The 124,300-nt window shown below is 40.5% G+C and overlaps 2 protein-coding genes across 10 annotated transcripts; one reads left to right on the forward strand and one right to left on the reverse strand.

Moving 5' to 3' along the window:
• The first annotated feature begins 29,589 nt into the window (after positions 1-29,589).
• On the forward strand, positions 29,590-46,586 carry WDR41 (WD repeat domain 41). 2 transcript variants are annotated; one of them, XR_014939352.1, is made up of 13 exons: positions 29,590-29,662; positions 32,089-32,204; positions 35,789-35,837; positions 36,720-36,851; positions 37,182-37,244; positions 37,648-37,759; positions 39,174-39,236; positions 40,409-40,506; positions 41,367-41,551; positions 42,933-43,054; positions 43,898-43,986; positions 45,364-45,494; positions 45,817-46,586. XR_014939352.1 is itself a non-coding variant. In XM_015848645.2 (13 exons), exons 1-13 carry the CDS (start codon positions 29,612-29,614, stop codon positions 45,967-45,969), a joined length of 1,377 nt encoding a protein of 458 aa, XP_015704131.2. In that variant the 5' UTR covers positions 29,590-29,611; the 3' UTR covers positions 45,970-46,586. The 2 variants fall into 2 exon arrangements, 1 of the variants encoding a protein (XP_015704131.2); XM_015848645.2 differs by having other exon boundaries at positions 40,409-40,519.
• Positions 46,587-47,930: 1,344 nt separating this feature from the next.
• Positions 47,931-118,146, reverse strand: PDE8B (phosphodiesterase 8B). 8 transcript variants are annotated; one of them, XM_085528755.1, is made up of 22 exons: positions 117,772-117,835; positions 85,335-85,394; positions 79,242-79,432; positions 77,974-78,033; positions 76,879-76,936; positions 73,456-73,544; positions 69,414-69,492; positions 68,768-68,908; positions 68,294-68,382; positions 67,571-67,631; positions 61,145-61,196; positions 59,865-59,942; positions 58,962-59,038; positions 58,495-58,659; positions 57,650-57,695; positions 57,078-57,213; positions 55,823-56,021; positions 55,025-55,242; positions 54,466-54,601; positions 52,171-52,338; positions 50,280-50,409; positions 47,931-49,941 (listed from the first exon to the last, which is right to left on the reverse strand). In XM_085528755.1, the coding sequence occupies exons 1-22, from the start codon at positions 117,808-117,810 to the stop codon at positions 49,826-49,828; spliced, it is 2,388 nt and encodes a 795-aa protein (XP_085384881.1). In that variant the 5' UTR covers positions 117,811-117,835; the 3' UTR covers positions 47,931-49,825. The 8 variants fall into 8 exon arrangements, with proteins under 8 accessions (XP_085384881.1, XP_085384882.1, XP_015704124.1 ...); XM_085528756.1 differs by having other exon boundaries at positions 85,335-85,391; positions 117,772-117,796; XM_015848638.3 differs by lacking the exon at positions 117,772-117,835 and adding an exon at positions 112,739-113,182 and having other exon boundaries at positions 85,335-85,391.
• Between the last annotated feature and the right edge of the window lie 6,154 nt (positions 118,147-124,300).

Here is a 124,300-nt window from a genome sequence, read left to right on the forward strand (position 1 = left end):
ATGATTCACTGGCCTGGAGTTGTATTTGGTGAGAAGTAAATACCAGTTCCAGAACCTTACTATGGTTTATTTACTGGTCATATTAGCATGGAAGCTGACTCACATTGCTACAGAAAACCTTTGCTTGAGTATGAATATTATTATGCTACCAACTGTTTCTGATACTTCATAGGTTTTTTTTTTTCCTTTCTGTTTTCTCCCTCCTAATCTATTTTTTAGGCCAACAACCCTGCTTCAGTGCCAGCATCTGCCTTTCTAATAATGTAACTATTTACTGCATCATTGTGCTCTACTCTCATTTCATGTTGTCACACTTTTCACGACATTATTTGAAAATTGTCAAAACCTTCAGCAAGAATTTTCTACCAGCGGGGAAACGAGAAATGCAAGCAATGCGGAGTGGTTACCATGAAAAGGCAAAAAGGCTGGGGAATGGGGGGAATGGCAGTGTCTCCTTGGCGTGATCTCCTTCTGGACTTGAGCTGCATGTGATGGAGAAGCTTGTGATTGTGTTTTTGTCTTACCATAGGCACTCTCCATATAGATGCATAGAAGTTTTCTTGCAGTCCTTCTGAACAGCTTTGTACTATGTTTTCATCATCTTTAGTTTCTTTTGGTTTGAGGATTTTACTGCTTTCTTCACACAGTGATCAGCGAATTATTACAAACGGGAGCCATTAGTTATATCTCCAGAAATGAGTCAGCCTTACTTAACTACCATGGATTTAACTGCATTGATGCACTGGATTGTAGAGACTTAGAACGTCTCATGATGGAAGGGACCCACAGGGATGACTGAGTCCAACCCCTGGCTCCACACTTGACCACCCAAACCTCACATCATATTTATGAGATATGATTATAAAGAAATAGGATAAAGGAAAACAAAACAAAACAAACAAAGAAAACCCCCCAACAAGTGAATGACCAATGCAGTGCTTGTTACCAGCACTGCCCAAATATAACTCTGAGCTTAGTCACAAACAACTCCACCTATAGCTGCTCAGAGCTGCTTTGGCCTTGTTGTCTGGTCCTTAGAGATAAAGAAACATGTAGGGTCTGTACTGCCTTGCCAGAGTCCTCTTCTGCAGCATGCACTGCATGAGGACACCACACCATCAGGGAAGATAAGGTGGTTGAGGAAGAATGTTATGTTTTGGCAGTCAGGTCTTCAGCGTATCTTAGCTGCATGAGAGATGATCTCTAGAATGTTGCTGAATATTTTCACCCTCTTTTTCAGCTTCTGTCACAGGTTCCCCAGAACACTGCCAAAATCACCTCAAATCAAATTAAGTGGTTCAGCCATGCTGTCAGATAGATGGGAAGCCACACAAATTTGGAGACTCCTTACCATATTCCCCAGTAGCAGCATGCTTCAGTTTCCATGAGCAGATTGCAGCTGGCAGACATGCTGGTGTCTGCCCACAGTTCTTTCTACCTGGAGGTCAGAAGAATTTCTCTAGGTGCTGCACCAGGGCTGTTTGCTGCGTGCTTGCTATCCTATACTTCTTCACAGGCTGGTACATGGAGAAGCTCTTCTGCCACCAGGGAAACAGCAGAACTCCAAAGCAGGAGTCACAGAGGTCTGCTCTGTAATAGAACAAAACAGACCCAGACAATGTGTCTGTTAGCTGTTCTACAAAATTCCAAAGAAAACGAGGTCATTTATTTCCAGTATCAGTGCTGAAGGACATGGGGGTTACCTGCAGGTTACAAGGGTACTGGTTGTGGTTGGTATATTTTGAGAGTCTCCGTTCTCCACAAGGAAGCAAAATATGAAGCGTGGAACATGAGGAACATGACTGACAGATGTCTGCACACCTTTCAACACACAGTGAATTTCAAACTGTGTTATACTTTATTACCCTATGAAGTTATGTGTTGTGCTGTCTCTGGTAATGCTGGTAAGAAAGGCATGTACCAATGAAAAACAGAGATAAAAAACTAAAACCAGACCCAAAAGGAATCATACACTTAGCAACATACAATTTTTTTTTTCATTTAAACCACTCATAATAAACCACTCAGAATAAAGTTGTGCCATTTGCTAATTCGTGGGGTCTACTATATACTACCAGGCATTACACATGCAAAGTTAAAAAGGTTTTTTTCAACTCAGCTGCGCTGAATGGCAATTACATATTCTGAACAATCATACAACTTCTTTAATCAAACGAGGTAATATGAAATTGGCTAGATTTTCCTCAATACTTTCAACTTCAGTGAAAAATACGATAATTAAACTCTCGGTACAATGACTTTCAAACCTCTGCTCACTCTCAGCCCCCTGCACCCCCCCACCCTTTCTTTGCTTTCTGGATAATAAATCCTTATGAAAGCTGCCAACACAACTGAGACAGATTGTGAAATTGTTTAATAATGTTGATTCAAGTGGTGACATCATTTGGAGACTTTGGCTTTTTTTTTGCAACATCTTTTTGAAGACAACTGCAAGCCACCGGATGTGACAGAGCAGATACAGCCCATGGCAGCAGGGAGGAAGGTGTGTGCTGCAGGAGGAGCACGTCCCCAGTGAGCAGGTTGGAGTGGGGATCATTGGCTGTGCTGCCAGCTGTGGGGTGAACATGAGGTAGCATCTGGGGAGGAAACCAGAGCACTGCTGCCTTTCTCCTTTCCTGGTGGACCACCTTAGAAACCCTTCTGCAAAGTGCTTCTTTCAGGAGGATTGAAAGAGATGAGGTGATGCCTTGTACTGTGGAAAACAAGGAGGATGCCCAAGTAAAGCTGTTTAACATGTCTGGGGAATGGGAACACCAAGTGGAAAGTTAGCCCCACAGAGTATTCTGTACTCTCAAAGCAGCCATCATGTCAGGACCCAGTCACTTTGTGGTCCTGTGCAGAGGCAACTGACGGGGTGTGGGAACCCACATTTGACAAAACTGGTGTTTTATCTTAGAATCATAGAATAGTTTAAGCGAGAAGGGAAGGGTCATCTAGTCCATCTCCCCTGCAATGAGTAGGCAAACCTACAGCTAGATCAGGTTGCTCAGAGCCCCATCCAGCCTGATCTTGAGTGTCTCCAGGAACAGGGCACTTATCTGAGCAACCTGCTCCAGTGCTTCACCACCCTCACTGTAAAAAAGTTATTCCTTTTATCCAATCCAATTCCCTCCTCCTTTAGTTAGAAACAATTTCCCTATCCCAACAGACTCTGCTAAAGTCAGTGTCCTTCCTTCTCATAGTCCTCCTCTAGGTACCAAAAGAATCTTTCACCCAGAGGGTGTAAATCTGCTTTAAGATGATGATAAAGAGTGAACCTGTGAGGTTTCTTCCCACTGTCATGCATTTTTGAGCGCAAATAACATTAATGTAAGTCTGACAAATATTGTCAGGGTTTATCTCAGCTAACTGTATGCTGGGAGAAACCCACTCCTGCAGCTCCTGCTGTGGAGATATGATGAGCCTGAATGCCTGCCTGGGTGTCAGGACCCCCCACGGTCCAACAGGCAGCACTGCACTGTGAGACAGCAACCTCTCCCCAAGCACTGCGCCTCTTTGGAGGTGGGTGTCTGATAAATCTTAACATCACCTATTTAAGTGAATGCAAAATGTCTGTCTTCCAGAAGATGGGCTGCATTCTGAGGATGCCACGGAAAGAAGAAGAAAAAAAATTACTATCACTAGTAACAGATGTGAAATTACATTAGATAAATATAATCATTAGTTTCAGTCTCACCCTGGTTAATTTGTTTGTGGAAATGTGCAACCCATTATTCATTAGGTAATTTTTCACACATTGATTAGAAAGCCATGTCGAATTGTGACCCAGCACATTGGGGTTTGCCTATCTCACAGTGAACTATATTGCTTACAATAGTGGAAATGGGGGACAAAATGTTTATCTCAAGCTGATTTTGTGCCAATAAATAAAGTAAATCAATAGCCAGTGAAGTGTGAACGACATTTCTCTGCTGTATAATATGGTTTTGGGGGCAATTTGACATGCTACAAGGGGAAACAAGGGTCTTGAACAGAAAGGTAATAAAAGCAAATCATGCTGGTAACTGTTACTGAAGTCCTGTATTTTTCTCTACATGGGCAGTTTTAAGATGAGAAAAATAAGGCCTAAAACACTGAGGAACTCCCCACCTCTGTAGCACAGGGATGATACCTGTGTCGGTGGGCTGGTCCCTTCAGGGCAGTGTCCTGGGGCTGGCACTGGGGCAGTGGGGTCTGCAGAGTGAGGCAGCAGAGAGGTGGTAAACAGTCCTACACTGAACTGCAGAGACAGAACTCCCACATTTCCAGGAGACAACCACAACAGCGTGGATGCAGCTTTTGTTCAATGAAATGTGCAAACAGGAGGAACCTCATCAGCTTGGTGCATTACTCCAGCTTGCACCAGCAAAGAACTCAACCCTTCATCATTTGCTGCTGCTCATTTTCCTTTGTGAATCGAAGGTAAGATAAAGAGGAAAGGAGAAAGAAATGCGTGCTTGCAGCTGGTGCTTCTGCACCTGGAGTTTTCAACCCTGCCCAAAGTATTCTTTCCAGAATGCCATGTGTGCAATGCATGCACACCATCAGTGAGTTTTCCTAAGCATCAGTTGTGGGGTGCCTGTTGAACCCACACAGCTTCACCAGTCAACCAAAGGCAAATAAGAATAAACCAAATTCTTTTTTTTTTTTTTTTTTTTTTAATTCTACTGTTGTTCTTGTTGGCATTGCTCTAAGAGAGGATGGAAGTGAGTGTACAGCTCAGTTCAAGCCATCTGTCAGAGAAATCTCAGATCAGGCTCCTACAAGCTCACGAATGGAGCAGATTCAGCAATCAACACTTTTAGATTTTTGGGGCTGTTTTCTCCATCTGAACGCACCAATTTGGTCTGGCCCAAGCCAGAAGAAATCCTGGCAGCAAGAAATGTCTGCCCAGTTCTTTGCACTGGAGAGAAGGTGAGGCATCCAGGATCAGACTGCAGGAGGGATGCTCCAAGGCATGCCATGCTGGGACCTGGGCCATGCCCTTCCCTTGCAAGTGCAGGCAGTGACACCAAGAATGGCTTTGCCTATGGGGATGGACACAACAGTATCTGAAGACAGCACTGCTGAGGTTTGGAATGACTCAACTTGTGATCTACCTTCACACCTAAGTAAATATCCATATGTATGGGAAAAAAAACATCAGTGCACCTTAATATCACTTAAAATTAGTTATTAATACTACATTTGTAGTTTTCACAGAAATCAAAGTAAATTGCCTGGAACAGTTGATATCTAAACATTTGCAGAAATGGACCAACACATTCATTGAACTGATAGGAGTCTCTCAAAACTAAGGGGCAAGAGCACTGTCTACCTGAAAGTTTATAATCTGCTTCTGCCTGGCATTTTAAGCCTCAGATGTTTCCTCTGAAATACAGATTAAAATAGCTTGCACTTTTCCACATAATGCAGACTGCATTAAGGTAATTAACATTTAATTAACAGCAGGTTTTCCTCGGCAGGTCAGATTGTGAAGGGCTCAGTGTTGTTGCCATAGAAAGTGGAAGGTTGGGTTGTTTGGTTTCCAGAACAGGAACAGCTGCCTCTGAGCCCTGGCAGCCTGCTACCACACTGGGTAGTCTATAATTCTCCAAAGGACAAGGAGACGGGGAGGCTGTCAGTGTCACAGAGACCACCTCAGGCTGCTGGAGAATGTCATCTGCTTTAGAAACCAGTGTGCTGTTGTTAGGATATTTTTCTAATTGAGCTGACAGTAGAGCTTTAAAACTCCTGTAAGCACTCAGTCAGCTAATTTAACTGTTTTCCTCTGATATGCTCCTTAATTGCATGAACAGAGCGGTGCAATTATTTCTCACAGTTTTGCTTTTCATCTTTTATTCTTGCTGCTTCTCTTCTCCTCAGATTCTTCACTCTTTCTCTTGGTAGCCATTTGGGGCTCGTTATGAATATTATCCAAGAATAGATGGATGCACAGATTTCATTAAAAAGTCACATTGTTGCTCTGAATTGAAAACTGCTGTCAAGAAGTTACAAATGATATTTGTAAAGGGATCTTTTAAAAGGACAGAAATACTGAAATGAAGATAACAAGATAGATGCAGTGAATCTGTAATAACACAGACTAATACCTCATGGGGATAAAAAGAAAGCAATCTCAGAGAGAACTTGGAAGAGTGCGGGGGCTCCCCAAAGGCTGGTGGAGTTTGCCCTTTCTCTCCAGTAGGCATGTGACAAGGCTCTGAGTGGTAATATCAGAAATATGCAACAGTCACCGTGTTTATCAGTAGGTAGATGATTCAAGGCTTCATGATGTGAGAGGAGGTGGTCCCAGTCCACTCGTGGACTTTGGTAAATTGTAAGCAGAGGGGGTCCAGGAGTCCACTACAGTTGGAGGTGGAAATTCAGACAAAAGAACCACCAGCAGTTTGGGCTGTGGTTTCATTCCCGCTTCTGTTTCAGAGAAGAGTGATGGAGCAGCTTTCCCTCTGCTGGTAGCAGCCCTTAATCACAAAAAGCAGTCATTCATCTGCCCCTGAGGGTTTGCTAATCCCCATAATTATGTATGGCTGCATGAGAATCTCAGGGAGATGTGACCCCAGGAATGTATGCTGTGTAACGTGTTGTAAATATATAGCATATATATGTATGGTGATATGTGAATCCAGATGACCATTTAAAAAGGGGTTTGATAAAAACTGAGTAGATGCTGCTCCTCAGGTTGTGGAGGAGACAGAAAGGAACATAAAGTAAATAAGGAAACTGTGCTGAGGTCACCAGCAGGACCAACAGCTCCTGCCCCTACTTTACCTTCTGTGGTGTTGGACAATGCAATGGGTTGCACTGGCCCAACAGGCTGAATGCATGTGGCTCAGATGTACTCAGATGAGAAACCCAGAGGTGGAAGGGCACTTTGCCTTCACACACCAGTGACAGAAGCCACAGGAAGCAACTTAACCCAGTGTACTCGGACCCCTCAAAGCTGCTGCATCCTGGGAGCCGGGTAGGCTGTGGACATCCCCCTCCGCAGCCCTGGAGCTGGTGCCAAGCACCAGGATTTGGGCATTGCTGCATGCCCTGTGTCTCCTCTCACTCCAGCTGTGGACCCTGCTTCACCTGGAGAGCAGCCTAGTGCTTTATTCACAAAACAAAGGCAAATGTTTCTGAAGCAAAAAACTGCCCCAGTGCAAAACTGCTGAGTATTGAAGCAAGGGAGCTTCTACACCAAATCCATGCTCTGCTGAGAGCTCCGCACATGGAGAAGAACTATCGAGGTTTGCTGATATACCAGTGGTCCTGTGCCTGGTCTCCTCCTGCAGTCAGAGCAGCACTGCATCCAGAGCACATCAAAAGCTGTATGTACATTGGGGTGAAACATCAAGTGAGAGCAAACGGCTCCTGGACAGGTTGAGCTGCGCCTAAGCTGACCGTGCAGTACCCAGATGCTGTAAACTGGTTGCTATGCCTTGTCTCCCACCTTCCCATTTTTCTTTTGTTTCACCATTATTATAAAAAATTGGTGGATTGCTAATATTACAAGTCCAGGGCAAAACTACTCATACGTTCAGTGTAAGGACATTTAAATATTTAAAGCAGATGGTTCCCAATGACCTTACATGTCTCCTTTATAAATGTATGTACTGTCTTATAGAACCATCTGCATCCCAATATGCAGCTCATATGTTTCCAAGTGTTTCCTCGTTAACTGGCAGAAAACTTCATCTTCCACCTGACACGAGGTACAGGTTCCAGCCCAGCACAGTGGTGCAGATCTGCACTGCCTCTGGAGCAGCATTTACCCCCACCAGCAAGGTGTGGTGCCTCACTTTCTGCTGTCCAGGTAGACTTGGAATCTTCCTCCTGTAAGCAGAGCCTGGAAAATTTAGCTGAAGAATGGGTGATGCCTTAGCAAGGCTGTGTGAAATGCAAAACATGTCCTTTTGGTCTGGTCTTGCTCTTTACTCTGTAGAGGAGAGCTGAGACAGAACACCACAAGTAGTTTCCCATTCCCAGAGGGACCTGGGAAGGTGGGCCTTGCTCTCATGCTCTTGGCTGGTTCTTGGCTGGCATGGAGCTGTGTGCCCATCTGAGTACTCTGGATGTCTGGCTTCTTCCAGAGGAAAATACTTTAATTTTTTAGGATTTCCACTTTTTTTTTTTTTTTCTCTTTCTTTTTTTTTGTTAGGAAATCAGCTTAAAGGATTGTCCATAAAGCATACGTAAGTGGCAGGTAGATGGGAAGTGGCATGCCTCTAATTTAAATTTCAATTAGAAAAAAATACAGAAATGTATTACATGAGGAACTGCTAAGAGTTGTATAGAATATTGTGTTTTAAGACCTACTGTAGATCTATGTCTGCGCCTGTGAAAGAGAGGATAATTAGTGCCCGTACTCTCAGTCATATCAGACTAAAGGTAATGGGGTGTAAGAAATGGTTCATTAGGCTCTCTCAAGTACTTTTACTGTGTCCATACTATTTATACCAGCAGAAAAAATTCAACGTCTTTAAAATCAAGTCAAAGCATTCGCTTTAGATTCTTCAGTTTAAGAAATAACATTGAGTGATGATCTATTAAAGTCAAATGGAAAAAAAAAAAAAAGCACATTAACAAAAAAACAAAAAACCCTTAAGCTGCTTTTATTTGCATTCTGTGTCACTCCAACACAGCCTCTGTGACTATGGAAATCCTGCTCCTCCATTGTGCCTCCAGCTATATGTTTAGCTTGCACAGGGGAAAATTTGTGGACACAGGAAGGCAAGCAGGTGAATGCATAGCATTTATTTTCAGAAGAAATTTGCTTGTGGAATATAATTTGCTTTCGTGCCTGAACAAAAGAGCAAACTGTGTGGAGAACAGCAACAAATGTGAGCAAGGGAAAGGGAAGAATGGTGACAAAAAGGGGTTAAAAAAACAAAATATGTGTAGCTTGACTAAGTGGGGAGGACAAGATGGCATGCTACAAATGTTTGAAGGGTACAGCTATCAAATGAGGGTGGGAAAGTTATTTAGGCTGACAAAGGAGATATAAGTAGGAGTAATAGGATGAAGTTAACAAAGGAAAAATTTAGGTTAAGAATCAGGAAAAGCTTCCTGACAGCAAAATATATAATAGAGCTCTGGAGCAATTTCTCTTGGGAGGCAGAGAAGCCCCATCACATGAAGCGCTATGCATTTAAAACTAAATTGAAAAAGTGTTAGAAAATATAAAGATAAAAAAATATAAGGCACATTTCTGTACAAATGGAATGGGGCTGGGGCTGCCCCTCATGCCCTCTGCTTCCAGGTTTTTCTGCTCCTTGGCTAGCAGTGTGCCATTTGCACCTTCTAGAGAAGCACCTAGCACAGCAAGGGTAAATTTGGGAGTCAGTCTATTAGCATAAATTACACTATATATCTACAAGATAATAAGGGCATAGCAAAGACACATTGTACTAATACTGCATTCAATTCCGAGTGAGCTTTTGGACATACTTCATTTTTCTATTTGCTGTCCTGGTCATCTCCATTTTGAAAGTTTGGCCCTAGACAACATCTTACTATGGTGCCTGTAGAGTCCCTGTACAGCCATGTTTGGCGCTGTGCAATCCATACGCAGCTTAAGAACCAGCAGGCGCTATGAGAAATAGCTGTGGAACACTCTCTGCCTCTGAGCACCTCTGGGTGTTGGGTTCTGTTTGTTTTTGGGACACCAAGAAAGGGTTGCAGAAATCATTCAGATTCCTCTGGGGTAACATGCTTTGCAATTGACCTCTCTAGGGCACAGATTGGCCCAGTGGCTGTATTGTATAAGGACGGGTGAGACGCTCAGCTCTTTAACATACAGACAATGAATGCCTGCACCCAGAGAGAATACAAAATTAAGGCATTCTGATTAACCTGGTATCACTGAGCAGAGATACAGGGGGAACAGACACATCCTGAAAGAGGTAAAGACCAATTACATACCTATGCAAAATCTATGCCATGTGCATTTAAGTGCCAATTTAAACTTGGGCTATTGCCACCTATTCTAAAACTGCCCCATGAAAGGAGATGCTTCTAACAGCAAGATATTATTGGAAGGTTTAGTTATGCTACCATTATAAATTGCCTTTGCATACATTGTAGAAGATGTGGTGTCTTGGTTTCAGAAGGCTGAGGCTTTCCTTGTGCAAAAGAACAGCTATTCCTTGGCTAGGAATCGTTTGATGTAAATATGGAGCTATCTTGGAGATGGTTGCCTTAATACATACATGAGCAAATAAACAGTATTCCATGACCTCTGCACAGGAAGTTCTTATGCATAGCTTTAGGCTAAATGTCATCCAGGGATGGCAGAGAGCAGCTCACATGTAGTCACACAGAATCACAGAATCACAGAATTACCCGGGTTGGAAGGGACCTCAAGGAAGACATCCAGAAGCCAATGGATGCAAACACAAACTGAGCCCTCATGTTGCCATGCACAAAGGCAAATCAGTATGAACACATGTAGGCTTTCACATTGCCTTTGACATTTTTCTGTATGCAAATATTGCTTCCTTGTCTTCCACAGAAGTAGTTTTTTTTTGCTTACCGTAAGAATTTAAGCTTGTAAACACAGCTCCCACAGTCCTTAGAGAGACAGAAAAAAAAGCGTCAGTATTTCTGTTGGCTTCAGTGTTCATTGGATTTCTTTTTCTTCTCCTGAACAAGGACTGTAGGACTCCTCTGTAAGTACTTCACAAACCAAGAACTGAGCTCTCAGATTTCCATGCATTTGATGTTTGCTCCATGTTTGATGCTTGATCCTGGAAGAGACTGAAATGTTTTGTATGTTTTATACTTCTGTAGAAAGGAGCCAGTTGCCCTCTATCTAGAATTCAGAATGAGAGCTGGTCCACATGTCAACATTTAGCACATCCGGTGAAATTTTTCTCTGTGTCTGCTTCTTACTTCAGAACTGTTCTGTAAATAAGGTTTTATCACAATCCCGTACACTCTGAAAATGCTTAGGGGGATCAGCAACAAGTCACCATCCTGCAGTGTCTCATGCATGGAGCTGAAAGTTGATGTCTGTGTCAAGGAGGTGACACTGGTGACATTGCATTTGCTGCATGGGCTGGAAACTCCAGGCTGAACTGTACCAATGCAGACCTGGAATCTGACCTGCCTTCCACAGAGTGACTGCCATCTTATGCAGTGGCACCAATGGGAGCTGTGCCACAGATCAGGTCAGGTCCCACAGCTCTGAGCATGGTCCATCTCCCCTCTCTATACCTAAGGTGTTTCTGCACAGAGGTGTTCTTTGTTGCAAACCTTTAAATGGCACTTTTGGCAATTTCACACAGTAGACCTTTGAAAAGAAACTGCTTTTCAGACACTACTTTGTGGCTTTCTCTAGTTACACGTTTTTTCCCCCAAAATTCAGGGGAATTCCATAACGTTTTACAATTAGCTAAGGATTATATTTCCTTATTTTTATTAATTTTATGTAAAGTGGGATTTATCAGTGGAGCATTCATTGACACTGACTTCAATTTATTCTGATGAAACTGACTGACATCTGTGTGTGCTGTTCATCAGTCATAATTTAAACCATTCTTAATTGCATTAAATGTAAATTAAGACATTCAATTTCAGCCATTATTTTTCATAAAACATTGTGAACTGAATTTTAGTGGGTCATGAGATCTTACACTCAAAATAAATAGGGTAAATTCAAAACTTACCATTGATGTTCATATTTCACCCTTTGTCGACTGTATTTCTTTTGTAGCTTGCTAGATTGGAACAATTAATTTCCTCTCTGAAGGGAACATGAATGGCTAAAGATGATGTAGTTGAATTTTTTAACAAATGGCTTTATCATTTCTAGAGCTCGCTTGTTACCACAACGTATTAAATATATTAAGAGGAAACTAAATTAACCTTTCATCTAAACCAAATGACAAATTAAAACAGAAAGTGCAAACAATGCCAGAATCACTTCTCTGATTTTGAATTCACAAGGGTACACTGCTGGAGTTATTTGCTGAGCTTCCTTGATGAGGTTTTCAAACCGAAACCCATAAGGTAATGAAGGCTTGGAGGAGGCAATGCTCAAAATAGTGTGAGGCTGAGAAAACCTTCCTACCTCTAAAGGATAGTGGTGTTCAGTGGGCAGGCATGGGGCCCCAGGGAGCCCAGGATGGATTGCAAAACTTAAATGTTTTTGCAGAATGGGACTGCTGAGGAGTGGCTGCAGGGCTTTCTTCTGATTGCAGTGGGTTTTGATGGGTGGTCACCAACCTCTTGTCTGCTGCTTCTGCGCTGGTTGGTGTGCCTGCACAAGCCAAGCTTTACATCAAAAGTAACACCCATCTGCCAGAGTTTCTGTCTCAATCTCATCCCTGCCTGGGCCGCATACTCAGAGGGTGCTGGTGTGGGATGGGGTCAGTGCCTGCAGCCCCATGGTGTTTCCAGCCAGCTTCTCCCACTGCCGTCCCTCACAAAGGTTCTGCTAATGATGAGAGCCATGATGTGCCCCAGTTGGGCACTCAGTGGGGGCTGTGTTCCCACGACCCATCCCCTTGATCCACTGAGCAAAGCTGACCTGTGTGTCCATGGCTCTCTGGGATGGGGTGCAAAAGTTGGCCAGCAAAGGGGAACCACAGCACCTCCTTGCTTTTCTTACACATGTTGTAGAAATTTATATAGCTATTACATACAGCATTTACATTCCCATGTCAGTTCAACTGATGGAGAATGAACTGTTGCAGTAAGTCTGGAGACGGGTCGTGATGCAATCATTCTACCAGTTTCTTGCTATTAATATATGTCTCTTACTCATTTTTAAAGATAGCATAAATGAGAGTACTGAATATAAATGGCTTTTCTAAGTCATTGAGGTCGGTGAAGCATGTCATTGTTTGCAACTTGAATTCTGTGAAAGCTCTGGCTGCCTGAGAGGCACACTATGTATTTTTCTCCTAAATAAAAAACACAAACAGTATTCAGTATGTGTAACAGTAATTATAAAATAATACTGTGTACCATGAGTTTCCTAAGCCAGAACTAGTTGGTAGTGCTTAATAATGTGACCTTACGGTGTCATCACTAGTGTACGTGATGCCTATGTGCCAGCAATGTATAAATTATTTCTCTGGCTGTACGTTAGCAAACATTTGATTATGATTTATTTTGGGGTTCTCTGAAAGATGAAGTAAGTTCTTTAATATTAGCATTACTAATGATTTTAATGAGGCATTAAAATGTTGCAGTATTGTAGGAACATTTTTCTTTTTTAATATTATTTCATTAATAGTTTACATGAATGTTAATGTTAAATTGATTATGGAACCTGAAAGAGTAATCCACAAAATGTCAAAGTGCCATTAGCACAGTGAAAGAGCCCTCCAAAGGCAGGGATCTTCTAAGAGCTAATGAGATATCTCTGTACTGCATAACACTGAAGCAGCTTTTTCTAAAATTAAAACCGAAAATTAGCTTTTAATATTCTTCACTTTGGGACTCTCTGGCCATTTCAGAGACTGAGTGCTCAGCCTCACGTGCACACAACGCCTGCTCTGACCCCAGGACCAGAGATTCCCTCAGAATGTGAGTCTTAGGCACATGAGCCTGAATTAAACACTTTAAAAAACCACATACAAGAAGATAAGGAGAAGGTCTTTCACAGGATACAAGGACTGCATTATCTATCTATTGATGCCTCTGCAGAGTGGATCAGCTGCAGGGATTTATGGTTCACAGGCAGTAAGTTCTGTACATATTGCTCTTCAGTCAAACAAGAGAGAGTGCAATGAACACCTACAGCAAATTTTGCTAAAGTGGTTTTGAAATAACACTGCTAAAATGAACTATTTTAGCTCACATTTTTTTCCACCCTGGGAGGCAGGCATGTTTAGAACAGCATGGGAACATGCACAGTATGAGGAAACAAACCTAAATGGCAGGAAAGGACGAGGAGGGGTGGAAGAGCATTTTGAGTGAACACGAGGGGTTCTACAACAATCCGCTGATTTGGGAGGCAGGAGTGTTCTGAGAGACTCATCCTTCAGCAGCTCTGACTTCAGCAGCAGGCACTTACGCAGCAGATGACCCAAGGTTTTACTGACTTTGACAGCTTCACAGAGAGAAGTTGATGTAAAGATGAAATGTTCTTGAGCAATGTCATCTGTGTGCTAGGTAAATTCATGCTTTCATGTCTGGTCTATACATGCCTTGATTTTCCAACAAGATGTTTATTATGATTGTGGCAAATAAAATTTACTCTGTATTTGCTTTATTCTTGTATTACAAGAACACACCAAGAGACGAACTAGGTCCTTCTCTTGTTCCCTGTTAATGGAGCCCTGTGATATGGAATATATGAGACTATTTGGGGATGCTTATTCATGTCTGAGCATCACAGTCACACCAAAGCAGAAAGTATTTTGTCTTCTAGGTATTAATAATTGTGCCTACCTGTGGTGTCTCAACACGCCACTGCTATGAAGATTTATATAGCCTTGGTTACTGATGCCCAAGCATTTCTCACACTGGTAGTTTCCTGGACCAGGTGTCCCAGTATCTTCTACCACCTGGGCCAGATTCTTGTCAGCACCTTTCCAACAGGCATGGGCAAATGCTCAAGTGTCTGTGGATCCTGAGTGCTGGGAGTGGGCACAGCCCCAGATGTCAGGGCAGGGAAGGTGGCTCTTGTACCATCAGCCTGAAAAACACTAAAAGGGATCATGGCTTTGGCCCAGTGTGGTGTCCTTTATCCATAAGTCTCTTGTTGCTCCCCAAAAATGGTAATTAGTTAGCCCAGCACTACCTATAAGTAAAGCATTTCTGTGTTGCAGATTAAGCTGAAACTTCACAGCCAGTGGACAGTTTCTGCTTTTTTTCTGTCTGTCATAAACAGTGAAAATAATTTTGGGTAAAAAATGAGAAGACCATAATCCTTGCCCAAAGCAGGAAATCATTCCTAAAGACTGAACTCACAAAGTTTTCTGCTGGGATAAAGTAGTTCTTGGGAAAATCATTATGAAACCCCTTTATTAGAAATTTTCAAGGTGGGTGTTGTGCTTCTGCCTTTGCCATAAAACTCCTTGGTTGTTTTCTTAATACACATACTCAGATTGTCTTAAGTCTATTACATTTTTGGTCTGTTTCTTTGTTTTTCTGTAAGTAAGAAAATGTTGTTGGAAAAGGTGTTGGAAGGCCTTATTCCATCATTGCTTTCTTTATATCATAGAATCATCGAATCACCAAGGCTAGAAAAGACCCACAAGATCACCCAGTCCAGCCATCCACCCATCACCAATAGTTGTCACTAAACCATGTCCCTCAACACAACATCCAAACGTTCCTTGAACACCTCCAGGGTTGGTGACTCCACCACCTCGCTGGGCAGCCCATTCCAGTGCCTAATATCCTTTTGGCTTAATACAGCTTCACCCTACATCTGGGGTGAATCCAAGGGAGTTGTTCCTGGGCATGACTCCATGATCAGAAGGCTGCAGGATTCAATCTCCCCTTGTTTCTCCTTGCGGCAATGGACAGCAAGGTGTGTTTTTCGGTATCCTTGAGACTTCACTTTGCTGTCATGAGGCAGAATAAGGAGGCTGCGTTTGCTTCCCTTCCCTCTCTTGCCAGATAAATTAGTGATGGCAACTTTAATCATTAAGCCAACAACTTTCAAAAGCAGCTCAGTAGTTAACAAACAGATCACTTTCCAAAAATCAGGAGAGACCAGAACAGCTGAGAGAGGAACAGTTCTGGCCTTTAATTTGAGTTCCTCATTCCACAGTTCAATGCAAAGCTATTCTTTATTATGATTTCACCCAGGAATCACGTGCAGAAGCTGAGCACATGATTTGCTTCATTGTACTTAAGAGGGCATGCCTTACCACTTTTTTGGGGGTGTGTAATCGAATATTCCAGCTTGTACTTATTATATGAAAACTGTGTATCACTTCAGTGTGATATTCTGAGCTCAGGTCTTTGTAGACCTGTTTTGTGGAAAATGTCAGGGTTATGGTATTGTAATGGCAGTAAGGTGTGTTGTGTTATTCACTCTACAGCTGACAAACTGAATGGCCTCTCCCTGCACTTGACCATAGAAGAACCCTCCACCAAATACTTACTTACTCGAGATCTTTCCTGGGTAAGCACTGCAGGGCTGGCTCTGCTCTTAATATTGGTGAATAAGCAAAGAGTTAACCTGAAAGCCTTTGCCACTTGCAATCCGCTGTGCTGGTTTCCTTCAAGGCAGAGCTAGGGGTTAATTCATTTCCAGCTGAATATGTTATTAAGGAACAGGATTTATTAATGACTTATTAATGCAGACGAGTCAAACCAAGCTGTGGTACAAATCCTCTAGGATTTGAAGGAAATACACTGATGGTTATGGAGCACGTGGTCTGTGTAGGGCTAGGTCCAGCCATCGGACGTGGATATATAGACAATATTACATATTCTGTTTAACGCTGTATACTTACATTAATTACCACTCAGAATAATAAAAACTTTCCATTTTACAGTGACATTTATTTACTGCCAGGCATCAGCTCAGGCGGAAGAACTCCCACTTCTCTACTGTATATAATCTCAGGGTCTGTCATTCACATGTAGAAAACTCAGCTCTCTATTTAGCACAGTGTTGGTGAAAGATAGACATTTACAGGGCCCCTCTGCCCTTGAGCTGTTCCATTAGTGCATGGAAAGCACCTTGCAGCCTGTGACAAGCGCAGCAGATCGGCACTAAATCAAAAATCAGTGCCAGCCAGGGATCTAAGCCACCATGAAGGTCACAGCCATCAGCTGCATGCCATCTCAATCCAAACAAAACACGCTGGATACAGGGGGATTTTCACTGCTCACAACAGGAGACAAACACTTCATGTTAAAGTAATCCCCTGATAGCAGCAAAATGGGTAACTGACCTTTTAAAATACTTCTGAGTATTTAATAAAAGTTTGAAGGCAGAAGAAAGGAGATGTTGGTAATTTTTGGGTGCTTTTTGTATTGTAACTGAAACGTTGGCTCTGTGCCACAGCAAATCAGAGTGGTAACAAAGAATTTATCTCTCAGTGCTGGGAGAGCCAGTATGTTCTAAAAAGCTCGTGAGTTACTTCTCCATATCCTTTCCGCCCCCACCCCTCTAAATACACGATCTGCTTTCAGAATAATTTTCTGTTGAATGCTCTGAAGATTACTCAGGTGTCTTCAAATGGTTGGGTAACAGGAAAGAGATTTAAATGAGGATACAGCACAGCTTTTTTGTGAGCAACATCTTCCCTAAAAAAAGAGTGTAAACAAAAGCAGTGTCCAGAATTGCATATTATAACAGCAGCACAGACCTAAATGAAAGGAAAATATTGGAGGGACAAGGAGATTAAGAGGCTTAAGTGAGTTAGTGAAGGTCTACAGCCTAAGATGAAATGAGATGAAGAGATATGGGGAGGATCTGAGCTTCCAAAGCCACATGCCTTCTCTCATTTGAAATGCAGGAGAGGAAGCAGTGCTGGAGATGAGCCCCTACAGTGATGCAGATGTGTGCTGGGTGGCCTCTGCCTGGGTCTGTGCAGAATGTGCCTTTGCTGTATGTGGCTCAATCCCTTCTCTGCACAAAAATGGCATTTAAAACATCTCCCCTATGGAGGACTCCATCAGTCCTGGATGACAGAGAGGGAAGATGGGTAGAAAAATAAATATCCATCTCCCTGAACAGCCCCTGTGAGTATCAACACTAGGGTGGCTGACCGGCTGCAGTGACTGGAGCCCAGAGGTTTCTGTCCTTCTGCAAGTTCCCCTTGGTCCACATAGAGCTTGTGGAAATTTTCAGATTTGAGAGCTAAACTTCAGCAGGATTCCACTGATTTTACTCCTTCTGTTTGGAGAAAAAATGGAGCAAACTCCTTCCCAAGTGACCTCTGGAGCATGATGCCTTCACTTAGGCTTTGCTGAAGGAGAATCCTTCCCCATTCCTCAGCATGGTCTGTGCTCTGACAGATACAGTCTGCATTTCCCAGTATCTGCAACAATTTATGTTTGGTAATAAGGAAGAAACACAAATATGCTGCCTGCATGTCTGAGTATGGCATGCAAGATGTATGGAAGGGCAGGATGGTTTCCTTCCTACACTGTCCAAAACTGCCAGCTCCTGTGTGGGAGGAGAATGGAGCCCCCTGGAAGCAAAAGCCAAAGCAGAAAGGCAGAACTGCTCCACCTCCTGCTTTATGAATTTCTGTTAAAAGTGTAAAATGCATAAAACAAAAGGAATGAGTATTATATAAACAACATTTATGTAACCTACAAGAACAGATCTATTAAGTGTCAAAGCTTATTTTAACTGTGGCACTTCAGCTTTTGACAGACTAATTGGCTGCATTGTTAATTATACAGAAAGCTAATTTAAATAAGATATAAACCAAGGCATTGAGTCAGGCTACACGTCTGCTGGTGCACAGCAGCAAACATATTTCTTAGCAGTGTAGGAAGTGGGGCACACATGTAAGCAACCCCTTCCTCACTGCTCCTCTCTGGCTATGGGAGTCAGCCTCACCTGTATGTTGGACTGTTATGTTTAAGAACACCCACAGACCTGCCTTCCACAGGCTTATCTACTCCTTTCCTGGAACTATTGCAGTGTCCTTTATCTAAAGAAACAGGAAAAACAGAACAAAACAAAAAACAAAACCCAAACCAAATAATTAAAAAAAAAAAAAAAAAAAACAAAAAAAAACCTGCTGATGTGTTTTTTTGGAAGGATGCTTTCTCTGAGAGAAGAGTATTTGTGAACGTGAGTAATAGTGCTGCCCTTCATGCTCGTTCTGCAATTGAAAAAGCATGCGCATTTACATAACTGATTACTGCAGGTTATTTAAACCTTATTTTTGCCTCAGAATATTGCATACAGTCTATATGCTTGCAAGTGCAAAGAGTTTCACAGCCTACAACAGAGGCGGGGTGCTCCTCCCGTTATCTAAAGGCTGCTTATGCGAAAAGCAGATACTTTGAGACCATTTCGAGCATCGGGAAAACAAACGGAGTTTTCCCCCAGCCCGAGAAGTTCCTTGGGATCGAGGGAAAAAGGAACGTGATAGAGAAGAGTGCCTGGGGGGCGGCTGCCACCTGGCGGCATGCCGGGCAGGGTCCAAGGCTGGGGCAGCTCCGTCCGTTCCGCGAGACCCGCGGGCACCGCTTCGCCCACGGTAAATAGCATTTGTTTTAAATTATCTTTAAGGGAAATTATTTTACACTCTCAAGTGAGGAAGGCTTTTGAGAAGCAGGCAGCACGAGAAGCGTCCTTTCCTCTTTCCTTTCTCTTTTTCTTGTTAGTTAATAAAGTTTCTGCGTTCATCACTCATCAGGAGTCAGCCTGTGAGTGCACTGTGTTTAAACGCTCTGGCTTTTCACTTAATGCATCCCATCTGTTTCCGAAATAAATTGCAATAATCCGTGTTTAATGTTAATCAATGTATTACTAAATATGCAAATTATATTAAAAGACGTGGTTTGAAAAAGCTTTCATTTGTAAATATGGTAGCTTAAAAGAGGAAGCATATCTAAAAGCCATTTAGATACAGTAGCCTAACTCTAACAGTGTGGCTGATTTATAAAGCGGTTTGCAAGTTGATCTTTCTCCCACAAGGGGATATGTAAAACTGTTGCATATCAGATTTTGTTAACATCTGATGGGTTACTGCTAACAGTGTAAAAGCCTAATATTCACAACCATGTCTCTTATTTAAATTAAAGCAATCTTATTCCAGCTTCCTAATCTTTGTGCTCATCCCAACATACGAATTTGCATGAAGAGTTTATGAATCACAGTGAAAGCAATTTGAACAAGCTTTTTAATCAGTGCTACACCTTACTACCTGATTCAGGTAATTCACAGTCTGAGGGGCTCCTCTGGCCTCTCCTCCCTGTGCTGGTGGGCTGAGTTCATTGGGCTGCCTGTCCCCACGGGCACAGAGTCCCTCTGCTTCAGCACTCTACTCTGCAGAGATGTTTGCCACTGGGTTGCTGTGCTCATCACCATGGTGGCCCCAGCCCCAAGCTCAGGCAGGCCACACCACAGTGCTTCTGTTTCTGTGTCAGGCATGTAGCAGAAAGTTCTGTGCCTTCATTGACTTCCCATAGAGCAGTGGTAGTGCTCATTGTAGAAGGGCACTAACAAGGATAGCCATTGACTCTCTTGTCTCTTCTTTAGTCTTGTTTTCTTCTTGTTGCCTTCACCGGTCAGTCTGCTTAATGAAACCATCTCTCCACACTAAGGCAGCCCCTACGTGGGGAGTCCCAGGTGCTGCCAGTGGGACAGAAGGTGAGAGGTAGTTTTTAGCTTGTTTTCTATTTATCTTTTTTTTTTTTTTTTTTTTTTTTTCTCCCTTCATTTTTCCCTTTGATATTTTCTAGGGTAAAATGACCCAGAGGTCATTTACCTTACAGTCACCTGTGCTCTATGGGCATCTCTTGGGTCCTTGAAGATCTGTCCTCATACCTGCACCTTTTTGGATGTGTGAGTACCATTTTGAACTTTCAGACTAAGAAGGAGCAAAACTGGAAAAGATTTACTACCCCTCTCTCAAATACCACTTTTATGACATATTACCGAGTGTTTGACAGATTTCCCACAGCTTCCATGAGAAACTGAGCACAGGTGACCTCACCTCAGTTTTCTTCAGAAAAATGCCCTGAAACTCAGCTCTGGTCATATCCATATATGTGAGCAAACTTCCCAGGAGCTGAAAGTGGGAACAAGGTTAGCTCAAACTCTGTGAACCAAAACCACTGAATTCCACCTGTCCCTGTTTATGACACCGGTGCTGCAAGCTCAATATCCTTGTAATACCACACATCATGCAGAAGGAGAGATACTGATCGATTACCATGCATTGTTTTATGTTTGACCATATGGAAACATTCCCCTTTTTGCCCTGTAAGCTTAATAAAAGTATTTTTGGAAATGAAAAGCTGAGAAGTAAATAAAATCTCCTGCTTTATCCTGGAGAAGCAAGAGGAGGGAGAGGCACACTAATTGGATACCATGAAATGAACTACATGTGGGGCTTGAAAACAGAAAAAAGGGGACAGAAGAGAGTATTTACTTCTGTCACTGCAGCTGCTCCAGCCAGAGCCAGCCTGTCAGGGAGGTGATATACATTGCTTTTCCTTTAGTTTTATTCTCACTGCCACATAAGCTGAGTGCCCACTTCTGGGTCTGAAGTAGCGGCTTAGTTTGACCTCTCCTTTGCAAAGCAACACTCTTCCCTAACATCACAAAGCCTGAGGTTTGCCCTCGGCTCTCTGGGGATTTTGGTGATGGCACTGTGCTTGGTAAATGAGATTGCCCTCAAGGAATTTTTTTTTTCTCATTTAATCAAATCAAAAAAGTTAAAGTAACTACTAGGTTTGGAATGAAGATCCCTATTCATAGAGGATTTATTGACAGTACCTTTGAAAGTCCTGTTTAATATGCAAGGTAAACAAATTAAAATCCCAGCTTGCGGTCCAAGGGCATTCACAAATTAGAAATGACCCCCTGCCTGCCCTTAGAGTGCTAATGATGTAAAAGCTGAGAGGAGCTGAAGCCTCTGGAGAAAAAAGAGTGGGTCAGAGGGGATTTTGTTGAATGTACCAATCTGTTTGGCTTTGACAGGCTCTTTGTCTAACTTGGGAGATGACAACAGGAGCTGAGCTGTCTGGCAAAGGTGGGGATGTCTGCCTACAGGGAGCTGCGAGCCTTGGATTTGTAATGTTGTACTCGTTTAGCCGTTAGTACCTCTTGGCTGCCTGAGACCAGGGAAAACAATTCCCATTGCCTGCAGCCAAGAGGAGAAAGTAGCCAAGGGGAATAAATAAGTATCTAAAACCATGGCACAAGAAGTGTCTTCTATCACAGATCCAGTTAATCAGTTTTGCTTCAGAACTGTTGTTACCAGAATGTTTGACTCTAATCCAACCTAAGAAAAGAAAGAGGTCATCCAATGCGCTGTGCATCCAAGTTTCATCCAAAGGCTGTCATGGGAAACAGAGAGTTCCTCTGTAGTAGTGTTGGTATCAACTACAGCACAACAGTATAGCCCTTTCGAGGTTGACCTGGGTGTTCCAGTGTTGCCAGCGATCACATATGGAAGACAGTCTTCATCACACACTGGCCCATGCCCTTCAAACCATTTTTTGCCACTGTGGTCATGAAGAGGACACTACTTCAAGGGGGAATTTGTATGAAGAGGGTGCAAGGTATATGGCTTAGTACTGCTGTCTTTGGTGGCATCTCAGTGGTTTCATGCAGGGAAAGGAGTCAGAGTGAGAAAGCCATTTCCTTTAATGACATAGTATGAATTAATATAGTAATATTTTTTAACCACGTTATGTGTAGAAAAGAACTGTTCCCTAGCCAATCTTCTAAATCATTATGGCTCATCAATTATAATTTTTCTGAACTTATTATGTAAAATTGAATGTCATTTTATCTTGAAGTGTGTAGACTGAAATGTGAAAGAAAAAAATATCAGTATATAGCACACATGTAACATACACTTCAACATACTTCTTAATTGGAATTCTGGAACTAAGTTTGGATTTGGCAATCACTTTCTATGATGGAGCCTTTATACTTCCAGGTATAGTTACTTGCTATCTTGTAGCTTCATTCGAATGAGTGGATGAAATATCAAAATGTTTTCGAGAATTTGTCTTTAATCTCCTGTTCTAAGTGGGAAGATTCCTCTTGAATAGGACAAATTATGTGCCACCTGAAAACTAGTATCAGCGTGTGACCCACATAGAACTCAGGCAATGTACTTAAAACACACTTACCTTCTACTGTTTTGGTAGGACAATTCAGATATGCACATTGGAAACGTGATGAAAACACTTTGCTAGATTGGACTTGGCAAACGACTGGTGAAATGTCCACATAATTCCCTCTCTCATTTAGAGACTGGAGCAAGGTATATATCTTTTATTTCCACCTGTTTATAAGGCTATACTAGAAGTATCCTGCCATGGAAGTTGTATATATTATTTGCAGTCTTGCTTAACATTGCCACTGTATGCATATGCTCAGGAACTTCTTCTGAGGCCCCAAGACCAACAGGAAGCAATCGGATTTTGGTTTGCTTACTGTAAATACTGAAGACTTTTGCTGTTGCCAGTTTAGGGTTCACAGATTTTCCACTTTGGACCTCTTTGGTACACACAAAAAATTTTACTATGATCAGCTCTCAGGCTATACCTTTCCTCTGATGAGTTATTTATTTATTTAGTTAGATATTCATTCTTTTTTAAGGGTAAAGAGTCTTCCCAACCACTTCTGAACTAGAGAAGAAAGAACAACTCATGGTCCTTTTTGCACTTATTGTGAAGGTTATTAGATATTAAATTATGAATCCGTGCTTAATACTTAAGTATACATGTACCTAAATACCACTAGACAGAGCATGAAAACCTGTTACTGGCAAGAAGTAAGATAACTAAACAGAAATGCCATATACACAGAGCAAAGCAGTCTAAAAAGGGTAATCTGTAAATCTTGTTTACAAGTACACAAGGCTTTGTTTCAAAATCAAAGGAATTCTTTGTCTGGTTTGTCTAGTCCAAAGCTCAATAATAAAATCACCTGCAACTGACTAAAACAGAATAAAGCTTACTTAGCTTCTTAACTGATAGTGAAATGACTTTTTAGGTGAACTGCTGGGGTTTTTAAGGTTGAAATATGAAAGAGTAGGTGCAAATTTGAACTTTAAACTTCTCTTCTGCATCTCATGGCTACCAATAGCCTTATGTTGCTGCAGCAATTTTGCTTTAGGAAGTGTGGTTGATGATACTCTGACTTACTGTCTCCTCCAGCAGTGCGCTCTGAAAGATTTCCAGGGCACAGTATAGGCTTATTTTTATTTATGACCCATGCACAAATGTATTTTAAGCAGTAATTTAGATTAGCTCTGTTTGCTTTATTAAATATGATTGCTCTGTGTTTGTGCTGCTGCATCCCACTGGCATCCTAAGCAGGTTCTAGAGCTCCTTTTGTCCAAGTGCTGCACAAAAACAAATTTAAACAGCCTACTTTTCAAAAAGGTTATAAAACAAATACAAGCAAGGAGACCACAGAGAGGCACAGAAAGTGCAGCACATGAGGTGTATGACTAGGTGATTCTGTTGTACTATGCTGTAAGGAAAACATGCAGCACACTGGCACAGCTGTTTCTGGGGAAGCTATGGGTGAGAACTGGAAGAAAGGATAATAGGGGAGCAGTGTGCTTTCTTCACAGGCATTTCTCCCATAGGTTCAATTAAGTGTGGGGAAAGCATACAAGTGAATGTTTGCCAGCAAAATAATGACAGTGCACAAAATGACTGAAAGAGGAAAATCATATGAAAGGCATGTTCACTGCTCAGCATCAAGTTCCAGCCCTTGAATCCTAAAGCTAACAGGGAGATGAAAACTTCAGGAGGGATCAACATGCACAAGGATCTGCCTGGAATGGAGTCAGTACCCGTGGTACGTTTTTTTCCTCTAATGGCAGAGAGAGCTGAAAATGTACCAAGTGCGGCACCTATGTTAGATGCCTAAGTTAGGAAGTGCAAGTCTTGCCCTTTGCAAAAACTTCTTGTTTATGCTTCAGGACTGGAACGTAAATCATACCACAGAATCCCTTTGGTTTCTTGTAGCCATAGCATCAAATTCCGTCTGAATTTCACCATGACCTGGCATAAGTTAATGCCCATGTGTTGTAATGTATTAGTCATAATTGGATTTACACTTTTCTCGTAAAGTTGTTGAAATGTAACTAATTTTAATGTAATAGTAATCTCTAAAATTTGAATGGTATCTTTTATTGAATAGCTGTTGCAGGACATAGTTAGCTTATGGACTTTAATATCTAGAACATGGTAAAATTTACATGATTCCATAAAATGTCTATCAGATGTCAAGCTGGGTTTAAGGCCACTGCACTTGAATTACTAAAACATATACAAACTGGAAACTTAAAAAAAAAAAGAAAAGAAAAGAAAAAAAAGAAGCAGAGTACAGTGTTAATTTCTTTGTTCAAATCTACTGTGAGGGTGAGGAAAATTTCTTTTTAAACAAAAGAATCAGATCTATTCCTTGTGAAAACAAATGATTTAGAAAAACAAGGTTAGAATGCCACCTGGGGGCTTCCATTGCCATCACACCCCACTTAAGATCAGAGCTGCCTATGATTTATATTGTTAGATTAAAAAAATATATTCTCCCCATTTTCTTCATGACTTATGGCAAGACTTTCAGGAAGGCATTATTCCATTTTATGGCATATTCTTCCTTAGTCCTTCAACAAACATACAAAAGGATAAATGAGCATTGAAGAAGTAAAAGCAATATGTATTGCAAAGGGAAACACAGCAATATGACTGTATGTAGCACAATCCATTGCCTTTTAAAAAAAATAAATTTAAGACAAACACAATACACAAACACACACACAAAAGCAGTTTTTTTCATAATATACATTAGAAAACACTAGATGATATCAGTGACACAACAAAGAAGGCCACAGAATTCCTGCAAACAGATATGGGATCATTCAAGTATAAGTAAGATCTGTAATGTGACAAATCAAAGCATTAAAAATGGAAATAACACAAACCACATTTCCAATCCAGTGATGAGTATCCAAGTCTTCCCTTGACTTTAATTTAGGGCATTCTGAGTTTAGAGTGACAAAAAAAACCCACAGAGAATTGACCTTAATCTTTGCCAAAAAGTACAACAACATGCAAAAACTCTTGTAGTTGTAAAAATGCAGGTAATCTCTTCCCATCATTAGCATTAACCTGCAATTTTGTGAACCTTTATACCCCCTCATTATGCAGTAGAACTGCAGTGTCCAACCCAAGCAAAGTCTATAGCATGAGCTGCAACACAGCTGTAAAAGCCAAAAGCCCTCATGTACTTACTGCTGGATCCTTGTATCACATGAGCTGCTCTGATGCCGAAGATCTGGGAACTTGGCTATCCTACTGCAGGTGGACATTGTGGTAAGGTGAAGCATGAAGTAAGTCTGAGTCTAGTGATGGTGGGTGGTATTATTGTGTACTCATGGATTCATCACCTGAACAACAGAGGAAGAAGACTGTGTGCAAAGGGGATCCCATACAGATGGGCAAAACTTGAGTTTCTAATGTCCCTTCAAGGCTAGTTGGAGTATTTGAAAAGTAAGAGTGTCAAAACCCTTGCTTGCAGTCTCCTCATATCTGGTAAAAGGAAGTATTATTTGTTTGCATTTCTGGATCTGAATCCGCTCACTTCTTTGTCCCATGGCAAACTCCTGATGTAAGCCAGTGATCCCTTCTTTAGAGAAGAGATATTTCCTTCCTTCCAGAGACAACAACAACACAGACTGGAACTGCAGAAACACTCCCAAGTTACATAGAATCAAGCTAATTATCACCCCTGGTTGGACTTTCATTATCTACCAAGTTCCTAGAAGCATTCCGCTCCAGCCTCACAGAAGGGAAACATCTCTGCAGCAAAAGCAGGTGTCTGAGAATTTTTGTTGCTTACTTGATCTTGGAAACATGACAAAATGACCTCTTAGTTGTTTCCTAAGTGAATGAATTTAATAGGAATTGGGTATAAAGAAGAGTAGAATGGATTTTTAAGGCATGTGTGCTGGTCACAGAGGAGTGTAACCTACAGCGCTTGTTAAAATATCATATGTTGGTTGGAATACTCTAATTCTGTTTCTTTAATATGTGAAAGACTATATTTGATTCTGGCAGAGTGCGAAATCCTTGAAGGCACTTCTCAACTGACATATTTATTAGGTATAGGGGAAAACACTGTCTAGATTAGGTATGGAATTTGAGACTGAAGCACAGATGACTATATCTCAAAGGTATACAGTTTGATTTAGAGAACTCATCTTTAAAAAAGAAAACAAACAAGTGTTTTCTGCTATCTTCTTTGTAGAAGTCTTTCCAATTGCATCTTAATAAGATATTTGAAACTCTTTATTGCACCTTGCTATTCAATTCAGTAAGTATAGTTTATTGAAAAGAATTAAATTAAATTTGTAACTTGAGGAAACTGTGATATGCTTCAGCAATACACTAACAGAAAAGCAACATTAGTGCATTAATAATCTTTTCCTTCTAGTATATAAAATTAAATTCTGATGTATGCATGTTAGGCACAGTTACACAGATCTATATCTGTATTTTTTGTATGTAGGTGTATATACATGGAGATCTACTCATATCTGCATGTTCATGCTGCAAAAAGATTGGTTCATTTGTTTAAATGTCTTGATGTCTATAGTGAACTATAGGCCATTATGCAGTTTGTTAACAGGACTGCAGATGACTGTGTGTAAAGCTTCTTATTATTGATGGCCATTTGAGAGATAAAATGATGGGAAATAGAAGTGCCATATGTGTCTGAGACACAAATCTGAGAGTATTTGGAGCAGAGTAACAAACACCAACCACCCAGACCCAGTGGTACTGCTGTACAATATCCTTACTATGAAAAGCTCACAGGAATACTAATGTTGGCAGTCTAGAGTAACAAAAAAAATTGCTGTTTCTGAAGAATTAAAGATATGAGGCCTGCTCTGAAAGTAATATTTCCTACTTTCTGATGTTGGCCTGTGACGTCTGAGGCAGATGGCTGTATAGCAGTAGAGGATAAACTTCCTCATCAAGACTCATTCTGATATATATTTTGTTGCCATGTCACAGATGGCAGCAGAGGGACACTGACAAAATGGCATCCAACATGAAAGTGTTCACAGAATCACAGAATGACCTGGGTTGGAAGGGACCTCAAGGATCATGTAGTTCCAACCCCATGTTCATGAAGAGAAGAGGTGTCATTGAGCTCTTCCATGCAGAAAAGGAACTAAGGTCCTTGTGTAAACTGGAATACTCATATCAAATTTCCTCAAGTGACAGATGCCTTCAAGCATTATTCTGATATTCTTTAAGAGCCTTAGCACAACTCTTTGCCAAAAGACATGGTTGACAACAATAAACCATTACATTTAAAAAGAAACTTCATCTTAGCCTGGCAACTGGAATGCAGTGGTGTATCACACTCATTACCTAACATCTCTACAAACATAGTAACTGTACAAGGTGCTCTAGGGAACAGACAATTATTTATTCATTTTGATTACTTACTTATTTTAGTATTGAAAGATGCATTTAAAGAAGAGGTATATTGACTATGCTGACTATGGTCTTAGTTTAAGGAAGGATTCTGAAGATGTTTGGAAGCAGAGCTATGAAGTCAAATTTAATTAAAAAGACAGAAGGAGTGCCTCTGAATTCTTTCAAAGCCACACAACACTCTTGAATTTCATGTAGACCATGCTGAAACACGATATGCTTCCATCTCATATGTTTTGAAGAATATATCCCAGCAATGATGGTATGACATCGATAGTCTTGCAGGCTGACTGCCACGAACATCAAAACTATTTCTCCACACAATTCTGCACAGTGCAGCTCTGTGTTTTTTGTTTGTTTATTTTTTGTTTTTCCTATCCTGTCCCTTTCAGTGTGTGAATGCCAGCAGAAAAACATAGGTTAAAGTAGGGAGGTATGGCAGGAAAGGAGAAGTGAAGTCGAGGAGTGTATTTTCCTCACTGCATTAAAGAAGCAAGAAGATCCATGTTTGTGCTTCTAATCTGAGTAAACCTCTGTTGTACCAAGTGCTCTCTCCTTTTTTGGGTGGCAGGATGTGAATATCAGTATAGATACCATATATACAGATCATGGCTCATACAACTGTAAGAAATGTTATGTTGTACAGTGCTTCCTTCCAATAAATCATCTGTAATTAAATGCCCACTGGAGAAGATAACAAGTGCCCACATGGAGAAAGATAACAAATTATTTAGCGAGACTGCTAAAAAGCAGATTGGTGAGGATAAAATATTACCATGGAAACCCCGGCAGGTGTAGCTGCAAGCACACAGTCATCCCTGTGACTGCAGAACACTGCTGAGCTGACAATCCAGCTCCAGTGAACTTTGCAGTGACTAAGTAGAAAATCAGATGTATGCTATTACAGGAGTAAACTTCTCTTTAAAACACTTCATGGTGGTCACCAACTTTAGTCTTCTGAGAAGCAAAATTTGCAACTTGTAACAAATTCAGATTGCATGCCAGCTTGTGCTTGAAGAACATGCCAAAATAAGCACTTCATCCCAGATGCTTTCCACACAGGTCAGTCATTGCTAGTTCAGCTCACTATTCTCTCCTGCTGTAGGTATTTTGGTGATCTCAAATACATCTTAGGATGATGGGGTGCTGATTATCTGCAACAAAATGGGTGAGCAGTCAGCAGGACGGCTAACAAAATAAGTGGCTCAGTGGCAGTGAGTAGTGCCCATCAGATGGGTTTTTACTTCCTGTGTCTGCCCAAAAATGGGCTTTGCAAAGTCTTTTGGGTGTGTTTGGGTTTATGACCTTTGCCTTTTTGAGTCTTTGGAACTCAGGCTTTGAATCTTTGCAGGCTTCCAAGACATCTGTAAAGGAAGTGAATGTCAGGACTGAGGGGAGGGAGGATTAACCTGATGGAATAGCTCCATTTTGGAGGCCGGGCAGAATGTTTCATCATTGAGCAATCAACCTACTCTGCTCTCGATTGCTCATCCCTCACAGGGACCGCCCCGTGTTGCAGCGAGGTGGCGGCAGCGGGATGCTGCGCTGGCTGATCGGGGGCGGCCGGGAGCCGCAGGGCCTGGTGGAGGTACGGCGGGGCCGAGGAAGGCCGTCGTTGTGGGGGGCTGTTTCCTATCAGCCCCCCGGGTAGGAGGTGGTGGGGTGAGGTGGGGAATGCTGTGATACGCGGGGTGTTTGTGAGGCGCGGTGTCGGTGCTGACATGGCCGACGTGCGGGCTGGCTGTGAGGGAGGCAGCGCTGTCACTGCTCCGTCCTGAGCGCTGAACTGAGCCTGCTCTTAAGAGTTAGCAAAGCTTTCGCTTGGATTCACACTCCCCGTGCTTTCGTAATCCAGGCAGGCATGAGGAAGTCCTTCAGCTGCTGTGCATAAACAAGCCGTGACGACGTCTCGTTTTGATTCTGTCAGTGCTCACCACAGCAGCAGAGCACTGTGTCATCAGTCCAACCCTCAGCTATGCTGTGGTTGTGTCCAGCAGGTTGATGTGCAGGGCAGGAATTAGTAACAGCAGTGCTGAAATGGGCTGCAAATCACAGGGATTATCAGGAAGTTGTGAAGCTGTGTTGAGTGTTATTATCACAGTGATGGTTGCAGGTCCTACCTGTAAGATGGGAATGGGTTCCATTAGGATCAGCATCTAATCTTCTCTTCTAAAAACTTGGTGTTGCTACAAGAAAGTTAGGATCAGCATCTAATCCTCTAAGAACTTGGCATTGCTGCTGCAAGAGAGTTTAGATTACATCAAGCAGACTTCTTTAGAGTAAGAATACACATATAGTCTAACCCTTGAGAAGGTACTGATGAAGATATGAAGCAAGAGTAGCTTGTAGTGTGACACAACTGGAGGATAAACTGTTGGGTGGTTGTTATTCTGTATATCACATTGCAGCACTGTGCCTTTCAGTATTCATGAGCATCCTTATGTGAAATTGAAGTAAGAAAAAATAGACAGGTTCTAAAGAAGTATCACTGTCTTACACTGAAGAAGCAAAGACAGAATATAGAGTTATTATGTTAATGTCACAACTGGCTTTTTCTAAGCAGTGGTGCAGTTGTTTAGTGAGTATATGTTCCTGTTATTAAATAAAATAACTAAACTCTTCTGACTGCAGTTCTGCTTATGTCATCAGCTCAGTGATACTCAGATATTGTAGGATTTTTAGAATGCTATTTTTTTAAAAAAAGGAATATTTTGATTTGCTTTTTGTGGCCAAACTGTTAATTTTCATATTTCTCTGACTTTTCTTGATAACTCTGAGGACTATACTTCCATTACTTTAAATGGGAGCTGCCATTCTCACATAATTGCGTAAAATGAGGAACAGTTGCTTTATGAAATGCATCAGATACCACAAAACCAAGATAAAACTGCAAGAACTAGCATTCTGACAACCTCTTCATTTTAAATATAACACAGATTTCCTTCCCTTTTTATTAATTTTGTTTTCCTTAACTTGCGAAGTACAGTATCACAGTACCAATTCAGAAATAATGGAAAATAATTGATTGCAAGAAAATATTGATGTTTCTGAGGATGTTTGTCTTGTGTAGGTTTATCTCTCATTTATGCTATAGTCTTCAGTAATTACAGTTTTACAGTGTAGTTTCCATGATCTCTTTAAGGAACAGGCAGTCCTAGAGGTAATAAAGTTAGGAAGTGGGAGAGTTTTGTCACCGAGTTACTGCTGAGCTATTTGTATATGCTTGGCATTTAAAAAAATTATGTCTAATAGCAAATTGTTCCATAATGCTGAAGACTGTGAGCACAAAGAGGTTGTCTTCTATTGAGCAATCTGATGATTGACATTAGCGGGACTATCCTATTTTGAACCTAAACAGTGCTTTTACAATGTTTTGTTGGCCCTGCCAGGTGATCAGCTTGCTCTGAGTGATTTATGGTGCTTTTAATTAATAGCCGACGTAACTGTAGATGTTCTATGAAGTGATTAATTGTCCTCTATGGTTGTTTTTTTGTTTTTTTTTTTAGGCTGTTGGCTTTGGTATTTTGTGACTGCAGTTGCAGTGGATGATATATATATATGTATAATTAAGGGCATTGTCTTTATGTGGATTTTTTGAAATTGAATGGTAGATAAAATATATGAGAGATGCAGAAACCTCTCAGGAGGGTATGTAATATAATGAAAAACTAAATATGTTCTGTTTGAAGCTGGCTCCATGTGGTAGCTGGTGGCTGAACTGGCTTTTTGTCTTGATATATCAGTGAATAAAGCAGTACAAAATGTTTTTCAAACAGAAAATGCTCTATTTTGATTTAAAATACATGCTCTAGAAGGATATTATTTACATGAAGTGATAAGAAACGAGCCTTTCTGATGATCTTAAGTAAAATTATTTCAGAAAATTAACTTCAAATGTAACTGTACATTTGCACATGAGCCTATAAATAGATTGTTAAATGTTACAGAAACCTGATGAAAGCAATTATGTCCGCACAAAATAAATCTGATTTTTTCTTTTTTAATGAATTTTAGAAGTCATCTGTACAGACCATTGGTGAAGAACAAGTACAGAATCCTTACACGGAGCTCCTTGTGTTGAAAGGTCATCAAGATATAGTACGTTTTCTTGTACAAATAGATGATTACAGGTATGAAATTGTGCTTTAAGTTGTTCCATAATGTTCTTGGTAATGCCTCAGATAATATTTTTGCAAACAGAACTGGAGTCATTTCTACATTCTTGCTAGGGAAGGGTGGGGATTTAAGCCTGGATTTAAAACGTCAAGGAGTGAACACTCTTCTTTTATGATGTTTTTCCATTGTTTTTCTTCTTTTCTAAGCCATTCTTTCATGAAAATAAGAATGGTGAAGTAGTCATTTTCATTTCTTGACACAAGTTCATTTATTTGAAGATAGTACCTTTAGCTAATTGAGCCCATAGCTTTCTGGCCTGAACCTTCCCTTTCGTATATGCATACACATATTTTCTCCCAAGGCACTACAGAGCAGTGCTTCCTTTTTTTTCTTCCTGAGTGGTCTGATGTGTTCTGTGTTCTTGGTTTGAGTACACCTGTTATATTTCACCTTTTGTTTCTACAAAAGAATGTAAATCTCCTACAGATTCCTTCAATATAGTAATTGAACATTGCATTCTCAGTGATAACTGAATGTTGCTATTCCTTTCTTAACAATCTTTTTCTTCAAGTCTCTCATGTCTCTGCTTTTTCACTGGGGTCAAAAGCAATGTATTTGTTGTACTTTGTTCTGCATCTCCATTGCTTAATTCATTTGACATGCAATTGATGCAACCTTTTTTTTCTGAAATTCTCAAATCTTGAAGAGTTCAGTAGTTTAATTCTATACGTAATAGTTACTAAAATTCTAAAAGGGGCTAATCACATAAATAATTATGTATTTACTCCAGTTTCCTTTTTAAAGTTTGCTGTACTTATTTGAAACCTTACAGTTATATTATCTCTCATCCAATTTTAACTTTGTGCATTTTTCTTATGTGTTCCCTGATATCTTTGTTCTGTTCTTACTTATTTATTTATTTGTGACTACTTAAATTCCTTGGCAGGAGTCATCTAAAAAACCCTGATTATGAAGCAGAGATGAAGTCACTAGCTTTACCTTTGCCTCTTTGGAAGAGTGACTGGGAAAATGAATTAGAGTCCTTTTATTTTAGTGTAATATTAACCTTGCATGCTTTCTCATTTAACCTAATCATTAAAGGGAGGAATTAATTAACTGCCTTAAAATAAAGTTGTGAAGCTTTTAGTTAATATTAACCAGAGTGACTCTTAGCTGTATTGAAGAATTAAATAGAAAACCCTGAGAACTAGTTACATTACTTAATAGTTAGGAGACTCTTTGCTGAGGAGTAATTTGTTGTCTTTTATGGATGATGTGTGGAAGAGTATTTCTAGCATACTGTTCAATACACTTCACAAACATAAGCCAAGCTCTTAACTATGCTTTATCTTCACAGTGTTCAGCAGGCATTTTGTAGTGGATTATTATAATTAATAATATGTTATTAATATGTATTTGCAAGGTATGTCATTTTTCCACTTAGTTCATTTTTTCCCCCAGTTAGTTCATTTTAGGTGCAGTGGGGAAGTATTGGTGATAGGTGCATAACTGGTTGGACTGGATGATCATGGAGGTCTGTTCCAACCTTGGTGATTTTGTGACTCTTAAGATGTAGAATGTATATATATTTCACTCTGGAAAAATTTCAGCCTGTCAGTTTTCACTCTTAATGTTGCAGCTGTGTAGCAGAGAAATTTCATGCATTTCCATGGCGGTTTTTCATTACGGTAAATGACCAGAAGTAAAATTCATTTAAAACTAGAATATGATTTGTCTTTCCTCAGTCCTTTCCTTTTCTTTTCAGAGAAGAAGAAAATTTATTTTTATAACAAGTTACACTTCTCCTAAAACATACATTGAATAAATACCAGAGTGTTCTTAGATTTCAGGCATTTTTCTGAGGTAAAGAAATCTTTTACCATTTTGGTATCATTTTATGGTAGCAGGTAAATTATTGGAGTTAAGCTAATGATTATCAGCATAAAGCTAGAGCCTGTGTGGCTATATGGAAGATAGATTGTGAAATAGCATCTGGAAGAGGAGTACGTTACATAGGTGGTTAATATTCTGAGAGTTTGAGGAGTTTGATAGTTGCCTCACTGAACAGTAATTCAGGGGTTTTATTTAAGAAGAATATTGTAGTTTCTGGGCTGTTAAACAGCTGATAATATTTTTCACTTGATTCTTTTCAGTAAAATTAGTATTGTTACTCAGCTTCTGAAATGTTTTTATTTAGTTTCTGCTGCTATTCCATTGTGTGTTTTTTTTTTTGTCAACTGCTGTAAGCCAAGTTTCACGCTTCAGATCTTTAGATAATATCATCATATTGAGAATTTTGCAGAAGGATTTTCTTGTTTTCTCAGTGGCTCAGCTAAAACCAGTGAGTGGAAAATTTTCTCAGATTGGTTTTTGAAGATACTAAATAAATCCTGTATAAATGTAACAGAAAGCTGGTTTTTTTGTGTTTTTGTGTTTTTTTGTTTGTTTTTTTTTGTGTGTGTGTGTGTGTGGTTTTTTTTTTCCTTTTATCTTGTATTTTTTTGATCATGAAGTGAGGGTCGTATTGATTGGGATACTGCTAAAAAAGGCTAAGCCTCAGCAAGAGTCTTCCAAAAAATGACTGAGATAAGATTGCATGTAATACTCTAGCAGTTGACACATTAAACTAAACAGAGTTCATAACACGTTTTAAGAACAGCTTTCTTTGTTGCTCGTTTGACCATCCCTTACTCCTTCAGGAAGCAGACAAGGTTACAGAGGAATGGTGATCATGACTGGAAAAGAAGCAGGTGACCCATGAAACTCCACCTTGGTGAACAGGATGTACCTGTAGGATAGCTGACTCTACAGTGTACCTCTTTGCTTAAATAGAAACACTGGTTAGATGTCGAAGAGGAAGTAGTACAAAACAGCACTGTGTTAAGCTTCTGTGCTGATAACTCATACTCAAAAATTCCTTCAAACACGAGTTTCTTTCCCAGAATTCTGTAAGGTGGCACACAGTTCCAATGCTAGTTGAAAAGCAACTGGAATTTAAAGGGGTTGTGCTCTTCAGTCATTTTCATGGCCCTCCTCTGGAACTGCTCCAGCAGCTCCGCATCCCTCCTCTGCTGGGGTTTCCAGGCTTGTGCATGGTACTGCAGATAGGGCCTCACAAGGACAGAGTGGAAGGGGACAGATGCTTCTCTCTCCTTTCTGGTACCTTAAATACAGACCTTCTGGGAGGTTTTTTACGCTACTTGTAAGTATCAGTAAATACTGGGCTTCTCTGCTCCTGTGCTGAACTCAGATAGTGGTTTCTAATTTGTTTGATGGTGTGCAGTCAGTTGTCTCTGACTGATAATATTTGGTTTTAGGGTATGAGGTTATTCAGTATATATTTCATTAAAGTTTTAAACAACAAGAGAATTGGTTCTGCAATGTGGGCTTCTGTTTATAATAGTATTTATTGGAATTCTCTAACATTTAAATGTACTCACTTCAGGACTTCAATTTGAAAACTAATTGAGATTTATGGATATTTATTTATTCGTCACATCAAAATCAAGAGTCTGACATTTCAAATATTTTTTATATATGTTTTTCTATTCCAGTATATTATGCTACATTCAAGATTTCACTTTGTGTTTCTTATCAGGTTTGCATCTGCAGGAGATGATGGAATCATTTTTCTGTGGAATGCTCAGGTTTGCTCTTTTTTAGTGTGTGTGTGTGGGGGTAGCTGGTTTGTTTCAGAGGGTGTAAGCGTTAAGGAGAGCTGTTAGAAATGTCTACTAGCATAAAAATATACTGCATCGGTTTGTATCAGAAATACTGTTTGAAAAATGTAGATGTTGAGTTCGTCAAATCTCAGTTTTAAAAGAAGAACTAGGAAAATAAAAGTTGTGAACATTAGAGAAAAGTAATTTTTAGAAGTTGAAATGTTTTTTGGTTGCATAATGATTTTACAAATACTGGGGAATTATATGTTGATGTGAAAAGCAGAAGTGAATATGAACTTGTGACTGATTGTTCTTTTAATGTATGCTTAGTGCTTGCTGAAAACACTGAGGTGCTAACTATGGACTTGGTGAATGAGTGTCAAGATCCCAGTATTTATCCCTTTAAGGATATCTTAGTAGCTTTATTTACAATAACTGCGTTAAAACTGATGAGTCTAAATGGAGAGCTTAGGCAGAACTTTACTGGAAAAACACCAGTCAGTGATAGTTAAATACTTCACTCATTGCCAAAGCAAGACCTTGTTTGCTGTAATAAAAATCTCATTATAATTTTTGAAAAACTTCTTAAATAAAGTAACTCTTATGGAAATTGGGCTCTGTAAATGTAAAAACCAGTGTTTTTGTTATGTAGTACTCTTCACGTATATACTTAATATGTTACTTAACTCGGGTAAGGTCTTGGAAAGTGTTAAAGGCCTAGGAAGTAAAACCACAAATATTTTAGGAATTGAGAGATTTTTGACTCTTAGTAATTTTGGCTTTCAAAAGTAGTTTGGTACCCGTGTCTTGTGTAGTGCTGGGTTTAATCCAAGTTTTACCCATAATTTCCCTGTTTTTATTTTTCAGACTGGAGAGAAACTTTTTGAACTTCATGGTCACACACACAAGATTACAGCTATAGCACCATTTTTTTCATCAGAAGCAACTGAAGAAAACAGTCATTTGATTTTAACAGCATCAGCTGATAGAACAGTTATTGTATCCTTAGACCTGGAGAGGTTTTGAATCATTTATGTATCATTTATTTTTATTTTGTTTTTACATGTTGTTTGAATTTGTTGGCTGGTACTATCCAGTAGGTATAGTTGAATCAGACTAGGATTTTTTCTAGCCATTATCACAATGTAATCCCTACTATGAAAGTGAATCCTAATGATAGGCAATTATTAGTCTGTTAATTTGGGCTTTTGAAAAGACAATCCAAAAAGACCAAGTTTCTGAATATCCATGACCCAAACGCTCCTTTAGTTAAAAACACAGCAGTTATAATAAGAATATAAAATCAGTTTCCTTAATGAATTAAGTCAGGTTTGGGACTGTACTACTGGCAGGCAGGTGCAAAAAGTATCATGTTTCCATTCTACTGTAAAGGTAAGCTGAGGAGAACCTAAGACTGCCTGTCTTTTTGTGCACAGTAATCTTCTGTGTTGGTCTTCCTGTGAGGAGGTGTATTTAAATGAACAATTTAATGTAATTTAAGAAAATGTAACCCTTTAACAGCAACTGCTTGAGAACTGCTCTGAAGAAGTTTTGTTATTGCGTTGGAAAAGGCAATCCACAGTCAAACTATTCTTGAATGTTAATTGAAAATTTCATTAGAAATCAGATTGTCAGTAGAATAAATGTAACATATATAATTAATTCTGTGTACCTCCAGAAACTGACACTTTAATACTGCATTTCACAGTATTTCCAGGTTCATCTAGCTCTCTTTAAGAGAAAAATTCCCTATAGAACTTTCGCAGGTGACATATATCTGATTTTTGTTCTACAGTGTTTGACAGTCCTTCAAAGACTGGATGTATGGTTGTCTGGAGGGAGTGATCTATGTGTTTGGAACCGAAAATTAGATCTCTTGTGTAAGACCAGTCATCTTACTGATGCAGGTAAAAATGTAAATGACTCATTATGGCAGTTAAAGTGCAAGTAAAATGGATCTGTATAATGATGCAAAACCAACTTGGCAAATTCTCTTTAATTTTAATGATAACATTATGTATTAGAGCCACTTCTTAAAAATGTCAAACTTAATCATTTCAAAATTAAGACTGCTTTTAATCTCCTGTGCTGTGTGAATTTTAGAGTATGTCAGACCTCAGTAAGTGTAATACTTTACAGTTACTCTAAGTATTTTGTGATAACTGTGCATTCCAATTAACTTGGAATTTTAGAGGGCTAAACCCTCTATTACTGACTTACATGTATTTGCTGTAATGGGAGCCAGATCCTTTTACTTCCTCTGTGAAGGAGCTGGAGTTTTATTATTTCTATTTAACACTTGATGATATTAGTAGTAGAGTAGTAAAAAATTATTGTTAAGAATCAGTGGTTTTTTTAATTTTTTTTTTTTTTTTTGTAGAAGATTGAGATCAGATTATATTTACCGTATTTTGATCAAAACCTCAATGTCGGTTGTGCTTTTCTGTTAATAATTGTTACACATTATTGCTGTGCTTTACAAAGATAGCTAAGAAGCAGTTAATCAGATTCAAGGCTGAAAACACTATTTTCCTTTTTTTTGTCATAGAATAGAGTAACGGTAAGTGAATCTTAGACCCTTTGAATCAAGACCTTTTGAATCTTTGAGGATACCAGTAATTCTTTAAGACTGATACAAGGTATCCTATGAAATAGCAGTTCTTACTATAGAGTGCCATTTAAACTTTTGTAAGCAGGGTTGACCAGTGGGATGTTCTACATTGCCTCTCCTAATCCTTTGCTTCCTTTTGGTGGGGAGAAAGAGGCTGCTTATTCTTTAGGGAATTTTCACATAATGATATGGCAGCACAGGTTGGGGGATGTCTATGTGGAACACAGGCAGGATAACAGTTAGCTGGACATCTTCTCTTATGCCATGTTTTGCTTCGTCTGGCTCTGCATAGTATTTTAATTGCTTGTATGTTGTGGTAATATCAGTATCTAATAGTTTCAGCAACTAACTTTGTGTTTAGAGTCTCAGTAATTAACCACAGCATCCTTAGTGCTGTCCAGCATTAGGATGTAAACTTCTTAGCCCTACTTAAATGATTAAAAGATTATTGATAGGAACTTCATCTCCTGTCTCAAGTTCAGAGCTCAGAATTCTGCTGGTTTCTGAACCTAACTCTACCTCCATCTGAAGTAACCTGTTCACTTCAGTTGCAGATTTACTTTGGCTTCATGCAGTGTGATTTTTGTCTTGCTAGTAATTTGTATATAGACCGAGAATTATGAAAAGATTTATTGAAAAGGAGTTATCAGTTAACTTTTGGTTTGTTTTTTTTTTACTGTTTTCTCCCTTATTTCCGTTATTTTTCAAAGGTATTAGTGCTTTGGTTGAATTGCCTAAAAACTGTGTTGCGGCTGCTGTTGGCAAGGAACTAGGTGAGTACACTGCATTTCTGTTAGGTTTGTGTATCCTCTGTCATTGCTTATCAGAGATGCCTGTAGACAGAACACTGCTGGAATTGCATAGGAAAAGTGAAAGGTACTAAGATGTAATTAGCATCTTCCCGTGTTTTTATTTGATAATAAGACAGACAGTACTCATCTCCTTCAGGAATTTCATTGAGAAATGGTCAAAACTTTTCTGCATTCTTTTAGTATTATTAATGCCACCTTCCCAGATCTGATTGTACGTATCTGCATTTGCCCTGGTCTGGAACTTGTTTTCATACCTGTTCAATACCTAGGAACTCTGTATCCTAAGGTACAGAGTGCAGTATTGCCAATAAAACAGTATCCAAAGCTGTGAGGAGATGATGTGGTGGTTTCTGATACTCACTTAGAGATAGACTTTTTTGTGTATGCAAACTGTAAAACATCTGCTAGCTGTTGGTGGGGAGCCTTTTAGAAGTGTTTTATGATGCTGTTGAAATGCCAAAATGTAGAGGGAGTTTCAGGAGAAAATGTAGCAATGAGTCCATGTTGCCCAATATTAAATACTTAGATGAAAAAAGACCAACATCTAATAATATGATCAAAACATTGGGAGCAAATTAGAGATCATCTTCTTATGTTTAGACTTCGGTATACAGGATAAACTTCCATCTGAAGTTCCCTCAGATCTGACATGCCCTTGAGATAGCATAAAAAAATTCCAAGACTGATTAAAAGAAGGTCTTATTTCCTGGAGATTTTGATTGCGTTATTACAGAGAATTACATCTTTTTGTTTAATAAGTCTTTGAGACAGTGATTCATTTTCACCTTATTTACCAATACAGATGTGTAATACTTAACACTTCTGCTCTGTACAACTTCTGATGTAGATCAGTTCTCTGAATTTCAAAGTTACTAGGTAGAAATCTTTGATCCCTGCAGCTGCTGTAATAAGAGATCTTAATAATAACAATGTAATAAATTATTCACATTTTTGTTTTATGAGGAAAGCAGTTAAAGAGGTGATCATAAAAAGTATTGCGCATCTTACACTGTCTCGCTTTTAATGTACTTAAATTTGTGTCTATCTCAATATGATCTGTTTTATTTGAGCATATCTATATTTTATTCTGACAAATGATAAAGCTTATTTAGTCACTTTCTTTGTCTTGGAAGTCATTTTTAGGTTGATTGCTTCCAGTGATAAGTCTGAAGGTTGGAATATCCTTGAAGCAAAACGCCTTGTTGATCATCAAGATAACATCTTGTCATTGGTCAGTGTCAATGGTAAGCAGGTGTTGGTGGAATATTTCAACTGTATGCTTCTTGTTGGAACCAAACATGTAACTGGATTAAAGCTTCATAAGTAGTAGGTGATCCTTTCTATGGTGCCCGTGAAGGCAATGAAATGTGAAATGAAACCAGGCAGGTTTATGATGTAGAAAAAGCTCAAAGAGTGCCCAGATTTAGGCCTGCACTTAGATGGCATTACTTGGCAGGACCAAGTGACTGTCTGAAATTTTGCCAATGTAAAGACTGCAGTTAGCCTTCTGCTTTATTGTCTTATCTGTCTCTTTGAATTCTCTCTGAGCTCGGAACAAGTTATTCCCAGTGTGACCAACTGTATATTTATGCTTTAGCTAATAGGTGCCAGCCAGATTGGTACAAAGGACTTACTGAGCAGAGATGGAGAGAAAAAAGCTTGGGTTCTGTGGTGTTTGTTTCTGGCCTACTGATGTGCCCACTTATCAAAGAATAAGAGGCTTTTTCATGTAGGCAACATGTGAACTTCAAATACTCGTACATACTTTCAGCGATGGTCTCAGCCTTTCTCATACTGTGCTTTGCAGCAAGTGAATGCCCTCTTTGCTAGTTCTGATTTTACAGGAGAGAGCTCATCTCCTTTCAGCTGTCTTAGCTGTTCTAAGTAATCAAGTGGAAATTTTCTCAATGGGGAGAGGAATTTGGTCAGTCAGTTAGTGACTGTGCATTCTATGTAGCTTTGTGCTAACAAAAGATTTTCTTGTTGTGTAGGGCTGTAACCTTGTCTGAAATTGATGGGTTTTCTTTGTTTTAATATAATACAATTTCAATGTGCTTTTTTTTTTTTTTTTTTTTTTCCTCCTCACTCTAGATTTGACTTTTGCAACAGGTTCTCATGTGGGGGAGTTAATAATTTGGGATGCACTTGACTGGACAAAACAGGCATCTGAGTGCAATTTCTGGGACTCTTCTGTCCAACCAGATGCACGGACAGAAATAAAGTTATCCCAAAGTCCAAATGAAACTTCAGTTCAACACTTAGCATCTGATGAAGAGGTAAAAATTCTTAAGCAAACTGCTTCGAATGAGCGTGCCCGACCTTACTGAAAAGACCGAATGTTTTGTGTTTTCAGTTTAGTTGCTGCTGGAAGCAGTTTGACTTCCTTAAAATGGGCATGATTTTCATATACAGATTTTGGTCATTGAGCTAACTGCAGGTTGTAGGATGTTGGCAGTATGGGGGAGCTAACATTATGGACTGTTACAGCTGTTTTTTGTCTGAAAAAAGAAAATCAGGTGTTTGCAGTACCAATAGAAACAAACAAACACATCTTGATGATGTAGGTCTCTTGTGTGCCATGGCTCTGTCACACAGCACCCAAACATAATGGAATACTGGTGGGAAAATTCAGTCTCTGCTTCCATATTACCAACATTTGTCTCTGGTGTTGTGAGCAAACATGAGAAAATAGGAGGCATTACTTTTGGAGCAGTCCTCCTTGTGTATACATAAGAAATTTTAGTAAAAAAAAAACCTGGATTACCATTTTTGTGAAATGTTGACAAGTGTGTGTAGTGAACTGCTTAAGAGACATTGATGTTGAGGCTCTGTGGATGGAGGCAGGCTATTCAGGGAAATGATCCAGCATACTGTTGCTTAACCAAGGTATGTCCTGGAATATACTGAATGGGAGTTTTTCTTCATTCTTGTTTGGCACCAAGTAATTATCAGGTGTATGGCTGTTCTTTTCTGAAGTCATAAGAGGTAAGTCACAGTAAGATCCAGGTCCATTGATGTGCAAGGTATTTCTGGCTTCTTAGAACAGTGGTGATTATCAGATGTAATCCCTGCATTTTACTGGCAGAGAACATTGCATGTAAAATGCTTACTGGTCTCCATGGTATTGTGTAATATATGGGAGTTCCTTCTTTACACATCTCTCATTGGAGCATGTATCCTTGGCAAGACCCTTTTGAGCAGAATTTGTTAAATTAAAAAACAAAACAAAAACGGTAAGTGTAAAATAGTTGCCTGGATTCTCACTCCTTCTTGAGAAAAATAGGGTTTGTTGAAACACAGGGCTGTGCTATACTTACAGTGTAAGAATGTAAATGTTTAGTTGTAGGAATGTGTTAATTTGTTGGTATCCCTGGTTTCTGTTTGGACTGTAAGATGGAGGATGAAAGTACTGGAATTAAATAACTGCTTGTATAGAGTATCTCTCATTGCTTCCAAAAGATGCATATATACATTTTTTTTTTCCTCTGAAAACTTGCTGTTTCCATGTGCTTAGGATAAAGCAGTTAACATGAATACAGAAAATAGCCATGTAATGCTGACTAGATGATGTCGTAAGGACTTCTGGAAATCCGTAACACACAGGTTGATATTTCAGTGTCTGTTTCTATAAGTTGTTCCACTGAATTTTCTTTCCAGTATGTTTATGCTGCAGTTGGGAAAGGCATATACGTATATAATCTTCAAATGAAGCGTGTGATTGCCTGCCAGAGAACTGCTCATGACTCTTCTGTACTGCACATTGAGATGCTTCCAAACAGGTACAAGTCATGGTGCATTTTGTCATGCAGTAAAGAAGCTCAGAACTTGGCAGGGTGGCTGGATACAGTCTACAAAGCTACATCTAATTTCTAGTGCAGGGACTTAATCTTTAGCTTGATCTGCTTTTTCTAGGTAGAGCTTATTGATTTGATTTTTGAAAATCAATGTGAAATAACTAATTCAGCGTGCTCGATAGACAGATTCAAAATAAAATATCTTGGCTATTCTCAAAGTCAGAATTCATAAACACTTTTGTCTACATTGTGAAAATACTGCTTAGTGGCGTATTATGTATATAAAGCAAAAATGTTTGGCAGATCTGGTAAATCATTTTCATAAATATCTAAGAACTAACAAAATATTTTGGCAAAAAATAGCAACTTCCAGCCTTTGTTCGTTAGAGTGGAATTTCTGGCTAGAACTTATTTTTGGAAGCCAACTAAAAAAAAACTAATTAAAATAACATTAAAAACTTGTTACATATGTAATCTAGGATCTGTGTTTTTAAATCCTTTAATAGATAAGTTTGATGGAGCGAAATTCTATCAGAAATGAAAAATTAATGTCTTGATCTTGAAAATCTACACGTTTTTCAATGCACATCATTTATGTGTGATGAAAGAAGCTGTTTTTTTTCACGTTCTCTTGCATACTTAATATGGTTTTGCTTAATGAAAGTAGGCTTGCTGAAGTCATCTTGTGTGTTTGCAGATGTGTTTTAGTGTGTTTTTTTTTAAAGGTTTGAGAACATATATTTTCCATTTATGTTTCGAGTCCATTATAGTTTATTGGTACAGCTTATTTGCATACATACTTGTGTTGCCTATCAACTGTTTTGACAGGCAGCTGATATCCTGCTCAGAAGATGGCAGTGTACGCATCTGGGAGCTCCGAGAAAAGCAGCATCTTACAACTGAACCAGTTCCAACAGGTTTGCTTGGAGTGTGGGGTGAAAACAGCATTTAGGAAAAGAAAATCAGAGAACTCTATTCAGGTGTAGAGAAGCTTGAAGGCTTTGTAAGACAAGATAGTGTCATGTGTTCAATCAACTGAGACAGATGTAGGAGGAGAACCAGAGAAGACACTGGGCGTACAAGCCACCTGAGATCTGATCTGAGAATTTAGAAGTTCCTATTGGAGCAGTTCTGCCCCATAAAGCTTATTTCAGTTTTCAGATTCATTAGCTAGTCTAACAGAAATTACTGTCTCTTGACAAACTTCTCATCTCCTCACATCTCCTCATACTGGGTACTCTACCTGCCAAAAGTAAGTTGCAAGATCTTGTAAAGAAAGTTAAAGAAAAGCTTGCAAATGAACTGGCACAAAAAAAAGAAAAAAAAAGATTTCTACATCTCCTCCTTGAACTTTGGACTCACTTTGAGACTGTACCCAACTTCACTTGCATGCAGTTTTCAAGGTCTTGTTGCCTGACTGATAAAACTGTTGAAAAGATTTTTTTCTAATATTTTTTCTTAATTGCAAATCTTCTTGCTGTGACATGTTTCTTTTTCATGTTGGAAATATCTAACTTTGATAATTGGAGATAGGTTTGAAAGAAACCATATGCTGTAGTGGGATGGCTAGCTTGCTGTTGCTGTGCTATTTTCACATATACACATCCCTTAAGTAGCTGGTCACCATTCTTGTCATCTGCTTTGCACCAAGGCCTTGGCCTAGCACACTTCTTGGTGTCTGCTGAGGTCAGGAGCAAAGATGGAACTTCACTGTGTGCAGAACTAAAATTTCTCACTTCTGTGCATGTCATTACACAGTTCTTCAGATATGTGTTTTCTTGTTATCTAAGTGGAATGAGGATTATTGTTGCACAGTTTGGGTGACGATTTTAAGACTAAACGAGAAGTCAGTAAGTGGTATGAAAACAAGCAATTCAGCACCAAAATCTTGCTTGCTACTTGTGTGCTGCGCTCTGTTGTGCAGTGGAGGATACACAGGGATGAGACTGGCACCTCAATTCTTTCTTCTGAGCACAAATGACAGCCAGGCAGCTTAGGAGGACAGAGCATCACTGTCCTGCATCTGCCTGTGCCTTTCAGTTAGTTCATTTAAGCATTTTCTGGATTTTCTGCTAAGTAATACACATTTTCTCATCCAAGTGAGTAATGCAAAATTTACCACGTTATGACAAGATTCCAAATATCTGTTTTTTCCTCTGCCATTAAAATGTGTAATTCTAATTCAGAAATGCTGTGCAGTACAGTGCTTCAATTACTTTGCCATGCAGACAGTCCTACTTACTTTTAGATTACAAGCAACTCTAAAAAGAAAACTTTTTTTCCCTCCCCTACAGGGTTCTTCAACATGTGGGGATTTGGAAGAGCAAACAAGCAGGCAAACCAAGCTAAGAAGGTGCAGGAGAATACACCTATGCATTTTTTGGAGCTAGTTGGTGATCTGATTGGTCATTCATCGGCTGTACAGGTAGGCCAGTTTTAGTAGGATGAGAAGAAAGAATTTCATTTAGTTACGTAATTTTTAGAGGTGTTATTTAAGCAGCTGTAACTTTCGACTGCGTAGGTCTGGAGGCTTGGAGTGTCTTCATCATACTATGGCGTTGTATGGGACTTAGAACAGGCTTTAGGTCCTCCTAAATTCATCAGAAATTTAGCAACTAATCAATACACTCGTCTGAAATGTTTCTGTTCAAACACATGTATTTGTTCAGTGCAGGTCTACAATGAACATTTAGGCCAGCTGATAATATCATGTGAGTGTCATAATAATAGTAATGGTTTCATTGCAGATGTTCCTGTACTTCAGTGAACTGGGACTGGTTACGTGCTCTGCTGACCATCTCATTATATTGTGGAAGGATGGTGAACGAGAATCCAGGCTCCGCAGTTTAACATTATTTCAGAAACTGGCACAAAACGGTGATTTGCAACTAAAATTTTAAATTGTTTGCATATAGGCTAAATATGTATAACTGGATTTACATTAAATGTGAATGTGAAGGAAAGTCTGAGCTACTGGGAATGTGACTGTCAATAAGGTTCACTCTTAATGTCATGTATTATATTGGAATTTTTATGGCTATTCTTCTCAAAGGAGAATTTTGTATGTTGAAGCTTATTTGGCTTACTCAGTCAGCAGAAATTGTGTTGCCTTAAATGACTGAAGATAGTGGTTCTCAGAGTTTTTGCATTTGATGTCACAATAAGGGTCAGAAGAAGAAAGAAAAGTAGGCAGTACCAGTTCATCTGGTTTTAATTTTTTTTTAGCAAAGCAAATGATTGGCACAGAAATACTTCTGTCTTGCAACAACTGCAGTTCTACTGTGGGTTAACCTACACTGGAGTTTATATGACACCACTGTGATGTCTTGCATGAAGTGTGATTGATTCCAATTAGTCATTATGTAGCGTACTTATTGAATTCATTTGTCTGTCATGAAGGTGCTGTCCTTACTGTGGATTTACAGGATATAAAATGTTTTCATAACTGGTAGTAATTGATCTGTTCTGTCAGCTGAGCACTGAGTTCTCAAATAAAATTTGACTGCAAAGAAACTTACACTGTGTATGTAAGCCCTAATAGTACTTCAGAGTTTAAAACCATAAAGCCTCCAAGTACAAAATGAATTTATCAGGTCTGAGCAGTAATCTGTAAATCTAAACAGATTTAAAAACAAACAAAATAATTTAAAAAAAAAAAAAAAGGCTGGGGGAAAAAATAAAACAGCCAACCAACCAAAAACTTCCTAATCCCCCCAAATTCTCCCATAAGTTAAATCCAGCACAATTGTTTATAATCATCATGAGATGGGGAATAAAGGGAAGAATTACCAAAATCAACAGAAAGGAAGTGGGAAAGAGTATGGATTACCATCCTTTTACTGTTACTTCTGGAACAGAGAAGACTTAGGGTTGAGTTGGGGAATTTAAAATAGGGCTCCATTGTCCTCAGATCTCCTCCTCCTGTGCTCAAAACAACTCAGGATAAGTCTGTTGGAACTTTCCAGTGCCATCACTTCCTTTTGAATCACTGAGCAAACTGTTTTCAATACTGTAGACTTCAGTGGCTTAATTCCAGATTTGAAGTCCAGCAGCTTCACCATATGTAATTAAAACAAGGGAGCTAAGTGGATCCTGACCAGAGCAAAAGCAACAGGAGGCACTCCCAACTTCCTAGCAGGAATTGAAGAAACCTAGATTTGCTTCCCCCAGCTCCTGTGGATGCATGCATTTCCCGTAACATCCAAATGACAAACATTGCCTCTTGAGCCTGAGCATAATTATCCCTGGGAAAAGGATCTGTTTGTTCTGGTCGACAGCAGGTTGAACATAAGGCAGCAGTGTGTCCAGGCAGCCCAAAAGGCCACCTGCAACCTGCGGTGCAATGGGCCCAGCATTGCCATCAGGTGAGGGGAGGGGTTGTCCCACTCTGCTCAGTGCTCTGTGGCCTCACCTCCTGCACTGGGTGCCACTGGGGTGACAAAAGATAAGGACATAATGCTGTGAGAGAGCATCTGAAGGAGGACTGCAAAGGTGGTGAATGGTCTGGAGTGCAATGGGTGCTTCAGTGTTTCTGTGATTTATTTTGAATTTCTTTTTCCAGATCTCAATAAAGCAGAATTCTGTGTTCTTGTGGTAGTAAAAGTCTCTGTCAGAAATACCCTAAAGATCTGCACAGAGAAAACAGGCAATTTAAGCACACGTGTACTGATAACAGCATGAAGCAACAGACTTAGTCAGTGGGACAGGAAAGAGTCTCACAGAACTGGTACATACAAGATTAATTCATGCTTATTTGTTCTGCTCTTAAAGAGGACATTACTCCATGTGAAATACTTCTTTACTTTGTCTGGGTAAGAAAACACAGGGTCTTGCAACAAATGTTTCACGTTAATGCTTTAAGTCAGGTACTGAGGCTGAACTTTATTTCTTACGTTCCTTCTACCATTGACATTCCTCTTTGTGTGACAGAGCTGTGACAATACTGAATTGAAGTGTTTTACATGGCTGTGATCTTACAGTTCTGCAGTATGATCGTACAGGGACTTTGAAAGCTTTGGAAGTTTAAATTCTTTTCTCTAATGCAAGCTGCAGTGAGCATTCAGTCACTGGAATAGTTAAGATACAACCATTGAGAGCACTAGTTGTAAATAAAAGAATGGTAAAAGCAATTTACTGTATAAAAAACAGAGGTTCAACTCATCTGAATAAAAACCCATTGAAAAAAATGTTGCATCTATAATAAGAAATAATGAATATATATCTTTCACCAGAAACACCGTTCTTCAAATATACACAGTGCAGCATTTTAATACATAGCAACCAAAAGTAAGGTTCTATTACAGTTCTAACAAAAATATACCTTATATACATTTATTTTTTTTTTCTCTGCACATAACATTTTATGAATGTTTCATTTCGTTTTCCAAACTTGGTACAAAACATACAAAAAAGGTTGGCACGTTACCTAAGCTACCTGCAGTAAAACAATCACTGTCGCCTTTCTTCCACAGCTACCTTAAGCTCCTTTTATTCTTTCCTTAGTTCAGTTGTTGATACGCTGTGAGGGTGTGGGGGAGAGTCTGTCTTGAGACCCTTCGTTTCAACTCAAGTCACTGATCTGACGCTTTGCCTGCAGTGCAAAGAGTTCGAAAATCAGCAGTTCTGCCATTATTTATTAACTGAATAATCAGAGAATAAGTCTAAAACCTGAACTCGTGTTCACTGTCTGCATGTGGTTAAAATGATACGTACAAAAATATGCGTTTGTGCTTAGGAAGCTTTAGCATAAATTTCTTATTTTAAAACCAATGAAAAACTGTGTTTGGTTTTTTACTTATTTACAACTTTTGGAATGTTTTTTTTGTTTTGTTTTTGAACATGACCAAACAAAGCAGCATTTTGTTAGGAAGGAAAAAAGCAGTACAAATTGTAATGCTGTTATAAATTATAACCTGGAAACTTTATTTATTTATTAAAGATGAAGGCTCATCTGCTAAGAAAATAGCACAATGTATGGCCTTGTAATGTTTGGATCAGTTTAATCGATGACTGCGTACAACCATCACGTCATAAAAAAGAGATGTCAGTCTACTGCCACAGTGGTTTATATGTAAAGGTAGACAATGTCACATGTTAATATCTAAGATGGCAGAGATAAGCGTGGATGGCACCAATTACACTGAACATACTTATTTTCCTCTGCTGTGTAGCCAATTTATGGGGATTTCGCTTCTTGTACAGAAAAGGAAGAACAGGTTTATATCGTCTGTAATGAAAGTTTTGCTTTAAATGGTGCTAGGTTTGTTTTTAATGTGCCCAGTTTCTTGAGGTTTGCTTGTTCTAGAGTGCATGCTCTCCTTACAACTGTGGTTGAAGAGCTAAAGAACACTGGCAGAACCAGAGCAAATTTATGCTAGGTAACTGGGAAGTGTTCATGGTTGTTGGTCAACTTACTATTTTCCTGGTGACTGGGAAACGGTTGTGCGAAGTGTTAGTGGGTGCAGCTGTATTTGATACAAGATCCAACAGATTTGTATTCAGCACTAGGAGATTAGTTTTGGAAGTACCTTATCTGCCACAGAAATGTATTTCCAAAGTGCACTTGTTTATGGTCTTTCTGAAAATACTTTTGTGTTGAATTCAGAGAAGCTTAAAAAATGATGGATAAAATACTTTGTTCTTGACACACAGTCTTAGTTTCACTTGAAAGGAAACACTATCCCCATTGTATCCAAGTTAATAAGCGATTCACAGTGACACTGGTAGATTGGGAAGTCTGTTTTTCTTGCTTTAGTGTCAGTTGTTGTTTTCTGACGGAAGCCTGAGACTCTTGCATTTTAACTCATCCAGCATTTTCCAGTGTTTGTAGTTATTGGCCAAGTGTTGCATCAGAACAGGCAGGTGTGCAAATGCTGAAACAAGAGGAACAGTTTCACTACATGTACAAAACGTGCAGCAGAACAGCCCAGCTTCGTTTGAAGTCAGTGTTATCCTATCTCCTTAATGCTAACAAGGGGAAGATGTTAATGCTAACAAGGGGAAGATGTTCTCAGTCTTTCTCCTTCAAGTTAATGCCTTTCTTAGTGTATGAGAAGTTTAGCCATTGTTTCCTGTCATGCAAACACTTTGATATTGGTTTCTGCTTTTCAGAAGACCTACTTAGAATAACTTGGTTTTAAGTCTTTCCCTCTTTATGTAACTATTAAGTACTCAGCTTTTGTGAAATGGGAAATTCTCAAATTCAACTTACCATCCCATGCATCAAACATGTCTGTTATAAAATAGTCAATGAAGGAAATCTGAGACTTGGGAATGCTGCAGGTGTTTCTGTCAAATACAGGCATCACAACAGGCAGGCCCTGTCTCTTCTCTTCATCTGTCTAAGAAAATGAAACACCAGTTAGCCTCTGCAGCCTTTCATGTTGGAACAGCAAGGCCAGGGGGACTAGATGAGTTGCAGCAGGAGGCTTCAGACCAAACTTTGAACTCCAAAGGTGAACTTCCCATGCTTTGTTTCCTCTGGAACAGGGACTGAAATTAGCATCTCTTCCACCTCACAAGTACTGCTGCAGTGGTGCTGTGACTGTTCTTAGCTCAAGTGAGACAGAGCACTATTATGGTGATTGGGGCACACCAGCTAAAAATGGAAAATGGAGTTTCAGAGTCCTTTAGCAGAGGACAGAGTTGAACTTGTCCACAGCTCTGGTCGCTGTTCCAAACCATTTATCTTTTAAGTAAGAGGGATGCTGCTGCCTGTACTTGCTTTGCTTCTCTTGTGTTAAAAGAATAACAGAAGTCAGAATATGCCATTTAACTCTGACCATAAATGGAAGAGGATTGATTGTGTTACTCTTAGCGTAATGGTGGAGCCAACAAGCCCAATCAGAACACCTTGAACACCTCCAGGGATGGGGCATATCTGGACAGCCTGTGCCAGCACCTCACCACTCTCACAGTGAAGAAATCCCCCCTGACATCCAATCTAAATCTTCCCTCCCTCAATTTAAAACAATTTTCCCTTTTCCTGCTGTTATCTACCCTTGCAAAGAGTTGACTCCCCTCCTGTTTGTAGGCTCCCTTTAGGTACTGGAAGCTGCAATGAGGTCACCCTTCAGCATTCTCTTTTCCAGGCTAAACAAGCCCAGCTTTCTTAGCCTCTTTGTAGGAGAGGAGCTCCAGCCCTCTGATCATTTTAAACACCCTCTTCTGGACCCTCTCCAGCAGCTTTCTTCTTCTGGGGGCCCCAGATCTGGATGCAGTACTCCAGCTGGGGCCTCACAAGCTCAGAGCAGAGAGAGACAATCACCTCCCTATCACTGCTGGCCTGGGGTTCCTCTGACCCAAGTGCAAATCCTCACGCTTTGCCATGTTGAACCTCATTAGGTTCACCCGGGCCAACCTGTCAAGCCTGTTGAGGTCCCTCTGAATGGCATCCCTTCCTTCCATTGTGTCAACCTCACCACTCAGCTTGGTGTCATCAGCTGAGGGTGCACTCAATTCCATTGTCAATATCATTGATAGGGATGTTAAAGAGCACCAGTCCCAAGACAGACCCCTGTGGGACACTGCTCATTACCAGCCTCCACCTGGACACAGAACCATTAATCACCACCCTCTGTCTGCAGCCTTTCAACCAGTTTCTTATCCAATAGGTGGTCCACCCATCAAATCCACATCCCTCCAATTTGGATGTCAAAGGCCTCGCTCAAAGCCAGGTAAATGACATTGGTTGCCTTCCCTTTGTCCACCAATACTGTCACTAGACATAGAAGGTACCATTTTAGAAGAGAAAGCATCAGTATCATTCAGTTGAGGTGTTCATCAGGCATGGAATCGCTCCTCGTGCTCTGTTCAGGGCAGGTATTGACTAGTAGATAACTAGAAACTAGAAGAGTGATGATGATTGAATGTCAGACAAATAAATGACTTGGTTCTCAGTAGATGGAGAAAGATGAATGTATGAAGCCCTTCTACCACTCTGTTCCATAAGCTTCAGAAGAAACAACTTTGGAGTGAATTCTTCTCATGAATGGGGAGAATACTGTACTGTAGTGCCCATGGTGATGCCAGACAGATTCCACTGGAACAAAATAGTCACCTTCTTACACAGGATAATAATCCAGTGATAAAAATGTACTTACCTGTGCAAAATATTCCTCAGAAATCCTCCCTGCCCATTCAATACATAGTTCTAGGGGACGACATGGATTTGCTACATCTGCACATTTAATCATCATACGCTTGATCAGTGTTTGGTTATCTGGAAAGTTCTTCATGTTGGCTGTGCATTCACAGTCAGTGCCTTCACTCTGTAACAGAGAGTTGGTTATAAGTACTGATGGCCAGCATCCCTGCTAGGAGTAGATCTATCATTATTAGCAGTGCTTATGTGGCAGGTGGGTACCCAGCCTGGTGCCTTCTCCCTCCATGCAGAGTACCATGAAGTCAGAGGAGAGAGCAATGTCAGGAACAGCAGCCTTACAGAGTAGCCTCTGGTGGCAGCTTGAGAGGTTCTCAGAAATAACACAGTTTGTGAAATAAAAAGAGGCTCTGTTAGCCAGGGTAGGTCATCCTCCTCTGCATCCCAGCCTTGCCTTCTGGGAACTGGACCAGAGCAGGGAGTCATACACCCACAGCAAGCTGACAAACCATCATCACTGCTGTGTTTAGAGTTTGGGGGCTGTGATGGGAGGAGGCTGCTTCATCCAGGTGGGTGTTTTCAGATTTAATTCACAGATTAGAAAACTGAGGCAAGCACAGAGGGGTGATGTGATGTGCACAATTTCTTTTGGAGGCAGAAATGCGAGTGTATGCCACTCAGTTCCATAGTGTTCAGTTCCATAGTGTTTTCAATGACACTTGCTCATTTTTTGTGCTGGATTCTGTACCTTGGGCCTGGAATACCTTTTGGTCTTTGGTACCTGCTAAATTTGAGCCTCACCTCTTGTGGGAGATTAACAGTAGGAAAATGGAGTAGTGTCAGACTGAGAGCAGACAGTCTCTGTGTGCTTGCAAGGCAGCCACATAATGAAGCATCCACTGACTGCTGTGGAGAATGAATGGAGGGAACAGAGCATTTGTGAAATGTCTGCTGTGGCATCATCATCTGGGTCCTGAATAGTTTAGAAGGGCACAGGTATATTATGTTCCTTAGTGAGTAATAAAAAGCCTCTACCTCAGCTCAACACGGCATTAATGCTATTCTCAAAATAATACATTTGTGTAGTTATGGCCTCCTTTCACTGCTAAATTCAACTCCGAGTCAAAAATTGAACATAAATACTTTTTACCACCACTGCTAAATTAATGTCTTTGTGGTTTATGGGCAGATACTTTGCAGTTCCCAATTCAGCATTAATCTTCTAACTTTATGTTTAGCAGTTATTTTTTTCAGTGTGGGCAGCCCAGGAAAGAGCTGCTAGATTAGACCTGCTCACATACTGCTGTTCAAGATCAAGAACATGAAGAGCCACCATTAAAAATAAGGAACAGAACAACCTACACTAGGGAAAAAAACAAATCAGTAAGGTGTGTGGCTTGCGCTGTACTTATATGGCTTTTAGCTCATGTATGCTTTAAAAGAGACAGATAAAGGAGGCTGAATTAAAAACCAAAAACAACAACACAAAAAACCCCCCATGTTTTCTACAGGTACATTGTGGTGACTGGAATAGAAAATACAGAGCTCTTATCATTTTTTAGTATAACTGAACTTTACCTTGTTCTTATTTCTTTTCCCCATTTCTAATAAAATACTACTTTATTAGAAATGATAAGTGATAAGATGATCTTTAGGTGAATAAGGCTGCCAGGAGAACCATGTCAGACAATGTTCAACCTCGAGAGGCAACAAATGAAGGTAAAGAGGAGCATGAGCTAGTAAACACATAGGGAATATGTGAAATAGGCCTGGGCTGGCTGTAGAGCCTTAGTGCACATGAACTGACATGAAAAATGGCCCAGATTGCTTTTGATGAAATTAAGAATGGGGCTGGAGTGATGTCAGGAAGCAACAGAGCTGTTCCTCAAGGCTCTTAGACTCCTGATGGCATGGGAACAAAACTGCAGTTTCCTCGGAGACCCATGCTTAGGGAAATCCCACCACTCAGAGGCAGGATTGTAGGCACAGTGCTGACCCGGTTCCATGTATTTTGCGTGTACAAAAGCATCTACTTCCATGTTTTGTGAATGCAAAAAAAGCTTTGACAGCAAGGCTTACAAAATAGAAGCAGAGTCCAGACAGGCATAGTAGACTGAAGGAAATATTCCTTCACGCACTGAAGTGTGAGATCACAAATCCAGTTGTGTCCTTAGGGCAAGTCAATACAATGTGAATGAAGCGATACCTCACGTTATGGTGGAAAAACTTCACTGAAATGCCGAGAGGTGCAAAGTCATGCGAGTCAAATGAGGTGCAAAGTCATGCGAGCACTCACATGTGAGCTGGTCTCCTCCGATGTCATTGGCTTGTTGATGCTGTTCACAAATTTGTTTACGTGTTCAAAGTGCTTTGTCATCTCTGTTGCCAGAACCATGTCAATAATGGCCTGGCGCAATGTCCGATAGTGATTTCTAGGAAACAAAAGTAGTTTCTGCTCACAAGCCTGCCAGACTGAACCTTGTCCTCTCCTTGTTCTTTCCCAGACTGCTGCAAAACACAACTCAGGGGCTCACCCACATGAGCTGATGCCTTCATAACTAGGAAAGGTGCAGGGTTTGAGAAGGGCCTGCCAGCTGGACCATGCCATACAAGATTACCAGATACCCTTGTGCTTCCAAACAATACAGTGCTGCAAAATGCAGAGCACAGGGGGTGGGGGAATCAAAGCCTATTTTCGTATAACATTTACTTGGGATTCTGGAAGAGGTAAATTATCAGTGATGTCTCCATTTAAATGACACTTTCTGGTTCAGAAGTTAGGCTCTTAATCTGCACCAGACCGAAATCCCCAAACCATCAGTCCTCGCAGACACACTGTCCTCCAGCAGACTTACCTATCAATATTCTTGAAAATGTTGCATTTGCTGTCTTTAGCCGTCAGCTGAAATGCCAGTGCTGTGTGATGGCTCTCTAGCACAGCAGTATCATTGTAAAGGACAGCTAATTCACTGCCTGCGTTGCACAGGAAGGAGTTGGTCCGTCCAGGGTGATCTACATCATGAATGGTGGCTGCTATTAATGCAGCCACTTCATCTAAATGGTCAAGGCTTCCCTACAGATGAGAGAGAGATCATGACATGGCCCAGAAATTACAACAAAATAATTTCTGATCATTTATCTGAACTCAAAGATATACAACCTTAAGCTTGAGAGCAGGGACCCACCTCCTTGCAATCATTCCTCACTCACTGTGCGCACTTGGTTAACTCCTCCAAGACCCTCTATGCTCACCCAAATTCTATTAATTTAGATTTTACCTAACAACATCATCCTCTTGTAGGCACTTTTCCACTTTATGCATCTGTCTGAATGACTCTATACTGCTGGCACTCCCACAGACCTTGTATGTTCTGCAAAGCTTTACAAATAACTAAGGAAATAGTCAGTTAATATTTTTTTTCCCTGTTGTTGCTAGTTAAAAGCATAAATTCCTTCCTCCTGTCAACGACTTCAGAGAAACTGTGTGGGCCTGCAGGCATCACAGGAAAAGACTTCAAGGGCAGAGTAACCATATGGAGTGAGGACAATTATTTGAGTAAACAAATGACCCTGAATGACACATAGAAAATGGCAGCTCAGAGTGGCACCTGAGCAAGTATACCCAACTCCCAGCTCCTAGGCAACAGTTTTACCTTAACTCTCTCCTTTCCCAGAAAGAAGGCGGTAGCGTGCAGGACATCCGCAGCGTGTGTGGAGTTGTGGTATGCATTGGAGGAGTGGTAGTTGGCTTCCATCAGCTGCAGCCATGCTCGCAGTGTGGCTTCTGAGCAATTCAAAAACTCAGGGACTCCAAACCGGCCGAAAACTTTAAAGCCTAAATAAACTAGTGGCCTAGGAAACAACAAGAGAGGATGGCACTGCTGTAATGTAAGTACTTCTAAAGAGTGATGTTTTCATCAAATAAACCAACAAGACCTTAACAATAAAATTAAACACCTCTAATGCGCACCTGAACCTCTATAAAGCCTAACCAACTAGGTTATGAATGGTTACATCTTCTTTCATTCTTAATGTGTCCTGCAAAGTGGCACATCTCCACTACAGATTCACCAGTTCTTATGACTTTATCTTGGGCTTCAAGAAGCCTCAGATAAAAATGCTTAAAAGCTCTGTTCCTTTGTGTTTTGAGTATTTGTTAATCAATCAAAAATATGTTTGTTTTTGAAAAGAAAAAACACAATTTAAACACAACCACATTCCAAAGGCTAAGAAATAATAAGACAAAGTGCAAACAGTTACAGCTTCATGTAATCTATTGACTTTGTGGGTACAGATTCCTACTTTCTAAATGTATCAGGTTGGCAACACACAAACTATATTGATTATGTCTTATAATCATTGCAATAATCACAATCTCAGTCTCTTATTCCTATCACCGGCTTATCCTCCAGACCAGTTTTTATCCTTTATAACCAAAAGCCATCGTTGTCTCACAGCTCACTAAATCATAGGGTGATTTAGGTGATGGAGGGGAGCAGCTTGCTATTTCCAGCCTGACCATTTGTGCAGTAGCAGGAATGAAGGCATCAGTGGGACACCCAGAATGTAACAATGCTGGGCTTTGATGGCCTGACTTTAGAAATCTGGTGGGAGTCAAACAAGGTAGGAGTTGAAAAGAAAACAACCTGGGAAGGTTGGAGATGCTGTCAGAGAAGATAACAGCCTATAAAGAGATTCCTGTGGCCTATGCATATACTCTAACCCTGATGCATGCTTGGCTTGTAGATGTTGTAGGTAGTATGAACATGTACATGTATGCACACAGAAAACAGGAAGACAGCTCTCACAGACTTGCAGTATCTTTCTTCAGTTCTCCTGAGCAGAGCACTTTATGCTACAGCACCCCAGTAACAGTTTTATGGGCACCCAGAGAAAGAAATCAAGTACCTTTTATTTGTAACAGCTTCCAATTCAAAGATATTGAAGTCCCAGCTTTCCTCATTATCCAGGAGCTGTGCAATACAAGGTGGAACATCACTGACAGTATTTGGCACTGAAAGGTGACTATGGCTCAGGTTCATATCTGATGAAATAGAATTTGGGAATTAAAGCATGTATGGATTTTTTTTATTTATTTATTTTGTTCTACATGCAGTGTTCTATTTAGAAAACAGCTCTTTTAAGAAAAACAGCTCTTTCCCTTACAATACGAAGTTTGTAAAAGCCCACCATATGTGGCTTCTGTTACTTCAGATTATCCGGAAATAAATGAAAGAGCTCAACAAATGACAATTTAATTAAGTTTCTGGCCTGATTTTCTACATTTTAAATGCGTTGTTTTAGCTATTTGAACGTGCTTCAGATCCAAAATGGAGGCAGTTCAACACTCATTCTACAGTCACTTAGATGACTATTTCCAATGACATACTACTGCTCCCACTGCTAGCATGAATTTCTCTGTCATTAGCATTTACAAATGAAATTACACATGCAAAGAGAAATTTAAAATGGTGGCTTACTCTTGGAAAACACATACTCATTTCCAGACAGTCTTCTCAAGCCATCCTAAAATAAACAAGGTTATTAAGAAATTGTGGCAAAAATAATTTCCATGCGGTGTTACTTGGAAAAACGCTGTACTGCCTCTTAGCTATTGTGCCTGGGCACTGAAAGTACTGCTCCTACCTGTAGCACTATAATAGAATTATAAGTGTCATTCTTGCTTTACAGCCTTTCAAAACAGACATGAAAGAATCTGAGGAACACTAGCATGAGACCTCCAGAAAGGATATTACCAACCACACAGTGTAGAGCCCTCCTTGACCCCTCCATTCACACCTGAAGCATTTCATCATTCACATTAACCACCATCATTTATCTTCTGCTTCCTTTTCATTATTTTGACAAGGATTAGCTCAGTGCTCATTACAAAATGGGGTAATCCACATTGAAATCCAGGCAGTCTGTCTTTGGCAGACAGCTTTGCTACTGTTAAAGGACCAAAGTCATAACCTGATGAAAGTAAAGGCCACTATTCTCATCTTGTTGTCAGGTTGAGTAGCTGTAGAACAATCCCTCTAATCCCATCTAAGTTTTTAGAGTTTCTAAAAAGTATCTACTTGATACAACACAGATTAGATTATATGGTTTCTAGTGGTGACTATGTTCACCCTTATATGAGGATGAATGCATCCAACAGACTGAGATATAGCTGTGTCTTAGTACACGGTGGTACGTAAGCCAAAACATTTAAGTGAAACAGTGATACATTACAATTCTGCTTCAGCTGCTTTTGGTAGCGGATCACTGAACTGTGATGCACGACTCTGCCAACAGTAATTTCATCTTTTCTAATTTTACTTACAGTCATCAGACCTCCAACAAGATCACTTGTGTGAGGATCTTCATCTTTGGCACCCAGCTGAGGGGAGTAAAGCTCTGTTGTCCGCAGGATTTCCAGAACTCTGTCCAAGGCTTCTGCTACAGTGATGGGGCTGTTTTCCTGGGCAGCATTAATTATGTTAATAACCTGAAAACAGATGAGGGAGGTAGGCAAGGAAGAGTGAATACCAAATATTTTTCTTGCTTTGTAACATTACTAACTGGATTACGCTACTTCTCACTTAGCAAATTATGTGCAGTTTCCCTCAGTCCTTTAACTTGAAAATGTAACTGCTTGCTTTGAGTCCCTGGCACCCTTCTGTTAAAGGTTAAATCTTGTTAAATACAAGATGTGGTAAAGATCTGGATGTACTGACAAAAACTATATATTTCCCAATAAGGGCAGCTCCAAACTCTGAGCCCGCAGAAAAGGCAATGCTCAGGACTCACCTTTGTGATAGGAGCTTCTATTGTCATTGAGTGGATCCTTGCCATAGAAGAGTACCGCCGATTCTGTAAACTTGGAGCTGCCATTAGAGAGAACACTGTTTATGCATAACAGAGTGTAAATCTGACACCATTTAGCCAGTGCCAAAAGCTGCCACTAGGAAACACCATGACAGAGTCCAGCTAGTTTCTGTTTCTCCTGTATCTCCTGCAAGTTTTTGCTTTACTGTTCCTTTTCCTGCATTGCAGACTGCCTCCTGCGCAGCCACCTCTCACTGCTGCTGTCAGATTTTCCCCATCCATCCATCCATCCATCCATCCATCCATCCATCCATCCATCCATCCATCCATCCATCCATCCCACACTTCAGCTATACTGAAAGGAAGATGTACTTACCATACTACATGCCCAGCACCTCCCACTCTCCCCTTGTTTGCTGATGGATTTGAGTCAGACACAGCTTCTTCTGTGAGAGAATGCAGCCCCCTCATCTCTGTGTTGCAGCTGCTCTAATGAAACCCATTAATGCACCCTACAAGGTGTGCTTCTCTCACTACACACTGAAGCAGAAGGAAATCTTTTGCCACCACCATCCCAGGCCTGTCAGTCATAGGTGGGATCAGGACCAGCTCTGCTCTCAAGTAACCAGCAGAAATCAGTCCCTCCATGTCCCCCATCAATGAAGCCACCAGTAAAGGTGCCACGCACTGATATGCAGCATAGTTACACTGAGGCTCATGCTGGGGCATTACTTTGCAGTTCAGTATAAAGACACTGTTGTAAGACACTGAAGAAATCTCTGTTCAATCACTCATGAAGTTGTCTGGTTCCTCTTTCATTCTGTGTTTTTGCTGCCTCTGATCTTTATTTATAATCTTATTCCTAACTGATTTTTATTTTCTTACCATCACTACTTTGTGAAGATATAGACTTAACGTCAGTTGAATCTTTCCTTCTGTTCTTGCATTTGAAGGAATGGGATTCTGTAAATGCAAAACAAAACCTTTTAAAATGTGCCAGTAATAAATGCTTCTCCATCCCAAACTCTGAACATAGTTTAAATAATCTTTACAATACCACTTAAGTGGGGGAAATACTGTAACTGACAGCTCAGAATGGGGGACTGTGATACAAACTTGGAGTACACCAAGGTACAGCAACTTGCCTAAGGTCACCTGGAAAGATGTTGTGGAAGAAAGACAAAACCATTAATGGAGCAGGGAATTCACCTAACTTCAGCTGCCTAAAAGCAGCAGTTTTTCAGCTTGCCTTTGCCTGAGATAGCTATCAAAGATCCCTCTGCAGTAATAGAGATGGGCAGTGGCATGCCCATGAACAGGTCACTATACTTCAGGATGGACCCTGCCTGCAACCCTTCCTGCTGTTCTTCACCGACCACTGGACAACTCTGAGCTTAACTGCACAGAAACTTCAATAGGTGAGAAAAACCCCATCTCAGCCAACACTCTCTTTGCCCCAGCACAAGGACTAATCTGTTTTCTCTGTATTAAGACAGCTTTTGCTGTCTTTTCAGTAATTATTTGTATGCTATTTAAGAAAAATGCAACATATTGAGAACAATTACAAACAATTAACCAGTTGCTGTGGAAATTAACCATGCACCAAGCTGTTATTATTGAAATTGCCATTTACTAAAACAAGCAAATAAATAAATAGAAACCATCATAGTCAGACATATGGAAAAAACAGATGAAACAAACTGATGTAAATGACTGGACAACGTCTCAAAGATATGTAGAAAGATCACTCAGTAAAATGCCATTTCCTTCCAACACATTGCAGTCTGCCTTCTCCTTTACCCTTAAGAACAACAACACCCTATCTAGGCAGCTCTGCACATAGTGCCTGCTCACAGAGTATTGAGTAGCACTCAAATATCAGAGACCACAGAAAGCTTTCACTATGTGAAGAATCAGAAATATCATAAAATTGATATTCTCAACATAAGGATCAACTATTATCCCCTTTGTTGAGACAATATATATGCAGCCTCCTTGTAACAAGGTGTCCTCATCTTCCTCTGTCTGCAGACTCCATCACCAGGAAAGGAACAGTGAGAAAGAAAACCTGCATTTATTAAAGCAACACAGGAGCAAACCATTTAACACAACACGGATAAGTTCTAACTGCAGAAGTATATAAAGGCAAATGATAGCATTCTAACCTGACTGAGAATTGTCTCCTGAATAATTCTCATCACGGTGACTCTTGCAGAGCTGAAGATGCACCAAGGGTAAATTATGTATGTAAAGGAAAAAAAAAACAAACACAAAGAGATTTAAAAAGGGCTACATTCAACGCTGTCACATTTGCTATTATTTAAAAATTATATATATATTTATATATATATACACATAGGAAAAGACTCCCCTTCAGGTGTAATTATAAGTACAGAAATAATATGAAAGTAAACAGACACTCAAAGCAGGAAATCACAGTTACGACAGTGCTTTTATGTACGAACAATCAGTTCCTGTTTTAATGCCCAGGTCTGTAAGAGAACTGATGTTCCTTTTAGGAAAAGTTTTAAGTACAAATTGCATATAAACATGAAAGATTCCAGAAATTAAATGCAAAAATAGAGAAAGAAAACAAAACCAAACCTAACAAACCCCCAAAACTAAGATGTCATTAGTTTCTTATCATCTGTACAGTATTTTTGACACTATTTTCTTTGTACTGTCTAAGCCCATTTGTATGCACCCTTTCATGGACTAGTGATACAATGGATCATTTTCATTAAAGACAGAAAAGGAACACTCAAAATACTGAGGAAAAGATAGGTCTCACCCACCAGAAATTTGTTTCTCAGTGATTTTTAATCGTTCCCATGAATGAAAACAAACAAACAAACAAACCCATCAGTATCTAATTTGTTTGTGTTTCTGAAACACCTGAAAATATTTCAGTCTTTTCTAGAACTTAAGTAGGATTTTTCCATCATCTTAATGCTTCTACCTACTGCTTTGTAATGCACTAACAGATTAAAAGCTCTTTTGCTTTTCTATCCCTCTCAGAAACAAAGGGAATAAAGGACAGAAACCAAAATTAAGGAGTGATTTACTGTGAGGGGTAAGAATTAAAAAAGGAAGAGGAAATCCTGCAGTAATGTGCTACATAAATCTTGTTTGCGGGAATTTAAGAGGGCACTCTTTCCTCATTAAATTCATTTTAAAAGCTTAAACATCTCTCCTACAACCACACAGAAACTCTCAGAAATCATCTTATCTCAACAGAATAAGATTGTGGAAGCTTGTCATGTATTACAGTGATACAAGGCATCTGAACTGCTCATTCCTGTTCAAAACTGGAGTTATGAGCCCTTGGATACACCTCTTCCTGCTTCCCACTGCTGAAAGAAAACCATGGCACATTCCTTGTGTATATGAAAAATAATCCACATGTCAGTACTGCTGAGGTATTTCTCTTACCCCTTGCTGTAGGCATGACTGAAAGAGCCAAGTAAGTTAAGTAATGAGAGCAGTTATATAGCTTATCTTGAACTGATAAGCTCATAAGAGGAGAAACAACACCTCTGTTATAAATACAACCATGCACAAACACTGGAGACAATCCTGCCAGGCCCCAGTTCACAAACTTAATTAATCATTACCTGGGCTTCAGCACATAAGAACAGTCACATGAGAGTCAATCCCCATTCACAAATCTCCACAATATGAACACTTAATAGTCTCAGATATATTATTTTATGTGAATAAATCTATTCATTTTTCCTATGTACTATACGTGGCATCGGGTCTTCTCACAGTGATTCCTAATTCCACTGTAATCTCAAATGCTGTGATACACTTTAGAGAGACTGTAATGATGGAGAACATGTTTATTTACATTTTAAAATGTGAAACAATGTACAGGCTCAAAGAAACACAGAAGTGGAGTTGGAAGGGACCTCAAAGAACATCTAATACCAAACCCCTGATTGTGGGCAGGGCTGCCCTCCCACCGGTTCATGCTGCCCAGAGCCCCATCTAATCTGGCCTTGAGTGCCTCCAGGGATAGAGCATCCACTGCTTCTCTGGGCAGCTGTGCCAGGGCTTCACTGTCCTGACTTAAAAATGTCCTCCTCCTTTCTCATCTATATCTTCCCTCTTGCAGTTTAAAACCATTCCCCCTTGTCCTATCCCTATCTCTCCATGTAAAAAGTTTATTTCTCTTCTGTTTATAATTTTCCTTTTAAAACTGCAGCTGACATCATCTACCTGGACTTGTGCAAACTGTTTGACACTGTCCCATGACATCCTAGTTGCTAAATTGGAGAAAAATGGATTTGATGGATGGACCAATCGCCCAATAAGGAACTGACTGGATGGTCACACTCAGAGAGTTGTGGTCAACAGCTCAGTGTTTAAGTAGAGACCAGTGACGAGTGGCATTCCTCAGGGATTGGTGTTGGGACTGATGTTATTAGGCATCTTTTAAGGTAACCTGGACAGTGGGATCAAGTGCACCCCCAACAGCTCTGCAGATGACACCAAGCTGGGTGGTGCAGTTGACATGCTAGAGGGAAGGGATGACATCCACAGGGACCTGGACAGGCTTGAGAAGTGGGCCCATGCCAACGCATGAAGTTCAACAAGGCCAAATGCAAGGTACTGCACCTGGGCTGGGACAATCTCAAACACAGATGCAGACTGGGTAGAGAATGGCTTGAGAGCAGCCCTGAAAAGAGGGATTTTAAAATGTCTGTTGAGGAAAGATTCAACATGAGCCAGCAATGTGTGCTTGCAGCCCAGAAGGCCACCATATCTTGAGTTGCATCAGGAGAAGCATGACCAGCAGGTTGACGGAGGTGATTCTGCCCCTCTGCTCTGCTCTCCTGAGATCCCACCTGGAGTACAGTATCTAGTTCTGGGCCCCCAACACAAAAAGGACATGGAGCTATTGGAGAAAATCCAGAGGAGGTCTACAAAGATGATCAGAGGGCTGGAGCACCTCCCCAGTGAGGACAGACTGAGGGAGTTGGGTCTCTTCAGCCTGGTGAAGAGAAGGCTCTGAGAAGAGAAGACCTGATAGCAGCCTTTCAGTACCTGAAGGGAACCTACAGAAAAGCTGGGGGGGGATGGGACGGGACGACCTATAATAAGAGCAGATAGTGACAGGACAAGGGGAAATGGTTTTAAACTGGAAGGGAAGATTTAGATCAGACATTAGGAAGAAATTCTTACCAAATCTTAAGAATGGTGAGACAATGGAACAGGTTGCGCAGTGAGGTTGTGGATGCCCCCCTCTCTTGAAGCATTCAAGGCCAGGCTGGATGTGCCTCTGAGCAACATGGTCTAAAGGGAGGTGTCCCTGCCTATAGAAGAATTTGGGCCCCTCTCAGTGTTTATTTCACAGGGTACCATTCTTTCAAGGAAATCCCCAAATAATGGCAGCCTCAAAACTTCCTGAACTACATTGACTCCACCATCTTGACAGGACAAGCCAACTCAGCAAGAGGCAGTAGCTTAGAAGGACTATGTATTCTGGATGTTCCTGGCAGGCTGAGGCCTTATGGCCAACAGAAGCCTCACCTGCAATGCTGGTGTTTTCAGCGTGTAGATGGCACCTCCTCAAAGGGCACTAAAACAAGCATGGGCTATTTGAGCACTACGGCATGGAAAAACCAAGCATCGCCCTGTAGCACCTGAAGCAATTTCCAGTGGCTGAGAGCACATAATCAACTCACCCAGCTGCTACATTATCAAGGGAGAGGTACACTCCTTTTTCAGGAGCATACTGACTCAAAAGGACAGATGGAAGTGAGGGACTGCCTTCCAGTAGAACCCAAGGATCAGGCATCTAAAGGAACAGATAAGATTACTTGCTCTGAAACTAAAGAACAGGAGTGCTTGTGATGGGCTTGCCTACACTGGAACTTTTTCTATACAATTCTTTGCTTGAGTCTTATTTGACTCAGTGGCAGCACAAGGTTAACTAAATAAAAAGCAGCAGGTAATTTTTATACCCCAGAGGCCGTTTTATTAACACTGCATTTGCATTAAATCATTAATAAGCTTATTTTTAATTTTCATCACGTTTTTTGTGGCTCTTCAGACTGTCCCACCAACTGCTGCAGAAAATGAAGCCCTCCTGCAAAAGTCAGCAGTGCTTTCTCTTTCGTTGAACTTCTCTTTGCCACCAGAGGGTGCAAAACTGCAGTGCTCAAACACTGATCACAATTGAAAAAACACACAGCAGTATCACTGAAAAAATAATTTCAAGAAGTCTTATGAATACAGAACAGGTATTTTCACATATAACCACCATCCCCAATCTAAACCAAAACAAGGCCTCTAGATGCTGTTAAGTTTTCTATTTGATGCCAGAGCAGCTGATACTGTACCACAGGCAGGAGAGATTCCTACCACAGAACAGAAACACACAAAAAACCCGCACCTAGTTCTGTGGGCTGTGCCTTATTTTCTTCCATATAGACCTTCAATCTCTACAAAATATATTTTCTGTCAGGCTGTAATCTTTAACCATTGTAGCAGATTTCTATATCTGTTCAGAATGTTTCAGAGGACATACAACTTTGTCTAAGGCTGCTCAGGAAATAAATATCACAGCATTTGGGCTTTATTTACCAATAACTGCTCATGATTCAGTACTGAAAAGCATGAACTGATTGTGCTTTCCACTGAGCATGGCCTCCAACACACGTTTGTAGATAACATTTTGTTGCTAAGTTTACTTGTTTAGTCCTAAGAACTGGAATATTCCCTTTGCTGTTTTTTGATTGTTTGTTTGTTTGTTTTTACAGATGGCTGCAAGTCTGTTAATGTTCTGTGCTGATGATCTTACATAAACCATTCTACATTTACACTGCACCAGCCTTTCAGCTGTGTGTACACTACAGAAAAATACATCAAATGGTACCTCGCTTTCAAATCAACATCAAAGCAGCTGTAAATGCAACAACATGAACAATGAGGTTTTATTAATGAATAAAAAAAGGAAATACTGTGTAATGTTAGTACTTCTTCCATTACAAAAGTCTCCTGCACTCCAGGCTGTACTTTTAAAATCCTGCTACTGTAAATGATACCTCGCTGCTAATGTTAAAATGTGTGTTTTGATCCAAATATGAGGTCAGTTGGAAACATTTCAAGCTTTATTTTTAAGTGGCAGAGCTTCAAAGTTCTTCCAAAAGCTATGCAAATTTCTTCATTGATTCAATACTATCTGTGCAACAGGCATGGTTTTAAATAACAGACAATTTTACAGGATATTACCTGTTAACTTCCAATACTTTTTTTCCAGCAATCTATTACTAAGCATAGGCTTGTTATACTGAAGAACAGGCAACTAGAAATTCGAGTGACCTTCCATGCATCTTTGTGCACACATTGCCTTTAACCACAGAGATGTAAAAGCACACTTAAAATTTTATACAAAACAATATACCTGGTTCCTAAAACCCACATTTTTAGGAAAAATGGAAATTATAGGAAATGTGTCATATTCCATAAGCAAATCCTCAGTTTAAATGCTAGCAGCTACCCCTTATGCTCCCTACCTTCCATCTCACCCCTACAGACCTCAGGGAGATTTTACTTTTTGACTCAGAGAAGTCCAGAATTTCTTATTCCACTGGAATAGAACATGCTCAACGGCTTCAGAGGCTCTTTCAGATAGTATGCAGGAGCAGATCAGCCAAAGAGCTTCTCAAGCCTCCGTGGTTTTTACAGGATCTGGTGGATATGTGCCTGTACACGTGTGCAGGGAACCTCCAGTCTCCCAGTATGTGCCCACTGCATCCTGTCCTGGCACTGGGTACCACTGAAAAGAGCCTGGCTCCATCCACTTCACACCCTCCCATTTATAGACACTGATGAGATCCCCCGGAGCCTCCTCTTCTCTGGTCTGTACAGACCCAGCTTTCTCAGCCTTGTCTCACAGAAGAGATGCACCAGTCCCTTCATCATCTTAATGGACTTTTGTTAGATTCCCTCCAGTGTGCACAGGTTTCTGTTGTATGGGTGGCTGAGTACTGGCACCAGTGCTGAGCAGAGGGGAGGAATCACCTTTAACCTGCAGGGAGCACTTTGATGAGTGCAGCCAAGAGCCACTGAGACTGGCTCAAATTATGCCCTGGATTGCAATTACATTCCTCTATAACAGACACACTGTGCAGTATATGATACCACAGGTCCTACACTGAAGGCAATATGACACAATTTTATTTTATTCAAGATCCATGTATTTACAGATCTTGTAAGAGCTGAGCATAGGTCATTATCAAACGTAAGTATGTCAGATCAGACTGTCGAGAGCCATTGTAGAAAAACATCTTGAACTCCTTTCCCATTATAGTACATGATGCTCCCTAGTACCACAGACTCATATCTGTGCTCCAGACAATATTAGTCTTTCTCTACTCAGCAGTCCTACAATAAGAGAGCAGCCCAGCAGAAAAAGACTAAACTCGATGCAAATACATTTTCTTCTGCTTCATCTAACAACCAGTGATAATCTGGTAACGGTAATATTTTTTCCAAGGGGATGTGGTCTACATCAATTTCTTAAACAAAAAGTATAATTTAGTAAAAGAGATGAGAATTACGACATGGAAGAAACACAGTACCTGCTTGTTGTTTTCATTAGTAGAACGCAGCCTTTTGAGGGACACAAAGTGTCTGATCTTCCTAGCAACAGAAATAATCCATTGTAATTACATCAAATGCTAAAGAAGGAAGTGAAATGACATTCCACTATTTTTTAAAGCTGAATTCTTAATGACTTTATGGAACAAGATATTAAAACCAACACCAAACAACTGACTGAGCAACAAGCAGTGAAACAGCCGTGTTTTCGTTCTAAGATACATGATTCTATTTGTGCTGCAAGAGTTCACTCACACATCTGGGAGCAGAATTTGGCAACATGCACATCATACATGGCAGAAGTGCAAGCACATGCAAGTGTGCACACAAAATGGATCACCTGGCTGCTGACCCTTCCAGTTGCCTGGTTAGCAGTTTGAATACTCTGGAGTAACTTCACAGAGAAATGCATGGTAGCATCAACCCAAACATCAATTTTCAACTGTCTATATACAGCAACACTATCCATTACTATGATTCATGTTTTGTTAGCCAGCAAAGGAAGACACCAAACTGAACAAATCAGTACAAATCATGGCCTTCTTAATGTTGTATATTTATCCTGCACTGTTTGAAGTCAGTGGTGTTACCACCACCCTGCTCCTTAACACATGGAGGTTCATAACAAGTGCACAGATAGGGAAAGCACAGAGAAAAAAGAAAAAGAAAAAAGCAACTGTGCTCTGGAGATGTTTGTTAGTTACCCTCCTTGACCAATCACTGGTGTTATCTTCACGTGTTGCTGGATACTGTCTCCTGATTTCCTTCTTGCATAGTAAACCCCTTGCCATTCCTAAGAAAACACAGCACAACAGAGAGCATCTAATAATACTTAGCTTGCAGTCAAATATTCATTTATTATCATCTAGTCCTTATGCAGTAAATAATTACATATTATTTCATGTTTATATCCTAAAAAAGTGTAAAATCTTGTAATCCTCAGTATTGCTTTAAGCAGATATTTGCTTGTCTAAGGACAGTTTCAACTTTTTCATACGTTTCTCTTGTGAAAATGTGCGCAACATTTTCAAAACATTTAGGAATTAGAGGAACAGAATTAGGATGGGATATTTGCAACTCAAGAGAACAGAGTCTTGTATTTTTAACCCAGATATGAAAAAAATAAAGCAGACTGAAAATCCAAATTAAAGTAGCCCAAGCTGATTTTAGTTACCTACCTTTCCCTTTTTAATACATGCGTTGATAGTGTCTGTCAAATCCGCACGGTTTTTATCACTTTTTGGTAGCTCAGTAAGTTCCTTCCCAATGAGCTCTCCCTTGTTATACCCCATCATCTGCTCGAAGGCCGGATTAACATACTGTGAAACAGAAGAACTTTGGGATAAGGAGGTCATACTTAGAAGATGATTACTCACACAAACATAGCAAAGTATTTCAGGGCACGCACCTAAATCCAAAACCACCTACAGACTGCCACATAAAATATTATGCAAATGGTGAGAGACTTCACTTACATTTGTTAGATACATCTTATTTATTTATTTATTTTACATAAGGCATTGAACATAGAATCTGATATAGAAAACATGGAAAGAGAACAAGTCCCTTTACTGCACAGGATATCTATTCCTGCAATAGATTTCATGCTTGTTTTATATAAGCAACTAGAAATGATCATATGAATAAAGCGACAAAAGGAAATGTCCTAAAAATTCAGCAAGTGTCAACAGGCAGCATTCAGAAATGCTGCAGAAATATGGCAACAAAAGCAAAACACTGAATTAGAAGAGACATTACTGAACAAAGATCTCATTCAGGTTTCTGTCTTTGAATTCCACAAAATGACTGATTTTTGCCCCATACCTGAATAACATGATCTTCACTGGTTATTTCTATAGCTTCCTGACAATGTTCTAATGCTGTAAATACTGCATTACATGCCCTGAAATTAGCAAATGATTTACATTAGTTTTACTGTTAGAACATATTGCTTATCGTAAACAGATTATCACATTGCACTTATCCATAGATTAATCACAAATTAGCCTTCTGTTTCAACCAAACCAAGTAACCATCACCACTGTAATGTTCTGTGGGATTTCACCCTTGGACACTCCTGTTGCTGAAATAGTCTTCTGAGATCACACTGTAAAATTGCTCAGGGGCACCATATCACTTAATAGCATGTTGCCTTTTCCAGATTCCCTCTATAGAGCAGGAACTAACAATCATTAAAAATAACAAATGGTTGTTTACATTGCAATAGAAAGTTTTGTGAACAACAAGGATAGGGAACACAAAAATCAGCACAGCACATTATATGAATGTATTTGTGTTAAATATATTCTAATACATACCCTAACAAAACATGTCCTGATATACACATAAATAAAATGTGCTGTCCTTATTTTACATGTGCAAATACACATATACATATAAGGACAGACATAAGTTTTTAAGTACAGCAAATGGACCTTGATTATCAAAAAAGTTGTAATGCTACACAATTAGAGGAGATGATTTAAGCCATCACAAAATCTATAATTCACACAGAATAGGATTGATGTTAATATTATTTAATGCTAATTACTTATGTTAATTAAAACAATGTGTTAATTAACACAATAAAGTAAACTATGGAGATGTAGTGCATATTAAAAGATGAAACTCAAACGTGTTGTGATAGATCCCAGTCTTTTTTCTGGCCTAAATTCAGACCAATTATCTGCTATGTATGTCTCACTGCAGGGAGCATGAAAAGCACCAAGCATAAACATCCTTGTATACAGCTATAACATAATGGAAACGTCTTGTTCACAGACAGTATAGTGGGGTGTTATTTAATAATGATGATCAGTGCATGGTTAGCACAGAAGTATTCCACCTCTGCATTAAAAAATATAGCCTGTTGGTAGCCCTGCTCATCATAGAAATAACACAGAAACAGACTGGAAATGAAATACACATGAAGGCACACATATACAACAATGTGAATGAAGATTCATAGGAAGAAGTACTGTATACAGAAGACAACTGTACTACTTCAGTCTATACAATAAACTGAGCTGGACAACCTAGCTGTCCAAGTTTGCTCCATGGTGTGACTTTGTGCTATGCAAATAACTGAGGTATCTCAGTGGTAGATCTGGTACACCAGCACTAACAAGTCACTAAGTAGGCTTTCTGCAAGAAAACACAGTGCACTGTTTGCACTATTCAGAACCCACTTTTTGATTTGATCTGGCAATCAAGCTAGCAGGACTCTTTGGTAAATGCAAACATCCTACAGATGCCCAACCAAAATTTAGAATGAAAGAAACAAAAATTCTGTCTAAGAAACAGTGTGCCCATCTGGAATAGGAAAGTCATCTCTGTTCACTGACAGAACTTCCAATACTGCTTCCCTGGGCTGGTCCAACATTCTCACAGACTTTCTCTTCTATGCAAACACCCAAAAAATCCTGGATTTTGTCCCAGTGATTTACTTTCTGAGAACATTATGTCTTTCTTTTCACATATACAAAGACATATGAAAGACCAGCAACCCTGTGTGGTCAGTATACAGTGCAACATTTTTCCCCCCTTTTCATTAAACCACAAAGATGAAAACATTTGTAACCAAATAGGGCAATAAAATCTAGTTATGCTTAATTTTTCATGGTAAACTCAGTCAGAACATCTGCCTCTTTGGGCAAATGTAGGAAGAAGTCCTTTGTCACAAGGCAAAGCTTCTCTAAGTTACAAGTATGCCCCCTCTGAAAGTTCATCTTTCAGAAGGCTATTTTGATCCACCAGATGTTAGCATAAGGCTTGTTGCATTAAAAAATAACAAAACTCCTCTGTTGTGCTACCAAAGCTTTCTGAAACAGTACTGCACAGAGATGATGTAAATATACAGACATACACATGTGTAGATATATATGTGATGTGTTACTAATATACAAAACACCTGATAACACAGAAAACATCTAGTTGCTATACATTCACATAATTTAAAGGGAAGGAGGTTCACAGTTCACATAACTGAAATTAGAAAAGTGAGACAAATTACAAGTGGGTGGTACAACACTGTTTACATAAATAATACAATAGAGAGAATTGTCAGTACCTGAAAAGCTTCTGAGGGCTGACACTCCTCCAGATTTCAAGATTTTTTTTAATTGGTGATAATTTTAAGTAAACTCACAGAAAAATTTGGCAACCGATGTGAACCACATTCCCTGATTCTGAGTTTTAATTATCTGCATTCATAGTTGATATCACTTACAGAGAGAGGCTTAAACCCTACTGGAACCGAATTCTTAAAGTAGGTTATTCCACTTGTTACAGCAGGTAATTTTCAATGAGAAGGACATAAAGTTTACAACAAAAAGAAATAAAGGAAAACAAAACATAACACAAGAAGTCATTGATAGATACATACACTGATGCTTTAAAGAAAGACAAGGATAATTTCCAATCTTTTATGCTGCAGTAAATAACAAGAGAGAGATGAAAATGGCAAAAAGCTACTACACAGACAGTAATAAGCAATGAATGTTCTTGGCTAAGAAACTGAGGTCACCTGCATTTCTGGTAAGAATCTTACTTGAGACATCATCAGTCAACAAAGTGGAATGCTGTCTAAACTGTGAGAAGTGTGATCCTCAAGACAAAATTCAACAGCTGGAAAAATTTTTCATCTACAGTATGCTTGTTATTACTAAATCTGGTGTTGGATCTAAACACAAGCTACAGGTATTGCTTGTATGGACATAAACTGGTATTTGCTAACTAAATTCACAAGTCACACATTTCACGCTGCATCCACAACTGAACAAAGTCAGGTTCAGCTTTAATTATAACATTTCTGCTTTTTTTCCTGTTGTTGTTTTTGTTTCTTCTGCTGAGCCTTGGAAAATACCTATTAAAATCGTGACATCTTAAAATCCTATTTTTTTCCCTGAAAATTCTACTATAATCATTTTTTACATATTTTTTTGTAAACACAAACACATATATGCTTGAACATTAACGTCCTTTGAGAAAGGTTTGCAAATGGAATCTTAAAAAAATCTACTGCCTAAATAGCAACACTGGCTCCAACAGAGAAGTGATAGTATTTTCTGCAGAAGGAACTGCAACTCACCCATGGGAATCCAGAGAAATATGTTTTCTCTGCATGACAGCTCAAAGGTCTTTTTTTATGTATAGATGAATGGTAAAGACATTTACATGTAGGTGTAAGCACCAGTATTAAATATAAAATCAGTCATGTTAAACTGATTATGCAATTATGTCTTCCTTTTTTATCTTAGTGAGATAATTCTACAATTAAAAATTTCTTATTAAGAAAAAAAATTGTGATCTTGGCCTGACAAATCTGGCACAAACTGGGCTAGGAAGATCCAGCCCAACAATGTGCTTAGCTCAAGCTGTCAAACATGAAGTTTCACACATGTAAGATCAAGAATGACTTTGAGAAATTTTCCTGCCATGCCACTTCTCAGCCCATAAACCCTACTTACACACAAGTCATCATTAAAATGCTACCCTTCCCATTAAATGAGCAGAAGCTGTTTTTGCTAAGGGATCTCATTCTGATCGCAATACCAGTGATGGCTGCTGTACTATTGCCAAACTCAGTGTGGGCATCTGAAAGCATATGGGCACAGGCAAGCACCAGAATAAAGGACAAGTACTGCATTTTGCTTTAATGAAAACTATCATTTAAACCACAAGTGAACGAAGCACATCAACAAAGCTTTCTAAAGGTACCACTTACTAAAGTGCTTAAATTTGTCCTGTTTTGTAAATGAGCAAGGAACAAGGCATGGTTAGCATTCAAAGTACATACATCTGCATCTGAGAACACAGACCAAACAGTATTTTTTACTTCTTATGCTTTCTTATTATGTCTACATACCGTAATTTGAACTGAGATCGCACTTCTCCATGTTCTATTTGAATCAATTCATTGTAACAAGCAGTTATGCTGCTATTCTCCGTGAATCGCTGGAAAACAAACCAAGAGTGCATGAAATAGAATGGAAGGTTTGTAATCTATTATTCCTGTTCTTGCATCTAAAACTCTGACATTATAAAGAGAGCTGGCAACAGGAATGATAAAGGGCCATGAAAATGGGGCTGGAACATCCTTCATATGAGGAATGACTAGATGAGCTGAGACTGGTCAGAACAGAGAAAAGAAGGCTCAGGAGAGACCTCATTAAGGAAAATAATTACTTGAAGAGAGTGCAAAAAGAAGAGAGTCAGATTCTCTTCAGCAGTGCCCAATGTCAGGGCAAGAGGCAATGGGCACAAAATGGAGTACCATAGGTTTTTCCCAGCACCATCCCTGCCAGTGTCAGGATGATGGCTGGACTTGATGATCATAAGGATCTTTTCCAACCTAAATGATTTTATAATTCTGTGCTGTGTGGATGGCTGCGCACTGGCAAAATTTCCCAAAGAGGCTGGGACTTTCTTCCTTGGAGATCTGCAAAAGCCACCTGGTTGTGGGCAGCAAACTCTGGGCTTGGGCAGGGGTTGGGTCAGCTGCAATGAGAAACTTCACATTCATCACAGAAGTATCAGCACATTCTTTGACTTCAGTTCACGTTTACTGCTCGCTAGTAAACTTTGGCTGTGAGGATTTACATCAGTGATTTGTAAATACATCTGCAGACTTTGTTTTTCACAGAAAATACTCTGTGACATCATTAGATCTCAGAGTACAGCTGCATGCTGAGCCGAGAGCCAGCGGTCAGACCTCTGAAGAACAGAGAGTGTTGTATGAGGAATCATTGCTTCTCGCCTTTATGAAAAAATGTGATTTTAGAGTCGACAGCTTAAGCCCAAATTTAGAGGTAACTTACCATGGGCCTATCTCACTCCTCATGTTAAGACATTAAGTATTTCTATAACTGTCACTTTTCACAGCAGGAAAAAAGGCATTAATATTTATGCATTTGCAGGTGTATCCCCCCCCAGAAATATTAAAGGAGCTCTTGGGAATCATCAGCTCTAAATCTGATGCGAAAACTGAAATTCTGTCTATAAAATTCTAGAAAAAAAGTGACAGACTAATTGGCTACAGCATCAGGCTCTTTATTAATCAAGTTGAATCTGCACTTAAAAGACAGGTACCATCAAACAGAACAGTTACAGTAAGAGTTTTGTCAAGGGAAGGAGGAAGAACTAGTATGACAAATGTTGATACACTGAATCACTAGATAATGCAAAATAAACTACTGGAAAAGATGGAGTATAAAAATAAAGTTAGGGAAGATAAAGCTGTAATTTGAGCAGCCATGATTTTTCAAAAACCATTTTGTTACACTGTTGAGGAAAAGATCCCCAGATGTGCAGTCCCTCTACTTTGGGAATGTGTTTATTTGGGTTTTTTGTAGCTTTTTTGTATATATATATATAATATAAATAATATATTTTTGTATATATATAATATATATAAATAATATATGTATATATTATATATAATTGTTAATGGACTTATGGTCTTATAAATCCCTATTTAAGCAGAAATAGTTACTATTCCCTCCAATCTGTGAACACAAGATTTTTGACATCAGGTGTATTTTTAAAGGCTTGAAAATAATTATACTAGGAAATGATTACATGATGTAAGCACCATGATATACTTGGGACAGCTGGAGAGAATGGTTAGAGACTGTACACAAACCTCCTTGTTCGCCTGTCAGCACAGCTGGCAGGTGCAAAAAGATCCAACCACTTTCACTTTCCTAGAAGAAAGCATGGCATTGTGATGAATGCACCTCAGTAGCACAGCATGTCCCATGCCTGTACTCAGTACTTACAGCATCCAAAGTTATAATCTAGCCTGCTAAATACAATGTATTGCAGGTTTTCTTTTAATGGAACACCAGACTTGAGAGGAAATTGGCTTCACTTTGAGAAACATTAAAACCTTTTTTTTGTGTGTGTGAGAGAGCTGTACTAAGAAAATGCTAGCAACCTTGACCTGACCTTTCTTTTAGTCCCTGTTTTTCCAGCTATCAGAACACCTCAGAAACCCTTAATGCTTTTGCCCTGCCAGTGCCCTTGCAATAGAGGCAAGAACTATTACCTCTTTCTGGTGATGTTTCACAATGGTGACTCAGGAGCATATTCTTTTTGCAAAGAAACTCAGGCTAAGTATGAATTAGCTCAGATACTAGACTCAGCCTGAAACAATAGGATAATGTTCTTATCCTAATGTATCCTGATAGGGATAATTCTTGTAACTATGTATATTTAATCCCCTCTAACTACAGAGCCTACTGATGAACTCATGTTCAGTATATAACCTTTCTAATGAAGAGCTAGCTTTAAGATTACAGATGTTTTATGTTACATTAGCAAACATTAATGACTACCCAAAGCCACTCAGACAAAGGCTGTAAGATGGTAAGAAACGGAAGCTAGAAAGAACCAAGAATCACTGCACTCCACTAGAAAGGCATTTTAAGAAACAGAGAGAAACAATTATTTCCTCTTCTTATTTCTTGTACAGGACAGCTTACAATGCTCTGAATAGAAAGTGTTCACACCTATGTAACAACTCAATTCAAACCTCACTGAAAAAAACAACAAAACATTGGCTTTTTTCAATTCAGCAGGAGCAGGACAGGGCTGGTACTTTCAGAAAAGATTCCTAGCAGTGTCATGCACACGGACATGTCTAGATTGCTAGGCACACATTAATTAGGGTGACATGACATTGATTTTTAAATGCACTCATAAACAAAATCCACTCACCATCTGTGCAGACCACATGAATTTAATCACAGAATCATTAAGGTTGGCAAAGGTCTCTAAGATCATCCAGTACATGGATGGCAACCACCTACCATCAATCCTGTTCACTGAGCCATACTCTTTAGTACTGTATCTACCCTTTCTTTAAAGACCTCCAGGGACAGAGACTCCAGCCCCCCCACCCCCACCCCACCCCGGGCAGCCTGTTCCAGTACTTCACCACTATTTCTGAGAAGAAATTTTTCCTAATATCCAACCCGACCCTCCTCTGGTGCAACCTGAGGCCTGTTTGTTCTCTTGCTGTTACCTGAGAGAAGAGCCATTCTCCTGCTTATTCTGGAAGGGCTACCTAGATCACAAATCCTCTTATTTCATATGCTTTTCCAATACATTGCTGAATACAAGTGTACCAGTCAACAGTAACTGCTGACTCATAAATACATTTTTAAGAGAAGCAAACATATAGTTTACAAGAAGGATTCACTTAAATATGAGGAAGTAGAAGCGCCTGTAATTTACAAAGCAATCACAGTTACTTTATTAAATACATAACATATGAAGGAAGACATACCCTATCAAAGCCTGCATTAAGAAGGGGAAGAACAGAAGTCTCCTCTTGATCAGCAGATCTACAAGACAAAATGCTGGTCACACAATACGCAAGATCTAGATGGCATCAATTCAACAGTTATCTAAATATAATGCAGTACGAATACTCTTGCATAAAATAAACACATCAAACCATGATATTACAGAAGTTGATCTTCTGAGTGTCTGTTGAAGATGATACAGACGTTTATAGATGTTCGCAGCCATTACTATGGCCAGAAAATAATTCTACAGCAAATTTGATGGGTATTACACAGAGGTCCCTCTTCTCTTCATAGACACACAGGGGTTTCCAACAAATAAATAGATAGATAAACAAAAATAGGATATCCTGTGATATCCTACAAGAAAGAAGCTAAAATAATGCAATTAAGTAAAATGTGAAACAAGCTATAAGGTCTTGTTAAGCAGCAAACATAATCTTTTCTAATCTTGGCAGATTTGTTGTTCTCCTGCTAACTCAGTTTGCTTACTTGCTAATCAAACTAGGAAATCAACAAAATTAGAATGGATTTAGCGTATGTACAAGTACTAACAATGATGGGAAACCACTCTTTTTCTAAAGTATTTGATAAACAATGTATTTAAGTCAGTAAGAATGCATGGATTATGAATTATTCAATGAGGATTTCAGGACGATATAATACCAAGCTTAGTACCATCAGAAATAAAACTGACTCCATTACCTAGTTACCTAATAACCACAGCATTTTATCTGATCTAGTTATTTCCTGTACAACACAACAAACAGTTTTCTATTCTTTCATTTTAAAAACAATTTATTTATTTTTTTTCAGTATGCAAGCCACTTCATAACAATTCTCTGAAGTCAAGGTGATATATTAATCTACATGAAAGGAAGTTTCTGAATACTTAAATAGGCCACATACATCATCTAACCATTTCAGGAAAAAACTAACATTAAACTTATTCTGTAAGTTTTTAAACTTAAGAGTTTATATCTTATCTACAAGATACCTTCTGTTATTAGCTAACTTCTGTATCTCATCCTCACAGAGCAAAACAAAAATATTTCACAACACAGAGTAAAACGTACGTGCGTGGAACCACAGCAAGTATTACAGTGTGTTCTGATGGCTTTGTAGCACGAATAGACCTAAGAAAACAACATTTTCTCAGTTACACCACATACTTTCTCAATGTTACGCACAATGTCTTCACAGGCAATACAAATGAAAAACAGTACTGAAAGTGTCCACCGAAGTGTGAAAATAGGACCTAGTGGCCCTCACTTAGACATTCAGTTTCTTTTGGCATCAGCCTCCTCAGAATCTGCACAATACAGTGCAATACAGAGACAATGGTTCCAAATACTCTTCAAACCTAGTAAAGGTTTGTCCTTCTTACCTATTTAATGGCAGGGCAGGCTGCCCTGAAAGCAGGGGTTGACAAGATGCAATACCTATACAGTGCACTCCCAGTATCTGTTAGTTCAACATTTAATTAAACAAGAATCTCCACCACCTTCTCCCACCTTCACAACTGTCATTTTAGGTGTTTTAAAGTCTTCTTTAAGGTGTACAAAGTGCTCTTGGGGCACACTGGTAGGAAAAGAAGGTATAGCAAATACACGTCCCTGTAAAGAACTATCAATCACCACCATGGTACGCAAAATATCACTGCTTCATGTTACTAAGAAACTGAAAATGAACACAACCATGAACACTGCATTCATCTTTTACCAGCAAAACATCATTTTTTCCAAACATGTCACTCTCTCCTGAATAAAGAGTTGTCATATTTATGTGCATTTCTTTTAGAGTCACTTCCATAACCTCAAATATGTGAACTTTAAAATATTCGTCATAAACAACAGAAATTTCAGTTCATGTGGGACTGAGAAATGTAGCATGCTGCAGTAAAACTGCACCCCAATTTTCCATTTCCACACGTACAGAAGGGTGACGTGAACTTTTGTGAAGAGCTCGCACTGATGTGTGCCTGATGTAGGGGACAAAGAATAGCATTAGTTTCAAGCCTTGCAGCTTAAAACCTTGTTATGGCACTGACTCAGGAAAGCAGACTCAGGGAGAAGCAGATACAGAAAGCACAGAGTGATTTCATAATAGCTGTGGCTTATGCCCTGGATAATGCTCATGATCTGAAGAGAGAATTCTACAGGTCAAGTGTCACCCTGGCCAAAAGCTTATTTTTCAAATTGTACTCCTCTTAGAGAGGTAAGAAAACCTCTTGTACCCAAATTTCCATTCTTTTTTATTATTATTTAATTTTCTTGTTATCAAGAGTATGGATTTTATACAACATATTCCAGAATTTAAGAATAGCTTAAGGCCCTTTAGTTACCTGCAGATATCTTCTGCATCAAAATATCTGGAGTTCCTGTGATCTATTACAATTATTTCCTGGTGCTTATCGAGGAAACATTCAAGTGCTGACTCTGGGGTCCGGGCAATGTTGCACCTGTAACCAGCTCTGTCGCAGGCCCACCAGAATCCATCACTTTGGTTGTCTTCTTTTGCAAAGATCAGCAAAACCTGCAAAGCATGCAAAGCAGCACCATCAGTTTAAACATACAGAATAGTTATTGACATGACAAAAATCTTAACCACTTCTACTATCTGAAAGATCAAGTGCATTCTGAAATATATTGGACTGCAGATGGCAAAACAGCTGGCACACTGGATCGCTTTATTAATAGAGTGATTATCAACATAGCATTAACTGTGTAGGACTGATATTTACTGCTTTTGAATAAGCTGTGATTGCTCTGGATGTAATCATGTTAGCAGGTGAGAGGTTACCTTGCTGTGCTTGTTCTTTGAGCATCATGGCTTCAGGAGCACTACTACTATTCAGGCTGTTTTGATGCAGAGGAGCCTACCTAAACAGCCTCCAGGCTCTGTGAGTAGATGTTCAGACATCATTCCCATTCTCAGGTTGTCGGAGTTACACACATTTTAAATTGTAAGGAATTTTCTGAAATGTAACAGCCTTTTTTCTTTCAAAACTGACAAGAACAATAGACAAACAGGCATGGACAGGGCTGGGTAGTAGGAAAAGAATGATTCAGACATTGCAGCTGATCACTAACCATGCCGCTCCATGTGACAGACTTAAAAAACACATTAAATTAATAAAAAGATGCTGTGAGAAAGAAGGGCCTTAAGAAGTCAAAAGTTTGCCTGTAGGTACTCACATCGAACAAAAAGGCAGAAGACTTGTTCTTCAATAAATATTAAGAAATACATCCAAAAGTTTTAATTTATAAGTAAGAGTACGCTGGGTTACTGCCACTCATCAACCAACATAGTAACTACCACTCTACCTAATCCATAATCTCTTCCAGTCATCAAACGCTCAAGAGCAGTTACGCGGTTCAGCTGTAGACCTTTGCATATACTCTGGTAAAGCAGCTACTTTGATTCAATCTTCTGTTTGGCTCCAGTTGCTGTTAGTGAACACGTTTTCCACTGAGCACATTTTGATGTCTTTCTTCTCTCAAAATTCCCAATTTGGAAATACAGGATTGCAATATTAAACCATCTACCACATGCAAATACTGAAGTTTAATTAAAGCACCTGATCCCCCAGTGGAAACTATCAGTGTGTGAATTGTTCTGAAAACATTAACTTTGAAAGGTACCATTAAAGCATTACAACCATGCCTGCTTATTAAAATTTCTGTGAAGCTTACTATAAAGAATGAAAACACAGCAAAACTCGAATTATGCAAGCTAATGCTCCCAAAATCAAATACAGCAATCTGTGTAAATCAGACCAACAGTATGACAGGAAATTAAACTTAATCTGCATTTCTCGATGGGAAACATTTATCTGTTTTTGGTATATGGTTTGTTAGCTTTGCTGTAAATGGATCGTTTTTACCCAGTGCTGCTTTGGGGTAGGAATACCATAGACTTCTGCTGAGATTTTTTTTTTTTTTTGAGATCTACTGGAATTCCTACCATGTTTTTCTGTATTTGTTTTGCACAGCTGTTGCATGTCTTGTTCCCAGTTTATCATGCAAATTCAGAAAACAGATAAAGATCTGCTTTGAAAATCTCAAAATGCAGGCCAGCTGAGCACAGGTGCAGATATATCAGAAGAAAACAATGAGAAAATCAGAAACAGAACTCAAAAAGTCATAAAACATGATACCAAAACCTTCTTATGCCCCTGCAAGTATCTCAGTGAAATTATTTTAATAGCATCTTTAATATAGCCAGGGGGATATTGTGCAAAACCTTCAATGGGCAGGACAAACAATTAGATGCTGGGCTTCATTAACACTTTGATTGTGGCCCAAGAGGGAAGATCATCACAATCAGAACAGGCCTGGAGCTCAGCATCAACACTGTGAAAGTGAAAATGACCAATGACTGGTGCAAGAGGGAATAAAATGAAGTATTTGAGCAGGGGGACAGGATTAGGCAGTAAAACAAAGTGAGTAAATTATGACAGGTGGCAGACAAACTCTACAGCAGTTCTCTGGAAGGAAGCAAGAGGTATTTGCTTAGACCAAACATGAAAGAAATTCCATTATTGGCACACAAGACATAGACTATGGGGGAAAAAAAGAATAAGCATTTCAGTTTGTGTATTAAAGCCATGAATGAAGAAAAGCACCACAGTAACTGCAGGAAACAAGCACATTCACTTCCAGTATACAAAATTCTGTGAGGAGATGACGGCAAACTTCAACTCAAATGCCAATAAAAGCTTTAGGATTGGTAATTACTACAATTTCTTTGCCTTCCTTGCCTTTCTCTCTTTCCCACTCCAAACTCTTAACTGATTGGTCATTAGGGAAACTACAGCTCATACATGATTTCACTCTAATACAACATAAAAATAACAGAACAAGAGTTTTTTCATTAGTTATTGCTTTAAAAGACATCCAGATTGTATGTTGAAACATAACACAGTCTGACCTTCTGTCTCTGGCCTTACTTTAATAATCATTAAGGTTGCAGATGGAAATTGGCTTCCTGTTTTGCAAAATTGTCCCCAGAAGTTGGTAACAGATTTTTACCTATGATCTGATCTCACAAACCAAGCTCTCATTAATCATCAGCTGAAAAGGTTCCCATTCAATCCATTTGACTTCATGTGAAGGCATTTGATACAAGCCAACTCTTTGGCCATTAAGGAATTATCTCCTCTGTCAAAAGCATTAAACCCAACAGAAGTTCTTGATCATATCCACCGATTTTTCCTGACAATCACTTAGCCTTTCTCCCAGTCTTTAAATCACGGAGGGCACAGACTTAAAAACCATATCGGAAAGTCCCATATACAAATCTCTGTCAACCTTAGTAAACAGTCTTGCAAATGAATACAGTATTTCTTTTACATATGCAGTAGATGTTAACACATCTTTCTCTCATGTCGCTGGGGGAAGCAGCACATTTGTAACAAGGGCTGCTCTGAAAGTAATGCCTCTATTTTGTGATGTTGGCCCATGACATCAGAAGCAGATGTTGGTGCTCTGGCAATAAAGGATGAACCATCCTGGCAGTATTCCTTTACATTTTGTTGCCATGTGGCAGATGGCAGCAGAAGGTAGCAATATGGGACTTCCCCACTGAATAAAAAAGTTCAAGACTCAGCCCTCAGAAAGTCAAGTGATGTGCACTATCTTTTGGGATAGAAAAGTGGTGATCTTTTTGGACTTCCTGGAACCCACACAAACCATCAAGTCTGACTGCTACATTATGATGCTGACTAAGCTGAAGATCTGAACTTCCAGAGTAGTGCCTGAGAAAAAGACAACCTTTCTCTTGCAACACAATAATGCCAGGCTCCATACAAGTCTCAACACCATGGAGCACACTGACAATTTGGCTGGACTGTCTAAATGCTTCTACTGTATGGTTCAGATTTCATGCTTTCCAACTCCTATTGGTAAAACTGATAAAGGATGAATTGCACAGTCAACATTTTCCTACCAACATCATCATCACAGCAACTGTGAAACAGTGGGTCACATCCACTGGTGCGTACTGTTACAAGTACAGTCTGCAGGCTCTTCTTCAACTAAAATGCACAGCTAATGGTGGTGAATGTGTTGAAAAATAGTGTTTTGAAGCTGGGGATTTGCACTATCAAATAGTGTTATTGTGTTCTTTGTATCTGTTGTGTTTTCCATGGAGATCAATAGGAGGCATTACTTTCAGAGTGATCTGTGTATGTACATTTTTCTTAGTCACTTCCAAGGTCTCACAACCCAACTAAGCCAATCTGTAAGCCTTGGTACAAAATCTGGGCTGACACATAAGCTGCATTCTGGGACGGCATTTGGAAGGTAGAAGCTGGTACAAACCAAAACATATTTGTCCTCTAAAACAGATGGTCATAAAATCTGAGGAGAAATCTATTAAATGGTTTATGGCAAGTCATAGTCACAACAAAGGTCACCTCCCAGACAAGAAAATACAATCCATTTGCCAGCTGGCATAGGTCTGGTGCCAAACAACAGTTTGAAACATGCACAAGCATACAATGAACACTGCTAAGAAAAGCCCTAGTGACAACTGTTTTAGCAAAGTGAATTATCTTATTAGACAATTAAGAACATGATTAAGAACCACATAAAGGTATTTAAAATGGGACAGTTGGTAGCTCTTTGCTCTTCACAGAGAAATACACACCTCTATCATCAAGATGGAATAAAAGATTAGCACACATTATTTAAATGAATAGGTATGTGTCATCCTTGCCAAATAAGCTGAGGTCATGTAACTTGTTCCATAGAGGAAATGAGTTTATATAAATTATTTTCCCTTAAGTACAAATAATTTAGCATATGGCAAAGTCTTTACAAAATATTCTTCATGTACAAATGTTACTTAAGGCCTGATTTCAGCCTTTTGGAACCTGAAGGGAGTCTATGAACGGGAGGGGAGTCAACTCTTTGAAAGAGCAGATAACAGCAGGACAAGGGGAAGTGGTTTTAAGTTGAATGAGGGAAGATTTAGGTTGGATGTCAGGGGGAAGTTCTTTAATATGAGAGTGGTGAGGTGCTGGCACAGGCTGCCCAGAGAGATTGTGGATGCCCCGTTCCTGGAGGTGCTCAAGGCCAGGTTGGATGGGGCCCTGAGCAGCCTGGTCTAGTATTAATTGAGGAGGTTGGCGGCCCTGACCGTGGCCGTTCTGTGGTTCTGTGATTTCTGTAGCACCACAATTTGTCTCTTCATTAATAAAGGGAGAAAATAACAACCACACCTAACTAAATATAAAGATGAATTTCAAGAAGGTTTCTAAACAAAATCCAGAACAATTTCCCTTCTTACATCAAAAACTATTACATGATTAAATTGTCTAATAACAGCAAATACATATAGCATATTTTTGCAAATCCAATTTCTACAAATAAAATAAATTGTGCCATAGCCAGTTAAGTATTCTTATTTAAGTATTACCTTGAGCATCTTGCTGCAGATTATCACAGTCAACTGAGCATTTTCCATAAGAAGTTACGCATATTTACATTGAAATCACTCGCTAAAATTAAGATTGGTCTACTTCTGACCCACAATTATGCAGTCTTTTTATGACATACACTATGACATCTGTTTCAACAGATAAAGCAACTGTCAAGACTTAATTATAATTATTATTATCATACTTAATACAGAAAGAAACATTCAAGGCTTCATGATAGAGGTATGCAGGATTTTTTGACCTCAGGATCAGCACATCATGTCTTCCATGTGTAGGTTTTTCTACTTGTAGGCAGACATGGCAAGAATAAAAATAAGCAAACACAGAAAGAGTGACTGCTAAATATCTCTGAAATTTGCAGTTGACTGACCAAGAGAAAAAGTAAATTTTAACAGACACTGGTTCACAGAAGCAGTATTAAAGATTACACTATATGTTAAAAGTAATGCTCTTGGCATCCCTCTGTTTACAGACAGAGGTAAAAACTGTACAGAAACAGTGCTGAATATGGGTAGAGCTGCTGCTTCTGAAGACAAAATTCAGTGTTCTTGTAGGAACAGATGCCACTTCTTGCAACTGTGACCTGCAAAAGCACAGTTCTCTGTCCTGCTGTACAAAACCCAGCAAAACTTGCCTGGTACCTAAACTATATATTACTGCTTTCTGCCGTGGCATATCAGAACTCAGCAGTTTTTAACATCCAGAAGCAGCTGTTTTCCTTGCTAAAGCACACACAAAGGGACACACTCCTGCTGACAGGACATAAAATAAATGTTTTGATGTTGATAGAAATTTGAGCACCTTTTTTACCAATTTAATTTACCCACAGGTCTCTTCTCAAGCACTCAGATAAACTGAAACACCAATTGTCCAACTCACAGTGCTTGCAGAAGTAAAATGAAAACATTATGCATAACCATGAGGGTTATGCCTTAATTTCTTCACCCGTTAACACTGAATTGACTGTATCAATAAACTGAGAGAACAGCTTACCTGAACTGGATCTTGTGTCAGTCTCATGGGCCCAATTTGTACCTCTGTAGCTGAAGCCTGCTAAGTAAGAGTAATAGAGATTTTTTTCCACTCTACTTCTCAGCAAGATAGCATTTTGCAAGCAAGAATGAAAGATCAAACATAGGCAGTAAGACTCTCAAAGGAAAGCCACACAACCTGAAGCCTTTATTCAGCTGCTTTAAGCGTAGCTTTGATAACATATAACCACGCTCACAATTTTGTTTCATTTCCTTCTAAGTTAAACATTGTAGGGTTTAACACAGGAAAAATCTAACCACCATCTTCCTCCTTCCCCAGAGCACTTCAATTACAAAGGACTCTTATTTTGTTTAAGACTATGGAAAACTATTATTTTTCTGGCCAAATATTGCCTTATTCGTTTGAATGCAATACACACCTTCAAGATCTTTTGATCTTGTATACTGAGAGTAATGTTTTAATATGTTTGGTTAGAAAAAGAGTTTTCAGACAAGTCAATTTGTTTGGGTTATAGATTTTAAAATATTTTCCAGAGCCGTAGCCTTTAATTTACAGGAAACAAACAAACAAAAAAGCAGGCAAACAACAACAACAATACCGATATCCCTAATACGGCTGTTTTCAGAAGACCTGAGAGCACATCACAGTTTAAAACTACAGCAACAAAATCAGCAAACATTGGCTTTGGCTGCTTTGTTGACTTATTTCCTAATAGCTGGACTACCTTCACACTTGTGTTCTGATACATTTCAATATACTCCTCATGTAATGCTGATTTACTTCACTTTAGATTAGTTACAGAGTGTTCACAAGCAACTGAACGTGTCTGTGTCCTCCCACACATGTATGTACTTAAGAAAATTCTTTGAACCCTTTGAATATTGCTCTCCTCACACTTCAGAGGATTACTGACAAGTTAGCAGTATCCAAGAGAGCAAGTTCCCGGCTTTCCTGATATTGATTACTCCATGTGCTTGGGGTAGATAGTTCAAGCACCTGTCCAGTAGGTCAGGTGTTTCAACAAAGCCAAAACTGCAGGCATATTTCCAGAACTTTCCTTGACTCCCAGGAATCCTGGATTCTTATTTCTGCTTCATTTTGCTGTGTACTGCTTGTTAGATCAAGCCTTTTACTCGGCTATTACCCTAACCTTAAATATACTAATTTTTCAAAGGACTCTGTCTAAATATTCAATATGGATGAAGTTACTAGGACTTGGTTTTCTTCCTTGGAGAACACGCCAGTTTTGCAAGAATTAGAAGCCCTGCCTCGCTCTTGAGACAGTGGAATTACGCTTAGTTACAAATGACATGTTGGACTTTCATGCATCCCTGAGCATTGATCCTTCTGAGTCCCATGTATGCCAGAAGGTAGTAGCAGGTAGTTCTCCAGAATATTAAATCACAAAGCCTTGCCACTGCTTTCCAAAGCAAAAATTGCCTCCAGTATCAGAGCAGTTAACCTTTCCACACACGAGAGCTTCACTTCCCACTTGGTCTCCTGCCATGTTGGAAGGGAACATAACACAAGGAAAGATATTAGAACAGAAATGGAAGTTAGCACTGGTCATAAGCCATGAAGTAATTAGTAAACCTGGGGAAACAGAGTTCTCTCAAAGCTCCCATCTCCTCTCCCCTCACAAACAGACCCAAATCAGAAAAAGTATGTTCAAATTAAATTGCATTATTTAAGAAACTTTAGAATATTTTTTCAAATCATGAATCACTTTGATTTAAATAAATGTTCTTAAGTAGTCTCATTTGTAGAATCCATATTAAGGGGAACACCCAATGGATACACAACAGGCTATATCAGTCCAAAATCTTCTTTCTAACATGCACATTAAAATAAACATACACAAAAACAAAACATTGATAAGAGCCTAGCATTCTTTGTGAGGTACGCTTAGGACACCAATAACCATTTTATGACTCATTTGTCAGTGCCACTATAGAACTGACATTCTAAACGAGTAATTTCTTCTTTGCTACCACATCAGAGTGCATTCAGCTTTTATTTCTCAGTTTTGTCCAAGATGTAATAACTTATTATTGCTTAAGAGACAGATCTATGACGTCAAGTCTAACAGATTCTTCTCAGAGATTTCTCCACTTATCTTAGCCCAGGTACTCAAAAAAAAAAAAAAAAAAAAGCACATAACTGTGTCTAGGAGCTTCTCTTTGTGCTCCTTTCATATCAGACTCGTAAACAGGAAATACTCAAATGGAAGAACCTGAAAATCAGATCCTGTCTTTTTTTTTCTTCCCACTAGTATTTCAGAGTGTTCCCATACTTGCTGGCAATAGGAAAGCAGCTTCGTGAGGATTAGAAAAATCTCAGCTGCAACATAGGTAAGCTTGTCACAGCCCTGCTCTGCAGAGTTGATTTACTTACAGTCACAGCCATACAGGTGTGTAGAAATGGTGCTGCTCTACCTGAAAGACTGACATTCTTAAGCCATTCCTTATACAGCACGTGGAAATAAAAGGGGACACCCTCAAATTAAGGCTGATAATAGGACTAAACATGGGAAGACTAATAAACCATCTCATTGGAAAGAACAAGTATGCTCAAAGCCTTCCTTCCTGGACTTGGACTTCTGAGTTTCGTTTTCCTAACTGAATCAATGCTCTAGATATGTACACCTAAATTGCATTTGGTACAAACAACAGCCTCATTTTTCTTTCAAAACATCGCTAGAAGAGGCAGAAGTGCCTCGTTTTCAAAGATGTGGCATGGGTTTTTCCTTGGCCTGAAAGAACTAACTTCAAATCTTCCTAACTCCCAGAAATGTGTGATGATGTGGATGCTGCATACTAATGATACCATGACCATACCTCTGCTCATTTCCTGGCTTAAGTGAACATCTCATTGCTGATGATTTCCAATTAAAATAAATCTCCCATTATTTTACTGACTGGCAGGAAGGACTGCTAATAGACTTGCATCCTAAATCAATTAGTACAGTATTTCATGACAAACTTTTCTGGTAAAACATGCAGAGCTTGTTTCCAAAGAGGTCTGTGAAAAAATTCCTGTTTTCATTGTGCAGAAGAACAGACACTGTAAATAAACTAAACATCTGGGGATAACAGAGAGCTTAAAAACTGTGAAGAAATTTTTGTTTTAACATTTTAAACTGTCTAACATTATTTCCAGTATCATTGTGACCTCCAGAGGAATCAGCTATTAATCAATGAATTAAAGACAAAGTAAATGGTATTTTCTTAAATTGTTTTTATATAAATCTGTGATTATCAATTACCTTCCTTTCAAAGCAGTACATTGAGCAAAATGGAATCACCACTCAATTATTAATTTCTGCTCTTTTAAATCACTAATACAAAAAGCTTCGCTCTTCATATGACATAAGGCCCCTGCAGTTTATGAATCATCAATAATTAATAACACAACTATTGTAAACATGATGACTAATTAGCACAGCAAAATCTTCTTGAATAACTCTTCATTGTTCCAGAGAAACAACAGCAGCTGGAGCCAGCAAAATAGTGTAGCACAGTCTTCTGAATGGTTAGATTTACTAACCAAGCTATTGTGAATCACAGGGAAAAAAAAAAAAAAAAGCCCAGTAGAGATCTCCCTTTTTCCCTGACCAAGAACTGGCCCTGAAAAAGATTATAATCACATGTGACCTCCACACTGGACCTCTGTCCTTCCATTCTCTTGGAGGCTTGAATTCCCTTCTGAGACACAGGGCTCATGGCTTTTCTAGAACATCCCCAGCTTGCAGCTGTCAACCAGCAGAGTGAACACATCCTCTTCCATTGTTGAGCAGTCTCTCTTCTTTACTCTGCCTCATGTTGTTCAGCAGAACTATACCCCAAAATTTCTTCCTTTCTCTCTCAAATAATTTATTGTTCATTCGCTGATGTTGTTGTGTAGTCACTTGAGCTCAGTCTTTCTGACTGCTTAAGGCCTCTCACATGCTTCTTTTGTGAACATCAGCTGTTACATATTCCTTGTCCTGTTTGGCAGTTTACGTGTGTTGAAATAAAGGCACATTTACAAAAGAGAAATGAAATGTTTTCACAAAGATGCCACCTCAGACTCAGTAAGACCCTTGATCATAATCTGTCAGTAGCTGAGAGAATAAACAAAACAGATCACTATCTGCTCCTCCCAGGGTTCCTGCTGCTGGAGATCTGGTCCTGAGCTAGATGGTTTTTGGGTGGCCTCCATGGCTTTCCCAGACACCATTCCTCCCTGATTCATTCATTTAATCAGTTGTCTCAGATGAGTTTCTCCTCTCACCAGTACAGCTACTCATCCAGCAGAGATCTATCTTTGTTGTAATGTACTCCCCAATAATTCAGAATGCTCCCATCTGATTTTTTACTCTTCCTTTTCTGCGGCTTCCAGTTGATCCGTGGTTTTGCTTTCCCAGCTGGTCATGCCCTGCATTTCGTTGGTTCTCACTAGAGGGCTGTAAAGCCACTGCTCTTCTCAATGCCAGCCAGCTGCCATCTTCCCAGAGTCCAGAAGAACATCGAACATTTGGATAGCTCGACTTGAAGGTTAATGTAATATCATGTTTATTAATTGAAAATAGTGATCAAACACAGATACTGCCTAGAAAAAATAAGGCCTTGTTGTTGACTTAGCTGATTAGCCACTGCAAACTGCAGTCAGGAGGTGATTGTCCCCCTCTACTCCTGTGAGGCCCCATCTGCAGTACTGCATCCAGTCCTGGGGCCCCCCAGTATAGGAAGGATGTGGAGAGGGTCCAGAGGAGGGCCACTAAGATGATCAGAGGGCTGGAGCACCTCTCCTATGAGGAAACGCTAAGGGAACTGGGCTTGTTTAGCTTGGAGAAGGCTCCATGGAGACCTTATTGTGGCCTTCCAATACCTGAAGGGAACATATAAGCAGGAGGGGGAATGGCTGTTTACGAGGGTGGATAGTGATAGGACAAGGGGGAATAGTTTTAAACTGAGACAGGGGAGGTTTAGTTCAGATATTAGGAGGAAGTTTTTCACACAGGGGTTGGCGGCACACTGGAACAGGTTGCCCAAGGAGGTTGTAGATGCCCCATCCCTGGAGGCATTCAAGGCCAGGCTAGACCATGCTCCAAGCAACCTATCTATCTGTGGATGTCCCTGTTCATTGCAGGGGAATAGGACTAGGTGATCTTTAAAGGTCCCTTTAAATGTTAAAGGAAACAAAGCATAGTTCCTAGATGACATTTTGAACTCCCCAAGGAAAGCTGATGTATGTTTAGATGTGGTACTGAGGGACATGGTTTAGTGGGGAGATACTGATGGTAGGTGGACTAAATGATCTTGGAGGTCTTTTCCAACCTTGGTGATTCTTTGATTCTGTGACTGATTCTGTGATCCAGTTTTCACAATGCTGGCTGCCACTCAGATCAGTTTAAAGAACAGGTAACACACCATCGTTATTATTAAAGTTATTCAGCAGTTTCAGGTTTATGTGAATTCCTAGGTGAATATGCCAACTAAGTCCTAGTAATCTCTTCTTCTCATCCCCACACAAACTGATTTTAATCCCCAGATCTGCTTCTGTCTCCCAAGAGCAGAGTGCTAAGAGGACAGCTTGCTCGGTTGCCTTGCCAGCCACTTGCATAGCTTGAGAAGGACATAGTCTCATAACACGTAGTTATCATTATCAGAGTACTGTCAAGGATGCTTTTATAGCAATGACATAGAATTCATAAAAATGCCACAAATGAAAAATATGCACCCAGGAAGACACTGAAATATAAAATGTTGCATCACACTCTGATACTTTTCTTTCAAGAAATCCTACCTTCAATGGATCCTACCTTTTTTTTTTTTTTTTGCTCTAAATTCAGTACTGCTCTTAAGAAAAAAAAAAAAAAAAAAGAATCACATTTCTTTTTTGATTTCCTGCTTAACATTTTACTTCCTGTCTTTTGATGAGAAAGCCAGGAGTTTCTTCCTTTGGACATCAAACTATTTTAATGTATTGAGAGTCTTTCAGTCTTTTAATTAAGTAGAATTTTAAAGGTATATTTAATTAGAATGGGCTTGATTCCTACACTGTTGTAATACAATATTTGTGAAACCAAGCTAGCTGTGACAAGCTGACATTGCGAGACATATCACAGACGCTGTTTATGTCTTACAGAAAAAAACAAAACAAAACAAAACAAACCTTATCCTGCAACATTTTTTTTTTTCTAATCAGGGAACAAGTCATGGCAAAAATCTAATATATCAATTTTCAACAGTATTTTGTCTAAATTTTTACTACATTTTCCTGCTCACAGAGCAAGCAAAACACAGGCATTAAAGGTCTGGAACAGTAGGAAACTCCCTCTGTTACAACTACGTATTTAGAACCCAAATGAGAAGAGGGGCCTTGAGTAATGCTTAGAGATACTCACTGTAGTCCCAATGAGTAAAGAATCAAAAGAACATTTTTTTTAAGAGACCCCTGAAGGTCATTTAATCTCTCCAGCTGGTTCCATTATAACACCACGTCAGGCCAACCATGCTTTTGTCTATGCCCCTCTAATACGACTGCTGCTATGACAACCATCACCCAGCCTGTACTGATGAAAAAGGAATAAAAATCTAAAGAATGGCCAGAAGTATTGACTTGTAAATCACAATGTGAGAGAGAAATATCTACTATCAAAACACAGTTACATTTTACCTCACTTCTTCTACCTACCTGTAACACTGAGCCATTTCAGCTCATGCTTTGGTAAGCCACTAGCATATTTCATTTTAAACTGAAATGACCTACTGTAGGCAACCTGCTGTAGCAGGGTGGTTGGACTCGATAGTCTCTTCAGGTCTCTTCTAACCCCTGCAATTCTGTGAATCTCTGAAAACAGTTTTAGAAGTAAACAATGAACTCCTATGGACTCCTTCAGAGAAATAAAACTTTAGCAGCTCTTAGTATATTTACTGGAACAAGGTCATTAGTAATATTCTTTAAGAAAAATAGGCTTCCATGTTTCAATCCAGCAGCACAAAGGTAATGAAGGGGTAGACTTATTTCACAAACAGTGAAGTTTTTAGACTTGTGGAAAGAAAACTATTTACAGAGTATTGTCTCCAGGGATATTTATTTTGAATATTGACTTTGTCAGCAGAGGTTTCTCAGAAAGTGTGTTTATTCTGTTAGCATGAACATTTCAGGTTATGTTAATGTCCTGGAAGGGGGACACTGGGCATAGGGAAAATAAACATCCGACAGTGCACCAAATACGCCCAACATTTGTAGATTTCAGGCTGAAGAGAATTCTTTCTGTAAATCCATTTGTCATTATTGTCCAGTCAAACTTAGTAAGAAAATGAGTCATACACTTCACTGATGAATCCAGTCAAACCTTGTTACATCAATCCTAGGGAAAAATACAGCAACTAAGTCTAAACTATTCCAGAAATCCCAGGTATTTATATAAACTGGGGGGAGATCTTGAGAGCAGCCCTGTGGAGAAGGACTTGGGGGTCCTGGTGGATGAGAAGCTGGACATGAGCCAGCAGTGTGCACTTGCAGCCCAGAAGACCAACTGTGTTCTGGGCTGCATTGAAAGAGGGGTGGCCAGCAGGGAGAGGGAGGTGATTGTCCCCCTTTACTTGGCTCTTGTGAGGCCCCATGTGGAGTACTGCATCCAGGCCTCAGGCACCCAGAACAGAAAAGACACAGAGCAAGTGCTGGAATGGGTCCAGAGGAGGGCCACTAAGATGATCAGAGGACTGGAGCACCTCTCATATGAAGAAAGGTTGAGGGAATTGGGATTGTTTAGCTTGGAGAAGGCTGTGGGGAAACCTCACTGTGGCCTTCCAATATTTGAATGGAGCATATAAACAGGAGGGGGAATGACTGTTTACATGGGTGGATTGTTTGAATAGTCTTCAATGTTTTAATGCAGATTTCAGCATCTAGAGCATATGCCCTGAAATTATACATAGAAACTCCATTAAAACAAAAAGCAAACAAACACTTCCCCCCAAACCAGAAACAATTGATCAAAGGAACAAAATAAACCCCAAAGCTTCCTGACTGCACAGAGCATCGCCACCATATAAAGCAAATGACATTCATATATCACATCCTGGGAAGTGCACAATGCTTTGCTCCCTGGTGAATCATCTAACAGCATGGATGGTTCACTGCATGGATGTTACTCAAGACCAGCATTATTAACCTCTGTATTTTGTCATTCAAGACTAAAGTGTTCATGAAACTTGTCTCATCTGTTTAGGTTATAAATCGCAGAGGGAAAGCTCACCTCTTATTTTTATAATATCTCAAACAATAGAGAACAGTAGGGAACCCGGATTGACTGATCCTATAAACCTACCCAAACAAAGATGAAAAGTGAGTAAGAGTGGAAATAACATCTGTATAAGCTGGGTTTAGTGGTGCAAATTAAGTGGTCAGAAGAAGGGGAAAATCTGACTCAAAAGAACAGGGAGCAGCAGATGCAAAAAGTAAGAAGTGCCCTGATAAGCTTGTTAAGTTAATAACCCAGTCTTACAAATCTGGAAACTTTACTACCCAGTCATAAACACCAGAATTTAGTCATACTTATTTCACCGTCCCTACTCTACTCATGCAAATACTGGTAGGAGTAGCATCGAATGTTAACATTTAACTTCTGCACGCAGCTACAATCCAAATGAGCTCTGCAACAATACAGAAGGAAAGCATTACATAGCCCTGAGCTAGCCTGCTGCACTGGAGCAAATTATTACTGAAGCAATAAGGGTTTCTGTATTAGTCAGTGCTATTTTCACAAACTGGGAGGAAATCATTGAAAGCTTTCTGAAAAAGACTTCTTTGACATTTTATTCTATTCTCAACAAGGAGAAACAGAACCATATTCAAGTGTCACTTTCGGAACAATGTTCTAGAGTGCTTACTATTCCAGTTTTCATGTCCTGATGCCTACTCGAGCAGAGTACAATCAGTCCATCACTAGAACAGTCCATCATTAGGACATAAGATGCAACTCACCCAACACAATACTGAGAAAAAAAAAACCAAACACACCATGTTATACTGTTATATTGTTTACAGATAGCATAAGGCTGTTCTCCAACAAATGTCTCCAGCATATGTACAGCATCTGAACTTCCATGCCTAAGAGTTAAAAGCAGAAGTTCTGGCTGTTGAATACAGTGTTAACCACCACATGTTCTCTCTTTAAAGAATATTTGCAGCTGGTTATTTTCAATGTACCTTGTACTGCACTGAGATTCTATACACCACAGCCTCAGTGCAGCAACATGTTTGATTTTACTTTATCATGTAGACAAAAAGGATTTATTATATGATTGAAGTGGTAGCATAATCCAAACGCTTAGCTTTTTTTTCCCTCTCTCTCTCTCTTTAGAATTAAGTAACTACTAACAACAGGAACTACGTACATTTAGTGAACTCTAAGAAAATATTAATTTCCTCTCCAATGTTTCAGTTCAAGTTCTGAAAATTTCCAACCAGCACCATCTAGAAATCACAACCCTGAAAGCCGTGGAAGATTTCAGCCCCAATTTACTGACAAACTGTTTGGCCACAGAGATTTTATTCAAGTATCATTTTCCCATTTTAGTGGCTTAGAGTCAGTATTACACATAGCTCCACTGAAGAGCTACTTGTGCACAAATTCTGAATTCTCAAGAACAAGAATGAATGTGCTTAAGTCCCTGAGGCCTAAAGACATGTATCTCATGGCCCTGAAGGAGTTGGCTGATGTGGCTGCCAGGCTGTTCTCCATGATTTGGAAAATCACGGCTATCAGGCAAAGTCCTCAGTGACTGGAAGAAGGGATACATCGGTTCAATTTTCAAGAAAGGAAGAAAGGAAAATCCAGGCAAATACATGTCAGTAAGCCCCACCTCTCTGCCTGGGAAGATAATGGAACAAATCCTCCTGGAAGCTGTGTTAAGGCGCATGAGGGGTGAGGTGGTGATCCACAAGAGCCAGCAAGGCTTCACCAACGGCAAACTGTGCCTTATCAATCTGGAGGCATTCTGTGATGGAGTGACAGTGTCAGTGGACAGTGGAAGGATAACTGATGTTGCCTACCTTGAAGTATGCAAGGCTTTTGACATGCTCCTACACTACATCCTTACCTAAGAATTGGAGAGATTTGGGTTTGAAGGCTGGACTGTTTGATGGATAAAGAATTATTTGGATGGTCATAGCCAGAGGGTTGTTCTCAATGACTATGTGCAGGACTAGATGAGTGATGGATGAGTGGTGCTCCCCAGAGGTCTGTCTTGGGACAGTACTCTTTTACATCTTTGTTGAGGACATAGATTATGTGATTGAGTGTGTCCAGGCTGGGGTTCCCAGCACAAGAAGGACACAATGCTGTTGGAATGGATTTAGAAGAAGGCCAGAAAGATCGTCGGAGGGCTGGAGCACCTTTCCTATGAAGAAAGGCTGAGGGAACTGGGCTGGTTCAGTCTGGAGAACAGAAGGCTCCAGGGAAACCTGATAGCAGCCTTCCAATGTTTGGAGTTTATAAACAAGTGGGAGACCAACTTTTTACACAGGTAGATAGCAATAAGACAAGGGGGAATGATTCTAAACTGAAAGATATATTTAGATTATATGTCAGGGAATTTGTTTTACTGAGAGGGTGGCAAGGTGCTGGCACCAGCTGCCCAGAGAAGCTGCGGATACCCCATCCTTAAGAGAGGTTCAACGCTAGGCTGGATGGGGCCCTGGGCAGCCTGAGCTGGTGATAGATGTAGTGCTTGGCAACCCTGCCCATGGCAGAGGGTATAGAACAGAGTGATCTTTGATGTCCCTTCCAACCATATGATTCCACGACTACAAATTACAAAGGGGTTAGCGTTCCACAAAACACAAAACTTGCGTTCATGAGGACACGGAAAATATATGTTGTACCTTTTGAGGACAAATAAATAAAAAACGACTTCTATATATTTAATAGATCATTGTGGCTACAGGAGGTATCATGAGCTTGCCCTCACCTTATGCTATTATCCAGTGTAGACCACTCTGAGAGATAAGATACTAGCTTGGCAGTTTGATCTGATCCATTACACCTGCGATTATGTATTTGCAATCCTGCTTTTCACTGAAGCCTAACTTAGCAAGATATTTAAGCACACCAGTAGAACCAGCCAGCTTGACTGGAAAAACCAGAGCAGTGGCTGGACTTATATTTCTACAGGGTCATTGCACTTGAAAGAATCCTTAAAAAACCCTGAGGTGGTTACAACCTGTGTCTGGCAGCTAAATATAGAACAGCTGGTTAGCTCTGTGTCACTATCGAGGTCTAAAAAGGAACACAGAAGAAAAGTGCTGCTTCACTGGGAGGAGCTGTGGATGTGGAAATTTCTTGTTCCGATTGTGTTATGTGACTCTGAAGACTTCAGGCCTAGATTCTGTCATGAGCAGTATTAATATACCACAACTGAAATAACCAGTGATATTCCTGTGTTACTCAGTATGGAGAAAACAGCTTTCCTACTGCATTTCATCATAGGGATTCCACAGCTGAGATCAATAAGCCAGTGTGCCTCTCATGTATGACCGCAAAGGAGCTTTTTATGTTCAATGACCGTAACAATTATCGATATTTCATCACACATTTTGTTAGGAGGCCCCCAGCTCAATGTCTTTTTTATTTCACAAGAAGCATTTGAGCTTTAACAGAAACCTTGCTATGTGAAGTCAAATGTGTTTTCAAGAAAAGATTATCCTGTCAGAGAGCGGGTCCCTGCAACTGTGGGAAGTCATCTTCTATAATCCCTTTAATCTCATCAGTTTTGGAAAGGTTTGCTTCTATTCATCTTTGACATTACTCGACTGAAGTCCTAGAACACTAACCTGAAGAGAAACTTCCTTTCACTTATAAAACATGCTAATCTCTCCTCAGTTCACCTCTGTTTATCCTGTTATATTCAGCCAAAAGTCTTCCAACATACAGCAGCAAACCTAAGTGCACAGTGCAGCGCTATGTACTGTTTGAATTTCAGTCCATTTCTACTACTTCTGCCATCCAGGTTCTCTGCCACCGTACCTAAATTACTTTTATCCCATTTGCTGTATTTTTTTAAATACTTTTCCCTTGGATAACACAAATTCTTTCCTAAAAGTTTAAGATTATTAACTTTCCTTTCTTTAGAAAAATCTCTTTGTTTTTATCAGCTCTCACATTAGGCTGACCCAGTAAGCTTAATAACATTAAAACAGCCATTTCAGCCAATAAAGCAAAGCCATTTGTTCTCAAGTTAGACAAAAGATCTTATTTTCAACGTTTCTGTGGATCAGTGTATTTCTAGATATGCAACAAGACAATAGCTTTAACAGCCCTTAAGGCAATTTAACAGCCAGCATGGTTACTTCATCCTGCAGATGATTTTTGTTTCCCTACAGAAAGGCGAATGCTACTGGACAGTTCCAGATTATGAGCATCACTTGATTTTAGGAGGCCTTGGGATAGGAATCAAAAATAAGTCAGCATTAAGTGTGAGGAAGGTGAGAAGTCATTTTCCTGGTGATGAGAACCTTGGAGACTTTACAAAAGGGTGCAGTGTTGACCCATTTCAGAGTCTCTTTAAAAAACAAACAGAAAGGAAACACAAATTGCTGAAAAAGAGACATTTCCATATAAATGTCTAGGTACTGGTTTATGGTTAATATTTCCTGTTTTAGAAGTTTCTTCTGTTCCATTTCCTCCCACAGCTTCCAGTAAAGTGGCATATATATTTGCAGATACAGTTCTTCCTGCAAAAGTTCTACTGAAACACATTCATAATAACCAACACTTTCGTGTTTGACTTTATGGCAAGAGCCCAAGAAATATCCTTATATGCTTTGCCCCTAAAAATAATAATAAAAAAAGTTCTGATATTTTAATTTCCTAATATCCTGATATTTTAATTCCACTCATAATACATACACGATTGCAAATCTCTGCAGCCAGACATTCAGAGGAGCCAAAAGCCACAGCATTAAAGACATGAGGCCGTCTTGGAATTTTGAGTCCTTTACTCCTGAACTTACTTTGCATAAAGGGTTTCCTTACATCAACAGTTAATAAAACTTATGGCTTTGTAGCTATCTTTAACAAATTCAGAAAGTGAAAATATGATGTCAGAATGGAAACGTCACTTATGCGCTCATAAGTGCAGATAAGAATCGTTCCTCCATTTCTCATGCATGTCAGACTTAAATGAATTTCTCCTTTGGTGCATAAGATACTTGCTGTAACTGCCATGAAAATGCATGCAGGTCCAAGTAACCAGATTGTAGCATGAACAAACTAATTTCACTGGTAGCCACCACAAATTATTTTATTATCCTTGGAAGACTAGTGGAGATGCTGCAACTGAGTACATAAGTAGGATAAGTATACTTTATTAGGCAAGGACTTATAAATGAGCTCTAGTGAAAATACTGATTCTGAGAAACAGCTGCAAGAACATCTATCTTATTTAAGATGGCTTGGTTTAATGACTGCCTGTGCCAGTCTTGAAAGGTAGGCTGCAGACATTTCCTTCTGAGATTACTTATCATTGAAAGGTGTACAGCATGAAGCAGTACAGAGCCTTCAAGAATTTTTAAGTACAGAACACACACTACCGTCAGTCACTTTCCATTTCTGCTGCTGACAGTAACGTCAGATAACCATTCATATGCTTCCGTCATACCACTAGGCTCTCCATGGAAAGAAGCATAACACCAATGGATTGAGCAGCAGCCTGGTCCAGCTTTTTAAGTCACCAAATGAAGAGGAGCAGCAGCAACAAGCAGAACAAACCCTTCTAGCTAAATCTAATCCATCTGTCAAATGCCACTTGGTTTTCTCTACAGTGGTGACACAATGGAGAAATTGAGGTACCTGGTCAGGCCCCTTAGCACAAGGCTGACTGTCTCAGATAGAACTGAGCTCTGTCCTCTGCTTCAAAGCTCAAGATCACTCACCAAAGGGCAATAATTAGGTGTACTCACTGCAGCCAGCTGCTGAAGTGTATCAGTTTCCATGCCGGATATATCAGCCTCCTGGTGTCTGTTTCACACTTGATGTTGCTGTAATCATCAAGCCTCAAGCTGTAGCAGCATAAAGCTGGTTAAAATGAATGTGTGTACCTCCATGATAACATGTCTTTGGACCTCACAGCTGCAGCATGAAATGATTTAAGTTAGTTAGCACTACCAGACAGATGGAAGTTTTTCATCTGGATATTCCCAGCCACCAGAAGTAAAGCCTTTGTAGATGCAGTAATTTGGGTGGACGTTTTCATGTAAGTATAAACAGAACCTGAGGTTAAATTCACTAAGTTTTGATCGACTTCACACTTGTTTCCAAAACCTTATCTCAGAAATATTTCTCTTTCTGAAGTGATATTTCCATACAAAATCTATTTTCCTTAAACAAGTCACTTGCCAAGCAAATTTCTGAGCAGAAAAGCAGCAGAAATTTGGAAGGAGTTAAGACAAGATGCATGGAAGATTATCATCCCTCTCGTATACTCAGTCCTGTAATGGTCAGTAATGAAAGTACTGTTTTAAGCCACATATCTGTGACATGATACTGTCCTGTCTGATGCTGGTCGTGGCATGCCACTGCCTCCTTTACTCATCAGCAAATGTTGTAGATCTACCAGGGAGAATCAGGAACAAAGTATCTGGAGATGCCACACTGCCCAGCCCAACTACTAGCTACAGCTATAACAGATAAGGGCTATGTAGGAGGTAAGTGATTTTGGACCATGACTTGGGCAGTCACAAAGTTAAGAAGAAGAGAAGATATCAAGGCCCACTCATTGATTTCCATTGAACTAGAAGTGAAATACGTTGACATTTTCAGAAAATCTGAATAGCCTTTTACCCATTGCCATATTCTTCTCTGCATAAGAGACCAAGTCTTCATCTCACTAATGCCAGTGGAGTCTTTCTGGAAGCAAGATTTGGATCCTAACATGTGTCGAATTTCAAATTTGGTACTCTGTGTACAAATTGCACTTTTCTGCACTGGGGAAGAAAAGTACAAAAAGGTAGAAAGTTTTTACTATTGCATTACTGAACACTGATTTGTAGTTTAATCTCTTTCTTCTCTTCTTCTTCTTCTCTCTCTCTCTCTGTCTCTTTTTTTTTTTTTTTTTTTTAAATAATATACCATTTTTGATACACAAATAATTCTAGAGTACTCCTTGGCAAGCACCTTAAAAAGACAATCACATTTGTTTTCTTAATTTTCTGGTGTTCAGCCAGAAAGTTAGCTCTGTTAACTGCTAAACGTTCTTAAAAATGGATGTCTGCAATCAAATTTATTCTGATCTCTCACCTAGGCTTTTGAAATACACAGAATCACAAATCACAGGGGCTGGAAGGAATCTCCAGAGATCCTCTGGAGGTAGACGTCCAGGTGGGTCTTGAATATCTCCAGAGAAAGAGAATCCACAACCTCCCTGCACAGCCTGTTCCAGTGCTCTGTCACTCTCACTGTGAAGAAGTTCCTTTGCATATTGGCATCAAACTTCCTATGCTCAAGTTCACGGCCATTTCCCCTTGTCCCCTTGTTGACTGCTCTACTTTATTCCTAAAAGTGCCTGATGTCAGTATCTTGTAAGGGTAGACTGTTCTTACTCAGCCTCAAGAATGACTGCCCCTGGAGGTGCTCAAGAAACATCTATATGTTGCACTTAGGGACATAGTTTAGTAGGAAATATTGGTGATGGGTGGGCGGTTGGACAGGATGATCTTGGAGATCTTTTCCAACCTTGGGGATTCTATGATTATATGATCCTATTTCCACTACTATACTTTCAAAACACTGATTGCACAACTGAAACACATTGCAACTGACAGAAAATTGCTTGCACTCTCCTCCATTTGTCCTAGCAGATCCTGCACAACTGTGCTACTTACATTCAAACATAAAACAAGGATATGTTGAAGATACTCTTCACTCACTCGATCCTTAGCAAGCTAAATTCCAAAACTGTATGTATATCATAAAGCACCAAGCTGTAAACACAACTGTATCTCAGGCTTGGACAGATCAACTACATCATATACTGATATCAGAGAATAAACATGAGCAAAGTAGTTAAGTACCATCCTGTCACAGGCAGATATCTGCACTCAGAGTACAGAGAACCAGTCTTCTCTGGTTTCCATGTAAGCTATAGAAATACAGAGCACCTCACAATTTTAAGCTATCTGCAGACTATTAGCAATTAAATGAAAAATAACAATAATGTGAACATGAAAGGATGGCCCTGAAGAACCTGCTTTCAGAACAGCAGATATTTCAAATCTTAGGCAAGGCCACAGATGTCTTTAAGTCCTAAGGGTAAATTAAAAAAAGAAAGAAAAAGAAAGAAAAAGGTCCTTGATCTAAAAATAGCCTCTTGTATAAATTTGGTGGAACCCATGAAAAAGATTATCTCCTTTGAAGATGATTCATTACTGAACTCTTTGAACTATATGGATAGTCCCTAAGCCACCGAAATGCCAGAGGGCCAAAAAAGATCTACATGTGTATCAGCTGTTCTAGTTAACACGTATCTGCAAAGAGACAACAAAGGAATCTTCCAAGCTGACAGAGTAGGAAAGAAACAAATTTAAGCCTGAAGGCTAAAACTGTTGGTTTCGGCTATTTTTAAGAGTTTATTGCTACCTGCTTTATTTATTTATTTGCCCCTTTAAAATCTGTAAGAATTTGCCTGGACAAACTGATAATTACTATGGCAAAATCCAGGAACACAGAGAAATACAGAACTCTGTTTCACATAAATTAATGAAGACCGAGAGAGCATCACACAGATGTAATCCACAGCTGGGATCTTATTAGAGGTCGTGCAATATCCTCTCACTTTACAGCTGTAACATTGGTCAGCTCCCTGTTTTTTTTTAATTTTTATTGCTGATGTTAAGATATTCCACCTCCTTAAGCATCTGGATTCACACCTCAGTACTTCAGTTAAACAACTAAGCTTGCTGCCTGCCTGACAGGAATCTGACAATTCCACAATCATAATGCATAGAATCTAATTTACAATTATGATATTCTAAGTATGCCTTAAAATTGGCACATATCTTGCTTGCCCCCAGCTTGTGACCTTACCAATATTTATCAAGCAGTTAGAAAAGAATATCTTTCTGGAATGAGAACACTTCCACTGATGGTGCAGTAAACAAGTTCTGTCGCTCACTACCAAGCTCACCTGAAGGGCCAGCATAGTAAAATGTAGTTCTGTCACTAATATGAGCAGAATTTGTCAGAGAAAATACTGAACCAGATAAAGTGACATTAATACAAAGTCTCTTTTAAAAGAAAAGCTGATGCTAAGATCAGATTCATTCCTGCAGAGCTGAAAGGTTGTGCTAACCCTTCACGCTAGAACATGGGAGTCATTTCACAAAGTTGTACCAGAAGTACTTGTATGTTTACAGGTTTCATCCTTATGCCTGAGTTGTTTATTTTCTTTCCTTTCTTTTCACCTTTTTGTCAAGCTCTCTTTAGGTCAACAAGACCTCACAGTAAGCTGCTTTTCCTGTTTAAGTGATTGAGCTACCAGCACTTTTCCCTCAGGCATCGTGACACTACAGTAAAGCAGGATGGTTTGCTTGGAGCAGTACTCGAGTGAAAGAATACTTTGAAAAAGACTTTCCAGAATGTACATCTTCCAAACAGACTGATCAGAAACCTCCAACTTGTGCGGATAAATATTAGATACTTTTGTCTTGTTCTCAAATACAAGATGACGTGGATTTAGTAGCCTGTATCATTGTGGAGGAGGAAAAACAAAGACACAGAAAAAGCACAGACTATTCAGGCAACTTCAGGCAACAGTGAACTCATCTATGTATTCCCTGTTGCAGTGAAACAGATGTGTAATTGAGTGGCTTTAGAAATATCTTAAGAATACCACAAGGAAACTTCAGAAGCAGCATTTTCAAGAAGACCATCATAAAACAAACTTCTCAGCAATGAGTTGCAAACTGCATTCCTGTAGCTTAGATATAAGATTTGTATGAGAATATATAAATTCACACATCTTCAGGACTTCCAGGTGTCAGCAGGAGTCAGTTACATCAGGAAAAATCTTTTCCCCAAAACATTTTCCTTCCCATGTGCTTCTTCAGCCTCACTACCTCTGGCTTAGATCTAAATGCAGGCCTTTTCTACCCTGTATGAGATGGTCCTTCCACAAATTCCTGAACCTAGGCTGTATATAAACTGATTTTCTTTTTAACATAGAATGGACTGGAACAGAATGAAACAGCTGGAAGTGGCCTTCAAAGATATAAAGTCCAACTGCCTGAACACTTCAGGTCTAATGAAAAGTTAAAGTGTTTATTGATGGCATTGTCCAAATGCCTCTTGAACACTAACATCCATGTGGCACAACCACCTCACTAGGAAATGTTTCATGTCTTCCAATACAGTTACCAGCTTTATTGCCTTCTCTAGATATTTTCAGGGACCTTAAGACCCTTCTTATACTGTGTAGCCCAGAACTGCACACAGTATTCAAGGTGATGTTGCACCAACATTGAACGCAGTGAGACCACTCTTCTGACCACGTGGTTGTGCTGTGATAATGTGCTCCAAGTCATGATTTGCCCCTTGGCTGCCAGGGCACACTGCTGGCTCAGGCTGAACTGCTGGCACCAGCAGCCCCAGATCCCCTCCTGCTAAGCTACTCTCCATTTGTCTCCCATTTGTGTACAGCATCACTCTGCCCCAGGTGCAGCATCCATCCTTTTTCTTTGTTGAGTTTCATGCTCATGATGATTATTCAATGCTCAACATCTCTAGATCTCTCTACAACGCTTCTCCTCCCTACAGGGAGGCAACAGCCCCTCCCAGTTCAGTGTCATTGCTGAGGGTGCACTGCACTCTGAAATGTGCAACAGGACAGGCCTTAGAATGGACACCAGACACAGCTGGTGACTGTCATCCAACCAGATGTAGCCCCAATCACTACAGCCCTTTGTGCTCTACCATTGAGACACTTCATCACCCAAGGCAGCATGAACTTCTTTATCTCACAGTGGGACAGTCTGTCCAGAAGGACGCTGTGAGAGACGAATCAAAGGCCTTACTAAAATACAGACAGAATACACCTGCTGCCTCCTTTCATCCACTGTGTGTGAGGGCTCATTGCAGAAGGAGATCAGATTACTAAGGTAGGGTTTTCCCTTCACTAACCCATTATGGCTATGCCTGATAGTAGTTTTGTTCTTTAAATGGCTTTCAGCATCTTCCAAGACTAACTTCATAACGTTTCCAGGGACAGAAGTTGAACTGATAGGTCTGTAATTTTCTGGGTCTTCTCTCACACCCTTTTTGAAGCTGAGTGTAAGACTTGCCACCTTCCAGCCAGCAGGGACCTCCCCAGACTCCCACAACTTTCAGTACACTGTTAAGAAGGGTTCAGCTATAACATCTGTTAATTCCTTCAGTACCCTGGGGCAAATCCCCTCAAGCTCTGCAGTATTCAGAACACCGAGCTATTCCAGCTCTTCCCTTACAATTTCCTCTGATCCTTCTGTGCCTCCAACCCAGCAGGTCTAGGGAGGTGATTCTGCCCCACTACTTTGCTCCTGTGAGATCCCACCTGGAGTACTGTGTCCAGTTCTGGAGACCCCAGCACAAGAAGGACATGAAGCTGTTGGAGTGGGCCCAGAGAAGGGCATTAAGATGATCAGAGGGCTGAAGCACCTCCCCTGTGAGGACAGGCTGAGAGTGCTGGGCTCTTCAGCCTGGAGAAGGCTCCACGGGAACCTTATAGTGGCCTACCAGTACCTGAAGAAAAGCTGCAGAGGGTCATTTCATAAGAGCATGTAGTGAGAGGATGAAGGGAAATGCTTTTGGTCTGGAAGAGGATAAATTCAGACTAGATATCAGGAAGGAATTATTTTCTGTGAGGGTGATGAAACTCAGGAATAGATTGCCTAGAGACACTGTGGATGCCCCCTCCCTAGAAGCATTCAAGACCAGGTTGGATGGGGTCTAGAGGAACCAACAACCTGGTCTAGAGGGAGGTGTCCCTGCTGGTAGCAAGGGGTTGGAACTAAGTGATCTTAAAGGTCCCTTCCAACCCAAACCATTCTGTGATTCTATGAACCCTACCCCAGAACAAAGACAGTGAAGCAGGTCCTTCATTCTCTCTAAAGGCAGTGCTAACTGGATGCTCTGGCTGTTCTGCTCAGTACTGTCTCTGAGCCCGCACCTCACCAAGTCCACAAGAACTTAGGAAATCAGACCTTCTGAGACTTTTTGTCATCATGGTTTTCCTCACTGTGTTCTGTGAGGTGAAGTAGCTTGAAGATAGGCTGCAAAAAGGTGCTGTGCATCCATTAACTCACTGGTTCCATGAGTCACAACACAGTTCAGCACATAAACAGAGACCTAACTATATCATGCATCTGAACAGTTTTATTCTGAGATAGAACATAACACTTTCTCCTGAAAGTCTGTGTTATTTTCCAAAGTAATTAAGCAACTGCTTAGGTAAGTCTTTGCGACACAAGGGAATAAGCAGGACAGAATTCTTTGCAAATGGTGGATTTCAGGGAAGCTGTCTCAGACATACAGAAGGAGAAATCCACTACTGTCAAAGCTTCAGGAGGCAAGGGACGCACTGTTTGAAACCAGAGGACTGAACGTGAGTGTCTGTTCTCCATAAGGTGGCCTAACTGCTATATTATCACCAACCCTGAGGAAAGCTTCTGACAGAGTTTCAAAAGAAATCTGCTTCACTTTGAAAATAAACAGGAAATTTTAAGTTCCATTTTTCTGCTCTTCTAAAAGAGACTCCTTGGTTTTCTGGCCCCATAGTGGCTTGGTGAGTCGTGGCCTTTAATCAGACGCAATGATTACTAGCCATAACTACAAGACAAGAATGATTGCTGACAACTTTCAGGTTCACAATGCCTTCCAGAAGACATCTACACCAGTAACATGGGAAACAAAAAGCCCTTTTGCTGCTCTTGTAGCAAAACTGTTGACCTCCAAGGAAAAGGAAAAAGGAGTGCTGGAAGCAGCTCCGAAGTTAACTTAATAGGCCTCATGCCCAAATCCACATTAAACTAAGCTTATTTTTTAATAGTACTAGACCATGTGCCACTGGTAAGTATACCACTACTTTGATTAAAATGTTTGTAAAATAAGAAGGAAATCAGACACGGCTCCTCCAAAAATAAACAAATATGTTGTAATTAAATCTAACAGGTTGCAGCTCCACATGCAAACTGGCAGAGAGCACAATTTGTCCTAGGCTTATAAACAGCTGTTCAATAGCTTGTTTTCCAATAGTTACAGTGCTGCAAAGCTCCTTTCTGCCCATTTCATCTCATTTCCCCACCTCACAGTGGACATTATTGACTCTGCCTATGCACAGTCCCTCAATTAACAGCCATTTCTTTGTATTCCTCATTTAAATATAATGTTGTAATATTTATGCACATGTTCACACCCTATGAACCCTCAGGAACCAGGAAGAAACCAGGATTCCACAGGGTTCTATGGAATCCCTGTGGGCCTACTTGGGATTTGGTAGGCTGCAGTCATAAGGGCCCACATCTCTGCAGCCTCTCTCCCATGCTATGAAACCACCTGATACTGGTGGATAATGTGCTTTTTCCTCACCCAGAAGCAAAGATGGCTCAAGGCCCAGAAGCCCACAGCACTGCGGTGTTTTGGGGAGAAGCAAGAGCTCCTACAGAATGAGCTCGCTGTACTTCATCACCTGTAAGAACTGCCACCAAATACCATCCCACAGAGCAGCGAGGCACAGCCAGCTGCTGCAGCCCTGCAGGACAGGTGCCTTGCTGGGCTAGAAATGCAGCTCCTAAACTGGGCCAGAGGGAGACAGCAACACACAAGATATCATTGTGTAGCACTCGCTGCTGCAAACTTATGCCCTCAACCACAACACAGTGCATTTCAAACACACATGCTGCATACCACAGTGCGCTCTATGTTTATACATCTGAAAAGGCAACAGATGATTTTCTGAAGCCACAACCTGGCTACTGTGATAAAATGTTTGCTCATTAAGACCGGGATGTGGTAGCATTGTGGTGGAGTGCTTGTTCATTAGGACCGGGATGTGATGGTGGAATATGGAGGCCACAAGGGTTGCAGAACACTCTAATTTTATGGGTAGATTGTGTACTCTGCATAGTTACAGGCAAAGCGCGCCCCGATGGATACAAAGTTTCACGGAAGGACCAACCAAGGAACGACACACCAAGTGGAACGATCACGACCGACCAATTAAAGGACAATACACTCGGGATGGACCTTACAAAAGAAGTTGCAAGGGGCGGGAAGGCGCGGCAGTTGGAGGAACGAGGATTCCCCTGTCGCCCAGCGCTGAATTGCCTTTTTGTTTTACCCGCTACAATTAATAAAAGTTTCTAATTGGAACATTATCGGCTCATTGCTTGTAAATTGATGACACTACCATTGACTTATTTTGAAGTCCAGAAAATTCTGGGCCTGGTTACCATGACAGCAATCCCCCAAAAGAGGCAAACTCTGCTACACCACAAAACACTTCACATGCTATCTCCTAGCAACCACACAGGTACAGAAAACCTTCGTCAAAGGAAATTTCAGAGAAGTTATACGTACATTAAAGAAACACCAACAAGCTTCACCTGTAATGTGCATCCTTCACTTTGGGCTTCACTAAATAAGCCTGAGACAGAGCTGAGCCTTTGGAAAAGGAGGAGAGATCAACAGGTAGCCAGGAGATACAAGCAGAGAATGGTCTACAAAAACAAAATACCCTGAAATCTGTCAGCACCGCAGGTGACATCAGAGGAAAATGAAGCCTGAAGTATGTCTCCTTTTTCACTCCTGGCTCCACGTTGCATCTGTCTCACCACTCCCTCTCACCAATTCTTATTCCCCTGAGTGTGCAGCTACTTGATCTGGGACCACTCACACTCATGGAACTAGAAAAGATACAGCAACCTGCCTGAAATAAACAGAGAAGCTGAAAAACCCTCAAGAGGATCAGACACAGTGGAGAGGCTGGTACCTAGACACCCATTACAGCAACAGGGCAAACTGATGATGGATGTCGAGAAGCCATCTGTAAGGAAGGGTTTACTTTAGCTGTTTGGCACTTTTGCCAAACAAAACCACTTTTTTTTGCCACTTTTTTTTTTCAGGTTAGAGTACCTGCAGAGCAGGTGTGAGGTTTGGTTGTACAGCCTAAAACTGCCAAGTTACTTCACTTTCTAAACCAGTCAGCATTGTTAGTATGATATAGCTTGCTAGGATATTCGTCTCCTCAAGGAGAGAAGAAGGGAAATGATGCACCCATTTTCTGTATGACACCCTAGCAATCATTAAGCACACAGAAACAGGAAGATATTATCAACTGCGGGGATTCAAGTTTACCTTCTACATCCCAAGAACATGCATTATTCTCAGGATGCATTGCATAGCGTCTCAGTTTGCATGACTTCTTTCACCTGTGTGGTCAGTTTGAAACCCTTCTCCTCTGCATTCAGCGCTGTCATAGCATATTAGAAATTGACAAATGATCCAAATCAGACTCCTCAAACAATCAGAGTCTTATTTTGCACATAGCAAATGGTGCAATGTAGGAAACAGGTGCCACCATTACTTGGTTACTTTGGGCTCTTAAAGACTTACGGGGGTGAAGTCATCTGGAGATGACTGTTGATTCCGTGTCCGAATGAATGAGTCAGATTGATCTCTTACAGTTTTACAGAACATTTCCTATACCAGCTAAGGAAAAAGGAAACAAAGGAACAAAAAACAGGCACGTTTTATATAAAATGATAAAAATGTCTATCACCTAAAATAGTTCTCAAAGTCCAGAATGTTGTGTGACTCATTGCCAAGTAAATCTAACCTGTCAGATTGTTCTTTTTCCTTTGCCAAGCAGCTTATTTTCTGACAACACCGTTCTCTCCATTCTTCAGTCTACACACTTCCACTGTCAGTGTGTAAGAGTACAACCACAGCACTTGTTAAGTGCTAAATGAAAATGATAATGAAAAGGTCAGATATGGAGTGGCAAATCTTGGCAAAAGTGACTTCAGCGTGCTCCTATAAGCAGTCTAGGCTTAGTCCAAGGAAAGCACTTCTCAATTAGCAACCTATTTTTTTTTATGGCAAGAGTTATTCCAGCCAGCACCTCTCACAGACCAGCTGAGCTAAATTGAAAATAGCCTGCACTGTCACATAGCTCCAACATACCATTGCTACTCAGATCACCCCTAATTTCCATTTCCCAGCTCTGCAGTCTCACAGTTACGCTCAAGAGAACCGTGATGTCTTAGATGTCAAATCAAGTTTTGAACTGATTGTCACACTAAGTCACAGAGCAGGACAGCTTCTCCTGGTGTTATCTAGAGCTTTGTTTTTCAAGCTTACTCTGTGCCAGACACATCCCACATACTACAGAATGTACTACCTGCCAGTAGTTACACAGTAGTACAGTTCAAACAAAACAAGAAGTGCAAGTACTACAGTACAGACTTTTTGCAGTCTTGAACATGATACTTCTTTAAAGAGAAGAAATGTACTCTAGATCAAGGCAGTTCATAGGGCTGCATTCCACCAGGGCCTGTGGACCTTGGGACAGCTCTGTCAGTACCTGTGTTTCTCAGTGCTCTCCATAGCACTTTGAAGTCCTCAGACTTGTAATTGACAGCTGCATCATTTCTGATAAGTATATCAGAAAAGCTACGTGTTTGATACATTGAGGAGGATCATCTCCTCAGTGTTTCCACATCAGAACTTAACGTAGAATCACAGAATCGCTCAGGTTGGAAAAGACCTTAAAGATCATCAAGTCCAACTACAACCTAACCATAGCACCCTAACTCTAACAACCCTCCGCTAAATCATGTCTCCGAGCGCCACATTCAAATGGCTCTTAAACGCATCCAGGGATGGTGACTCAAACACCTCCCGGGGGAGCCCATTCCAGTGCTTAACAACCCTTTCTGTAAAGCTGTTTTTCCTGATATCCAACCTAAACTTACCCTGGCGCAACTTGAGGCCATTTCCCCTCGTCTTATCACCTGTCACCAGTGAGAAGAGACCAACCCCACTCTTGCTGTAAGCACCTTTCCTATACTGGAAGAGAGCAACAAGGTCTCCTCTCATGAAACAGTATTAGAGATACTGGTCCCTTTCATTTCTTTCTGTTCCTGAGCTTTGATTCTGTTTTGATATGGAAATGCCTGAAAATTGTCATAAGCTATTTCCACTGCAACTGACTTCCATGGGAGGTGCATAAACACATTTTTTTCTTCCACAAAGAAGTTTTCCGTCATTTCAAGAAGAGGATAAAGTAATCAATCAATGAAAGTCTATGGAGTTGTTTGTTTGTTATGCTTTCCCATTTGTTGCTATGCTTTAGTGATAAGAGCTGTGAAGCTTGTTTGTTCTTGTAGTCCTCTGGCCAATGCTTAAGTACCACAGTGTGCAAGAAGCGTCCCTCTATGCATATACTTTTGCTCAGTATCTGTACTGGCCATAATAAAAATAAGCATTTGCATTCTTTGTCCACTGTGAAAATACTTAATTACCTTTTCAAATCACCAAAGAAATCCAAGAAGCCTCTTCTTCCTGCTGAACAGCTGGTATTGCTGCATTTCAAAACTGGTGATATTTAGGCAATGGATCAAGCAAATACTATTCACTATCATCTCACATTAGCCTTCAATTGAGCAAATTAAGTACATCATATCTTCATAAAAGTCAATGGAAGGTTTGAGATGTTGATAGTTTACAACCATGACACTGTTTGCATTGTTTGCAAGTAGGATTTGGTATTGCAGTCAACTCATCACAGAAGACTACATCTACTGTGTGCAGGAGCTTCATGTACATCATGATTACCAGTTGGCCATGGATAATACATAAATCATGGAATCATTAAGAATTAAACATGGGCAAGGGATGGCAGTTTTTCAGTTCAGAGAAAACCAACCAAGCTCTGTAGCAGCTGAAGCCTTCAGGTATTGCTAGACACATGATCTCTATAATAAAGAAAACTTTTTAAATGTTAGTACATTTTGTTATCTAATTGAAGAACTGTAGTTCCATGCTCTTTTACAGCCAGATACCAAATACTGCTTTGCCTTTGTGATAGTTCTGTAATATTTGGACCTCGTTTTTGTCATAAAAGAACATACTGTCCCAGAGGAAATAGTAGGAGGAGTGGTAACAGAAATGGGGAGCTCTGACTTGGTTTTAAAATAGTGCAGAATATTTTACAGATCTTAACTCATGTAAGATGGAAAGTTTTCCACTGCATCGTTGAAGAAGTTCTTAGTTGAACCGCACCATCTCCCTGAGCATGGGTCCCCGCACTTGTGCAAAACACTGAAGCCATGACATTTGGGTGCCAATTACGAAGCTCAGAGACATCTGAAATACATTCCCTTCTGACAACCAGAAAGCTGACGTACATTTGCCTACAAGAGCACATGGTGTAACAGCAAAAAATGTAAACAAAGTATAAACAACCCCTAAGAACAAAAAATGGTATTACCAATTTCAGAACCTCCTTCCAGATTTCAGCGTAAAGAACTATGCAATCATTTCTACTTTGTGCAATTATTTTTTATTCTGCATCTTGAAAAGCTGTAGTTTATCTCAAGAAGCATCCCACTCTGAGTGGAAAAAAAAATCAACAAATGTAATATTTTTACTTCATGGCATGAAGGGGGTTCAGTTGTTCTGGTCCTTTTTTCTGTGACCTAACCTATGTTTTCATCAGATGCTTTCTGATTTATATTTTTAATTACAGAGTACATTTTAAGCTTACCTAATCTCTTAATTTCTTAATTATAACCGAGTACTAGGATCTGCTTAATCCCAGAGAACGACTTTATGGCACGATACCTGGCTTTATTAATACGAGTGAGGAGGAGCACCCCGGGGTGCCGCTGGGATCACCACACCGCTTGTTTTGCGAGCAAGTTTTGGAGCGGGACGATGCTGCAAAACAGAACCCTACAGGGAACTCGCAGGGAGAGCAGTGCCCACCACGCAGGCAGCACGCGGTGCGTCAGTCAGCGCCCCATCCCGGGGCAGCCCCTTGGCCGTCCGCTGCCTCCGCCACGACGGCTCGAAGTGGAGCGGACAGACGGCCGCTGTCCGCCCGCTGCGAAAGCCCTGCGGCTGCCGGCCGTGCGGATAAGGACGGCAGAGCTCCTTAGGGAAGAGCTCAGCATCCAGGAGGCGCATCTCTGTCAACCCATGGTCCTCTCCCGGACGCCCGCTCCCCGCCACCCACTGCAACGCCGGGAGCAGCCCTTCCCATCCGACCGCGCAGCTCCCAGCCCCGGGGTTCTACAGGATGGGCAGGGAGCGGTGAGTCAGCGGGGACAGCAGCACCCCAGCGCCGGGACGGCACTCCCACCGCGCTCCGCTCCGCGCTCACCTTGAGGCTGGTGCTGCTGGTCTGGGTCTCCGCCTCGATGCCGCAGCAGCGCGGCGCCCTGGGCTCCCTGCGGCGGGGGCCGGAGCAGGGCGGCGGCTGCCGGCTCTGGTAGGCGAGGACGGCGGGGATGGAGTCGGCCGCGTCGCTCTTGACGAAGAGGCCGTGCAGGGTGGCGGCACCCTGCGAGATGGTGGTGGTCTGGTGGGGGGAATTGGACTCGTCCGAGTCCCGGCAGTAAATCACGCCGCTCTGCGAGACGTGGATGCTGGGCGCGCAGCCCATCCCTCCCCCGCCCCGCTCCGCTCAGTGCCGGCTCCGGCCCGCTCCCACCTGCCGCCCGCCGGGGCTGCGGGGCCGCCGCCCTGCGCCGCGCTGCCCGTGGCACCACCCCCCGCCGCCGCCCAGCCTGCAGCTCTGCCCCGGCCGCTCCGCTCGTACGGCGCCCACCTCTCCCGCAACGCCTCCCTGCCGTCGCCGCGCCCGCCCGGCGGAGCGACACCGCCGCTCCCTCCCCTCTGGGGCCGCCCCACCGCTGTCAGCGATCTCGGCCCCGTCCGGTCCCCTCGGCCCCGTTCTGTCAATTGCTTTGATTGCTAAAGCTCTCTCCAAAGTGCTCCTGCAGAAAGATCCGGCCGCGCTTACTTCTCTTAGCCATTGCAAGTGAGCGTCAGTTATTTTGTGGGACTGCAGGTGCGAGTTTGGAGCCACACAGCATCTACCACAGGTGTAGGAAGAAGGCCAGGACTGCTCAACAGCTATGAACGCTGCCTTTCAATCAGGGCTCAGAGCTGATCCTTCATCTTCAGCTTGTACATGCAGTAAGTACCAGCCCCTGCAGCCAGTCCTAGAGAGACCATCAGGCTGAGTCCAATAGGAACGTGCACACCTTCTTGGCTTTCAACAGTGAAGTGTCACAGACCTTGGTGAAAACCAACCACGGTTCTTAAGTCTTTGCTGCAATTTAGTTTAAACTCCTCTGTTTCCCATGGCACCTGTTAAATCCTTCAAGAACTGATACTGTCATCCAGTCTCTGCGCTGACTGCCTAACACCACCTTTACCCAACCATCCAGTTACCAAACAGTATGTCTGTATACATCTTTCCATTCCCTGGAGCATCACTTGATGTTTGGTCCCTCTTCCTCCCTCTGGTTTTAAATAAGCATTGTAAATACACTAGAAACATGAAGAATGATTGGTCTAAGTACTGTGATGACAAACAACATGCTCTGAGCATTTCATTTCACTTCCTGGTGCTCCAAAAGCAGTCTCGTGATGATCAGAGACCAGTTCACTCATTACCACAGGAGTGATGGCTTCACAGGCAAAATGCATCAGCATAAGGAGACTACTTGATGCCCTGCTAGTGCCAGTCCATTCCACGGGTCATTGTGTCAATATGGACATTCAGTCATTCATCAAGAACCAGTCTGAGATTACCAACCTATAGAACAAATTATGGCTTTACCATAGAGAGCCTGTCTGTTCTGGCCCTAGCAATCACATTTCTCTCAGTAGTCTTTTCCCCACTTGTTGCCTAAGTTCACAAAGTTATGGCTCACGTCCTGCACATACAGATGAACCCGTCCTGTAAAATCCATAGGCAGGATTGGTGGGCTGAGGCCAGTGTGCAACAAGACCAAATGCTGGGTCCTGAACTTTGGGCACAAAAACCCCACTCACTGCTACAGGTTTGTGGCAGAGGGGCTGGAAAGCTGCATGGAGGAAAAGGATCTGGGGGTTCTAGCAGAAGCTTCTGAATTTCTTGCTGTGGGCCACACCAAAGATTTAGAAAAAACTCTTACTGAGATGTTTCAATTTTGCTATTTATTCTAGACGGCACTGCAGGCACCTGCTTGTTCTCATGTGGACTTCCTGTGTTTGGGCACGATACCTGTCAGAGATTTAATGGCAGGAATAGAGTGTAAGTCACATCTCTGGAAAATTTTGACTAAATGCAACTGTTGAGTATCTCTCCCTGTTCTGTTCTACTGTTCGTTGGCTAATGGGGAAGAATCACCACAGAAGGAACGAAATTGCCTGTGCAGAGTGCTAGAATGCTTGAGAGGAGGGAAGGCTACAAGACAGAGAACTGCATGGACAGCCAAAAGGCTGCAGAAAGGAGAGTGGCTGCTTTGTCTGACAGCAGGAGGAACTTTGAGGAACAGAACATGGAAGTGATGACCAGTATGAGCAGAGAGTGAGGCAAAGTAAGTGGATGCAGAGGAATAGGATGACTGTCTGCAGCTAGAACAGGTGAAGAAATGGAGAGGCAAGGTAAAGATTCCCTTCTAATATCAGTGCTCTTGCTGTATCTTGCCTGTGAGAAGACAGCCATAGATTTATTGATCAGGGCAGAGAGGGAACACGTAATGCACATATATACATCCTTGAACCATGTCTTATAGCTTACTTATCCTGACTTATGTCCACTAACATGGAAGATTTTACTCTAAGTAGCATGTGCTAATTCAACCAGGGAACTACAGGAGGTACAGGTAAGGTAGTGATGCAGATTCTGCCCATAGAATTGTGTATTTCATATGGCCTCAGCATTCAGCCAGAGCCACTGGAAGATAGGCATATGCACCCACTTCTCCACTATTAAAGATCCTTCACTGGCTTTAATTGCAAATGTACAACAAATTTTACACTGTACAGGAAACCAGTTCCTTAAAGGACTAATTTCAGCACAGTGACTGAGTGTATGAGTGATTCTGGAAGACGTCAGCGGAACATCTGTGTAACCTTGTCTGTTTTTCCAGTAAAAAGCAAGAGATGCACACTCTCTGTGCTATTTACACCTGCAATTCCCCTCCTGCAAACTTTGCATCCCTTCCAAATCCAGTCACAGGCTTCACTCTCAACATTAAGCCCATGCTACAAGTAGATTGGTAAGCTTATGTTGGTGCTATTGGAAGCAACATCTGCAAATCTGAGTTCATTGCAGTAAGGACATACTATTTCGGAGGTCACATTTTACAGAAAATCTGGTACTTTACAGCCAGCTTTTGAAGACAGTTACCTCTGTTCTTGGTTCTTTTGCTGTGAAACCAGTTTAAGAAGGTACAAATAAGCTTGTATATCTAAAAAAAAATTTACTAGGCTCTGAGGAGGCTCAACAGTTTCTCAGCCCTTTCATACTGGTCCAATGGATTTCAAAACTACACTAAAAACTAACATGCGTGCCCAAATGAGAGCAAAGTAAATACCTAAATATTAATTTAAATTAGTCAGACTAGATGCTGTGTTTGTAACTCAAAATAGGTACGAGGGAAAAAATGATCACGGTAGCTAGAATGAAAGCCTTCTATGCATGCTTCTATTTTGTTGAAAAGAAAACAAAACAACAGCTGACCAAACCGAACCAAGAAAAAATGCAGCTCTGTAATAACAAATTATCAAATGCTTACCTCATGCTTTTACTCATCGACAACACAAGAAATGACGTTGCTTGGAAAAAAAGGAAGATGTTAAATACAAGAGTGAGGGTTATTCCTTCTGCCCGAGGAAGAGCAGAATGTATCTTTCGGCCCACAGCTATATGAGAATTCTCACACCAGTGTAAACAAGAGTAACCCACTGAAAGCAAATAGTTTCCTCTAGTTCAGCTAGAAAGCAAAATCAAGTCCTGTATTTCTTTTCTCTGCTCAAAACTCTTCTATTTCATAACTTCGAAATATAACGTTGTGGCTATTTATTTTGTAATTTATTATGTTTGTATGTGTTTGCATACTAAATTCTGTGTTTGTACACTAAATATCACACTACAATAAGATGCTTTCGGGCAGATACTGCTCAAACTGAATGGCTTTGCTGGGACGATCACATCGTGAAACTTTTGAGCAAATGTGGTCTTCTTTCACAGGCATATTTGACTGGCTTGAACAACAGCAGCTCTCTCAGTTTTCACCATAAGTACATAGAATACTTTGCCTTATGGGTATTTTGCAAGGGGGAAGACTGAGTCACAGAGAAGCCCAGTACCAAAACTGCTCAAGGAAGCAGTGTTGAAGAGGGACCCCAGAGCATTTGCCCTTCCACTAGCAGCCTGTGCTGGTCTAAGTACTGCTTGGCAGACTGCAGAAAGTCAGGGGCCCTCCGTTGCTCTTCACCTCCAGCTCTTCCTGCAGGAGTGAGGCAGGGCTGCACTTCCCACCTCCTGTGTCTGCAGCTGTTTCTCTCCCCTGGGGCAGGTAAACGTGCAGTCCTGAGCTTTTGCACATTGGTGCTGACGGGCAGAAGCCCAAGCCAGAGGCTGCCTCAGAGTACTCTGGGATGCAGATTCCCTCCAGGAGAGACACCTGCAGTTGTTTTCCCTAAAATGGCCTAGCATAGAACTGATCAGATCAGCACATTCTTGAGACACACAGATACCCTTTGGCTCTGAAGAGGAAAAGTAACATACAGAAACACAGACACATGCTTTGGTCAGTAGCAATGCCGTTATGTGTTAGTGTTAATCCCCTCAAGGAGCAGAACTCTGGGCAGGATGCTGGTCGGATGCCAGCAGTTTAAAGCAAAATTTGTAGGGCAACAACGATCACATCACATTTACAAAGCCTAAACGTCTCCTGCTCTCCATCAAGCTCTCTGGTTTGCTTCAGAGTAGGAGTGAACCACCTACTTCACAACACTCAGAGTCAAAAAGAGCAACTCACAGCACCAACAAAAAGTCCCCAAGCAACACTTCACCGGTCATTTCCTCTTCATCAGCTTGTTATTCACTTGCTACAACTTCAGTAACACAACTGTTCCCCATCGATTTATTGTTGCATGGGAATTATTTGCACAGCAAATACCGCTCGGGTGGTTAATGCATTTGGCTGAGCACAACTCCCGGCGAACTGAGCTGAGCTGGACGGGCCCGGGCTTCAGCCGCAGCAGGCAGACAGACCTCCACCTGGATCCGCTGCAGCCAGGCTCCGGTCCCGGCTGGCTCTGACCTCCCCGCTCCCCAAGCGCAGGAGACCCACCTGGCCTCTGCCCGCCGGCCCCAACCAGCCCTTCCCAACGGAGAGAGCCCCTTCTCACCTTCCTGCCAGGCTCGGCCGGCAGCCTCGATGCGTTCATCCTCCGAGGAACGGGCTGGATCCGGAGCGGGAGCAGCGCGGCCGTCCAACCTTCACAGGTGAGCGGGGCGGGACACACCGCCGGCACCACCCCGGGGCCGGGCCGCAGAGCCCCCGCCGCTCCCATGGGATGGAGGTGATGCCGGCTGCCCCGAGCCTCCAGACCGTGCCGTTCTGTTCGTTTCCTGACCCGAACGGGAACGTTTAGAATGGGGAAAGTAAAATGAATCAGGAGCTGGGTTTGCTTCAGTGTGCTAGTAGTTATGTAGCCTTTGGAAGAAGGCAAACCCTTACAGCCCCTCGAGAGAGTAAACCCAACCATGGAGTAGATCGCTTGTGTCCAGAGATATCTAAGGTCCTCAAGTAAAATCCTGCCCCTCAATCAAAGAGAAGGAGAACAAACAGCCTGGGGTTAAGAGAGGGTAGCGTTACCCTGACCTTGGGCAAATCACAAACATCAGAGATGTGACCCAAGATATGCTGTATTTTCACCTTTGTGATAACTCCAGTTTTTAACAAGTGCCATGCTGGTAGAATGCATTGCCTTGGGAATGATACCTTTGGGCTTGACTGGACTTAAGTCTCTCACATCGTTGCTCTCTCATTCAAGATTCAAAAGCAGTATGTTTCTGTTTTCCATTTTGGAGTATTGCTGATTCTTGGTACTTCATTACCATGGTTGATACTGTTGTTGCTCTATAGCGAAACCCAGTGCCTCAGTAAGTGAGCTGCACAAGATGCTCAGCAAACAAAACAAGAACCAAAACAAAACAATCCCTACACCAAAAGAGTCAAAGATTTGCATACAAGGCAGAGGAGAGCCCCTGAATGACACAAAAATAAAGCAGCAGTGAAGATGACTGGGAGCTGTGGAACAAACTGGTTAAATCACAGCAGCTGCTTATCCAAAGACCCACAGAACACAAGCCACATCACAAAATAAGTTAAAAGCACTACAACTGTACATAAAATCAGTCCTTCAGAGAAGCAGCAGAAACACTGTGGGTCAGCAAGTTGTGTCAGACTGAGGCTGGGGACAGTGCAGAGCTGCTCTACTTCCTCGGGAGAAGAAACACCGTCAACAAGCACAATTCTGCTCGAGCTCCCCAGAAATCCCAGAGAGACCATACATTAAAATGTACTTAACTGGTGGCCATACACATGCAAGAGCTGTTGTCTAGGAGTGCATGTCCCTTCAATTTTCTCAGAGCAACCAGAGTGTTGGACAAGTTTGCTATTAGCCACATTCTTGGACACCTGGTCCTGTAGCTCAGGTCAGTCCCAAGGGAGGTATAAACTGGTGTAAATCAGCCTTTAACTGCAAACCCCAGAGTCAGCTTTGCCTAGTTATTTCAAAGGACATTCAAACTAGCAGCACTGCAGCAAGCGTCACAGCCTGCCTTGGGACCCTGGCTTCCCCAGATGAACAGGTCAAGAACTAACCCAAGGATGCCTTTTGCTCTGGCCATTCTGTACAGCCAAGTTTCCTTTCCAACTAAGACACAGGAAGATAAGAGAAGGGGCAGGAATGTGCTCAGACCTTACCTAAGGAACGCATCAGGATGAGGGCACAGCATTTATCTGGACACAGGGGTTGGAAGTGCTCACAGAGGTGAAGGTTTAGATACAGCTGCAGAGATCTTTTGCAGCTTCCACACATATCTTCCCTGCATTTCTCCTTGCTCTTTCCAGCTGACGTGGTTTTTCAGGGCTTGCCAGAGGAATGCTGAGAACAGCCAGTGTCAATTCCAGGCAAGCACTGAGAAGTTGACACAGGAAACACAGCAAAATTAGCCCTGTTGCTAACAACCGTGCTTGGTATGTGGCAGGCAAATGGCACTTGGGGTGCACTCTCAATGGAGGATGCTATCCTCCATCAGCTGTTTTGTCAGCACAGGTTTTTGTGAACAATCAAAGAGCACAGGCGCAGCTCCACTTGCCTTTTATTCACCTGTGACTTGAATCTGGGCTGCTGGCACTAATGTCAATGATTTAGAAGACAAAAAAGTAACTAAATCTTTGTTTCTGGAGGAGCAGCCCAAATGTAGTCCATTTTTCTGCCTATTCTCCTCTTAGATCTAGAAGTAAAATAAAACATTAATTGTCTGCTTTTTCATTACATTTTCCACACATATAGATTTTAGGATCCAGTATGGACTCTAATTCAGGCTCAGTATACTAATCCTACTGGACTTAATGGGAATGTGGCTGTTTATATTTTAATAGGAATGGAATTAGGCCCTTCATTTGAACTTTACAGCCTTTTTATTTGCGTTTTTATTAATCCATTTCATCTCTCTTAATTTGCTTCTGCTGTGTTCTGAGAGCATTGTAAGTACACTCTAGTGTCCTGAGTAATAACTTTAAATTCTAGTATGCAAACATTGTGCCTCCTAGTGGGTAATGTACACAGACTTCAAGTCCCCATTGGGCTGTATTTTCATATTAATTTCTTTGGGACTTTCTTCTGTTACTATCAAGAAGGTAATCTTCAACATTTTTACCACTCTAGAAGTCCCTTGTTTCTTTCTGTTTCCCTCTTTACTCCACACCAGCCTGTTATGTTCTTAACATTTTGCCCTCTTGATTTCCTTTGCATAAATCTGCCATTAAAATTAATCTCTTCCACAAACTAGTTTGTGAGGAGCCCATTTCTGAGAAGTTATCACACTTATGCCAATAGTAAGAAAGTGGTTATTTGACTGTCTCCTAGTATGCACTTTCTGTAGCACCTTTTTTTTTCCTGAACAAGATGCCTGTGCTGTGATAGCAACAGAGCTCACATTTTCTGGGCAAGCAAAATACTCACTGCACTGGCTCTGAGGCTTTGGGCTCAAGCAGAATACAGAGCTCAGGCTACGTTTGTGCTTGACCATTTGTTTAGCTTCAGCAAAGTACAAAAGATTCTTGGTCTTGCAGAATGACCTGTCCCTGCTGAATAAGTCCTCACTTATTTCCCTGCCATCAGTTTCCTCCACTGATTTAATTCCTACCTCTTAGGTAGGAGTAGGGTTTCTGTGTTCTTTGGCAAAAACTATTCTTATTTTTGTTTGGCCAGCCTTGAAAATAGTGCGATATATCAATAGATAAATCATTCAAAATCAGCTGTTTAAACTGAACAATCTTTGTTTATGAACATCCGTAATCTACGTGTAAGCTCCAATATTAATATCAAAAAGACCACAGTCTACAAGACTGCAAGCTAAACTAGAGCACGAAACACTTTTGCATCCTTGCTATTTTGTTGTTGTTGTTGTGTTGGTTTTGTTTTGTTTGATTTCTCTCTCAGTGCTTAAACACAAACTTTGTATTAATCTCTCCTCAGGTTTTTAGGTAGTCACAAGGGCAAACAGAGACAAATCACTGAAGATTAACATTGGAAGCTGTGGCAAATATCTAACAATACTCTGGCAGAACACAGCTGGGTGAATAAAACGCTGCCTGACAGATGTCATGTGATGCATACTCAAAAAAGCATTGCTTTTGTCACTAGCTAAGAAAGAACCATTCTTCAGAGAAGCAAGCGTCATTCAATTATAGTAGTAATAATAATTAATAACAACAATAGCAACAAGAACAATAGCAATAAATTTGCATTCCCAAACAATTAACTGCTGCTTCATATAAAGGCACAGATGAAGCTGAAGGAGCAGTGGGCTTTATGTGGCATTTTAGGTGCCTGGCTTTTGGTTTTACATTGCATTTCCAAGCTGTTCCCCTAATCCTATTCCACCTGCACACATCATCTGCACATATCTCTGTGAACTTCTTGACCAAAAAACCAAGCAAACAACAACAAACAACAAAAAAAAAGCACAGAACAGCTGAATTGCTCACAGTCCCATTTTTGACTCTGGCATGCAGAAACAAGAGAATGGCATGAAGAGACTTCTGTTCACTTGAGAATGAGGGGTCTCAGTTCAAAGACTTTCCATCAGGCTTCAGATAGTCCTAACAGCCTTTGGCTTTACTGGGACAATTAGTATGAGGAAAAGGCTGCAGGATCCTGCATTAATTTTCTTGCTGTCTATAGGCTTCAAAGAGTATCAGTTACTTGAGTTGCTTTTAATTAGTCCTAATTAATCTTTTACAGTGTGATATTTGTGATATTTGTCAATGCCATAATATCTTAAGTCAGCTATACAGTTGATAAGCTGAAATGTACAGTAGTGTCTTGTATTGCCTTGGAGTGGCTCATTTGGTTGGTAGACAATCAATTTATTAAGTGTGTTCTCAGTTGAAAGTGTGACTAGCATCTTGTACACCCTTGCCTGGTAAATCAAAAGTAATGGAGTATAAAAATACTCCAGCATAAGAAAATCTGTAAACTACAAGCCAGGAAGCTGTAATCATCACAAAAAGCAAATACTCACCACGGGAATCAATTCTTTATAGACTTACAGCAAATTGGAAGAGAATACAATCACAGAATCATAGGGTCATAGAATTGCTCAAGTTGGAAAAGACCTTAAAGATCATTGAGCACAACCACAACCTGACCATACTACCTTAACTCTAGCAGCCCTCCACTAGATTGTGTCCCTGAGCACCACATCCCATGCTACATTGAGAAGAACTACAAGAGCAGAAAAGCTTAGTTCAATGAGCCCCTATGGCAGAATTAAGCGATGCTCAGTCATTCACAGCCATTCATATACTCCAGTATGGAACTTACACCTCGTGAGGTATATCAGGCAGTACACGAGAAACACTGCTCAAATTGCTAGAGTAAACAGTTCAAGTAATGATTCTCTACTCTTTCTGCTGTCTACCCCACAAACAAATATCAACTTTTGGCACTGAGATTTGCTGTTGAATATCAACTGACATAAATTTTACTATCACATTATGTTAAGAGCATTCATTTTAGGCATCACAAGAAAATTTCTCTTCTATTCATTTTGGCAGATTCTAGGCTTATGAAAGATACCTGATTCCCTGGAAAGACATAAACATGGCTTTCAAGAGCCACAATACTTGGCAGAACTCTGCTCGCAGAAATAGTCATGGCTGAGCAAGAGCATGCTGGTGAAAATGAGGGATAAGAAGGACATGCACTGGCAGTGGAGGGTGGGATGTGTACTATGGGAAGAAAACAGGGATGCTATCCAGACATAGATATGGAAACAAGAAAGCCAAGGCACAGATGGAGCTGAACTTTGGCAAAGAATATGAAAAATAACAAGAAGGAATTCCACAGGTACTTCAGTCAGAAAAGAAAGGCAAAAGAGAGTGTACACCCTCTGATGTATGGGAAGGAATAAATGGCACAATAGATGTGGAGAATATGGAGGTACTGGACAAATTATCTCAGAGAATCACAGAATTTCAGAGGTTGGAAGAGACTACAAGAGATGAGAGATGATTGAGTCCATCCCCCTGATAAAGCAGGCTCCCCACAATAGGTCACACTGTAGCCAAATGGGTCTTGAATAGCAGGAGTCTTCACAATTTGGCACCTATTCCAGTGCTCCATCTCTCTTACCATGAGGGATTTCTTCTGCAAGTTTGCATGGAACTTCCTATGCTCAGGTTTTAGTCTAGCCAGGGACGTAAAGGGAAAACTAGAAGAAATTGATCAGAGGGCTGGAGCACCTCCCTGTGAGGATAGACTGAGAGAGCTGGGGCTCTTCAGTCTGGAAAAGAGAAGGTTGCAAGGAGATCTTACAGAGGTCTTTCAGTATCAGAAGGGGTCCTAGAGGAAAGCTGGGGAGGGACTTTTTATAAAGGCATGCAGCAACAGTATGAGGGGAAATGGATTTCAACTGGAAGAGGGTAGATTTAGATTAGATATCAGGAAGAAATTCTTACTGAGAGAATGGTGAGACACTCAAACAGGTTGCCCAGTGAGACTGTGGATGCCCCCTCCCTGGAAGCATTCAGGGCCAGGCTGGATGGATCTTTGAACAGTGTGGTCTAGAGGGAGTTGTTCCTACCTATGGCTGGGGGTTGGAACTAGGTGATCTTAATGGTCCCTTCCAACCCAAGCCATTATGTAATTCTATGATAAAGGAGAATGTTTTTAAACTAAAAGAGTATATATTTAGGTTAGATATTTGGAGGACACTCTCATTTCAAAGAGTGCTGAGGCACTGGAACAGGTTGCCTGTAGAAGCTGTGGATACCCTGTCCCTGGAGGAATCGAAGGTCAGGTTAGGTATGATGCTGGGCAACCTGATCTAGTGTATGGCAACCTTGCCCATGGCAAGGGTATTGGAACCGGATAAATATTAGGGTCCCTTCCAACCTAAGCTATTCTATGACTCTATGGTTACTCAGCAAGGACATAAATACAAGAGGTATCAATAATCATTTTCTGCCTATAAACGGACAGGTGAATGCTTTAAACACGCAAACATGAATCCCACAATTTTATATCTCTCTCTACAGCAGGGATATGTGGTAATGCTTTGTCAAGCATGATTTCATCACAGGATATATGACTGTGCAACCAAATATAAAGTTTGCACAACAGACTGTGTACTATCTGC

This window comes from Coturnix japonica, chromosome Z (genome assembly GCF_054131305.1).
Source record: "Coturnix japonica strain WE chromosome Z, WE-NBRP24, whole genome shotgun sequence".
Classification (NCBI taxonomy): Eukaryota; Metazoa; Chordata; class Aves; order Galliformes; family Phasianidae; genus Coturnix; species Coturnix japonica.

Excerpts from the sequence above, each read along its gene's own strand:
- PDE8B (XM_085528757.1), bottom strand. The coding sequence starts at position 118,131 with ATGGTTGGGTTTACTCTCTCGAGGGGCTGTAAGGGTTTGCCTTCTTCC. Across the intron at positions 79,433-85,334 it reads TGACACAAGATCCAGTTCAG|GTTTTGCTGATCTTTGCAAA; the intron begins GTAAGCTGTTCT and ends CATGCTTTGCAG. Across the intron at positions 57,214-57,649 it reads TGAGTATGTGTTTTCCAAGA|ATATGAACCTGAGCCATAGT; the intron begins GTAAGCCACCAT and ends CTATTTCATCAG.
- WDR41 (XM_015848645.2), top strand. The coding sequence starts at position 29,612 with ATGCTGCGCTGGCTGATCGGGGGCGGCCGGGAGCCGCAGGGCCTGGTG. Across the intron at positions 35,838-36,719 it reads TTTTTCTGTGGAATGCTCAG|ACTGGAGAGAAACTTTTTGA; the intron begins GTTTGCTCTTTT and ends TTTATTTTTCAG. Across the intron at positions 40,520-41,366 it reads GTCATTGGTCAGTGTCAATG|ATTTGACTTTTGCAACAGGT; the intron begins GTAAGCAGGTGT and ends TCCTCACTCTAG.